Here is a 144,179-nt window from a genome sequence, read left to right as displayed (position 1 = left end):
GTATACACACACTGACAAACCCCAATGTGTAATGTTCCCCACCCTGTGTCTAAGTATCATCATTGTTCAACTCCCACTTATGAGTGAGAACATGCCGTGTTTGGTTTTCTGTCCTTGTGATAGTTGGCTTAGAATGATGGTTTCCAGCTTCATCCATGTCCCTGCAAAGGACATGAACTCATCCTTTTTTCTGGCTGCATAGTATTCCATGGTGTATATGTGCCACATTTTCTTAATCCAGTTCATCACTGATGGACATGTGGGTTGGTTCCAAGTCTTTGCTATTGTGATTAGTGCCACAATAAACATACATGTGTATGTGTCTTTATAGTAGCATGATTTATAATCCTTTGGGTATATACCCAGTCATGGAATGCTGGGCCAAATGGTATTTCTAGTTCTAGATCCTTGAGGAATCACCACACTGTCTTCCACAATGGTTGAACATAATTGACACTCCTACCAACAGTGTAAAAGTGTTCCTATTTCTCTACATCCTCTCCAACATCTGTTGTTTTCTGACTTTTTAATGATTGCCATTCTAACTGGCATGAGATCCCATCTCATTGTGGTTTTGATTTGCTATTCTCTGATGACCAGTGATGATGAGCATTTTTCATATGTTTGTTGGCTGCCTAAATGTCTTCTTTTGAGAAGTGTCTGTTCATATCCTTTGCCCACTTTTTGATGTTTTTTTTTTTTTTTTTCTTGTAAATTTGTTTAAGTTCTTTGTGGATTCTGGATATTAGCCCTTTGTCAGATGGGTAGATTGCAAAGATTTTCTCCCACTCTGTAGGTTGCCTTTTCACTCTGATGGTAGTTTCTTTTGCTGTGCATAAGCTCTTTAGTTTAATTAGATCCTATTTGTCTATTTTGGCTTTTGTTGCCATTGCTTTTGGTGTTTTAATCATGAAGTCTTTGCCCATGCCTATGTCCTGAATGGTACTGCCTAGGTTTTCTTCTAGGGTTTTTATGGTGTTAGGTCTTACATTTTGCATGTCCTAGACATGCTGAATCTATTTAATTTTTACAATTGCAATAACCATTCTTTCTATTTGCAATTTACTTTGTACAAGTAAAGGTTCCCTGAATTTGGGAAATTTAACTTTGTTAAACTGTTCTGATGAGTTCTTAAGGAATTATATAACTATTTTTGGAAATTAATTCAAAGAACATAGTGAATAATTAAGAATGTGGTTCAGGCCAGATGTGTGGCTCACATCTGTAATCCCAATGCTTTGGGAGGCCAAGGAAGGAGGATCATTTGAGGCCATGAGTTCAAGACCAAACTGGGGAAAGAGCAAGACTTTCTCTCTACAAGAAAACCAACAGTAAATGTTAGTCTCAGCTACTCAGAGGGCTGAGGAAGAAGGATTGCTTGAGCCCAGTGGTTTCAGGTTGCAGTGAGCTGTGATCAGGCCACTGCACTTCAACCTGGGCAACAGAGTTAGATCTTGTCTCAAAATAAATAAAGAAATAAATAATGAATTTCTCAACATTCTAGAAATATCTCATAGATCTAAGCAGAAAAATAGACTACCTCTGATATCAGAAATAAAAATGATCAAAACAAATGTCATTTATACGTAAGTTATTTGTGAGGAGGGACCTTCTATAATTTATTAAGAAAATAAATTACCTGAAAGAACTCCCTCAACAATGTTACTAAGACAGGCTAGTTAAAGAAAAACCTCACACACTGCCCAAAATAAGCCAAAAAATTATTCAGCAAGTTTAATGCCAAGACTATAAATGACTTAACACAATTTAATGAAATTTAAATACAGTGAAAAGGTAAAGCTTTGTTACACAAATACCTATTTCAACATTGGAAGCTACTGAGTGAGGAAAAAAATGCAATGAACTTACTTAGGCGTTTATCTTCATAAGCTTTTCCTGCTCATGATTATTATGTATGTATACTGTTAAGACAAATTCAACTTAGGAAAGTATTTGGTCTTTTAGCATTTCCCTCAGTGCATATAAAGAAAAACCTTAGATATTGGACAAATCTCCGATTTTCCCTGTTTTGAATATTATACATGGTCCACTCTCATCTCTTCCTTTTTCTTTCTCCATTTCTGCATACATTAAGAAAATGAGGTAATCAATGAATGTATTCCTATACAATAATGATAGTATTAGCTAAATTGCAAGGACATGAACTTCTGCCACTAGCCAGTTCTGCCACTGAACTGCCATTTGAAAAAAAATGAGGAAGAGAGAGAGATGGATGAGTTTTTCCATTATGGATCATAGAAAAATGTTATTTCAGTGTAGTAAGACATTTATTTTACTAACAATTAACTACAAAACAATCATGTTTTTATTGTTTAAAAACATTTTATTTACAGGTATGTAAATAAAAACAAGATAAGAAAAAATTCATCCATCATCCACCCTCCCAGAGAAATCCACTTCTGTATATAAAAATACAAAAATGCTGCCTGTGCTGTTTTATGTCTTATCTTTGTATTTAACAGTGTATTGTGATATCCTGCCAAGTCAGAAAATGTATTTCTATCCCCACATTTTCATGGGCATATTGTACAACTGTGCCATGATTCTTTAACCAGTCATCTGTTTGATCATTTTCATTTTTGCCTATCATAACAAGACTGCAGTGCTCTCCTTATAGCTGTTTTGTTGTATAAACGTCTTCAATTATTTCCTTGAGATAGCTTCCTAAAAGCAGATTTGCTGAGTCAAGGGGTATAGGGGTTTGATAAATATTGACAAATTGCTTTCACAAAGTTTGTGCAAACTTAGAAGCCTACTAGCGGCAAAAAACATTTCCATTTCCCCACATCCTTCTTGACATTATTATTAGTATTCTTATTAATCTGCACCATTTTGTGGACAAAATGTATCTCTTACATTTAATTCTTATTTCTTAAAAGTAAGTTTGAACAACTGTATATATGTATTAGGCATTTGTGTTTAAAAGAATCATGTAGCATGTATTTGAATGACTAGATCATACAGCATATATTTGGATGGTTGTTTTTTAATTATGTAGCATATATTTGAAATGTCTGTAGAACACTAAAGATCTATAATAAGGTAATAAACAAGCTATAATTTTATTGGGTGACCAAATAATGCTAAAATATAAATATTTAATTTCAGCAACAAAAACACAGACACAAACTACTCATGTTTAGCAGCTTAAAGTATCTGTTTATGAAGAAGAAGAATGTATGTGCAGGTAAGCAAAATCCAATTATTCTTATTAAATGGGTTTACAAATTGATTGATGAAGATAGATCCATCAAAGAGAACTGCTGAAAGCTTGGACTGTTCTGGTCTTGTAATATTTCTGTCTATCTTCCGGGGATGTTTCATATTCTAGCAACCCTTTTTCAGGATTCTTCACCAATTGAAAACTGCCACATACAAAAAGTGGCAGATTGAGATAAGGCAACTCAAGGCAGCATCTGGAGAACAGAGGCTGCTGAGGAAGGCCTCACACCATCAGCTACCAGAGCCTCCAAGATAGCCCGGCCCTTCTCACTAGAGAGGGGATGGCAGGGCCTGCCTGGACCACCTCCTCCTTAGGGGAGGAGAATAGGAGGGGATGGAAAAAGGGAAAGGTTGAGGAATTGTGACAAAAAGAGTAGAACCAATAACATGAAACTGTCTCAATGAAACATAAAGACGGGCTAAAGCCCCATTGTTATGTCTTTAAAGTTTATTTAATTAATACGAATTTTGTCCTGTATAATTTTTATAGAAAATATTCAACAAGGAAAAAATAGACACCTTTTTTCTAAGCATATCACATAGCAGATCTTTGTATTAAGTGAAACTACAGGAACAAAAATGTGAAGGTAGAATGCCAAAGGAAAATAAGTGGATGGCTTGGAAGAAAATCCCGTTACATAATCCCACAAGGCAATTACAGAAGGCCCAGGCTGGCTTTGCACATTTGTTTGCTTGCCTTGGCTAACACTGCCAGTATACTAGGAATTCAGGGTGGGGGTTGATCACTCTGTGGATTCCCCCAGGGTACCCGGAGAGAGGACTTCTCATATCTAGAAGTTTTAAAAACAAAAGCTGGAGAAAAGCTCAGTCTGATTATTCAATGCCTTGGAAATTTGTGGACCTTTATAAAGAACACGAGCTTGCAATTTTATGACACGTACAGAATCCTTTCACATACGTGAATTGTCAATGAGGCATTTGATCATCACTTTACAGTTGGAGAAGCTGAGCCACGGCATTGCCAGGTGATTTAGCAGAGCTGTGGTTTTAATGACAGAGCTGGGACTCAAATTCAGATATGATGATGCCCCCGGTGCAGTTTTATTTTCATTACAACTTAATCAATCCACATTCAAGTAGAAATAGCGTGTGGTGAATTTCAATTTTTATTTCTCACTGTCTTTTCTTCCATCTTCAAACACTTTGGAAGTCTATCAGTATGCACGTTTGTTGAACATCTTGATTTTCTGACTGGTTAACAGGCAGGAGTTTGCTTTTATCTACCCTCAATTATTTGGAGGCAAAGACATGGATTTTGACCTTCAGGAATTTTCTAAGATGCCAGGTACAAAAGCCCCAGGCTGGCATTTTTTTTTTTTTTTTGTCATTCTCCTCAGAGGTAGAGGTGAAATTAATGTAGCTCTTGGCTATATTAGGTGACTAATGGAAGAAATCAATTCAGAAAATAAGATGTGTCTTATTTGTGAATGCCAAAGATAAGAACAGAGTCCTTTATGATTTATATTACCTGGGTGCAATGCATCATTTCCTGAATGACACAAATCACATTTGATTGAAATAAAATGGGATCTCTATCATCCCAGTAAAGCATGAAGATATCAATATGTTCCTGTTTTAACAGAAAAAAAATCAATTTTCACTTGTATAGATATTTCCCACTCATAGTAATAATTACTATATATGAATGAATCTGGGCAGACTCTTTTCAACTAATTAAGACAATGCAATGAGGTGATGAAGAAAGGAAGCTAGTGAGGTACGTGGGGAGATCTCTGGAGGGCCTTCCCTGTGTTAGGGAAAGAGCATGGGTTCAGTCGCCACATGCTGAGAGGGAGATGCTTCTAATGGAGTCATTAGACATGCATTGGAAATACAGATGCAGAGCTCAGAATAACAATCTCAGCAGGAGACACAAAGTAGCAACACTCTGGGTATTAGTCATTGCGGTTACAGGTGTGCATGAGTTTGCTTAGAAAAAGAGTCACATAAGAAAAGGTGGCTTGGAACTGAAACTGGAACATCAATGTTCAAAGAACCAACTGAGAAGGACATTCTACTATAAGACACATGCACATATATGCTTCTTACAGCACTATTTACAATAGCAAAGACTTGGAACCAACCCAAATGCCAATCAATGATAGAATGAATAAAGAAAATGTGGCACATATACACCATGGAATACTGTGCAGCCATAAGAAAGAAGGAATTCATGTCCTTTGCAAAGGACATGGATGAAGCTGGAACCCATCATTCTCAGCAAACTAACATAGGAACAGAAAACCAAACACTGCACGTTCTCACTCATAAGTGGGAGTTGAACAACAAGAACGCATGGACACAGTGAGGGAAAAAGTCACACACCAGGGCCTGTTGGGGGATGAAAGACAAAGGGAGGAAGAGCATTAGGACAAATACCTAATGCATGCTTAAAAGAGAGGTGGGGGAGAAGGGGAGGGAGAGGGAATACAGTGTCAAAAGGAGGAGAGTGTTCAACTGTGCTGAAGATGATGGAAAAGCCAAGTCAGAAAGTCACCCACTGACTTTGTGGAACTGGGTGTTATTTGGGCCCATGGAAGCAGCAGATTCAGTTGAGTAAAGGCACAGAACCAGAGGAGATGGAAGTGAAGACCATGAACTATTACATAAGAATATTTCTTTAAAAAGGTTGGACTCTGATTAAATTGAACTAGATACTGTGATCCTTACAATGTCCTGAGAGAATCATTCTTGTCCCATTTCATTTTTAAAATAGGAGAAACTAAACCACATTTCTATAGGGATGAGAAGACTAAGTAGGGAGAGAAAAAGCTGAAAATACAAAGTAAGATTAATCAGTAGAGTAACTTTATTAAGAAAGCATGAATAGAGTTATTCCTAGAGGAGGCATTGGTTTCCATTGTTTACCAATGGAAGCAGTGCAATAGACGGGGAGAAGATGGGCGCCAAATATTTAGATGTATTTATAGATGCAGGAAATTTGATGGGATTTCGGTCTAATAAGTTCGTTTTTCATGGTTAAGTAACAAGAGCAGTGATCTCCTGAGATTCAGGTTGGAGGAGGGAAGAGTAGAGGTTAGAAAGTTTGTAACAGTTGAAATAACTATTTCAGAGAGTGAGAAAGCAAACCAACCAGAGAAAACTGGACAAGCCAGGCAGTTTTGAGAGAGTCCGTCCTTTTTAGTGCCTATGAATTACAGAGGTGTCATTTTGCCAGGTAGTGTAAATATATACCCAATGTTCCCTATGAGAGAAATTTTGATTACTAAGGGAAGCAGAAGTTAGCAAAAGTTCATGACCTAGGGCCCAAGAAGGAATATTGGAATTTGATAAAGTTGGCCAAAAGAAAAAAAAATCTGATAAATTGAAATAGGTTCAAAGTTAAATCATTTCTGTGTTACTGACAACGCAACATGAATGAAAATAAAGGCCAGTTCTCAAGTTGCAAGAAAATCCAGAAACAAAGGGAAATAGCAGTTCCTAACACCACTTGGGTGTTGGGGACCAAAATCCAATTTACCGCATGGTGGAAGAGCTTGTGTTTAATAGATGGAAAGGGACATTTATATAGCCAAATGAAAGCATAAGCACCGTCCTCCTCCACTTGACATTAACCTGGACTCTTCCAACCACTTGCTTTCTCTACCCATGCCCTTTAAGATCTCTGGCTGGGCAGGAATGGGAGGCTTTATGTAGAATTCTGCCACCTAACAAATTATACCCCCATCTACTCTCCCCCTTCCTTGGATACTTTGAACTCAATTTCAAACATCATATCATTTTGTCCTTGAATATTACTGTTGTATCTTCAAAAAAATAAGGACTCAAATAAACAAGCAAAATAGTATTATCCTTCCAAAATTAATATTAACTCACACCATAATACTGCTAAATATCCAGGCAGTGTATACATTTTTCCCAAGTGGAAAAATTAATTTTATATTGTTTGCTTGGGTCAACATCCAAATAAAGATATTTATCTGATGTCTTTTTTCAAACCATAGTAACACCTCTTTTTTTCTGCTTTACTTTGTTTTGTTTTGCGATTGCTCACAATTTATATGTTGAAGAAATCAGATTGTTCTGTAGAATTTCCATCAGCCTGGACTCTGCTCATTGCATCACTGTGGTGTTACCTAAAACATTTCCCTTCTTCCTGTATTTCCAGTAAATTGGTAGATTGGAACAAACACTCGTTCCAGGTTTGATTCTTTGGCAATGATACTTCAGAGATAGAATAGTGTACATCCACTGGGTACACAAAATGTTTAGTTGTTTTTCTTTCCATGAAGTTAGCTGATATTGACAATCTTTGTGTGGATTTATGAATTTCATAAGTGAACTGCAAATAAGTGATATTCCAAGTTCTTCTTCATTTTTATGTAGAATAATCCCATACAGAGAAATCCCTGCTCATGAGCCATTTAATTGCTCTGTTATAATTTACATTTTAAAAAGTCATGTGGTTTAATCAACTACAATCACAATCCTTACTGATGGTCCATTGACATGACCTTGGTAGTCCTGACCCTGAGAGCCATTGCTAGCTCTGATTCCTGGAACAACACCCTGTTCCAGGCTCATTCTGTATATTTTCTCCTAAGACCTGGAATTTATACTTTTTAAAAGAACTCCTGGCCCCTTTATGTGGGAAATATTTAAAGACTACAGTCTAGGCACTGGGAGCTCATAAATTTTTGACCAATGTGCCTGTTTAATGGATGTTTTTTCTGAAGATTTTACCCACCTTTGATTTTTTTCCTTCTTTTTGCCCTTCATTGTGACAGTATGACAGCTCTTCCAAAAGTGCACAGATATTTTCCTTCACTCGGGAACCAGTGATGCAGTCAGTCTGACCCACCGAGAAGGTTCAAGGAAGCTGTCGCATGGCACCAAAGCACTATTGCAACTTTTGGAATAAAATTCCCCAGCTGTGTCCCTGAAATAACGATGTCCTCTTCAGTCATCCTGTGCCTGTTGGGTGAGGGTTAGGAGGAATAATCGGCAGTGACTGCTGCTCTGCTCATGCCCTTGGTCCCCTCTTCGTACAACTGTAGGCTACTCTAAACCGCCAGGAGGTGCCGGGTGGGTGGGAGGCTGACAAGCCCTCCCTGGGACTCTACTGCGCAATTCCCCCTGCAACCCCGAGCCCGGTTGGCGGGGAGGTAACCAGGCATCATCACATCAGCCCAATCAACAGTTTTAAACATACTTAAAAGGGTTTGACTGGCAGATGCTTGGGCAAGATTTCACCAGTAATAACAGAGCCATTCTGGCTTGAGTGAAACTCTAGCCATGTCACAATTAACCTTTATGGTTCAAAGGACAAGAAACCTTGTACTCTCCTGAAGGTTTGCAGTAGAAAGACAACGTATGGGTTCGAGATATTAATAATCCTTTAAAAGTAGCAACAATGAATACATCGCCCCTATTATCCCTCCCAGAAATAAGCATCTGAAATAAAATGACTGAAATTTGTTTATTTAAAAAGAAAACTCCCTCATTTCAGTCATTTATTTCTGGGAGTTTCTCTCATGCTTCTTTTGATAAATAATTTGGTATATTTCTCAACAGTAGATGAATATAAAGTTGGTTTGAGAGACATTTGTATAAAAGAGTGATTGAGTCATAATAATCATTTAATTATTTTAATATAAAGTTAAAAGTTTAAAATTGGAAGACATAGCCTATATTTATCTGCCCTCGCCGAGAGCTTATTTCTCAGCCGTGAGAACCCGTATCTCAAGTGAAACTGTTTCTTGTTACCTCTGGCAGATGAATGCCCATTCCATTGGATACTCCTTGGTTCTTATTCTCCTCACCTGTCTGTGACTGATGACACTTAACCCTTCATCCTTTCTTGCGCCTTTTTTAGAATTAGCAATACCACAGTTTTCTGAGTCTTTCTACGCCATCCACATAATAATCTTCTTCCTTGCATATGTATCCCATTTCCACCCCTCAAGTCTCAGTGCTCAACCATGTCTTCATCTTTGGCCTTTCTTTTCTTCTGTATCTCAAAGATAATGAGTCACCTTTGACTCTACAGGCCTGCCTTCTCTGTTCCCTGTAGCACTAAATGACTGGGCGCCGTACCTGGCTGTTCACCCAGAAAGTGGCAGTCTCCTGGTTTTCCTCCTCTTTCTGAAATTCCTTTGAACTTATCTTTTTATATTTATCCCCACTGCCACTGGGAAAAATCATATTTTTCCCACCGTGTCTGGCTTTACACGACAGCTTCCTTACGAGTTCCTCAGCCTCTCACCGTGCCAACCTCCAAATCAAGGCCATCCAGTACATAGCCACTATCGTGCCTGGCTCTTTAAGTTTTTATTAAGTGAAATTAAAATTTCAGCTCCTAAGCCACATGAGCCACCCTTCAAGTGCCCAGTAGCCGCACGTGGTAAATGGCTACTGCATTGGACACTACACATTTATGACATTTTCATCATCACAGAACTTTCTATTAGGGACCACTGTTTCAGTTACTTATAAAATTTTTAATTTATGCTTCACAGCTAACTAAACAAAACTTCCTCCCTCATTATCTAACACCTAGAACTCTCTTGAAGCCATTTCAGCCTGTAGAACTGCCTTCCCTGCCCCGGGAGGGCACACATGGGCTTCTCTTTACCATGGGCCTAATTAAAAGTGAAACAAACATTTGTCTATGTCTTCCACAAGGGCATAACCTTGAGGATAAGAATTAAGTTGGTATCTCCAGGTGGTGGTACATGCATCTAATCTTCCATTCATGAATTCCACACACATTTATTGAGCATTAGTAAGTACCATACAGCACTAAGTATACAATAATATAAAACTCTCAAGTGTTTACATGCTACTATATGTCCCATAAGTGTTTGTTGACTCCATAAGTAAACCTTGACTATGATTCTAGAGCGTCAGCATCATGTCAATCAACTGATATATTTGCTGAAGTAATATGTTTGGCAGTCCTGTCATAAACAGACTGTTAAGATTCTATGAACCATAAGTTTACCAGATAGAGATTTCTTTGCTTTCATTTTCTGAAAGAGCAGATTTTGAGGGGAATGTTGATTCAGTTGACTACAATCTTCAGGAAAGTAAAGTCTCTCTTTCTTTTGCCCAAAATTGTATCCCACACCTAGCAAAGAACCAAGATAACAGGTCTTCAATAAACCAAGCTGAGTAAACGTGAAATGTACGCAGTTATCTGGTCTGTTTCCTGAGTTCTTTAACCACAAATCAAAAATACTCCTGAAAAGTTTTTCTCCTGATGCAAGCCAGATATCCTAAAAGTTTTGTTTTTGAAATTAAAAGCATTTATGTGATATTTGAAAAAGACAGAACTTTTGGGAAATTTTGAAAGAAAAATTGTATGTACACAAAATAAAAATAAAATGCACTTTTGTTAAATTTGTTAGAATCCCTACGTGGGAAAAAATGCCGATTACATTATATATTTTATTAAAATTGCATCATTTACACCATAATATTCTTCTTTTGTTATGTATTCTTGGAGAAAAGAACAAACTATAATAGTATCAATAGTTGAATAGTGATAAGGAAGAGACATAAAGCAGGCAGAATTGCATGATGCCTCCCTGTAGACTCGTTTGAGGGACATACAGAGAGTGGTACCATCAATTTAAAAGATTTCAAGGGATGAAAATTTGATAGAAGATTATTGAACAAGTGTCCCATATCATTGCCTTAAGTATTAATTCTCATAAAAGAATTGAAAGCATGTGCTTTAAACTGAAAAGCTTCACTGGTCATAACTGACAACATAAAACTGAATATACATTGTTTAAATGAGAAATCCAGTCCCCTGAGACATCCAAAACTCAGTTTTTCCAGTGGAACTTACAAACTTCAAATGATTTTTTTTAACTTAATTTAAAATAATCTAAAAATAAATTTGTCTTCCATTTGATTGAAATAGCCAATCATTAAATTTTATATCATAGTGTTATATCTCATTAATCATAAACAAAGATTTATGACATTATCAATAAGTCATCAATATGACAATTTCTAAATGTTACTGGAAAACGATAGGCTCTTAAGTTATTTAAGCGTCTTTATGTTGCCTATAGAATCTCAACTTTTCTTTGTATTTTTCTATGCTTTGTTGGTTTCAAATGATTCCACCCTTATTTACTGTCTACCATTTATTCAATATTTAGACCAAACACTATTTCTTTGGCAAACTTTCACAATGTTTTGAAATTTATAAACTAGGGGAGTCAACAAGAATGTGAGAAATTTATTGTTACTTGGCCTGTGTCCAAACCTCTTTACTACCGCATTCTGTTCAAGTATGGCAGACTATGTCAGCAAATAATGAATTCAGAAAAAAACTGCATGGACCATATAGCTTCAATTGATTTAGCTCCAATATAATGCCTTAAAATTGTTATTAAAATCAAAAGTATATCACAGAATATAAGCAAATTAATTTTTTCTTTTTTAATTAAATAAAAGGAAAACAATCTGTTAAAATATTCAGTTTTACATATGGTTGCCAAAATCTATGCTCAAGTTGCTTTTTGTCAAATATACACACAGATACAGACATAGGTACAGGTAAATGCACACACACACGCAATATTAGGAACATCAAAATATATCTGTCTCTGCTTCCCAAACTAGGCTGCCCATAATCTTGGGATCTACAATGCTGCATCATTCCATGTTATATAAATTAGTGTATTATTTATGTCAGTGCAAATATACCATGGAGTAGAATGTAATATTTTCCCATACTCCCTTGCACTTAGCAATTACCTGACAAATATTCAAGAGTTATCAATTAGTCGAATAATTCAATTTAACATAAAATATTTGGAGCCGGCTACAAGCCAGGTTACAGCTTAGATATGAAAGCACTAAGTCACATTTGCCTTTAAAAATATTTTAAGAGTGTTTAAGAGACATCATGGTGTTTGGCTCATTCTATGTGACTATTTCACCTTTATTTACTGAGAAACATTTTCCCAAAAAACAATTCTCTCCAAATTACATATACCAGTCTCACTTTCAAAGGTTTACACTATGAAATAATACATTACAAATCTAGAATCACAATAAAGAGCTCACGTACACCATAAAAATTACAATTAGAAATACTGGTATAGCAAAGGAACATAAACGCCTCCATTTTATCAACTCAACTGTTCTCAAAATGGCAAAAGCAAGTGACTAGAAGTATAACTCCAACTCGGCAAATTTATTAGGTAAAATAAAATGATAATGCAAAGTAAAATGAAGACTCATTGTTTGGTAGAATTGAATGAGTAGCTAGGGAGAATTCAAGATAGGGCAATTGCTACTAAAATGTTAACCAGCATTTAACAATAACAAACTTGCATGTAGTAATTAACATGTGTCAGCCTTCTTTTAATTACATACATTACATCATTTCATATTTACAGTAATTATCTCAGTGAATACCATTACCATCCCATTTTATAGATGAGGAAAATTAGGTAGAAAAATGCAAGGTAAATTTTGTAAAGCTGAGCTAGAATTTATATTCAGTAGCTGTGGGTGCAGAATCTGAGGGCCTAATCTGTATGCTAGTCATCCTCTTTATCAGCAAGAAACATCTATAAATATAAGAAAAGATATTGTCCACCCACATTTATATCACACATATTTGCTCAAATTATTTTACAACTTGCGTTCGAATTCTTTAAAAATGTGTAAGTTGGGGGGCGGAGCAAGATGGCCGAATAGGAACAGCTCCAGTCTCCAACTCCCAGCGCGAGCGACACAGAAGACCGGTGATTTCTGCATTTTCAACTGAGGTACTGGGGTCATCTCACTAGGGAGTGCTGGACAATCGGTGCTGGTCAGCTGCTGCAGCCTGACCAGCGAGAGCTGAAGCAGGGCGAGGCATCGCCTCACCTGGAAGCGCAAGGGGGAAGGGGATCCGTTTTCCTAGCCAGGGGAACTGAGACACACAACACCTGGAAAATCGGGTAACTCCCACCCCAATACTGCGCTGTAAGCATACAGGCACACCAGGAGAATATATCCCACACCTGGCCGGGAGGGTCCCACGCCCACGAAGCCTCCCTCACTGCTAACACAGCAGTCTGCCGCGATCTATCCGCAAGGCAGCAGCGAGGCTGGGGGAGGGGCGCCCGCCATTGCTGAGGCTTAAGTAGGTAAACAAAGCCGCTGGGAAGCTCGAACTGGGTGGAGCTCACAGCAGCTCAAGGAAGCCTGCCTGTCTCTGTAGTCTCCACCTCTGGGGACAGCGCACAGCTGAAGACCAACAGGGGAAGTAGCGGGAGCCGGTGCAGACGCGAACGACTCTGTCTGACAGCTTTGGGGAGAGCCGTGGATCTCCCAACGTGGAGGCTGAGATCTGAGAATGGACAGACTGCCTGCTCAGGTGTGTCCCTGACCCCTGAGTAGCCTAGCTGGGAGAAATCCCCCACTAGGGGCAGTCTGACACCCCACACCTCACAGGGTGGAGTACACCCCTGAGAGGAAACTTCCAAAGGAAGAATCAGACAGGTACATTCGCTGTTCAGCAATATTCTATCTTCGGCAACCTCTGCTGCTGATACCCAGGCAAACAGGGTCTGGAGTGGACCTCAAGCAATCTCCAACAGACCAACAGACAGTCCTTCTGACTGTCAGAAGGAAAACTATCAAACAGGAAGGACACCTATACCAAAACCCCATCAGTACGTCACCACCATCAAAGACCAGAGACAGATAAAACCACAAAGATGGGGAAGAAGCAGGGCAGAAAAGCTGGAAATTCAAAAAATAAGAGCGCATCTCCCCCTGCAAAGGAGCGCAGCCCATCGCCAGCAACGGATCAAAGCTGGTCAGAGAATGACTTGGACGAGAGGAGAGAAGAAGGCTTCAGTCCATCAAACTTCTCAGAGCTAAAGGAGGAATTACGTACCCAGCGCAAAGAAACTAAAAATCTTGAAAAAAGAGTGGAAGAATTAACAGCTAGACTAATTAATGCAGAGAAGATCATAAACGAAATGACAGAGATGAAAACCATGACACGAGAAATACGTGACAAATGCACAAGCTTCAGTAACCGACTCGATCAACTGGAAGAAAGAGTATCAGCGATTGAAGATCAAATGAATGAAATGAAGCGAGAAGAGAAACCAAAAGAAAAAAGAAGAAAAAGAAATGAGCAAAGCCTGCAAGAAGTATGGGATTACGTAAAAAGACCAAATCTACGTCTGATTGGGGTGCCTGAAAGTGAGGGGGAGAATGGAACCAAGTTGGAAAACACTCTTCAGGATATCATCCAGGAGAACTTCCCCAACCTAGTAGGGCAGGCCAACATTCAAATTCAGGAAATACAGAGAACGCCACAAAGATACTCCTCCAGAAGAGCAACTCCAAGACACATAATTGCCAGATTCACCAAAGTTGAAAATGAAGGAAAAAATCTTAAGGGCAGCCAGAGAGAAAGGTCGGGTTACCCACAAAGGGAAGCCCATCAGACTAACAGCAGATCTCTTGGCAGAAACTCTACAAGCCAGAAGAGAGTGGGGGCCAATATTCAACGTTCTTAAAGAAAAGAATTTTAAACCCAGAATTTCATATCCAGCCAAACTAAGTTTCATCAGTGAAGGAGAAATAAAATCCTTTACAGATAAGCAAATGCTTAGAGATTTTGTCACCACCAGGCCTGCCTTACAAGAGACCCTGAAGGAAGCCCTAAACATGGAAAGGAACAACCGGTACCAGCCATCGCAAAAACATGCCAAAATGTAAAGACCATCGAGGCTAGGAAGAAACTGCATCAACTAACGAGCAAAATAACCAGTTAATATCATAATGGCAGGATCAAGTTCACACATAACAATATTAACCTTAAATGTTAATGGACTAAATGCTCCAAGTAAAAGACACAGACTGGCAAACTGGATAAAGAGTCAAGACCCATCAGTCTGCTGTATTCAGGAGACCCATCTCACATGCAGAGACATACATAGGCTCAAAATAAAGGGATGGAGGAAGATCTACCAAGCAAATGGAGAACAAAAAAAAGCAGGGGTTGCAATCCTTGTCTCTGATAAAACAGACTTTAAACCATCAAAGATCAAAAGAGACAAAGAAGGCCATTACATAATGGTAAAGGGATCAATTCAACAGGAAGAGCTAACTCTCCTAAATATATATGCACCCAATACAGGAGCACCCAGATTCATAAAGCAAGTCCTTAGAGACTTACAAAGAGACTTAGACTCCCATACAATAATAATGGGAGACTTCAACACTCCGCTGTCAATATTAGACAGATCAACGAGACAGAAAGTTAACAAGGATATCCAGGAATTGAACTCATCTCTGCACCAAGCAGACCTAATAGACATCTATAGAACTCTCCACCCCAAATCAACAGAATATACATTCTTCTCAGCACCACATCGCACTTATTCCAAAATTGACCACATAATTGGAAGTAAAGCACTCCTCAGCAAATGTAAAAGAACAGAAATTATAACAAACTGTCTCTCAGACCACAGTGCAATCAAACTAGAACTCAGGACTAAGAAACTCAATCAAAACCGCTCAACTACATGGAAACTGAACAACCTGCTCCTGAATGACTACTGGGTACATAACGAAATGAAAGCGGAAATAAAGATGTTCTTTGAAACCAATGAGAACAAAGATACAACATACCAGAATCTCTGGGACACATTTAAAGCAGTGTGTAGAGGGAAATTTATAGCACTAAATGCCCACAAGAGAAAGCAGGAAAGATCTAAAATTGACACTCTAACATCACAATTAAAAGAACTAGAGAGGCAAGAGCAAACACATTCAAAAGCTAGCAGAAGGCAAGAAATAACTAAGATCAGAGCCGAACTGAAGGAGATAGAGACACAAAAAACCCTCCAAAAAATCAATGAATCCAGGAGTTGGTTTTTTGAAAAGATCAACAAAATTGACAGACCACTAGCAAGGCTAATAAAGAAGAAAAGAGAGAGGAATCAAATAGACGCAATAAAAAATGATAAAGGGGATATCACCACGGACCCCACAGAAATACAAACTACCATCAGAGAATACTATAAACGCCTCTACGCAAATCAACTAGAAAATCTAGAAGAAATGGATAATTTCCTGGACACTTACACTCTCCCAAAGCTAAACCAGGAAGAAGTTGAATCCCTGAATAGACCAATAGCAGGCTCTGAAATTGAGGCAACAATTAATAGCCTACCCACCGAAAAAAGTCCAGGACCAGATGGATTCACAGCTGAATTCTACCAGAGGTACAAGGAGGAGCTGGTACCATTCCTTCTGAAACTATTCCAATCAATAGAAAAAGAGGGAATCCTCCCTAACTCATTTTATGAGGCCAACATCATCCTGATACCAAAGCCTGGCAGAGACACAACAAAAAAAGAGAATTTTAGACCAATATCCCTGATGAACATTGATGCAAAAATTCTCAATAAAATACTGGCAAACCGGATTCAGCAGCACATCAAAAAGCTTATCCACCATGATCAAGTGGGCTTCATCCCTGGGATGCAAGGCTGGTTCAACATTCGCAAATCAATAAACGTAATCCAGCATATAAACAGAACCAAAGACAAGAACCACATGATTGTCTCAATAGATGCAGAAAAGGCTTTTGACAAAATTCAACAGCCCTTCATGCTAAAAACGCTCAATAAATTCGGTATTGATGGAACGTACCTCAAAATAATAAGAGCTATTTATGACAAACCCACAGCTAATATCATACTGAATGGGCAAAAAGTGGAAAAATTCCCCTTGAAAACTGGCACAAGACAGGGATGCCCTCTCTCTCCACTCCTATTCAACATAGTGTTGGAAGTTCTGGCTAGGGCAATCAGACAAGAGAAAGAAATCAAGGGTATCCAGTTAGGAAAAGAAGAAGTCAAATTATCCCTGTTTGCAGATGACATGATTGTATATTTAGAAAACCCCATCGTCTCAGCCCAAAATCTCCTTAAGCTGATAAGCAACTTCAGCAAAGTCTCAGGATACAAAATTAATGTGCAAAAATCACAAGCATTCTTATACACCAGTAACAGACAAGCAGAGAGCCAAATCAGGAATGAACTTCCATTCACAATTGCTTCAAAGAGAATAAAATACCTAGGAATCCAGCTTACAAGGGATGTAAAGGACCTCTTCAAGGAGAACTACAAACCACTGCTCAGTGAAATCAAAGAGGACACAAACAAATGGAAGAACATACCATGCTCATGGATAGGAAGAATCAATATCGTGAAAATGGCCATACTCCCCAAGGTTATTTATAGATTCAATGCCATCCCCATCAAGCTACCAATGAGTTTCTTCACAGAATTGGAAAAAACTGCTTTAAAGTTCATATGGAACCAAAAAAGAGCCCACATTGCCAAGACAATCCTAAGTCAAAAGGACAAAGCTGGAGGCGTCACGCTACCTGACTTCAAACTATACTACAAGGCTACAGTAACCAAAACAGCATGGTACTGGTACCAAAACAGAGATATAGACCAATGGAACAGAACAGAGTCCTCAGAAATAATACCGCACATCTACAGCCATCTGATCTTTGACAAACCTGAGAGAAACAAGAAATGGGGAAAGGATTCCCTATTTAATAAATGGTGCTGGGAAAATTGGCTAGCCATAAGTAGAAAGCTGAAACTGGATCCTTTCCTTACCCCTTATACGAAGATTAATTCAAGATGGATTAGAGACTTAAATGTTAGACCTAATACCATAAAAACCCTAGAAGAAAATCTAGGTAGTACCATTCAGGACATAGGCATGGGCAAGGACTTCATGTCTAAAACACCAAAAGCAACGGCAGCAAAAGCAAAAATTGACAAATGGGATCTAATTAAACTAAAGAGCTTTTGCACAGCAAAAGAAACTACCATCAGAGTGAACAGGCAACCTACAGAATGGGAGAAAATTTTTGCAACCTACTCATCTGACAAAGGGCTAATATCCAGAATCTACAAAGAACTCAAACAAATATACGAGAAAAAAACAAACAACCCCATCAAAAAGTGGGGAAAGGATATGAACAGACATTTCTCAAAAGAAGATATTCATACAGCCAACAGACACATGAAAAAATGCTCATCATCACTCGCCATCAGAGAAATGCAAATCAAAACCACAATGAGATACCATCTCACACCAGTTAGAATGGCAATCATTAAGAAGTCAGGAAACAACAGGTGTTGGAGAGGATGTGGAGAAATAGGAACACTTTTACACTGTTGGTGGGATTGTAAACTAGTTCAACCATTATGGAAAACAGTATGGCAATTCCTCAAGGATCTAGAACTAGATGTACCATATGACCCAGCCATCCCACTACTGGGTATATACCCAAAGGATTATAAATTATTCTACTACAAAGACACATGTACATGTATGTTTATTGCGGCACTATTCACAATAGCAAAGACTTGGAATCAACCCAAATGTCCATCAGTGACAGACTGGATTAAGAAAATGTGGCACATATACACCATGGAATACTATGCAGCCATAAAAAAGGATGAGTTTGCGTCCTTTGTAGGGACATGGATGCAGCTGGAAACCATCATTCTTAGCAAACTATCACAAGAACAGAAAACCAAACACCGCATGTTCTCACTCATAGGTGGGAACTGAACAATGAGATCACTTGGACTCGGGAAGGGGAACATCACGCACTGGGGCCTATCATGGGGAGGGGGGAGGGGGGAGAAGGGAGGGATTGCATTGGGGAGTTATACATGATATAAATGATGAATTAATGGGTGCTGACGAGTTGATGGGTGCAGCACACCAACATGGCATAAGTATACATATGTAACAAACCTGCACGTTATGCACATGTACCCTAGAACTTAAAGTATAATTAAAAAAAAAAAAAAAAGATTCCAAAATAAAAAAATAAAAAAAAAAAAAAATGTGTAAGTTGTGTGATGTACATTTGTGTGGAAACTCTAGTAAAGAGAGTGTCACACAATGTAATAGGTCAACGTTGGTTTGGGATTCAGCTTCCATATGAGGGAACAAAGACAAACAGTTCTGTGGTTTCACTGAAGTCATTAAGAAATAGCATTAGAAATAGGACTTAAATCCCCTGGTACCCAATTCACAGTCTCATACTATTTTTCCATATGAGTAGTTAACAAAGAAGCCCTCAAATTTCCTTATGCTATTCCACTGGTTGACTTAGGACTGCCTTACTTATCTCAGAAGGCTTAGCACACATAAACTAAGGAAATATATAAGTATAAACTTGCAATGCAATTGTGAAGTAGTATTGTTATTCTCATTATTGTTGTTATAAAAGAACCCCAGACAATACACAAAAAGGAAGAGTGTCTCTCTCTTATCTAGATGAACTGAAAAGGCACTGCACTGCAAAGAACAAGATATTTTTCTGAACATTTAAAACTAAGTGCATTAAATATTAGAAAATAGGGCCATTGTAAACCTGTACAAATATATTGGCTAGGTGCCTGAGACAAGCCCTCTTTGTAGCACAGCAGTGTTTAATGAACATAGCATCAGTACCTTCTGCCGTATTTTTCTCACTATACTTCATTCTTTTCAAAATACTTGCTTTGTGTCTTTGTGAATATCCTTTATTAATTCTACCTGTCTGATTTATGGTAAAACTTGGTGAAATATCCAATATGTCAGTTTTTCTTGATGTGAGTAATCATGCTGGCTCAGAGACAACCACAAAACCACATGTGATAAGAGGCCTCTCTTTACACAGCAGCATCTCCTTGTAAAATGGAAAAAGACACATGAATATTTCACCCATCACTAGGCACTTCTACCGAGAGCTCATCTATCACCTCTTAGCAGCAACGTTTGATCATTCGTGCCTTTTGGGATCACTGCGGACTAATTTTTGAGTAATTCTACATCTGGCCTCAATGAGGCATTTACTAGGAAATACATTCAATAAGATGACATACATAGTTGCTGAAACCTTGCACCATTAATTGAAATGCAAAGTGAAAAAATACAACTGAAACTGTGTCTTTTCATTGGATAATGATCCCCCATTTGAAACAACCTTGTTCATTTTTCTTGTGACTTATTTTCCTGTTTTTCTCTCCCGCAGGGCCAGATGTCAACATGCTGCTGTCTCAAATGACTCAGATATCCTTTGCTGATTTGTGCTTGACTGGGTTTTTCTTTGCTTACGCCATGCTCATTTTACAGATGAAAAGAAGGGAATGTGATACCTGTGAGCACAAAGTGACCCTAACGCAGGGAATTTGTTGCTGCAAATGAACCTTCATAAATCTGATACAGTAATGGGGTGACACTTGCTTCAGATACCAAAACATAAAGAAAACAAATTATCTCAAGGTAAGGTAGAAAGCAACACAGCTTTAAATTATTTATCTTAAATTGCTAATTGTCAATACAATTTGATGTTCAATTGTGATAAAAATTACAAATAGCATTCACATCTTAGTTCATTGTACCTCTCACAACCCCAAAGCCTCTACAAAGTAACTGACTTTAATCAAGACAGTGATTGTAACCACTAATGCTAAGACTCCACATTTAATTCTACAAGTTGATTAGTGTGATCAATGTAACTGTCTCTTTTGTAAGATGATTCTTGTCTTACTTGAGGATCCTATCTGATTGTGGGGTGAAGAATGGATTAAAATGTTAAGGTTCAAATTTTAGTGTCTTTCATATGAATATACTCATTTTTTTCTTTCTTTTTAATTTAATTTTATTTTTTTTTTGAGACAGTCTCGCTCTATCTCCCAGGCTGGAGTACAGTGGCACAATCTCAGCTCACTGCAACCTCCACCTCCCGGGTTCAAGAGATTCTCCAGCCTCAGCCTCTCAAGTAGCTGGGATTAGAGGTGCACATACCACACCCAGCCAATTTTTGTATTTTTAGTAGAGATGGGGTTTCACCATGTTGACCAGGCTGGTCTCGAACTCCTGACATCAAGTGATCCTCCCGCCTCGACCTCAGCAAAGTACTGGGATTACAGGCGTGAACCACTACACCCAGCAGATTATAGTCATTTCTGAAATAATAGCCAAATTCAGTGTCCAAAGTTTATTACCAAGGTGCTTTCCCTCTTCAAATATTTGCCCTTCCCTCTCTGCCCACCCCACCCCAATGAGACCAAACATTCTGGGCCTCAGACATAGCCACTCCCTAGCACCTGGCACAGGTGGTGCACCTATAGTGTCTCCTGTGGGATCAGCTCAACCCCACAACCACAGAACCTCCATAAAGTGACACGTTTACACACTCGCAGGGAGATGGTGCACGGTGCTTCGTCTGCTGTGACTCTCATCCTGTCCTGGGTCTTTCTGGTTATATAGTTCTATGTAATAAACCACCCTAAACTTAGTGTGGTGAGATGACAACTATTGTATTATGCTCATGGATTCTGCGGGCCAGAAATTTGGAGAGTTTTGTTCCAACTCATGATGCCTAAGGCTTCATGAGGCTCATGATTTTGGGATCACTCCGGGAGCATCAAACAACTGCTGACTGTTCTCAGCTGGAAGCATTTTTGCTCACATCTGGTTCCTGAGCTGGACTGGGTACAGTAAAGCCTGGGCATGCCCAGGACTCTTGACCATGGGGCCTGAGGGTGTCTGCAGAGTCAAGTGCTCCAAAAGAACCAGGGGGAAGCTGCAGGGCCTTTTATGACCTGGCCAGAAAACCACAGTACCCTGTCCATGACATTTTATTGGTTCCAAGTGAGTCACTTAAGCCAGTCAAGGTTCAGAGGAGAGGAATTAGACTCTATCTGTCTCTGTGGAGCAAACAAGGTCACCTTGCACTTAGAACACGTGGGAGGGAAGGTACTGGTGTTTGGAAAAACACAACCTTGTGTGTCCCTCGTGGCCATATCACCTATCCCTAAAGTTCATGGCTGGTGATGGTCTGGGTCAATCAAAGGCAGAGTTCTGCCCTATCGCAGCCACTTGACCCTTATATGATTCCGATGTGTTGGATAGGACACTGTAAAGTCAGCATTTATGTTTTAATGTTGATTTCAGATATGTAACTGTCAGATTTCCACTGTCACATTGAGTATAGATTCAATTCATTACTCTTTCCTTTTTGTGCTATGCCTGCTTCTACCTAAAACCATTTTGTTATGGAAGACACACATAGAGAATATTTACAATGAGAAAACAAGACAATATCACAGAACTTTTAAGGAGAGTAACTTACAACAACTGCATGAGACTAAACATTCAGAGCCTCAGGCACAGCCACTGTCTGGTACCTGGGAAAATGATACACCTGTAGTTCCTCCCACGGCATCAGCTCACCCCACCACCCACCCACAAAACTAACCCCATTGTGGGTCTACAGCCTCAGTCCAGATGACTTTGTCATTCACTCTAGGATATATGGAAAATTAAGGATTGCTTTCTGCCACTGATAGCTACAGGACTTTCCATAAGTGTTGGAGGTTTTCACCCTCTTTTCCTTATCACTTTTCTCAACCATTTCTAAATGACTGCTTAAAAGTTTAATATTATCAAGTACATTTTGCTACTATGTAGTTTTGTGGGGTGTTTGTTTGTTTGTTTGAGATGGAATCTCAGTCTGTCGCCCAGGCTGGAGTGCAGTGGTGTGATCTCGGCTCACTGCAACCTCCGCCTCCTGGGTTCAAGCGATTCTCCTGCCACAGCCTCCTGAGTAGCTAGGATTACAGGTATGCACCACCATACCCAGCTAATTTTTGTATTTTAAGTAGAGACGGGGTTTCACCATGTCAGTCAGGCTGGTCTTGAACTCCTGACTCCATGATCTGCCCTCCTCGGCCTCCCAAAGTGCTGGGATTACAGGTGTGAGCCACCGTGCCTGGCCATAATTTTGTTTTATTAAGCGTGACATGCATATATGGAATATAAATCATTTGTTAGTTATCCATTCCATTCTTTTGATATTTGTGGTTTTCTGATCGTATTTCCTTTCACCCAATAACAGGAGATCCACCAGAAAGCAGAGATTGTTACACTCTATCCCTTTCTTCTCTGGATCAGGGGTCAACTATAATATCAAAAATGGATACAGACATGTAATTTTATATGGATGTGGATGTATAGATGTTTCTCAATAATAAGCCATCTATAATGAACTAATTGCAAAAATGGCCCTGAATTTTCACCTTTTTCTGTATTTATTCCATGTGCAAAGTTATATTTTAGCTCCTCCCGTCAAGAAGTAGAGGGTGTTGCCCAGCTCTTGTGTCTGGGCTGAGCTGTGGCTTGCTGTAACCAATAGAATGCAGCAGAGGTGACTTGGCTTATTCTCTGAGTAGGCCTCCCAGGCCTCAAGTGTTTCCACTTCCTCCCGCAGACCCCTGCCTCCACTGTAGGAAAAGCTGAGACTAGCCTATCACAAGATGAAAGATCAGAGAGCAGAGACAATCATGCAAACCAAAGCTACCCTAGGCCAGCCTGCCCCAGGCCAACCCGCCAGCTGATGCAAGAGCTAGCCCAGCTGCAATCAGTTAGGCCTGGCCCAGGCCAGCAGAAGGGCTCAGTCATCCCTTAGTGCATGAGCAAAATTAATGCTTATGGTTGTCAGCCACTGAAATGTGTGCTCAGTTGTCTTATAGTGTTTTTGTGGCTATAAATAACTGATACATTATCAGAAAACTCTCCATGGAAATATGCACCAGAAGCTTCACATTGCTCCTGTTCAGGTGCCCAGCAGCCAAAATGTCTTAGTAGGTGCGTCTCTGACTCTACTCCATTGTTCCCCAAACACATTACTGTTTCCAGATGCAGCCACCATCTTTTCAGGACTGGTCACACATTGACTTCACTTTTGCCAATCTGTTATCAATCTTCATATCTCCTGATTGAGTCCATGAGACAAGAAGGCACTTGTATCTGCTGAGGGAATTCAAAATCTATCATGAATATGCAGTAACATCTGGAAAAAGGAATGTTTCCCTCCACATCCTAATGGTTTGTCACTGCATAGAAGCACAGTGCCTTCTGAAAGATTCAACATCATGCCTATGTTAAAGAGTGATAATACACAGGCCAGAAAAGTCAAGAACAAGTTCTTTTCCCTTCTTGTAACTAGAAGACTGATGTAGACAAAGAGGATGAGTTTTGTAGTATTTAATTAGGATTCACAATAATTGCTTAAGTTGAGCCCTTTGAACATGGGGAATTAAGATTGCAGAATACTTTTTTAAAAATCTGTCTTTTCATATCTGTGATAATATAAAGTTTCTTAAGGGTATTCATTTAACAATAACAAATGCATATAGGTAAAAATGAGGTTGCAGGTAAATTTATGGTATCAATGTCATGGAGAAATTAATAGGATTTACTACACAACAGGATTTCTTATAGAGCTGTTCTGAACATATTAACAATGCATATGTAGTAGGATTGATTTTTAGCTCTTGGCTTTCAAAATCTTTACCATGAAAGAACATGCAGCAGTGGCATTGATTCCTTCATGAGATAAATATAGCAGGTGATTGAGTCCATGACTCACCCTGGAGGCACTGTAGAGGAAGACTTTCTTTTTCCTTATTTTAAATATCTTAGTTGACTTGCAGTTCATTTTCACAAAGCAAGTTAAGCAAAAAAAAAAAAAAAAAAAAAAAAAAAAAAAAAAAAAAAAAAAACAACTTCTGATTAGGTATTCGTATTAAGTACCATTTTAAACGGCGGATCCACTAACAGCAAGCTTCTATTGCAACTTGATATCAAGACACTAAGGGGGAAAGGAAGGTTACAGACAGAGTCTTTGGATTTAGGATACTTTACAAAAAATGTTATCTCCTTTTCCCTAAGAGAAGGGCATTACTTTTTGTAACTAGTTGTTAGATTGTATTGTCCTGAAGAGTTAGCACCCATATAAGAATATAAGAAAGGTAAAAAGCTGGTGAGTAGCTAAAATCCACTAACTCTATTTCAAGAGGCTTATAAGTTTTTCCCAAGCATTTTGCAACCAGTGGTGCTATGAGTACTATTGTTGTTAGTGGTACTGCTATTAATGTTACCATCATTACTTCCTTTGATTAGATAGAAAATCTATGTTATGACACAGAATTCAAAACCCTAAAACCGTGAAAAAGTACTTATTCTCGTTGTATTGAATTTATTCCCTGAAGGAGATACAATGTGTTCTTAAAACAGCAATTGAAAGCAGTAAACAAAATAAACATAAAAAACAGTAAGAGAAAAAGTGTTTCATAACAATGTGCATTCATAGTCTTGTTTACACTCTGGATGGGTATAAGATGAGATTTGCATATTGTGATTATTGACCTTGAGGTACCTGGAACAGGGCAGCAACATCTGGAAAGTGTGCAAAAGAGTCTCTGCTGTAGCTGGAGCGGAATCCCGTGGAGGGAAGAAGCCTTCAGGCCATCGTTAGTCGTGAAATTTGCTGTTGTGAGAAGGAGAAATTACCAAGGCTTGTGATGACAAAAGTGAAGGCTGATGCAAGGGAATCCAGACAGCCACTGAATCCTAAAATTAAGTCTGGAAGAGCTTCATTAGTTCTTCATAAGATGTGACGGGACTGAACATTATCCATCTACATTAATGAAGTAAAGTTTGAGAGTTGAATAAAGGTGATGGGATGTGCTGGAAACGACTGGAAATGTTTACGCTTAGAGACCCCGAGGCAAAGCGTCCTCAAGAAAGAGGCTGAAATATTTGGAGTAATATAAGTCAAGGTTGATACATGTGTGAAGAGGTTCAGAGGATAACTTTATTACGAGGTTGCTGAACAGTTTAAAAATAGTTTGAAATGCTCTTTAATAGAGTGTGCGATGATATGAAAATTTTCTGCCCTATAACATATAGAGTATGAAACTTGCTAAAATCAAATATTTACATTTAAATTGAACAAATTTATATATACTCCAATTTATCAAATCAGAGACATGAGTGACAGATTCCATTTTTACACAGCCCATCCGCCCTTTGGTTTTATATTCCATATGTCTTCATATCGCATTTTGTTCTTCACTATATTTCCAGAAAGAAACATTGTTTCTGAGGCTCCGAAGTAGACCCGCTTTATTGCTTGTGCCTCCCCATTCTCCAGCAGGGCCTGTCTCCAACCTCAGAGAACAAAGATGGCGGCGGGCACTGTCCCTTCCAGCCCTTCTCCAGCAAGGCACACTGTGTGGCCCAATCCTGCCAGAATGGTTTTAAGGTGGATATAGGAGAATTTTTTCCTTATTCATAGAAAGTATCAAAGGATAAAAATGCCCGTCTTCATGAGATGCCGGGCTATCTCCATGTGGCACCTGGAACACTGCATCCCTCTTGTAACCACAGCAGAGGTGAACATATTGATGCTGCAGAGAGGAAAGGAAAATACAACTCCCAAGTGCTAAACAACATTGTTGAACTCCTGCCCTGAGTCTGAAACCACCCTGGCTCCAGACCGTTGATAATGTGAGATGACAACGTCAGTCCTGGAGACGCTGCTTATTCATGGTGCATTCTGTTTCTGGCAGTAGAAGCCCCTAACTGTCCCATCCCACTGCCCTTTCAGAATTACCAAAGAATCCAAATCACATCTGGATGTAACCCCAGGAGCTGTGAAAATCCAGAGCCAATGGTGGTTACACCCCGCTCATAATGGGTTGAATCGCATCTGCCCTGACTCTGACGTGGTGCATAATCCATCCACTTTGCAAGCCTTCATTAGACCTGCCCTGCAGCCTCAGCACCTGCCAAGCACCAGCTTCCTTAAACCCTAGGGAGCCCCATTGACTTCCTACATTCAGGATGTGGTGGCTGTAATGAGCTTAGATGAGTCCCTGGCCTAAGACAAAGATGTGTGGACAAAACTCGGAAAATGTATCACTTGATGTTTATGCGGTGGCTTTGCTTCTCAAATCCCACAGTATAAGCTACAGAAATGGACTTTTTTTTTTTTTGCTTTGAGTTTGATGTTAATTTGCCAAATCCTATGGGAATACAAAAGAGGCATCTAGTAAAAAATAAGAGGTAACCTTTACTTGTGTGTGTAGGCAATATTCTAAGACTATTTTGTTTATTAATGCCTCCAATGTCTATACTGTTGTTGTCATTCCATTTTTAAGTTTGTAAGTGAGAAAACTGAGTTATAGAGAGGTGAAGTAACTTGACCAAGGTCATGCAGCTAGGACTGTGTCATGTGACCGCACAAATCCAGGTCACCTGGACCTCAAGTGCGTGTGATATGCTGCTGTGCCATCCTCCACAGAGACCTAACAAGAGTGGCATGTGAGTGAGCAGCAAAAGGAGTATTTCAGACAAATGGATAACACAAACCCTCTATTTCTGGACATGTTCATGCAGAGACAAGAAAACCCAGCTGACAGGTTTATGGCAGAGAAGTCTTCTACCTCGTAAGAAAAGTTAACTGAAATGTTCTCAAATACCATTCAAAATCAAGTTCTTCAGGGCTGTGAAAAACCTAGACAAGGCTGGCATTGCAGGATGGAACATTGTAGAAGGGCTTCATGGAGCAGCAGAACTTTGCGTACACGGGACAGAGCGTGAGGATGTGTGAGGAAGATGATGGGAGTGGAGCAGGAGGGGGCTTCCATCAGCTGTGTTCGAAGATGTCCATGTGTTCCGGTTTACATGCCTATCATTCCATGCACCCCACGTGGATTCAACTGATTTACCCACATAGGCAGGCATCCCCTTTTCCCTGCTAGTCCATGTGTTTTCCTCCTCTGGAGAAATATTTAGTAACAGGAGACAACCTTTGTGGGCAAAGTCAATTTCTTATCAAGGGTCAAAGGTTTTAAAATAGAATCCGAAGGTACATAAAAGTGTTCTTACTCTTTATCCATCATTATTATGTACCAGAAGCTCTGATGGAGGGAAGATAAATATGGGAAGAACCAATCCATGATAAATAACAGAATTTGGGGCAAGTAGAGCGGGATCCGGAGGCACTGGGTTTGTGATAAGTGGAACCGTGCAACAGTTTCTGGAAGCACATTGAGATGGTTTCTGCTGATAAGGGATTCCATCCATTGGTCATGTGACGCATGGAACAAAATGCTCACTAGTCACTAGTCTGAGCACCCAAACACATTGTAAACCAAAAAGTGTCTGAGACAGGTCTCAATCAATTCACAAGTTTATTTTGCCAAGGTTAAGGACGTGCATGGAAGAGACCCAAAAAAAAAAAAAAAAAAAAAAAACATGGAAAAACCCATGGAATCACAGAAACAGTCTGGTCTGGAATCACAGAAACAGCAGTCTGGTCTGTGCCTTTCTCCAAAGATGAGTTTGAGGGCTTCATTATCCAAAGGGGAAAAGTGGGCTGGAGGCGAAGATGGGAGGGCATGGTGGTCCACTTGTGGCAAGAGAAAAGAAGCAGGTAGGGAACTGGTCAATTACAACTCCTCTTGTACTCCGTAAAATTGACACTTTACATGAGATAAAATGAACGTTGAATAGATACTTAACCTGTTGTCTGCTTGGGAACAAAGGGAAAAGCAGTTTCTTGCATGACTTAGCTTTCAGCTTAATTTTTTCCTTTTGGCATGTCCTGAGTTTTTATTTTCCTTTCACAAAGCTAAGTCATTTTGGTTCTGCTGAGAGTGCGGTATAACCTGACACCTTTAGCTAGCAGTCCCATCATAGACTTGACCCCACTGTTTTAGAGAAGTCTTGAAAAGTTCACAGTGCCTGCCAGGCAGTATATTTTGAATAAATGAATAGCTGTTTGGCTATGAATGCACAATGTAATAAGCACTCTATAACCAGACAACCATGTCAAGCATGTCTCCACAGGGAGACAATATATTGGAGACTTCTCTAAATGGTCAAGTGCGCCATGGTTATTTGGTAATAGTACAGTGCTTATTACATGAGTGAGGAACGTGCCTTAGTACAATTATGGCAAGAAATGCAATGAACTATGCTAAATGGAGTTTGTAACACTCATGAAAAGTGCTATGGAATTTTAATGTGTGATCAAAGCATCTACTGTTGACATTATTCCACAAAGAAGAGCTCTACCTCTGATAACACATTCCTTGGTTGTCTGTCACTGGGTCTCTGTGCTTGACAGAGTTGAAATTTTGCCTGTGTGCTGTCACACAGACATTGTCTCGGTATCACTTCCTAAAATGCACATTTGAATTTAGGATTCCAGCAAACCCGGAAGGCACTGGTGGTTAAAGTGCTTCTATTTAGAAAATATGCTAAAAACAGCAGCTGGAAGTGCTCATCTGTCCAGGCTGAGGGCCGGCTTTCAAGATGTGCTTTCAAGCAGTGCCACGAGGAGCAGCCTGGGCTGTCGCTGGCGTTGCTGTCGGCACCGTGCCTTGGTGTTGGCAGGGTCTCTGCCACATGGAGCATCAAACCTTGGATCTGAATGACGATACAACCTGACTTTTCTGACAATCTCAGGCTATGTAAAAAACAGACTATAAAACATGTAGTCAAAATGCCATGTGTTTGAACAACACGTTACAGTTTTCAGTATGCATTCATAGTCAAACAGCTATTCATTTATTCAAAACGCAGCAACTAATGCCTGGCAGGTGCTATGAGCTGTTCAGTACTCCACAGGGGAAGCCAGAGCCTCACCCTCAGGTGCTTACACTCTAGCAGGGCTCGGTCAGAAAGTGACCCTGTGAGGAGCTCTTTGGACCATGCAGCCACAGCCTCGGAGGCTCGAATCGATTCTAATATCTACATATAGATAATTTCTCTTAAAAAATAGCAACACTGTGTGGTCGATGTACCTGACAGAAATAACTCAAGAGATTAGGGTGGCCACGTGGAGGTTGCTGAGGGGAGGGTGCCACGTGAGGGTGCTATATAAACTGCATGCTTTTTATAAGCATTCATCATTCTTCTCTCCAGCTTGCTGCCGCTGGGCCATCACTGTATGTAAGTTTCCCCAAATAAACCCCATGTTTTATTCAAAATAATAATAATAAAGGCTAGAATCAACACCTTGGGGCACCGGGTGGGGGCGCTCCATCAGACAGGGCGAGCAAAGACTCTCGTGGGCAGTGTCTGAGCTGGGACCTCAGAGGCAGGAAGACAAGGAGAAAAGCATCCCGGCAGAAGGAAAAATAGGAGTTAAGATGACACGGGCAGGAGCCCATTGTCTGGAGTCCCAGAGGAGGTCAGTGTGGCAGGAGCCTTGCTGAGCAGCTGGAGGGGGCAGTGAGGAGAGTCAAGAAATAAAGGGGCTGGAAAGGAACCAGGTTATGTATGCAGCTAATAAGGGTGTTAAATTTTATTGCATATAAAACGGCAAGATGTTGAAAGATTTTAAACAGGAGAGTGAAATGAATAGATTTGAAATGTAAAAGCGTCGTTTTAGCATCACATTCTGATAATATTTATTCTAATCAAAACTGTGGGAGGAAATGTATTGTTGACTCTACTCAGTACACGAGGAAACTGAGGATAGTGTCTTTCCCCAGGAACTTCAGTGAGTGACAGCATCAAACCCCAGGTCTCCCCATGCAGAGCTTCCTGCTCATTTCTTTCCACCACAGTTGCCTCCTTTATATCTGCCTGTAACCAAGCTTTGTGGAACAAAATCAAATGTCAAATAGGAACATTTTCTTTAAATGTCTACATACCTAAAATTATTTCGGATTATACTTGTGGCATTAGGTTGAGCTGATGAGAAATGACAGTGTGGCTGAAAATGCATTTAGAGATTTACTCTAGAATAAGAATAATGAAAATGTTTGAAATAAAGATTTAATCTGATTGACAGAAATAAGTTACATGTGACCAGGCTAATAGGCTATATTTAAACATTCCACTTTAAAACATTTTTAAAATTCTTTTCTGTAGCTATGAGACTTCCCCGCTACAGCCCAGGCCATCCCTCCTTAGAAGCTCACTCCACGTTTTATGACACTTACCCTTCATATCATCTGCAAGCATCTGTCAGAGGCGTCTGAACCAAGGGCGTCTCCATCTTGAATAGGGGCTGGGTCAGATGAGCCTGGGAGCTGCTGTGCTGCATTGCCAGGAAATTAGGCATTCTTAGTCACAGGATAATTGCAGTCACCGGAACAAGTTAGTATGTTTACAGAACCCGACCCGGTGTTACAGTGGGTAGCTAGTCAGACATGAGCAGCGCACGAGAGCTTCCCCCTCCCCACACCAGGAATATCAGGCAACCATCTGGTGATGGTCAGGCAGTTGTTAAACTTTCTCTCTAAAGTAATAATTGGTCACAGCCGGTGCCAGAGAAAGCCCATCTCTCAATAGATAAAAACACCTGAAACTACTGATCGGCCTCCCAATAACATCTCAGGAGTTGGGCGAGTGGGCTTAGGCATGTGCACTAAGAGGCAAAATGGTGGAGTTTAACTGGTGTATGACCTTCTAGGAACACTCAATCTGTAGGGGAAGAACGCCTCAAATGAGCATGCGTACAACTTCAGTCAACACACTGCCCATGCTGTCCCTCCCAGCTGCTGGCAGGCCCACGCGCATGCAGACAGCCCACGCCGAGGGAAGACTAAGGGGTGAAGGGACTCAGAACCCCTCCCAGGTGCTGGCAGGCCCACGCGCATGCAGACAGCCCATCCCGAGGGAAGACTAAGGGAAGAAGGGAGGCAACACCCTGGAAGCATGCCAACATATAAACCCCAAGTTCCAACAGTGCACTTTTTCTCCCAAGTCGCCCACTCAGCCCTCTTCCAAGTGCACTTTACTTCGTTTCATTCCTGCTCTAGTGCTTTTCAATAAACATTTACTCCTTCTCTAAAACTTGCCTCTCACTCTGCCTTATGCCCCTCAGCTGAATTCTTTCTTCTGAGAAGGCAAGAATTGAGGTTGCTGCAGACCCATATGGATTTGCTGCCGCCAACACCAGGATTAACAGACCCAGGAGATAACAGACCCAGAAAATGTCCTGATGTCCCAATATCTTAAGAACAAGAACATTCTTAGTTTAAGAATAAGTTTTGCCTTAAAGATAATAATATAGATTCTTGTGGAAGAGAGTAGTTATGCAAGGATTAACAATCCTTCATCACAAGCCCTTGTAGCAGAGCACATCTCGCCCATGATTTTTTTGCTTTGATATCTTATGTATAAATGAGCATTGTACCTAAGGTGGATATGTTCCTTCTTTTGCTTCTGGGAACACCATGCTCTGTCTATGGAGTAGGCTTTCTTTTATTCCTTTACTTTCTTAATAAACTTGCTTTCACTTTTCTCAGTAGATTTGTCCTGAACTCTTTCTTGTGCAAGATCCAAGAACCCTCCCTTAGGGTCTAGATTGGGACCCCTTTCTGGTAACACATCTGCCATGAAGAAAAATCTCAATATTTTTATGATTAATGTCATTGCTCTACATGCATCGAAAACACAACGAAATAAGAGTTGCTGGCATATTAGGATAGTGTTAGAAATGGCTAAGTTATTGTGCTGGAAAAAAGGAATAATTGAAGAAATAAAAATTAGAAAAGTAGGTCCTGAAGCACATTAAGAATTTAACAAATCATATAATTGAGAATGAAAATGAGCCGTCATCTCTGGAGTTATGAATGTCTAGATACCTTGACTATCCCATGGCTAAAAACAACTAAAAATGTTGGATAAAATGAAAAATGGATGTAAATGCTTTTCACCTCTTATCAACAAAATTAAAGAATACGTATCAGAGGCCAAAACAAAATGAAAGTATGACTTCATAGAAACAAGCACAGCAAGGAAACTAATTTTTCCCTTGAAAATATTTATGGACTGGGACACACTGAAACTTTGGTTTGGCAGCCTGTAGGCTGGGAAAGTCAGGAGACAAGCCCAGGCTTGCTCAGTGTTGGGGGTAAAATAGAAGACCTCTCTGCAAACAAACCTAAGCTCACAAAGGGGTAGTCTTGACTGTGAAGAGAATGTTAGAGCAATGGTCTGCCTTGAACCAGGGCACAGAGTAGAGAGTTGAAAAATAAAGACTCTTCAGTCTTATCAGGAATGCTGGAAAAAAAAAAAAAGAAGAAGAAGAAGGAGGAGGAGGAGGAGGAGGGGGGAAGAAAGAAGGAAGGAAGAAGGAAGAAGAAGAAAAATTAAGACTCAAGAAGAATTAGAACAGCTGTATATATCCATAATCACATTTGAAATTTTATCAGTAGGTCAAGTCTTTCTCCAAAGAAACCACCAGGCCCAGATTACAGAAAGTTCCATCAAAGAACTCAATGCATCTTCCATAAATGATTTTAAGGTGTAGAAAGAGAATGTGTTCAGTGTAAGTTTATCATACTGACACTGACAAGCTCAGTACAGTACAACCTCCATTGTGATCATAGATACAAAACCAGAAACAAAGTTACAAAGCAAGTCCAGCAATGTACCAAGAGGATAATACAGTAGATGTTTATTTATTTATTTTTATTTATTATTATTATTATTATTTTGAGATGGAGTCTCACTCTGTTGCCCAGGCTGGAGTGCCATGGCACAATCTCAGCTCACTGCAACCTCCACCTCCTGGGTTCAAGTGATTCTCCTGCCTCAGCCTCCCGAGTAGTTGAGATTATAGGTGCATGCCACCACATCCAGTTAATTTTTGTATTTTTAGTAGAGTATTTTTGTATTTTGTATTTTAGTAGAGTAGAGTTTCACCATGTTGGCCAGGCTAGTCTCAAACACCCAACCTCAGGTGATCTGCCCACCTCGGCTTCCCAAAGTGCTGGGATTACAGGCATGAGCCACCACGCCCAGTCTCAGTAGGAGATGTTTAATAGAAGAATTAATAGAAAATCAATTAGTGAATTCTACTACATGAATATATAAAAGGAGTTAAATTCTATGATCATCTCATTAGATACAGAAAAATTATTGAGACAATTCAATGTCCATCCATGATGTACAGAAAACTGGGGAAAATTGACTTTCTGAAGGTGATAATTATACAGCAATTATCAAGCTCAGTGATTAAATAATTACAGTCAGGAACAAGTCACGAATTGCTTTAATAGCAGTTCTAGTCAACCTTCTCCTGAAGGTGCTTGCCAGTGCATTGAGGCAAGAAAAAAAAAGTATAAATATTTGACAAACAAAATTAAAATCATTGTTATTTACATATAATGGGTATTGAAAGCAATGAGTGAAGCTATAAATTGGAATCAAAATCAGTATGTAAAACCTACACATAAGTAATAAGAAAATGTAATTTAAAAGATACCAATTACAGTCAATATCAGTTATTAATTTCCTAAAAATCAATCTTAAAATATACAAAAATTTTATGAGGAAAATGTTGAAATTTTAATAAAATGCAGTCATGCACCACATAACTACATTTTAGTTGATGATGGACCTCATATTACAATGGTAGTCCCATAAGATTATAATGGAGCTGAAGAATTGCTATGGCCTAGTGATTTGTGTTCCAGTTGCCTACAGTACTCAGTAACATGCTGCGCAGGTTTACAGCCTGGGAGCGATAGCCTATACCATACAGCCTAGGTGTGTAGGAGGCTATACCACCTAGGCTTGTGTAAGTAAGCACTCTCTTTGATATTCACACAATGATGAAATTGCCTAACAATACATTTCTCAGCATCTATTCCTGTCATGAAATAATGCATGACTGTATATTAAAGAACAAAAAATGAAAAGGAGAATTATATCCAACTAACATATTTTAACACTCAACATCACAAAGATAGCAATTTTGTACACATTTGTATACTTATACATCGCAAAAGGAAAGCCTTTGTCTCTTTTTTCCCTATCTCTGTAGACACAGGGCTATAGAGAAAAGTCTAAACAAGTAGGCCTCGCTAAGATCCCCCCAGCTTATTACCGTTAGACCATACCTCTGGTCTAATCATACTTTTTCACAGTTATCCACTTCTTCATCACACTTGGTAGAAAAATACAGTCTTCTCTGTTTCTTTGGGTCTTCATTTCCTTGGGAAGTCTCTCATTTCACATAAAAATTTTATGACATAAGAACCTGTCTGCTTTTTTTGTTATTAATCTCTCAATTGTTGTAGGTGTTTTCACCATGAACCTCATGATGGAACGAGGAAAGAAATCTTTTCTCCCCTACACACTCAATAAGAGACTGAGGCACACCTCAAGAAACAAAAGGACAAAGTGCATACTTCACCTTATATTTAAAACACGGTGATGAAAACACACTAGTGTTGTGCTTCTTCAGACTCCAGGTTCTTTTCACTGAAGCCTGTTCTATCCAGGATACCAGCAATTGGGAATAGGCAGAAAGAAACATTCAGCAGCCTGGTTCTTACAAACATGCGTATATGGCTGATTTAGTTCATCCACAAAGAAGAATGCAATTGACCCTCCTTCTCCAGAATGACATTATCAGCACATGCAGTCAAGTGCCTGAGTAAGAAAACACATGTAACTGCAACAAAGGTGTAAACTGTTAAAAGATTAAACAGATGAAGAAAATCCACATTGTCAAACACACAGTATTCAAAGCAGTTAGCGTAATTTTTCTCGATCTTACCTTTAAGTAAGTTTGCTTTAAAATTACTTAATGTGGCATTCTCCATCACACAATTACAGTCTTCATAGGCTCATTCATTTGTTCATCTATTCTACAAGCAGGCATTCAGGCAGGGTTCTATTAAGTTTGGACATTCTTGTCTCACCTTGAGTAAGCAGTTTTAGAACTAATTATCCTATTTGTTAATATCTCAGGAAGTATAATCTTAAAATACTGCTTTTAGGAAATGTTTTCCAAGATCCATATGCCAGTAACGAAATAAAGCTTGAGAAAACTTTGTGCTCTTCACTGAAGTCTTTTAGCCATCCTGGACTGTTGTATGTGTAACGAAGAGCTTGAATGGGCATAGAGGCCGTGGGAAGAGGCCCTAAGCGCTGGCTTCCACCTATGCACTAGGGCAGTTTGCATTTCACTCAGGCAACCCTGATTGTCATAGGGAGGACTTTCCACTTAGAACCAGAACGCCTAGAATTCAAGTCATGCTTCCTTACTTACTAGCTTAGGGAATTATTCAGAATTTCTACTTCCGTACCTAGAAATAAGGGGTAAAACATCTACCTGACAAGGTGTACTACGAATTAAGTGACACATTTTACCTAAGAGCCCTCTGAAATGAAAAAGATGTGTAACAAGCTTAAGTTACTACCAGGGCAAGGTAGTAAGTAAGTAGCCAAGGGGGGATAGAAATATGTTGAAAGCCATTCCCCTTGACTTATAGGATGGTCAAGAAACTAACTGTAATGAAAACAAAAATTGAAGTTTAAAATGTGGGCACATGAAGACATTTTAGCTGTGGTCCATTGTAGACATGTAGGATTTGTAAGAGCATTACAAAGGGTTAAGAAAATCTGAGTACCCATGGCCAGAGTAGCGAAGACAGATATCGTAGGCGTACTCAGCATTATCCTGAGAAAAATAATGCAGTGGAAACCCTGATTTCAAGCCAAAGTCAGCTGTTTTGTAGAAGCTGCAGTGGTGATTTTGGCTAGAGACTGTTTCAAATACAATCTCCGGAGGGAATAGTGATATTACTCTGGTTTAGATCCAAATACCAAAAAAAAAAAAAAAAAAAAAAGCACCCTTGAAAATATTACAAACAATTTGAAATCTCCAGGTTTCACAGCAGCAGCAGAATTGGCCCTATGCAGTAGCTATTTATAAGTGGCAAAGCCCTTTTTCTGTATTTTGAGGGCTCAGAACATAGGTAATAGCCCCCATCGTGATGTTGTGGGCACGAAATGCTTAGACTTTGATGGAAAATGCAAAGAAGACAGCTTTTCTATGTGTTCGAAGATTAGAAGGAATTCAACATTTTTAATTAAAAATTTTGTGGAGGTAATTATAGATTTATGTGCAGTTTTAAGAAATCATACAAAAGAGATCCTATGTGCATTTTACCTAATTTGCCCTGTATTAACATTTTGTAAAAACTATAGTATCACAACTAAGATATTGAGATTGATACAATTCACCAATCTTATTCAGATTTCTCCAGTTTTACTTGTACTCATGCTGTGTGTGAGTGTGTGTGTGTTTGTTTAGTTTCATTTGATCTTATCACGTGTATATGTTTATGTATCCACCTCCACAATCTGAATTAAACATTCTGTCACCATGAATATCCCTTATGTTGCCCTTTTATAAGCACACCCACCTCTCCACATCCAGTCCCAAACCCCTAGCAACCACTATTTTACCACCATTTCTAAAATTTTGTCAAAAATGTCATATTAATGAAATCATACAGAATGCAACCTTTTGGGATTGGATTGTTTTACTCAGCATGATTACCTAGAGATGCATCTAAATTGTTTTAAGCATCTATAATTTATTTCTTTTTATTGCTCAATAATATTCCATGACATGTATGTAACACAAACTGTTTAACCATTCATCTGATGAAGGACATCTGGGCTGATTCCAGTTTGGAGTTATTATAAATAAAGCTGCTATTAACATTTTTGTATGGGTAGTTGTGTAAATATACATTTTAATTTATAGGGTAAATGCCTATGAGTGTAATTGCGCTGGATGGTGTGGTCATTATGTGTTTAGATTTTTAAGAAACTGTCCAATTATTTTCCCAAGTGACCAAACCATTTTACATTCTCACCAGTAATGTATGAGAGATCCAGTTTCTTCTTCTTACCAGCATTTGGTGTTGCTACAATTGTTTTCTTAATTTAGCCATTCTGATAAGTGTTCAATAATATTTCACTGTGGTATTAATTTGCATTTCCCTGATAGCTAAGAATGTTTAACATCTTTTCATATGTTTATTTGTCATGTGTAGATTCTCTTTAGTAAAATGTCTGTTCATGGCTCTTGCCCATTTTATAATTGAATGAATTGATTTTTGCTTTTGAGTTTTGAGAGTTATTTATATTCTTCAGATACTAGTTCTCTATATGATGCATAATTAATTTGAAATAATAATTACAAATCATTTTTCCTTATTTATAGCTTCTCCTTCCACTCTATTCACATGAATTTTCACAAATAGACAAATCCAATTTGTCAAAGTGTGAAGAACAATTTGTTAACTATTCCTTTTATGGCTCTTGCTTTTCGTGTCAAGCGTATGAACTCTTTATCTTGCCCTATATCTCAAAAATGTTCCATGTCTTTTCCCCAAAAGCTTTATAGTTTTATGTTTTATATTTACTTTCATTGTCCAATTTGAATTCTTTTTTGTATAATGTGAATTTTTTATTGAGGTTCTTTTGTTTTGTTTTGTTTTTTGTTTTTAGCCTTTGAATTTCCAATTGCTGCAGCACACTTTGCCGAAAAACTCTCCTTCCTCCAGGGAACTGCATTTGCACCTTTGTCAAAAATCAGCTGAGCCTATGTTTTTCATTCTATTTTTGGGTTCTTCTCTCTATTCTGTTGATCTGTAGGTGTGCCCCTCATTCAGTGACATACTTCATGCCACACTGTCTTGATTACTGTAGCTTTAGTAGTTCTTGAGATAGTGGAGAATGGTTTTTGTTACTTTATTCTTCTTTTCCAAGATCATTTTAGCTTTTCTGTGGTATAAGTTTATCTATATTCACACAATACCTTACTGGAATTTTTGACAGGAATTGTATTAATACCATAGATCCTTTTGGGGAAAAATTAACATCTTTACCGTATTGATCACTTTAGAAAAAATGAACAACCTTGCCATGGGGAGTCATCTAATCCAGGAACACAGTGTGTCTTTCCATTTATGTGTTACTTAATCTCTTTCGTCAACTTATAATTTTCATCATACAGATTCTGCATATGTATTGTTTAGTGTGTACTTAGGTAGCACAGAAAGTGTGTATTTTTGGGGGGTGGTTGCAAGTGGTGTTTCTTTAATTTTTATTTTCACATGTTCATGGTGAGTATATAAAAATGTGATTGATTTTTGTTTCTTGTCTTGTATCTGCAACCTTGTTGAACTCCCTTAGTTCTAGGATTTTATTTTTTATAGATATCTGGGAATTTTTTACATAGATAATCATGTCCTATGTGCACAGAGATTTCTTTCTTTCTACTCAATCTCTATGTCCTTAATTCTTAGTCTTTCTTAAGTATGTATAATTGTAGCTGTAGGATTTTGTAGACATTCTTTATCAAGTTGGGGTAATTCCCCTCCATTCCTACCTGGCTTAGAGGTTTTATCAAGAATAAGTATTAGATTATATAGAATCCCATTAATTAACTTTTCTGCACAACTTGTATGATCAATTTTTTTTCCTTTTCTTATTTTTGTTGATGTGCATTTTCATTACATTTTGAGTGGTATAGATGGTCACCATAAATTATCATATTATTGTTCATCTGTATCACCAGTCAGAGATAGTTTTGTCTCCACTGTGAAGCTATTTGTTGTTTTCCTCCTTTCTGTTCTGTGCTTTTTGAAAGAAAGTTCCCATGTGGAGCCCTCACTTAGGGAATGGTGAGTTATTTTCCACCTCCTTGAGGGCAGAGTTTTTACATAAATTATTTAGAATTCTGCCTAAGATATTTGTCTGTTTTCCTCATTTATCCATTTATTCTATCATTTATTTCCGTATGGACCTATGGATATTTATTTTATATTTTGGGTTATAATTCAATATAATTCAGTGCTTTAGTATGTTGCCAAATTCAACTTTGGCCACTGGAAGCTCTTGCGGCTAACCCCTCCATCCCTTTGACATGCCCACATCACTTTTTTCATCACTTCCTTATTTTCTAGCACTACAAGATGCTCCAAGTTCATTATATTTGTGTGTTTTCATGTTGCTAATAAAGACATACCTGAGACTGGGTGATTTATAAGTAAAAAGAGGTTTAACAGACTCAGTTGCACATGGTGGGGGAGGCCTCACAATCATGGCAGAAGATGAAGGAACAGCAAAGGCACATCTTACATGGTGATGGGCAAGAGAGCTTGTGCAGGGGAACTCCCATCTGTAAAACCATGAGATCTCATGAGACTTATTCACTATCACGAGAACAGTACAGGAAAGAACCGCCCCCATGATTCAATTACCTCCCACCAGGTTCCTCTACTGACACCAGGGAATTATGGGAGCTACAATTCAAGATGACATTTGAGCCAAACCATATCACTCATCTTGTATACCCCTTGCCCAATTCTTGAATTAGCCATTTCTCCAAGGAGCCCTGTTTTCACTTATTGAAGAACAGTATTAGAAGCCCAAATCTGGGAATTCAGTGTGCTGATTGCTACTGGCTGTCATTGCTTCCAGGTCTTCTCAACTGACAGAGCAAGGAGACAGGTGTGTTTATACTAACTGGTATATGCACACACAAGTAGAAACACATGTCCATATGTAATCATCTTCATCTATATCAAGTTACAAATGAGTTCATACTAATATCTCCAACTCTAATCCACTGCCACATGGACCACTGTAACCTGCTCCCCTTGCTTATCCACTTCAATCGTGAGAAACCTGGCTCCCACCACGGTATTAGAAATGTTAATCCACACCCTTTTCGGAGACAACACTATCAAATCAACTAGATTGCTTGCCTGCAGTCTCTATTTCCTTGAGTGTTACATATCCACTTATTTACAAAGTTAGTTAGGTCAGCATCTTTCTTTGTCCTCTTCAGTGAGGTTGTTTCATATATTTGTAATACAGTTAGATTATTTTGCTGTAGTCTACATTCCATCCTGGGATTCCCCTAAACTCCTAAACAATAATTTTTTTGTTTGTAGATTAATACTGACGCTTTGTGCTATAAAATTCTGTGAGTTTTGATAAATGCATAGTGTCATTTATCCACCATTATAGTATCCTACAGAGTAGTTTCACCCCTATAAACATCTTCTCTGATTTACCTATTCAACTCCCTCCAGTATTCCCAAAGTAATGGCATCTATGTTTTTACCATTTATCATATATGACATTTTGCATTTTCAAAAATGTAATATAATTGCAATCACAATGTATTTAGCTTTCCCAGACTGGCGTCTTTCACTCAACAACACATATTTGAGATTCATTTCTGTCTGCTGTGACTTGGCAGCTCATTTCTTTTTGTCATTGAATCGTATTTCATTGCATGATGTACCACAGATGGTTTATCCTTTTACCTATTGATGAACATCTTTTTTCTTCAAGTTGTTGGTGATTATAGATAAGTTGTTATAAACATTTTTGTGTGGACATAGTTTACAAATCAATAAATATCTAGGAGCACAATTGCTAAATCTTATGGTAAGACTGTATTTTTCTTGAAATGAAACTCTCAAATTGTCTTCCAAAGTGGCTGTACCATTTTGCATTCCCCTAGCAATGAATGAGAGTTTCTGTTGTTGTACGTCCTCTCCAACAATTGCTATTTTCAGTGTATTAGATTATAGCCATGGAAGCTGGTATAAAGAGATTTTTCATTGTTGTTTTTTTCAATTTTCTAATTATAGATGATGCATCTTTCATCTTCTTTGGTGATGTCAGTTTATATCTTTAACCATTTTTAGAACTTAGTTTTGTTTGCTTGTTGTTGAGTTTTAAGAGATCTTTATTCACTTGGGATCCAACTCCTTTACCACATGTAAGTTTTGTAAATATGTTCTCCCATCTGCAACTTGTCTTTTTATTCTTTTAACAGAATCTTTCACAGAGCAGATTCTTAAAATTTTAATAAAGCCCAGCTTATTTTTCTTTCAAGGTTCATACTTTTCTCACTGTATCTAAAACCTATTACCAAATCCAGGGTCACCTAGAGTTTTTTCTTTTTCTTATTCTAGAAAAAATGAAAGACTATTTCCTCCACATGTATTCTTTGCCGGATGCCCTTCCTTTCCTTATGTAGATCTGAGTTTCTGACTTGTATGACTCTCCTTTTCCCTGAAGAATATTTAAGATTTTCCGCAGGGCAAGTCTGTAAACAAATTCTTTTACTTCCTCTGTGAGAACGTGTTTATTTCAGTTTCACTTTTTGAAAATAATTTACACTGGAAATAGAATTGTAGTTGTTTGTATATTTTTCAACATTGTGATTACTGTCCGCCCTGCCTGCTTGCACGGTTTCTGGGGAGAAGTCTGCTGTACTTCTTACGCTTGTTCTTCCTGTAACTGGAGGGGCCAGAGGCTCCAGATGCCTCTGGGGTCCTTGTTTCTGTATCCCCGGTTGACTTATCTTGCCTAATTATTTATGCTTGAAGTCTTGCAAGTCTTTGAGCTGTCAGCCCTATGATGACCCTGAGCCCTGTGAGTGTGGGGGTAAGGAGTGGGGTAGGGAAGATGTTCTATAATCTTCCAATTTAGTCATTAGTGGGCCAGTGTCTCTGGGCTGTTACCGCCCCACGTGTTTCTTCTTGTATGGCCACTTCCTGCTTCGTTGAGCCAGGAAGGCTAGAGAGGCTGGAGTGGGATAAATGCCCTTCTCCCAAGTGGGACAATACTCTGGTCAAGACTTCACTTGGAGGGCAGGCCTCTGCTCTGAAGGATGCTCCGGGTGCAGTTCACAGTGATTGTTCTTCCTCTCCCTTACCAGTGCCATAAAGGACCCTCTCTCAGCTCTTTACTGTCACAGTCTCAAGGGGTTTCTGGAGGCAAATAAAACCCACTAAAGTGTGGGGTTCTCCCAAGACTTCAATCCCTAGGAGTTTCACACTCTCATGCTCATTCACACTCCACTTTTAGCAGTTCATCAGAATGACCACATCAGTGTTCTGGCCAGTTAATAGCTCCAGCAGCTTCTGCTCCAGGTAAGCAGATCTCCTTTGTGCTCCCTCAATGCACCTGTCTCTCCAGACTTTGAGGTAGTAGTTTGCCCTGTGACCTCAATTCTATTGGGTTCCAAGAAAAGTAATTGTTCTTCAGTTTGTTCAGCTTTATCGTGGAGTAAAGACCTCAAAGTTTGCAGCTGCCTAAGAAGACAATAACTTATTCAAGTTTTAGGCTGGGTGAGTATTATTTATAGTTTTACAATAAATTCCATGGGGACAGAGTTCACCTATGTTTTGTTCATCGTCTTGTAAGTAGTAGCTACCACAGTGCCCTCAGATGGACTAAACCATAGACAAGCTTGTTCCTGACTTTAGGCCCTGACCTTTCTTTTCTTGGAGCATTTACTTTTAGAAAATTTGTAAACCCTCTGCACCTTTGAGATATAAATTTTTGTAAAATCTGCTTGCCAGGTTTATGACCCAGAACTGTCTCTCTCAAGGACTTGGAAACCATCCCTTTCAAATGTAATCATCATGGATGATAGAGCCACTATCTCCCAGTCTGTGTGGGAATGTGGGAGCCTAACTTTGGAGGGTGCTACTTAGCAAGCACAGCTACCCTATTCACCAGAGAAAAACATTTGCAAACTCAGGATAACTCAACATTCTGAACACATACTATGTTTAACCTTCCTTAGTATCCTCCATCGCTTTTTCAGTAGTTTTCCCAACACTTAAAAACTCTTTCTGCCTTTTGTTTCAATGGGGTTAACTTCAGACTGCATTCTAGTTTCTCTCCTCTATTGCAAGAGCACTGAACAAAGTTTTCCTTACTCATTTAACTTTGTCCAGTGCAATTTTGCTTTGACATAGGTCTAAAATCGTCCCAGCACACTATGTTTTCCTGGTTACTAGAATAAATTATTACTTTGACTACATTACTTATATAAAAGAAATTTGGGGAATTAGTCACCTCCAACTTAATTAATTTAGATCAATGATTAAATCTCTACATATGACAAAATACTATATATTTGAATTTATTTTTAAGTAAAGTTTATATCTGTTTATTAATTGAGGTGGAGTATCATATATTGTTAACTGAAATTACATTTTCCTGTTTATACAATATGGTAGTATCAGCTTTTTAGTGTAAGGAGCCTTTAAAAATCACCTTTCCATAGAAATATTTTTATATTTCCAAAATTTTAACTGCCATACTAATGTGGAAACATGAAAAATTGATATGTAAAATAATCAAAACATTTAAGTTACTACAAGGAAAGAGTAAATTGGTTTGAGATTATATTCATGGATTGTAAACGTACCTCTCAGTTATGATTTTTTAAACTAAATGCAGCTAATTTATAAAACTGGAACACTTTTTTGGGGGGAATGAGAAGAGAAAAATATGGAGTGAAAGCATTGTAAAGACAGAAATCACAGTGAAAAAGAAAATAGGACAGAATAAAACAGAAACAAAATAAATGAGCTTGACCGTGAGAGATCAACGAAGCAATATGGAAAAATGAAAATACGAATAGGATCGCGTCTATGGAAGTCATACAAAACATAGACAGAAAGTCAATCTTTACCTGGGAATTATTTTCTTCACTTTGTTAACTCTACAGAAAATGAAATTCGGTTGTTTAACAAATTATTCCTTGTTTTTGCAGCTCTAGGCACAAAGGGCTCTAGTAATGCTATACATCTTTGAAAAACATTTAGATTCTAAAGTACTTCCACATAAACTGTCTCATTTAATATCATAATAAAGGTATAAATTAAGTATCCTTAATATTACTCCCATCTGACAGGTAGAAACCAATGTTCAGAGGAGTGTTCCTATCCTCAAATTGTCAAACATAGTTGTTAGAAGGACATTTTTGTGTACAAGTAAGGTCTTCTGACATTAAACTCACACCTATTTCCTTCTATCAGGGGCTTTCAAATCTGTTTGTGCATCAAAATATCGTATGATACTTTAAAAGATAAGTATCCAGGACCCACTTTGGCACCTACATTGTGAAAGTTATTCTGGCAATTCTGATGTACAGTCAAATTTAAGAAACACTGTGTACGTACCACTCTGTAATGGTAAAACCTGATTGTACACGCCTACAAGACGTTTAAAATTAATTAAACATAAAATTGGGAACTGATAATTTCTGTTATATGTTAGTCTAATTTTTATAAAGAGAATACATCGGGGCTTTTCATGTATTAAGTTTCCAGTTAACAAAACATCATAAATTAGCTTTTGGTCTATACTACCCCTAAACATTTGAAATCTGAGGTGTCAAAACTCTTCAGCCCTCTGTTACACATCAGTGGTATTTTGTGCACCATCTATAGGGGACCATTTTTTCAAAATTATAAGTAAACATATGCTTAGTTACAGTAATTACACTTCGATGTATAGCTGAACCTGCAGAAATATCATATGTGCAAGGTGTCTTTAGTTAGGGTAAAACCAAAGCAGCCATAAAGAGAGACTGAAAAATACCATGGCTTAAAAAAATAGAAATGTAGATCAATCTCTCTCCCCCCCCCACCCTTTCTCTCTCCAGTTGTCCCTTTCTTTCCCTCTTTCTCCCTCTCTCTCTCATGGAGTAATCTAGAGGTCAAAGGATCAGTGCAGACCAAGGAAATCCATCATCCTCCACATGGGTTTTCCATCTCTGGGTCTAAGTGAGAACATGCATACCGATTTGGTCCTATGGCAAGTGTACACAGCAAACACTGGCTAAGCCTTTGTGATTTGGAAATATCCACCCATTTATCCACTGGTAGAAAGCAAAGGCATCTAGTCATCTTTGCCTCCCAAACGAAGTTCAGGAAACCAATAAGGACATGCTGAAATGATTGGCCCCAGATGACGCTCTTCCTCCCAGGGTGTGGGGTCAGAATCTAGATGGTGGCCCTGTCTGGAAGGTGCTTAATACTTCAGGAGAAGACCAAGGTGGAGATCTTGCCTGTCTCACCTGTGTTTCTAGAATCCTCATTCCACCAAACGTGTGTGTGTGTGTGTATGTGTTAACCTCCAGTCCTGCATTTTCGCCAGCTATCATGTGTCTAAGTGTTTAAAGAGGAGCTGGAAGGAGTTAAAAAGTGAATCATATCCATGAATTCATTAAAAAGAAAGTGTGTGTGTGTGTGTGTGTGTGTGTGCGTGTGCATGAGAGATAGGGACTGGGGGAAATATTGGACCATTAGTTTTATGAAGCTCAAGCACTAGAAGTAAAGTGAATATGGTTTCAGGAAGATTTGCCTCAATTCTGAAGAAAGATGATCACTTTTATATAAAATCGTTTTTAACTAAAGAGATTGTTTCTATAGAAGAAATTCTGGATTTGCTGAAAACAGTCTGCATATGTATAATAGGGTATAAAGTTTTGTTGTGAGGAGTTTTAGATACCGCAGCAAATAAATGATCTATGAAAGAGATAGTTAATGACTGGACTTACTTAAAATTAAAAATATCCACCCTGGTAGAGATACTGTCAAGAGAATGAAAAGACAACATACAGACTGGGAGAAAATATTTACAAAAAATTGTGTTAGGTTGTTGTAAAAGTAATTTCAGTTTTTGCCATTACTTTCAATGTGTACTATTTGATCATGGAGTAGTATCCAAAAATTACAAAAAAACTCTTAAACCCAACAACAAGAAAACAAAAGCCCAGTTAAAAACTGTGCCAATTACCTGAACAGACATCTCACTCAATAAGACACATAGATGACAAAGAAACAAGTGAGAAGAGACCTTAATTTGCATTTCCTCATGTGTCATCAAGGAAATGCAAATTGAGGTGACAATGAGACACCATAACACACCCATTAAAATGGCCAAAGTCCAGAACACTGAATGCTGGTGAGGATGTGGAGCAACAGAAACTCCCATTCATTGTTGGAGAGAATGCAAAATGGCACCACCAATTTGAAAGACAGTTCGACCATTTCTCATGAAACTAAACATAGGCTTATCACAAGATCCAGTAATCACAGTTCTTGGTATTTACCCAAAGGAGGTTAAAACTATGTCTATACAAAAGCCTGCACATGGATGTTTACAGAAACCTGATTCATAATTCTCAAAGTTGTAAACAACAAGAATGTCCTTCAGTAGGCAAGGGGATCAAGTGTGGTATATTCAGCCAATAGAATATTATTCCGTACTAAAACAAAATGATCTATCAAGACATGAAGAATCACAGAGGAACCTTAAATTTGTATTACTAAATGAAAGAAGTCAATCTGAAAATGCTACGTACTGTGTGGTTTCAACTATACGGCATGTAGGAAAAGTCAAAACTATGGAGACAGTAAAAAGACCAGTGGTTCACAGGGGTTAGAGGGAAGGGAGAGATGAACAGGTGGAAAACAGGGGACTTTTAGTAGTTTTTAGTGAAACTTACTCTGTATGATACTATTATAGGGAATACATGTCATTACATATATGTTCAAACCCATAGAATGTATAACACCCAGAGTGAACCAAATGTAAACTGTGGGCTTTGGGTATTAGTGATGTGTATTAGTCTGTTCTCACATTGCTATAAAGAAATACTTGATACTGGGTAATTTATAAAGGAAAGAGGCTTAACTGACTCACAGTTCAATAGGCTATACAGGAAGCATGATGCTGGCATTCCACTTGGCTTCTGAGGAGGCCTCAGGAAACTTCCAATCATGGCAGAAGGCAAAGTGGGAATAGTCATCTTACATGGCCGGAGCAGGAAGAGGGAGAGAGGGAGGAGGTAGGTGACACACTTTTAAACAACCAGATCTTTTGAGAATGAAATCACTGTCATGAGTGGGGGTGGTGCTAAACCATTCAGGAGAAACTGCCCCCATGATGGAATCACCTGCACCAGACTCCACCTCCAAAATGGAGAATTATAATTTGACATTAGATTTGGGTGTGGACGCAAATCCAAACCATATGATTCTGTGTCAATGCAGGTTCATTAGTGTTGACGGTCATACTCTCTGGGGGAAGACGTTGCTCAAGGGGGAGGCTGTCTGTATGTGGAGACGTTAGGTACGTGGTAACTCTCTGTACTTATTGCTGAATTTGGTTCTAAACCTAAAAGTGCTCTAAACAAATAAAATCTATTATAGACAGGAATTGTGGGTAAATAGGGATTGTGAGGGAAGGTGATTATGAAATATAGTTTGGTGGGGTATGAAAATGCTTGTGGGAAATGTTAAATTAAGTAGCCGGCAAAGAGGGATGAGAATGGAGAGGACAGCCATGTGTACTGGGGGACTGCAGTGTGTGGTAGTGGTAGGCTAGTTAGTCCTGTATTCCACAAGGTGCAAGTCCTGGTTTGCAATATGGCCAGTTTCCAAGGTGTAAACATTCCCACTATGGCTGATTTTGAGTTACTAATGTTGCCATTACTGAACATAGAACAGGGAATGGATGTGCGCAACTGGCTCTTGCAAACCAGGATGAGTTGACTCCAGCACACTGCAGTGTGTGATGCAAAACTGCTCCTTAAATCTGCATCTCAATTTTCATTGCTCATTCAAGTTTTGGAATGGGATTCCTTGGAAGGCATAGGAGGGAGAGCAGAGTTAACACGAAGTTGACAGGGAGCCAGTGCAGTCTACCCAAGTGGGCCAGTCACACGGCAGTCACAGTAGAGGAGGACTTAGTGTTAAAGCACTTGCATCTTGAGTTATGATTGCTTCAAAAAATAAAAATCTAGCATTGTCAAAACACTTTACTTTCATCACCCACAAAAAATGTTTCTTGTTAGAAGAAAATTAGATGTACTGTTTTTATAGTAGGCTGTTTTATGATGCCAAAAATAATAAACCACATATAAAAAAAAAAAAACGAAATTCTACCCTTTAGTTTTAACTTGCAAATTCCTTTCTTTGTCACAAACTTTCCTACTTTTCAGTCAGTTAACAAGTTTGAAAAATAATATAATTAAAAATTAGAATGAAACTTAAGTCTGTTAAAAATGACAATTATACACTGTAAGAATGCATAATTTACATTTTGAAAGCTATTGATTAGATTCATCAAATAACAATTTTATCTTATATCTTTATCATTTATAGATATTTAATACTTATTTTGGAGTCATTTATATACTGATGTCCACTCTAAGATACTGTATTCAAATTGTTTTGTAAATAGAAGTTATTTAATTGGTTACATGGATGTAGACTGAAGTTTAAAAGTAGAAAACTTTTATATAGTTGAGTAAATCCTGATGACATAACAGAGGAAGGAAAGATCAACAGCTTGTAAGTAAAGCCATTTTATTAAATTCCAGAATCTTCACATGCCTGAAATTAACCTCAGAGAAAGAGACATGGAGTCCAGATATTTTCCTTTTTGTTTTTTTCTTTTTCTTAAACTTGGTGGCAAGAGCAGATTTTTAAAATTATTCTTCAGATCATAGGGTGCCTCTAAGTGACATACAAGAAAACCCAGAGTAAGACATCTAATTCCAGCTGTACCTAGAACCACATGCTACTGACAATAATAAGTCTAATAATTTCCACTTCTGTACTACCTGCTCCATGCCAATAAATGCAATTCAATTCTCATGAAAGATTAGACTTTATCCTTGCTGTCTCCATCCCTGTGTTGACTTCACTGTGATGGTCCAGCTTTATCACATTATCACACCACTGTGATACCTCTGACAAGAGTTAGCACTGATATCTTTTATGAAATTCAATGCACGTTTCTACTTTTCAATGGCCCTTTCCTTCATTTGATAGCGATATTTGTCTGCAATGTTTTTTCTTGGTTTCTGGTCTCCTCCTACCCAGCATCTGCTTCTTTGGTCTCTTTTGCAGGTTACATAAAAGTTCTTATTCCTTTGCCAGGGGTGCTCCCAAGTGTTCCGCCATTGATCTACCTCCCCTCTCTGTACACCGGCACTGCATGGACATTCTAACTTTATTTTCTAATGAAAATGAGTTGTTGAGAATCAGAAATACCTTGAATAGAAAATTGCTTTGTTTTCCAATGAGGAAAAAATAAGCTTAATGGTCTCTGAAAACAAGAAATAAAGAGAGAAATAATTGCTTCATCTTGTTGAGGGTAGTCATCTCTGAAATTGGATAAAATAAAACAAAGAATCAGCTGGTCCTTACCATTATTATCATGTTGAAAATTAACAAAAGAATACTAACAAAGAAGTGGAATATGCAGAGCATATGGAAGCCAATCTCTTTATTTCAGACATAAATATTCTCTATAAATTCATTGATTAACATTAATGCCAATATTATTACTTTTAATATTGAAATTAACTCTAATATGTCTGGGAACTACCCAACATTCACGTTGAACTATTAATTAATTATAGCATGACTAGGAACACCTAGGGATTTATTACCATAGAAAAAAATTAAAATGATGAAAAGTAATTCTTTGGTAAATATTGCTTTAATACCTGCAATTATATCCAACTACAATGAAGAGAATTAATTATAGTGAACTTGAGATACACAAATTATTTTCAGTATTGAAGTTCATTTGTGGATCTGCTTGAAGGTAAATCAACTACTGCTGTCACTGATATGAAAAAATGCTTTATAGTACTTGAGAGAATATATTTGAAAATTTTAATATTAATGGTTGATATATTTAGCAAATATTGAAAATTAAAACTGGAAGAAATTTCAGTTTTTTAGAAAGCAAAATATCTTCCATATTTCTATTGGATATTCACAAGAAAACCTGTTCAACTCATCACACAGGCTTAATATTTCTTTAACAAAACACAATGTTCTTTTACTAAGTAGTAGAAGCTCAGATTGCATTATGTTCATTTGTTTTATACCAAAGTCTTCCAAACAAGTTTAAAAGCACTATCTGAAAAAGAAGTACATCTTCTCTTTATTTTTATAGCCCACCATATTCACTACAATAATATCTAGTACAATGCTTCAGGCATCGAATAGTTTACTAACAAAAAAAAGTAAATTAGACTTTTGCTTTGTATTTTGTGAATTTTATACCCAGAAAGGCCTCCTGAGTTTAACTCGAATAAACCCTTAAAAATTTTAATGAGAACAAATTAGTTTTACAAATGCACATACGGATTGAACATAAAATCAACTGTCTTTGGGGACATCAGTTCCACAGACACATAATTAATTATAGCCATGAAATACAATATAAATAATGCACATTCACATTTTTCACAGTTTGAAATGAAAGTGCAGACATATTTAATTCATTTTACCTGACAACCCAGAACCGTCCAAATCAAATATAGGCCTTGTTATTACAGAGCAATCAAGTCTCTAATTAGGGCTGGCATTTCACCCATATCTTCCTGTCATTGACATGGCAGCTTGTGCTTTTGACAGCCTCAAAAAAAGCTGGGTGGAAAAAAAAAACAGGGATGAAAATGCCTATTTTTATAAAAGGAAGAACTTCTGCAGTAGAAGTGTAATTAAACTAAAAAGTTCTTAAAATTATGCAAATTTCAAAAGACAAACTTATATGGATAACCACAAACAATTAAAAAGATGTTAAAGGGGAATTGTGCACTTTCCTTTAATCAAAGCACAAGGGTCAGAGCCAGTAAATCTTTTAAAATTATTATTGATTTATGTATGTATGTATGTATGTATGTATGTATGTATGTATGTATGTGTGTATTTATTTATTTATTGAGATGGAGTCTCACTCTGTTGCCCACGCTGGAGTGTAATGGTGGGAATCTTGGCTCACTGCAGCCTCCGCCTCCCGGGTTCAAGCAATTCTCCTGCCTCAGCCTCCTGAGTAGCTGGGATTACAGGCACACACCACCACACCCAGCTAATTTTTGTATTTTTAGTAGAGACGGGGTTTCACCAAGTTGGCCAGGCAGGTCTCGAACTCCTGACCTCAGGTGCTCCACCCCTCTTGGCCCCCCAAAGTGCTGGGATTACAGGTATGAGCCACTGTGCCTGGCTTTAATTATTATTTTTATGAACAAACTTCTAACCCTGTTTTCTCTTCTAAATTAGAGGTCTCTTCTAAACTCTGCCCTGTATTTCCAATTTCCCCCTAAATATCTTAATGTATCTATTTCTTTGACTCCTAAAATTCAGCATGCCAAAACTGGTATTACTATGGCTACTCCTAAGTCAACCTCTAGTGTTCCCTTGTTCAAGAAATGGCACCCAGCTTCCTCCCACACAACTACTCTTGAACCTTTAAACTCAATTAGATTGATCCACTCAGTCATCAATCCAACGATATCCCAGCTCTCCAGTATTACACTCTAATTGTTCCCTATATCTCGTCTGCTGGCAAGGCTCTATCACATGTTCTTGTTAGCTCTTCTCTGGATGATGCAAGGGCCTCTTAAATACCCAAACTAAAGCTGAAGTTCCATCCAGCCCACCCTGCAGTCACCTCACTGAAAACACAATCTGTCTCCCACAAACTGTTGATTCTTCTTGTGCCCTAAAGAAAAAAGAAAGGAAACCCAAAATTTTCCTGGATATAGAAAACCAAGTTAAGTTATATTTAATGAAAAGAAAAAGGGAGGAGGGTTCCAAGCCCGGAGGAAAAATAATAAAGTTCAATGCAATGTTTCCAAAACTCAATGGACCATAAAATATTTTTTTTCCAAGTAGACATACCAGTATTTAGAGCAAGACAGTTTGGGATAGGATGGTGTATATATTTACTCTGAGATTCATAATTTGAGAAGCTTCTCTTGAGTCATGTATCAGTAGAATTTTGGATATGTCTAGAAGAAAGAAAGGGGAGGATTTCAACAGACAAATTAGGGGAGAAGGGAGTTCTAGAGAAAAAAAGTAAGACATAGAGAAGTATGCATGTTTTAAGGAAGTAGTATTTGCCAACAAGGATATTCATTACTTTTGTGACTGATTCTGTATATTGCAGATTCTTTTCTAATTGCAGATAATAGGAATAGTACTTTGGAGGAAAATAAGGATGTGGACCAAATCTTTCCTGCTGAATGCATATCTGCCCCTTTGGGTAGTTCACCACCACCAGTGCAACTAGGAGCTGAAATAACTCAAGCCAATATAAGATATTTCCCTCTGGTATGACTTGGAAACTTATTTCATGACATGAAATAAGAACACCTTGACATTGCCATGGTGATGCAGCTGTTAAGAAAAGATCATATCAAAATATAAAATCATTTTTCAAATACCAAACAACATGCACAGCTGTCATTTCTCACCCTCCCTCTCTAATCCTAACTAACCCTAAGGTGATCTAGACCCAGGGGAATCGGAAACAGAAATCAGGTGTGGTGGAATGTGTTTCTCACAGTGCTTGGCACTTCCTTAAAGCTGAAATTATTTTTGTATTAAGTCAAACTCAAAATGGCTCCACATCCAATGATACAGCCATTCACATTAAATTAACTGTCTCAAAGTAGAGGTTTCCCAATGTATTACTTCATTCTCATGTTGCTAATAAAAACATACCCAAGACTGGGTAATTTATAAAGAAAAGAGGTTTGATTGACTCAGCTCAGCATGGCTGAGGACGCCTCAGGAAACTTACAATCATGGCAGAAGGGGAAGCAAGCATTTCCTTCTTCACATAGCGATGGTGGTAGCAAGAAGTGCCAAGCAAAGGGTAGCGGGGGAGGCCGTTATGAAACCATCAGATCTCATGAGAACTTACTATCACGAGAACAGCATGGAAGTAACCACCCCCATGATTCAATTACCTCCCACTGGGTCACATGACACATTGGGATTATGGGAACTACAGTTCACTATGAGATTTGGGTGGGGACACAGCCTAACCATATCATCAAATGTTAATTATTCTTAGTTCTTAAAATCTCCCATTTTATCTTGGGGGTGATCATGATATTAGTTACAACCAACCAAAAGACTGCCAAGTCTGAGGCACTGTGCTCAAATCTGTGTATATAGTACCTTATTTAATCTACTCAATGACTTTTATTTGACAAATGAGGACTGAAGCACAGAATGTTGCACAATTTTCCCATGGTCTTGTATGTAGAAAATCATGGGGTTAAGACAGAACCTGACTCCAGAGCTCCTACCCTTAACCACATAGAGATAATATTCTCTATCTCTGTCCTGTGAACACTTGACTAAATTCTTCCAAACTTCTGAGCCCAAACTTTCAATAATAAAACAAGGCTTATTTTGCCTGCACAAGACATCACATATAATATGCCCTCAGTACAATAAATGTGAGGCCTAGTAATAACGAAAAATTTAAGCAGATATAGTAAGGAATTGTCAGGGTTGGTAACACAATTTTACCTCATGCTTAGCCCCACTGATGCTGGGTTTTCACATGTGGGAAGCTGAGGACGATGTCTGTGTAAAATGGCTGCACAGTAATACTGTTTATTAATTCCTCTGCAATATCCTAATATGTAGAACTGTCAAACTTCATTTTCATAGCGCCTGATCCATTCTACTTCTGGTAAAACAGAAATATAGTCCATATTTTTTCTCTAACTTTGAGATTCATTTAATATAACCGTTCTGCCTGCCTTTTATGTCTCTTTGTGTTTCTGGCTGAACAGCTGCTGTACATCATGGCCTCAAACTTGTTAGCTTCAATTTAATTACAGCAGGAGGAACACTTGAAGCAAAGAGGAATCAGCTAGGACAGCAGGGAGAAATTTCCTACAGCGTAAGACACAAAAATTCTAAGAAATTCTTAAGGTCAAGTATCGCCTTCAGAGTGACAGAAGATCTCTAATTTCTATGACTGAGTCTGCAACTGTTTGACTTTGTAGGGGGCAAGGAACCTGGGGTCATCTCTTGCCTGACTGTCCAGCTCTGTATCATGGTCCAGGGAACCACTTTGAATTTGAAGAGAACATTCCTCACCAAAGTCCTTATCAGTTTTTATTTATTTACTTGTTTTTTTTTTTCTTGTCTGTCTGCTTGTTTTATTTTCCTCCACAACCAGAAAATGTAACCTAAAACTCTAAGATTGGTAAAGCATGTATTGACAAACAGCAGATAAATATGTGCATGCTTAGAATGCTCTCCATAGACTTAAATACTTGAAAAATTAAAGAAGAGCAAACATGCAGGAAAATTCAATAGTTTGAAATTAGACAAACATTTCAGCAAGGTCAACATGTTAGTTAGTGTCTGTCTAACACCGTGTGTTTAATGGACGAGAGCTTGAGGGAGCCTTGTGGCCTGCTGGAGCCTCACTTGACTTCGTCTTTCTCATCTGCCGGCGGAGACACGCCTGTTTCAGAACATCGCTGCTATTTCAAAAGAATCAGCAGCAGGACACGCCGCTCGTCCAGATGCCTGGTGGTGTTTGTCCGTCAAGAGTCATTTGTGAAGAAACGCTGCAATGCTAAGGACGAGGATGTGAGTACAGCCAGCCGCACACCAAAGCGTGATCCAGCCTCTCCCTCCCACAGGAACGTCCGGAATCAAACACGGAGGCGCTGCCATTGGTGACTGTTGGATACAATTCCTGATCTTTTAACCTTGCTTATCCAAATGCCCACATTTCCGCTGGATGAAGTGGTATGGGAGTATCCTTAACTGCATTTTGCCATAATTAAGGCCTCTGGCAAATCGCTAGACATTAGCACACGGAGCACCGGTGAGGAAGATGGAGCTGCATCATTTCCTCATAGCTGGCTGGAGTTTCAAATTCCCTTATTGTGTCTGTTATTCTCCATAAGCCTGTATAAGCTTCATTACTTTAGACCCTTTTAATATTGCCTGTAATACAAGGTTAAATATAGTTTTTCAGGCCACATTAAATCTTATTTTAAACACCCTGTTGTTAGAAGTCATGGATCACCATTATACTAGACCATTCACACCATTATAGTTAAGGTTTGAGCTGCAGCTTCTGTCGGGAGAAAAAAAAAAAAAAGCTCTATTAATTAAGGACTTGTAAACGAGTTATAGAAAATTCCTTCAAACTAAACATTGGTATAAAAGTTCTCTCTGAAAACTAGGGAAGATTTGGAAATTAAAATATTGTAAGGGGACTATCACGGTGTTAGTCTGCTCAGGCTGCCATAACAAAATACCATAGACAGGACGGCTTAAACAGCAGCAATTTCCTTCTCACAATTCTGGAGTCCAGGAAGTCCAAGACCAGGGTGCCAGGAAGGTAGTTTCATCCTGAGACCTCTTTTCTTGGCTCAAAGGAGGCTGCCTTTTCACTGTGTGCTCTCTAGACCGCTTGTTCTTGCACACATGAAGAGGGAGAGAGAGAGAGAGAGACAGAAAGCTCACTCCTGTCCCTGCCCATCACACCCTCATGACGTCATCTGGCTCTAGTCACTTCCCAAAGATTCCATCTCCAAATACCATGACATTTTGGAATAAGGGATTTTGGAACATGTGAATATTGAGGAGCACATAGACGTTCAGTCTACAACAATTGTATAATAGTTCTCTACTACAAATTCCTTCATATAGATTTTTTTTAAATCTTGGACTTCCGGATGTAATTGCAGCAGATGTTAAGGTACCTGATAGACCTATTTCATTATCGGTTGCACTCCAATGGTGGGGTGGCGGTCAAGATCTTATCCAAGTGCAGGCATTGGAGGGGAGAAGGAGGGAGATTCACTGATTGTAGAGAATTTAAAGCCAACAATTAGCAGACTGCCTGCTTTTTATTAACATCATGAAATGGCAATTCTAAATAAGGTCAGTGATAAGTTATATCTCCCTTAGGAGAAAAAAAAATGGTCTAAGTTTTAAATGTGATTACTACTGAATTTTAAAAACTCATGTATAAGCTACAAATTAACATATTTTTATTATTCTTCTTTAGTAAACATCATGGTCTACCTGGAAGTTAAATTTAGGGACTTTCCAGTTAAATGATCATTTTCTGACACTGGAGGAATAAGAGTAAGTTCTTATTTATTTATTTATTAATATTATTATTAATTTTTTTGAGACAGTCTCATTCTGTCACCCAGGCTGGAATGCAGTGGTGTGATCTTGATTCCCTGCACCCTCCACCTCCCAGGCTCAACTGATTCTCATGCCTCAGCCTCCCAAGTAGCTGGGATTACAGGCACATACCACCACACCTGGCTAATTTTTGTTTTTATTAGAGACGGTGTTTTGCCATGTTGGCCAAGCTGGTCTCAAACTCCTGATGTCAAGAGATCCACCTGCCTCGGCCTCCCAAAGGAGAGTAAGTCTTAGTAGCTCAGAATGGTACAAATTTCCTGTGGATGCACTTTATGGGCTCTCTGCTGCCTCACCAGCTAGTGCTGCATTTAAACAGTGTATTTAAGAATATAGCGTAGTGATGGGAAAGACTAAGAAACTGAATTTGCGTTGCTTCATTTTGTCATTCTGTATGACCACTTGAAAATTTTTATTTGTGTTTAAATTTTAATACAGTGAAATAGAGTACTAGTTGTGAGATGTGATATTTTTGTTTGATAAGTACAAATTCTGGTACAACATAAAACATGCAGACAACATGTGACTGGATTTGAATATTAACTTTAAAATTGAAAGTGAATGTTGTTTTGTAATTCTTCTTTTTTTATCTTAAGAAAGAAAAGAATGAAGAAAGAAAACAAAATCTTTCATCAACAGCATGATTTAGTGGCCTAAATTGCTATATGGAGGAAGTACCAGGAAATGATTCACTCTGGGTGTCTAAGGCACTAGGAAAGTCATTGTCGTCACTGTTTTTCAAATTACTGAATGTGACAAGGTGAATCTCTTTTACTAAAGGAAAAAAGACACAGGCTTCAGGCTAGCTTGATTCTCATCGCAATGAACTGACCTAAAGACCTGAGAGTCTCCCTGCTAATACAGTCATCACTGAATTTCCAAACAGATTTCTGTTAATATGACATTTCTCCATAGCAGGAAAACCTACCTTGTAGCAATTTAGCCCTTTGTGTGATCTGGATGTGGATATCTTAGTATCTTCTCCTTTCTGCCTAAAACACTCTCAGAATCCAACTCATGCAAGAATCAATCCAACACCTGAGGACTGAGGAGCTCAATCACGGGGTCTGGCAAGTCATTGAACATCCCAGGCAACATGTACACGGTTCAGTGTCCCCGGGCGTCCAGATCACCTTCTCCATAATGAGGATAGTGACCGTTGTCATGACCAGGGTTACAACGGCAGGAAAGCTTAGTGAAGATGTCTCTACACTGACACTGAGTCCTTCAAACTAAGCACATGTTTGCATAAGTATCAAACTGCACATTTGATGAGAAATTGTTTCTTCAAAAGGTGAAATGAAATATGAAAGAAATATGAGCCCTCACTCCTTTATCTGGTTATTCAAACGATTGGGGTAATTCACATTTAGCATAGTAAGATTTTATTCCCGGAGAGAGCAAGAGTTAAAAACAAAATGGCAGTCCTGTAAAGATTAAAGCTGATGAAAAGGTGTGAGACAGATACAAATCCCTTCAACTTTCAAAACCCTGAATGTTAAGCACTACGACACAACCGTAACTTGGAAAATGTGAAGGTAAGAATGAAGATCGTAAACAGGCCTTTTTATACACAAACATTTATACATACAATCATTCATATAAATACCCATATCTTACGACATGTTTATGCATGTGCATGAATACTCAGGAATACAGAAAAACTGATATATGGACACTATGATTTCTTTATTAGACTGTCTACAAAATGTTTCCTCACAAGCTTGTGAAAAGATCAGGGTTTTTTTGTTTGTTTGTTTTAGAAAGGGTCTCACTCTGCTACCTAGGCTGGAGTGCAGTGGCGCGATCATAGCTCACAGCAGCCTCGAACTCCCCACGCTCAAACAGTCTTCCCACCTCAGCCTCTAAAGTAGCTGAGACTGCAAGTGTGCACCTCCACACCTGGCTAGTTTTCATATGTTTTGTAAAAGTGGGGTTTTGCCATTTTGCCCAGGCTGGTCTCAAACTGCAGGACTCAAGGGATTCTCCTGCCTCGTCTTCCCAAACTGCTGGGTGGCATGAGCCTCTGCATCCGCTCGATCAGTTGTATTTAAAGCATACTTTGTTTGTAAAGCTGCCCCTAACTCCCATGTGGGAAGGGTGGGTATGAATTGTTGTGTGTTATGGTAGTATACACATACTAAGCTTCCTTCTACATTCGAGTCTATTGATTGTGTCTCCCTCCATGAACCCGTATTCCTTTGTTAATTTTTTTTTTTTTTTTTTTGAGACGGAGTCTCACTCTGTCACCCAGGCTGGAGTGCAGTGGCCAGTTCTCAGCTCACTGCAAGCTCTGCCTCCCGGGTTTACGCCATACTCCTGCCTCAGCCTCCAGGTAGCTGGGACTATAGGCGCCCGCCACCTCGCCCGGCTAGTTTTTTGTATTTTTAGTAGAGACGGGGTTTCACCATGTTAGCCAGGATGGTCTCGATCTCCTGACCTCGTGATCCGCCCATCTCAGCCTCCCAAAGTGCTGGGATTACAGGCTTGAGCCACCGCGCCCGGCCCTTCCTTTGTTAATTCTTCTCTTCTTCTTTGTTCTTTATTGTGGGCTCCTCCTGCTTTTCCTTCTTCTTAAGCACTTTTTCCTCAAAGTTTCACACTCTTGCTTTTCTTCTCATCTAGTGTTGCACACTCTTTTCTGGAAATACTTTCATAGTTTTAGCTATCAACTCTGTGCTAGCTAAACCTTTCTCTCCAACCTTGATCTTTCCACTAAATTTTAGACATATATACACATACATACACATACATATGTAATATACACATGCATATATAAATATACACACATATATGTACACATGTATTATATGTATGTAATATATACATGCATATACATACACATATAATACATATGTGTTCATGTGTACATATGTAACGTATAATACATATGTAACATAAACATGTAAATACATACACATGTAAATATAGACACTTATGGGCACCTGCTCTAGAAGTCAGTCGAAACCAGACTCATCATCTTTCCTCTGTATTTATTCTTCCGGTGTTTTGTTTCTGTTTCCTGCACCAGGGGCCCATCCACCTCCCAGGGCAGAAATCTGGGACTCATGCCAAAGAACTCTCCTTCTTCCCCCTGCATAAACTCAATACTTCAGTACCTTAATACCTTCAGCTCACCAACAGTCTCCAATGCCTTTCACTTCATTAAAGGAATGAATTGTAGCACTTCCGGCTACAACTGTCCTCCTTCCATCTTTGCATATCTCATGGACGATTGCAGTAGCCCAATAACAGATCTTCTTTCCTCCCATCTAGTGCTCCTCAAACTCAAGTCACAAACACTCTGGAAGTATCTGACTACATGCAAAGTGCTCATGGTAGTCTCTTGACTAACACTTAACTCTCATTGTCCAAAAGCAACATTTCTTACAGAGGCAGTACCTGCATGTGTGGAAATGGATGTGTGGGTCTGGGACTGTCACAGTGATGGGCAGAAGGCTATGGCCATGAGCAGTGAGGCCAAGGATGCGGATGTTCTGGGATGTGTGGGACGGCCCCACACTCTTTGCCCATCGACCCGAAGCACTCATGCAGTTTTAATGTACACTGATTTTTCCAGGAATGCATCTACCTTGCATTGTGCTTTATTCTATTGATCATTTTAGAAAATTGCATCACTGTGATATTCTCATGCATCCGAGTCATCAACATGGCACACCTATGTCAGTCTGCATGTGAAGCTGTCACACTTATTGTTCTGTGTTTAATTTAAATGTCTTATCATTTTATCATATTCCTTAATGAGGTTATATTCAAACACATACATCCTTAAATAGACGTCATTTTATTATAAATTAATTTGTCTTTTATATTTCTTCATATTACAGTAAAAAGATTATATAAATGTTTAAATTTAAGTTATAGATAGGTAAGTTATATGATCTGCAGATTTCAAGTCAGTAAAAAGAGAATTATTAAACATTTAAGTAGAAGGAAATGTCTAGTAGGGATGAGAATCTCTGTCTTGCAGGATAATGTCCCAGCCAGTTAGAGTAGATCTGACCCTGAATGAACTGTCACCTACCTATCTGTCCAGACTCACCTCCTGCCAATAGCCAGCCAATCTCCTTTGATTCATAATTAAACTCCAGTAATACTGACTGCTAACAATTCTCCAATACACGATGTATCTTTTATTACATGCCTTCACTGAATGCTTTTAATGTTCTCTGGAAGAAGTTTTCTGCACTCTTTCCCTTGGCCAGCTTCCACACCATCAGTCAGAGTCACCTCAGCAGAATGTCCAGGAGTTCTTCACATACAGCCTTCTCATACCTGGTCCTCCAAGCTACAGTCTAGATACCTGATGGAAATCCAGAAAATAGCTGTAGATTCCTATGTTTAAGCATAAACAACACCATGAAAATACTCTGTTTAAAATGTCACCTTTCTCCTTAGATTGTAAATGTGTCTAGGGCGAAGCCTGCCTCAGTCTGTGCTGTACGTCAAACTTAACTTTAGTAGTAAGGCATCAGTGCATGATAAACTGATCATTCATTCATCAGATATATCAGAGTGCATGTGCTTATCTTTGCAATGTATGGTGAGCCCTTTGGGAGTGGAGCCTGTGTTATGGATCTTGTGATCACTGGTGCCTGGTGCGGGGCCTCACAGGGGGCAGATATGCACGTGCTGAACACAGGCAGGGATGTGTATACGAATGAGTAAATAAGTGAGCAAATATGAACTATCATTAGGAAAAACATAATGACAATGAAGAATCTCTCATATGATAAGGTGAGAGTCGTGGCAATCTCCTCAGCAACGTTCTGATTGGCAAAACCCATCCTACAAGACCCAGCCATGGCCCTGCGGAAGCTTGGAAGAAAGATGCAACACGGCACAAGCTGAAGATACATGCAGAGACCCTCACTTCAGCTCTCTATGAATACAAGCAGCGTGAGCCTACTCAAAGAGAAACATTCATATTTGCAGACAGTTCCATCAGCACTGTCTAGGCTATGCTTCACATTAACTGTCAAGACAAATGTAACCATAAAATGCATGAACTGTTTTCGCATGGAAGGTGACCCTCTCAAGGCCTGGAAGGTTGATCTGCTTCAAGTATGTGGCACCATGACTCCAAGAAAGTCCTGCGTGTGAAACAGTCAGTGAAGGGGGAGTCAGAAGAAAGATATTGCAAGTGAGGAGATGTACAAGTGAATATGATGCGCCCAAATGAAAGTTGTATAAACAGCCACCCAGTGAACGACCACAAAGAATGAGGACCACTCACTTACACAAGACCATGTACGTGGGAGACAACAACTGTGCACACGTAACACTTGACATCATCAGTTCAAATAATTAGCAACAACAACAAAAATCTGTATACCTTGTTGCCACTTGACTATTAGTTAATATATTTAGAGCAGCATCTCTGTGAGGCCAAAATTAAACTTTGATATGGCCAAAAACTCATCCACAAACAAACAAACAAAAAACAATCTTTGACTCAAAGGAGCCATGTATAAATCTGAGTATTGATTAGAAAAAATACAAAGTGCCACCGTAAGGAAAACATCTAAGAATAGTTTTTCCCCCAGTTGTGGATGAGTAATACTGGCTTTATAATGAGAACGTCTAATTGAGTGTTTTATCTGAGTATCATGCTGGTCAGACCATACCACTGATAGGTGAAATGTTCTCATTTCAATCTGGCGTTTTATTTTTAGGAATTATGTAAATATAGACTAAAGTGCGAGAACCACTTATAATAACTTCTAATTATATAGTACTCCTGAGATTAGCACATGTTATGTGCATTGTATTAGATCATTTTCATGCTGCTAATAAAGACACACTGGAGACTGGGTAATTTATAAAGGAAAGAGGTTTAATGGACTCATAGTTCCACAAGGCTGGGAGGCCTCACAATCATGGTGGAAGGCAAATGAGGAGCAAAGTCACATCTTACATGGCGGCAGGCAAGAGAGCATGTGTAGGGGAACTCCCCTTTATAAAATCATCAGCTCTCATGAGACTTATTCACTATCATGAGAACAGCTTGGGAAAGACCCATCCCCGTTATTCAATTATCTCTCACCAGGTCCTTCCCATGACATGCAGGAATTATGAAAGCCACAATTCAAGATGAGATGTGGGAATTTCAAAACCTACAATTCAAGGACACAGCCAAACCATATCATGCATCATGCACTGAAATTCCATTCACATAGTATAATACACGCATAGCCAGATAAATATTTATTATTAGGGCAATTTTTGGTAAAGTTAACAACATTGACATTAATTTTTTTTTTTTTTTTTGAGATGGAGTCTGGCTCTGTCACCAGGCTGGAGTGCAGTGGTGCAATCTCAGCTCACTGCAACCTCTGCCTCCAGGGTTCAAGTGATTCCCCTGCCTCAGCCTCCTAAGTAGCTGGGACTACAGACACATGCCACTACACTTGGCTAATTTTTTTTTTTTGTATTTTTAGTAGAGACGGGGTTTCACCATGTTGGCCAGGATGGTCTCGATCTCCTGACCTCATGATCTGCCTGCCTCAGCCTTCCAAAGTCCTTAATTTAAAAAAAAAAAATGCTAGAATAAATCCAAGGACAAGAGATCAAGATACAAAGAAGACTGACAGCTCCAAGGAAGTGAGGTCAAACGAGAAGCATTTAGGAGTGTTATTTGAATAGAAGTCATTTTGCTTGAAATTAATTTGAAGATATGGTACAAAAAAATCTAACGCGAAGAAACTGGAGAAATAAAATCAAACAGTCTAAAAAGTTTCTGAAGTGTCGTCTTAAAGTCAACACACACACAAAAAAATCAAACAAAAACCAAATTGTCTTTTCATTCTTTTGAAATTGCATATAGAAACAGTGTCATTTTGCACTGTTAGAATGTTTAGAACATTCTAAATAAGAAAGAACAATTTTTTAGCAATTTTTCTACTGAACTATAGTCTGATTGATGTGGATAATTTGTTTCCAAGGTAGACATTAATCAGAAAAGGTAAGAGAATGGGAAAAGAGCCATGAAATACTCCTTGAAATTCTCAAACGGATCCATAGAATATGGTAGGTTACTTGGGTCAAAGGTATCAAAGCCCTAGCTGGCTAATGAAAGGAGATGGATAAGGACAGTTGGATATCTTCTCTGGGGTTACCTAGTGTTATGAGATTATTGTGTCCTGCTGCCAAAATTATATGGTGAAGCTCTCACTCACAGCACCTCAGAATGTGACTGACTGTATTTGGAGATAAAGCCTTCAAAGAGGTCATTAAGGTAAGCTTGAATCAAATAGATGGGCCCTAGCCCAGTGTCGGTATGAGAATAGGAGACTGGAACGCACACATGCTTGTGCACAGAGGAAAGACCACAGCAAGGTGGTCCTCAGAGCAACGTGAAGACACAGCAAGAAGGCATCCACCTGTGGCCCAAGGAGAGAGGCCTCAGAAGAAACCATCCCTGCCCACACTCGGATCTCAGACTTCTGGCTGCCAAAACTGTAGGAAAATACATTTCTTTTGTTTCAGCCACACCATCTGTGATCTTCGTTATTGTAATCTCATTATACTAATACACCCAGTTTGACAAATTTGGGCAGATCAGAAGTTCATTAAACTTGTGAAACAATGTTAAGCATAAATTTGCCATAAAATGCAATATATTAGCCTGACCCAAAATATTAATAGAATGCCCTCATTTAAAAATTCCTAGAGCTACCGAAGACTCAGAAAGGCAGGGATGTTTTACACATACTTCTTTTGTATTCATACATACATATCCATTCCCAGATTCTACGCTGTCTAAAATCTACACTGTCAGGGCAAAATTCTGACAGATCCCTGCCTACCCCAGGGATAAATGTCTGAATATCTGGGAGAGGCCTGGAGCCTAGCCCAGAGGAAATAAAAACAATAGCTATCACCATGTGACAGGTCATAAAAGGCACTTAATATATGTTCTCTCGCGTAATACTTTTCTACCAACCGAAAATAAGAAAATATAAACCTCATCAGAACTAAAGCCAAACAATTCTTCAAAAGATGTTATTCTGCATATATTGGGTTAAATAAAACGTATTACTAAAATTCACTTCACTTGTTTCTTTTTCAGTTCTTTAACGTGTCCACTGGGATATTTAAAATTACCCATATGTGGCTTGCATTGTATTTCTATTGGGTAGTGCTGATCTAGAGAATTGGGCTTCAGGTGCAGGTTGAAGGAACAAGAGATCTGACAGGAAGTGAAAAGGAGACATTGCTGGAAGAAAGAAGATTCTCCTTGAGTCTAAACAAGAAGCAGGAGCATGAAAGGAAAAGAAGGAGGGAGTTAATTATGGACTATGGACATTTATTCTGGGAAAGTTGCCCATGAATGGAGAGGACCAGCTGTCCTGAAATGAAGAGTGAGTGGATCTGGCAAAGCTCATTGTTTGCGCACCCATGGACTGTGTAGGGGCCCATAGATCACCCAGCATTCATTTGATCAAAGACTTTCCTTAGCCGCCCCCAGACACCATACCAACCATATTTCCCATTGGCATCTAGTGGTCACTTTATTGCCAACTTCAAACATATCAACCATTTATGGCCTAGCAAAAGGAATACGTACTTGTATTGCAAAACTTGGCTCAGTCTTCTCGCCACCAGGACACACATAATCTTACGAAAAGGGTGATAAAGTCCTAGAAGACTATTTAGTTGGTGATAAATAAGTTATTCACACGCCTACCAATAGAAGATGAGAACTAAGCCACCCCTAATTGGTGAGTCCCAGCTTTACAGTCTTCAAGAACTACAACTCATTTATACCACAAGTATGTTGACGTAATTTTCAGCTTACCAAACATATGAAAATTTCTCTCCGATAAATAACCTCCAAAGCCCAGAAATTTGGCTTTGCTACTGACACTCCTTTGTTAAACCACTACTGAAAGGTAAAAGGGTATAACCTCACAAAGCTGCCATTATTTGGAATTTGAATATGTTTCTCCCCTTCTACACATATTCCTTTCTCCTCTAAGGCCATCCATGCCTTTCTTGAGGATGAGGACCACAATTAGTGTTGACCTTGCTCTATAAGTTCTCAGACTCTACTTCAACAAATAATGCCAACATATTTTCCAAATAGTTTTATTCAGGTAGAACTGATAGACAGATATACAAAGAACTGCCCATACTTAATGTGTACAATTTGATGAAATTTGTAGATCTCATGTTGAGTGATCTTACCACAAAGACAAAAAACAAACAGATACAAAAAAGCCTTGGAAGGTGTGAAAAAGGCCAGCTTATTAACACAGACTAGGAATCCCCTGTCTCTTTTCCTGGCAGAAAACTATTTTAGCTCCAAAATACTCTTTACCTTTTACAGGAAACACTGTTTGCTCTTTCCCTAAAATACAAGATAAAATACCTGTCAATCTAGCTGACATTTGCTTTGACAGCACTTAAGTAGCTGAGCCACGTGCCAGCATTCTCACTTTCACCTTATTCAGGACAGCAAAAGGTTAATTCTGCATCTGATTCTAAACTGCAGAGCAGGATCCCTCAACCTTGCTGTTGTTACTTTAGGCCAGATAATTCTGTTAGGGAAGCTTCTTAGTGCATTCTAGGGTGCTGAACAGCCTCTCTCCACTGGGTTTTAGTAGAGTCTCCTGACATGAACAATCAAAAACACCTCCAAACATTGCCCAAGTCCCCTAAGTAACGAAATTGCCACCCAGTTGAAAATTATTGCTATAAATGACCAGAAAAGTACTGTATGCCATATTACAGCATAAGATGGAAGGTATTTGTTTTTTTGCACCAGGATTTGAAAAAAAAGACATGAAATAGGTGAAATGCAAGGGATCACTAAGTGGCAAAGCAATGGTATATTATCATGTAGATATTCCACTTTTTATCACAACTCTATCAAGGAAAATTGTAAGATTGGAAAAACTGATGACCTCATATTGTCAGATCAGGTGACTTTGACCCCATTGGAGCTAAATAAAGAATGAAATAAGATATATCATTGCCCTCACGAAGTCCATGTGTTTCAAGAAATAAAGAACTAAAACACACACTCTCAATCCATAATCCAATTGGATCAGCACTATTTATATATTCATGCCCATGCCTTATAATTTCAATGCACTCAAAGTTTCAAAGACTTAAATGTACAGCCATTTATTTATAGCACTTTATTTATACTATGGACATAAAAAAGCATTGCAAACACTGCTTCTAGTTCATAATTTTAAATGGATTCCAAAGTTTTAAAATCTGGGCAAAAGTCTCAGATTACTAGTGCCAGGGTGCAGAAAACCTTTGTGTTCTCTGCGGGCGACTTTGTATAGAGCACATTGTCTCCTTCCTCTCTAAAGAACATGGAAGAATACGTTCTCCTAGCTCTTGCAAGTCCCCCGCACCACTGCCTGCTGGGCTTGCCTTGCCTGTAGGAAAATCTTTCATCATTTTTCTCCATTGTACTAGGTTCTTCTTACCAACATCTAGTTGAAAGGCATAATTTACAGTTTCACAATATGAGACGCAAATGATGTGTCTAAAGTACTGGAAGCTTATGATCAGGACAAGCTACATAATTTTTGTGGCCCGGTGCAAAATGAAATGTACGGCCCCTTGTTCAAAAATTATTAAAAATTTCAAGAGTCCCTGCAGAGCATTAAATCAAGCATGAGACCGTCGTCTCTAGAGCAGGAGAGCTCCAGGTTGCACAGGTCTCACGCACTGCTTATGACACTGGATTGGCTCTGCCATCAATTTACGGTGTAGCCTTGGGGAGGTCCCCGAAGCTCTGCCCATTTCCCCTAACCAAAACAAACACAGAAAATTGTGCCTTCTTAACCCAAGAATGAAAGGTGTCAAGGAAATCACTGACTTTAATCCTCTCATTTTTGGAAAGCTCTATCCCAGGCTAATCTAGGATATTTATGGGCATATATTCAAATCATTATTATTTCTGCCCTCAGACACATCTACCTGGCTTATATTAACTTGCTTCCTGAATAAAGGATTAAGTAGGATGTCTCTACACTATAGATATATTACACCCATGAAGTAATGAGAGCGATTTTCATAGGTCACAGAGGAAAATCCAGTCTCATTATTGTGCAGTGGCGCGTGGACAGATATCATTAGTTTCTGTAGTCAAGGATTTCTTTGCCTGTGAGAGTTTTTATCACAGAGAAAAATATGATTGAGAGTTGAGAGGGCGCCCTGTCATGTCATGTGGCTCTGTTGTAGCTGCTTTTAAAATGTGTAGTTGCAGCCATTGGCCAAAACCAGAGTGCTGTATCAGCCTGTGGAGTGGATGTGGACAGTATTAGAATTTAGAAAGCATCTTTCCATAAAGGACAGAAGGAACCATAAGCACCTGAAGTCTCTCTTTGCTGTTTGGCATATAATCCTTAAATAGGACTTCAGAACTAGAATTTGGAACTGCTGCAAAGTCTCTCAGGACCCTAAATTTGGATACTGTCTGTGAGTTTGGGCTGCCATAATGAAAAACCATAGACTGGGTGGCTTAAATACCAGACAGTTGCTTCCCACAGGTCTGGAGGCTGGAAGTCTGAAATCAGGGTGCCAATGTGTTTGGGTCCTGGTGTGGGCTCCCTTTCTGCTTGCTCTGTCTTCACAGGCTGGAAAGAACATGCTCTGGTGTCTCTTCTTATAAGAACACTAATCCATGATGAAGCCAGGCCTTAATGACCTCATCTAAACCTGACCACCTCCCAAAGGCTCCACCTCTTTTTTTTTTTTTTTTTTTTTTTTTTTTTTGAGACGGAGTCTTGCTCTGTCGCCCAGGCTGGAGTGCAGTGGCTGGATCTCAGCTCACTGCAAGCTCCGCCTCCTGGGTTTACGCCATTCTCCTGCCTCAGCCTCCCGAGTAGCTGGGACTACAGGCGCCTGCCACCTCGCCTGACTAGTTTTTTTGTATTTTTTAGTAGAGACGGGGTTTCACCGTGTTAGCCAGGATGGTCTCGATCTCCTGACCTCGTGATCCGCCCGTCTCGGCCTCCCAAAGTGGCTCCACCTCTTAATATCCCATTGGGGTTAGGACTTCAGTGTATGAATCTGGTGGAGTGCGGAAAACAAGCATTCACTCCATAGCAGACATGATGCCTGTAACACTTTGGGAGGAGTCGTACAGGACAGCGGCATGAGCAACAGGCATGGGCACGCTATTAAACGCATACTGTCCCTTGTAAATGGAATTCTAAGCAAGCAAACACAGTATAGCCAAGGGAAGAGGCAGGGGCATGTGCTGAACTTCATCAGGAAGGATGGCAGGAGGCTGCTAAGATTGCAGCAGCCAATGTGCTACCTAAGCCAATCCAGACAGTTTGAAAACCTTCCTTCATGAGCCAGCTTTGGCAGAGGGGAGAGGGAGCTGAGCCACTGACTTTAGCTGTCCCCTTCCTGTGGTTCTGAAAAGTAATGTGGAGCTAGCTGTCTTCCTAGAGACCTAGTCACTGCTCAAAGTGGAACATCTCAGGCAGAGTCTCCAGCAGCCACGTATGGGAGGCTAAACCTTAGCTGTGGGTCAATTGGTCATCAAAAGCCACTCTTGAGAGAAGAGATTCAGGTCTTCTATCCACTCAATGTATCTGAGAGTCAATATTATTGGTCTCTTGTTATATCTCCATTTCCCCCAAGGAAACTGGTGGAGGTGCAGACCTGGTGATTCCTGAGGGGGAAGTTTGATGCCTGAGGCCAGCTAGAATTTCAGTAAGAGGAAAAGTTGGTATACTTGCATTTATTGTTCCATCTTCTGTATGTTCTTTTTTTTTTTTTCTAGTACTGTTTAGGCTAGGAAGAAATTGTTTCCATTTACTGTCAGTTGATAAAGGAGAATCATGATATAAAAAGCATGCTTTGACCAGACACGTGTCACAGTAACGGGTCTGAATGAGAACTGCTGCATCTCAAATCTTTAATCCTCTCTCTATAGAGGGCAATGCACACAAACTCATCCTCAACTTTTGTGAAGGTTGCAGATGATGGAGGTGCTGCTGCTTTATGGCAGTGCTCCAGCTTTTACTGTGCTATGAAACACACCTCTCTAGAATTAAAATCTCTTAGGAAATTGTAAATTTGCCCCTTATTCTGTGAATAAGAACATGTGAAGTTATAAAAGAACCACAACATCACAAAATATTGAAACTGAAAGAGAGCCAAAATTCTGCCTCTTTTAATATACTGTATCTCTTTATTTTATGGAAAGGAAAAAAGCCCCCAAAAAGCCAGTGGGTTTTGTAGGATCTCACAAACATTAAATGTCAGAGCAGGTGATCAAAACCCATATATCCCTCCAGTCCAATAAATTTTCCAAATCTGAAAAGCCAAGTCCCTAAATACTGTAGGTAATTTTAATGCAGAAATATTGACTTTCATGTTTCCAAACTAGTGCTTTCCTGAATCTCTTTATTTCAATACATAAAATCAATTTTAAAAACTGATTTTGATACAATTTTAGTCTTACTTTTTTCATGTGGAAATATGAAATCTTGAAAGAGAAACTGAATTCTCCTCTCCAAGCCTTCACCTCGCATTCATACCTCAACACACTGCAATGCGATTCCACTTCCACCCCTCCACTGAAGTTGTTCTAGCTAAGCTCATCAGGAAGGGCCCCTCTAATTGCTCAATTTAGTACACATATCTTTCTTTCTGAAACTCCCTACCCCATGAAAGCCATTATGCCACACCCTTCTAGATCTCTTTGAAACTTTGTAGCCATCCCTTCCCTGCTTCCTAGTGACAGACATGAAAGCGGCCCCAGGGTCCCCACTTTCTGGTGTATAATTTCCTCCCTGCTGAATGTAGAAAGAACTTTTGGTTTGCTTACAACCAATAGAATACATCAGGGTCACAGGACATGAATGAGCACGTGTATGTGATTACACTACACACAACAGTAACACCCATCCTGCCAGGAGGTCCTCTCTCCCTTGCTGGCTGTAATGAGGGAGGATCCCATGTTGGGGAGGCCACATGTCAAGGAACTTCAGGTGTCCTCTAGGATTTGAAGGTGGCTTCCATCAAGAAACTGAGGCCCTCAGTTCAGCGGCCTGCAAAATAATGGAATACTGCCAACAACCACATGAGTTCAAGTAAAATGTTTCCCCAGTCAAGCTTCAGATGAAACCACAGCCTGGTTGATCCCATTGATTACAACCTTGGGAGATTCTCAAAGCAGAGGACCCAGCCAACCAGGTGCTGACTCCTGACCTATGTTACAGTATGTTGTAATAGATAACTAAGCATCCCATCTAGGCTTTTTTTCCCCCTTTCTCGGTATACTTTGAGGTTTTGTGAAAGGAACATTGCCTCTTTTACTCTACACAACTCTCCTTGGTGAGTTCATTTGATGGCATTTTAACTACCCAAATGCTGATGATTTCTGAATTTTTATTTATAATCCAAATCCCATTGTGGGCTTCAGATGGATATAGCTGCTACCTACTCCTGTTCCCCAGAGCCAACATCAATTCAGTGTTCCTGAACCCCATTCACCACCTGCCTGCTCTCTTCCTATCCTTTATAGCTCTGTCCGTGACCCTGTACCAAAACCCAAGTAAAAAACTTGAACTCACTCAGGACTCTTCCCTCTCTTTCCCTTTGGTCTCAAGGTCATACCAATTTTCCTTCTCAGTGTCTTCCAAATCTCTGTCTCATTCCCACTATCATGGTCTTAGTACAGGTTCCCATCATTTCTCACCTCCTTACCATTGTTTCTATTTTAATAGCCTCCAATCTGAACAATGTGATCCCTTGTATACAGCACATCACAGGCTCCCTCTGCATGGTGCAGGAGGCCCCCACGTCTCAACTCTGTGCTGCTTCAGCCTCACTGAACACCCCTAACAGCCTATGCTCCTGTGAAAACGTGGGGCCCACCAGATGCAGGAAGGCTCTAAGCTTTGCTCATTGTGTCTCTCCTCTCCCTTCTTGCCTTCATCTCATCAACTTCTTTTCACTTAAGAAAGCACCTGGGCCTCCCCAGGTGTGCAGATGTCGCCCTGGATGCCCCCGTAATACCTGCCTATCCTCACCTCATGTGGTCGCAGTGGGTTTCCATTTTTCCGCCTGGACACACAGTGTGCCTCACAAGCCCGCAATGTGTATCAACGCTGTGCTCCCACCATCTGACCTCACACCAGATGGAAAAAAGGACCATGTTTCTTTGCTGTGGTATCACACCATGTAAAATCATGCCTGGAACACTATGGCTACTCAGCAAACATTTGTTTAATAAATGGACATTACCAACCATATTTTTAAACTAAATGCCAAAAACATCCCATTTGTACTATGAGAGAAATGCTTGCAACTTAATTTAACAGTGTCAGGTCAGGCAAATGGAGTATGAAAGGAAAAACACCAAAGAAGGTGTATTTTTAATTAAAATTAAAGTTTACAATGAGTATTAATGAGCACATTTTTGGGGCTCCTTATTTTGTTTCAATTCCATTTGTAGATAATTATAATGCAGGTTTCAACTTTCTGTTATACTTTCAAAAAATTGTAAAAGGAAGTTATAATAGAACAGCAATTTTATGTCACTGAAGAGTTCAGTCTTTATGATATCTGCTCATTCTTCCAGTTCAAGTGAGCTTAAAAAAAGGAAAGCTATTTTACCAAAGAACAATTACAAAATGAATTTCCTATCATTGTCCTATACTTTACCACTTTGGATAATCACACATAAAAATACCTTCTAGTAATAAGAGAAAGATAAAAGTAACAAAAGGTTTTGTGTAAAGGACAATTACTCTCCTAAGTTTTTCCCAGAATAAATGCAGTCCTTCCAATTCTTCCATCTTCTCCATTCAGGTGTTAGAATAAAAAAGTAGTCAATGATCAAATAACTTTTCATTTCCTTTCAATTTTCTTTTTACATTTCTTCTGTCATTCTTCACACAATGGCCGGCTACACTCTAGAGATTACAGATGATGACAAAGTGGACAAATTAGCTTAGAATAAAAGTAAAGCTTATTCTTTTCTCTGAAGCAGTCACTTAAAAGCAAATGCAATTTTGATGACAGAATTGTTCGGATCTAATAATTCAATCCTAGAAATTCAAGAAATTGTAAGAATGATGTACTCAACAAAGCTTGTTGAATAAATCCACTTAAAAATTCATTTTTAAAATCCTTATAAGTTCTCCTCACATGAGTTTTCAGTATTATATTCTGGGCCTAAAAAACTCTTTATAAATTCAGTGTCAAGAACACCTCCTAGAAAATAAAGAATGGGTTCAAGGAAGAAATTTAAGCATCTGTTAGCATGCTTGCAGGCCCACTTCAGGACACAGGAAAAGCAATGCAACTGACGGAAACTTCCATAGAAGAAAAGCCACTGAGAAATAAGGGCTTTAAGAGCCATGGTTGTTACGTTTTCATTTATGTAGGAGACAAAATATGCAGTGGTGCCAGGCAGGTCTGGAGCAAATTTGGCCTAAGACCTATCTAAGGAGTAGGAGAAATCAATACTAGAGAAAAAAAAAATATTTTAGTAGTATTTTAATAGCCAGACTTCAAACACTGTACAGCAGAAATAAATTATAGAAGGAAAACATACACCAAGAAAAACTCAGAGTAAAATATTTTTTAATCCTGTGGAAAACAAGTTTTAATTTGGAAATAAATGGGTTAAACAGGTTAAGATATTTTGTGTGTAAATTTATGTCTGCCAAGATTACTTAGAATATCACTTTATTTTTACAGGTAACCATGTTAATAAATTTTGTACTTTGATATCTACAAAATTGTATTTTTGTCACTTTATTTGGCTAACGCTTTTTGTTACTGTTGTTATTTACTGCACTGTATAAAGTAGGAACTCATTTTGTTTGTTTGAAACCATACTTTTTTTTTTACTCCTAAGAGAAACCCTCATGAGAGCTGGGAATTACTCTTCAAACTGCAGCAGACAGACTTTTAGGGTAAAATGGAGTCATTTATCTGTGCCTAAGCATATGTGCATACATGTGGATGAGTGTGAGTTTCAATACTTTGCTTATACACAGAGACTCTGTTCTTATTATAGGTACACTCATCTTTCCTAGTTATTTTCTTCTTACTCACAAGTAGCCAAGTTTCCTCTTCAGTTTGGAAGTATTTGGCAATAGTAAACAAGCCAGGAACAAGACACACTTACCTATTTAATCTGACTACACATATTTACTGTGAAAATTGGATGCAAGTAAATGATTAAAAGAATAAAGCCACATGGTAGGAAAGTGTCCTGGGAAGGGTGCCATTCCGGTCCAGCCATCCCAAGGTCCCCTAAAGACAGGTCACTTGGGGACGTGAGCATCCTCACCTTAGGGGAACCCAGCCTGGTTCCACAAAGCCATAGATCTGGGTGGCACCAGAGTGGCTGTTAAACTCAACCAAAAGTAAGGCCTATTGTGGTGATGCTGTCAATTAAGACTCTTTTCCCAAAATAATTTTGTAAAATAGAAATGAATGCAAATCAGTCTCTTCTAGCAGCTAACTATTAGACAGTTTTACCACCCACTCCTGTGCACCACTATTTCAGAACTCGGCGGCAGAGGGAGGTGGTTGGAGGATTATATAACACTAATTTTGTAGCTAAGCTGTAATTCGTGAAGTTTCTATGTTCATCCTAGAGACTCATTTCCATAGTCAGCCCATGAGAGTGCAACATAGTGGGCCATAAATAATGAGGTGATATGATTACCTCTTAAGAAAACAAAGAGAGACTTCCAATTACTATTCTACAGTTTGCTTTTTGCAAAGTTACATTCTATCGTTTAAGAAAATGCACACTGAATCTACCATCATCCATTAGATGACACCAATGGTAATTAGAATGTAGCCTGACCTTGCCAAACTGTCGGCATCTGCAACTCAAAATCTCCTGGTATTTTCTACATCAAGTTTGCTATCACCCAAGCTCTGCCCTGTACTCCATACATAATCCTGTAAGTACCTGTCCTTAGTTGCAGAAGGACATGTTTACCCTCTTCCAAACACCCAAAAGCAGGTTGTCAGAATTTTTAACTACCTTACAATCCACATATTCGACCTTGAGTTTCTTGGAGGAGCAACTCTGTCTTGAACCTCTTTGTATGCACTTTGAGTGTTTAATAGTCTAGTTTATTCTAGTGAAAAAATGTCACTGTGAAGAAATGATGGAAAAAATTCAAATAAGAGTAAATACTGGCCTACTTGTTTATAACAGTTTCAAGATGTCAATGAACGTAACCAAAAGTATATGGGATAAAGTTACTTTCCTACCACAAAGACCAAAAACTTAACACCTACTTCAGAAATTCCAGAGTCTGGTACAAAATCCAGGTACGTGGCTTGCAATTCATGTATTTGCCATTTTTAAGCATGAGGGACCCTGCAGTAAATAAGACAAACAAGATACCTCGTGGATCATCTCTTTAAAAATTGTGGCTGGCAAGGCATAAATGCTTAAGGGGAAAGGATACCCCATTCTCCATGATGTGAGTATTTCACTTTGCATCCCTGTATCAAAACGTCTCATGCACCCCATAAATATACACTACTATGTACTCACAAAAAATAAAAATTCTAAAATTTTAAATAAACAAAATATGGGTAACTGTCAGCTCAAAGTTAAAAAAAAAAAAAAGGAAAGAAGAAAAAAAAAGGAAAGTGGTGGCAGGAAGAGAAACAGAAAAAAAATTCTCCAAAAATTATGTATGACAGAGAGTGACAGCTGTAATGAAGATGATGAAAAGGTAGAGCAAGGAAGTAAGACGGACGAGGAAGCAGGTAGAGAGTTAGGGAAAGCCTTGCAGAATGTGACTTTCTGATCCAGATAGAGGGCAGGGGCAAGACCTGGGAGGAGCTGGGAGAAACCTTGAGTGCTGAGGAGCAGCAAGAATCCCTTTGGATGAATCCCTTTGTATCCACTCAGGTGTTTCATATTCCAGGTCATTATAGTGAAGAATCACCACTGCAAACTAATGATGGAACATTCGAACAGGAGCAAAGCCTAGTCTGCTTGTTTATAAACATTTCAAAGCCCCTGAGCAAAGAGCATGCCTGGGAGCTCCAGGAGCACCTGCAGGGTCCATGGAGCCATGCAGGCCAAGAGAAAGTGTCAGTGGCAAAAGAGGCAGTCACGGCGACATGCCAGGGAAAGCTCACACAGGGCCTTGCAAACCGGGGTAAGAAATTCGGATTTTGTTTTTCTAAGTGTCAGGAAAGGCCACTGGAGGTTTCAAGCAGGAGAGGGATACCGCAGGATCGATAAAATTCTAATGAGAGAAGGTCACACCTTGATCTAAGGTAATTACTGGGCAGATGGCAGAAAGAAGTCTGATCTAGAACATGTTTTGAAGGTAACTCCAACAGGATTTACTGGTGCTTGAATCTTGTGCGGGGGAAATCAAATCTCCAGGATTCGAGGTATGAAAACTGCATTAAGCGTGGTACTGCTCTCTGAGGCAGAACAAAGTGGAGAAGGTGCAAGTTGTGGAGGAGAGGGTGATGAAGAATAAATTCCAAGTTGTGATCCGGATATGTCAGCTGTGAGATGCTAAGTTGGCAGCCTGACATCTGGAGGAGAGGGAGAGTGGCAGAGTGAAAGGAGCTGGAGATACAAGTTTGTGTTTCATGAGTAGACAGATGACATCTAAAGCTCTGGGACCAGAGCGAGAGAGGAGGCCAAGCGTGGCTACCTTTGATAATTCTGATCTTTGCAGAGTGGGAAGGGGAGGAAGGGTCATCAAAAACTGAACAGTGAGAACTACCAGGCAGAGAGGAAGCAAGAAATCAAGGGAGTTGTGGTTCCTGGAAGCAAAGCCAAGAAAATGTCCCAAGAAGGAAGGAACAGTGCACTGTGTCCAAGACTGCGGAGAGACCAAGTAAAAGAAACTGTGGCTTGTCATCATGTACGATGGTGATTTTAGTGGGAGTAGGGAAGAAAGCCCGCATTTGAAGGCGATCTAAGTACTTTCTCACATAGTCTGCATTTTAAAACTTTCAGTACCCAGAGCCTGTAGATCGAGCATACATTTATATCATCACACCTCTTAGACCAACCGTGAAAAGAGAATTCAGGAAGAGGACGTCCATGGAGATGCAAGTATTAGCAGGACTTACTGAGTGTCATGTGTCTCTATATGAAAAGGAGTCAACTACATCCTGGGGAACTCTGAGAGGAATCTAGTATTCCTGAAAAGAAGGGAGGATGAACAAAGAAGGAAAAGTTATTATTTAATTCTACATTTCAATAATTCAGATTAAAGGGGATGAGAGCAGGGTTTGATCATTACACAGTCATGGACCTGAATATGCAAGATTATCTCTATATTTTATAACTGTGTACAGAACTTACTATGTGTCCTCAATAAATATATTTGACGGCCATAACCTGACAAGAACACAGTTAAAGTAGGGAAATGCTCCACGGTGATTTACAGCACTCATGTAAAAAGTGCTGTGGCATTTTCCTATATCTTCCTTAAGGCAAACAACGGCAACAGCAGAGGCCATTTTTTAACTTTTTATTTAGATTGTTTCTATAGACTCACAGATGATTGTAAAGAAATGTGCAGGGAAGTCCTGCCCACTCTTCGCTCAGCTTTCCTCCATGCAAATACCTAGCATAACTATAGTGCAATACCAAGGTCAAGAAACTGACATGGATACAATCCACAGAGCTGATTCAGCTCTCACCATCTATACATGCACTCATTTGTATCTGTGTCTGTGCAATTTTATCACATGAATATCCTCATGTAATGACTACCACAATCAAGATACTCCCTCTTGTCAACACAAGACACTCTCTTTTTACCAGTTTATAGCCCCACTTCTCCTACCATCCCTGACTCCTGGAAACCACTATGTCCTCTGTCTCTATTTGTTTTTTCATGAAGTCATGTTATTTCATGAATGCCACATCATCTGACGATACAGTATTTATCCTTTTGAGACTGGCTTTTTCTACTCAGCATAAATGTCTTGTCATTCATCTAAGTTGTTGCATGCATGGAGAGTTTTTCATTGCTGAGTAGTATTCCATGGTACGCATGTACCACAGCTCATTTAACCATTCACCTACTGAAGGACAAGTGAGTCATTTCCAAGTTTTGGCTTTTACGAACAAAGCTAATACGAACATTTGTGTACGAGTTCTTGCATAAAAATAAATATTTCTATCTCCAGGATAAATGCCCCAAAGTGTAACTGCTAGGTCACAGGGTAAATCAATTTTTCATTTTGAAATGAATTGTGGATGCAGAAACAATTTTGAATCTTATCTCACTAGAGAGAAGCTGGTTTTGTGGTGTACCACTTACTTTTTCTTTCCTCTCAAATATTTCTTCCCAACATCTACTATCCTAAATAGGCTGCCCTTCCTTGACTCTGGCCTCAATCATTGAGAGAGCTAATAGTCTCACTGCCTCCAGGCTTTCCTTGCTCTCACAGTCTAGAACAATGATCTAGAAATTAACTTCCAGGGGAAGGAATGGCGTTAACCCATCAGTCCCTGATGTGGCTTTAGGAACCACTTCCACGCCAGTCCTGATGCTTGCTCTCTACATTGGAACCATACAGAGTTTCTTAATTATTTAACGGGCATTGTTTTCTCTCACCACTATGTCATTGTATAATATTGTTTCTTCCCCACATATTTCTTTTGTGCCACTGATTTGACCAACCAAACACATGGACAAGTGGCAACATGTGCTCACATGAACAGCTCAAAAGCATGTTTGTAAGCTAAGAAAGAGGAACAAGAAACCAATATTCTTAGATGGGGTTAAAGAGTAGGGAGAGGAAATACTTACTGTTTGAAATCAAATCCTCAACTGTCAATCAAAATACTTACCATTTGAAATCAAATCCCCAACTGTCAGTCAACAACCTTCTCTGATTTCCTAAATCTGGGTCAAGTGACTCCTCTATGTCCCATGGAGACACATAGAATGGTGCTTATCACAGTTGACTATAAGTGCCTCAGCATCTTCTACTAGACCTGCACCCTTCAACGTGGTAGCTGCTTCCCGCATGTAACTACTGAACACCTGATATTTGGGTTACCCACTAGTCAAAGTTGCAAAGTTGCGAGGTGCTGGAAGTGTAAAATATACACCATATTTTGAAGATTTAGAACCAAGAAAGAGAAATATTTTCATGATACCAGTTTTCGAACATATAGGGATATGTATGATTTAAATTAACTTCACCTTTTTATTTATAGCTTTTTACTGTGGCTATAAGAAAATTTAAAATCACATGTGTGGCTCATAATATATTTTTACTGCACACACTACATTAAATTATTGCCTGTCCATGGATATATACACTTTTCTTTACCAGTTTATGTTCTGCACCCAGAATGGTGCCTAAATATTGAAAGAAAGTAAGAAAACAAAGACAGAAGAAAAGAGAGCAGGAAGGCGGGCAAGAAGGAAGAAAGGAAGAAAAAATTCTAGGTTGATGAGATTTCTAAAACTAGGAATGATTCGACATATATAAGTTTAAGTTGCCAAGTGCAGAATAAGAGATTCTTCACTTTTCTCTTACTTTTCTGCCACAACTAAACTGACAAGTGGTTGACTTAGTCAGGAAATTGAGCTTAGAGAGGTTGATGCTTTCGCACCATATCCCTGGGAAAATTAAGAAATAATTTCTTTTATGAAAGACTTTCGCAAACTGCATTAGAGAGCTAAATAGTGAAAATCTACCAAGCACTTTTATCCAGTTTGGTCAGAAGTTGCCCTCACATATAGCCGAGTGCCTATCTGGGTGTGGAACCCCAGCTGCTGGGAGCTCTGAAGTCGACCCCACGTCCTGCCTTAGATGCCAAAGGATTAGTTGAATGCCAGAGATGGGTTTCCTTCCATTGTTCCCACCTTCCCTGTGTTATTTTTAAATAATAATGAACCAAGATGACTCATGCACAGCCTTGCAGGAAAGGAACAAACCTAAGTGGCATTAATGTATGGTTTGCAGACTCAGCTTTCAAGAAAAATCAGCCCACCCTGCTTCTGTGTCTCCTTGGAAGACTTTCTTTCCACCTCTGTCTTCAAGTCTAGTGAAGGACCCCACCACATCTGGCCATCAGCAGGGACAGGTGAGAGAGACACACACCACTTTCTCTTTAATTGTTATTTGGTTTTAAGAAAGTCCTTAAATAAGGATGTCCCCAGTATTTACTCTTTGTATTTCTTTAGCCCCATCTAAGAATACCTGCTTCTTGTTCCCCTTTCTTACCTTTAAACATGCTTTTGAACTTTTCACGTGAGCACATATTGCCACCTGTCCATGTCTTTGCTACCTGTGGCCAAGGTTGTCATGTGTTCACCAAAACCTGCTTCCTTTTCACCTGGGCTAGAAAATACTTCTTAAACTTTCTAGTTAGATGTAGCCATTAGTCTTTGCCAATCAAATACAGGCCACTTCCATATCTGGCTCATATGAACTTTCCCAAGTCATCTTCCATCCTCCATCCTACCATGAATAGAGGACCCAACAGGGACCTCTGAGGCCCTAGGGGTGGGAGAGCCATGAGATGCAGGAGCCTCGTGTTCTGAAGCGCTGCCCAGATGGTCACTAGCTGAACAGTCACACGGCACAGTTGTGTAAATCCAGCCCTGCAATAACTGGGAAGAAAGCCCACATTCTTGCTGAGCCTCTACTCTAGAGGAAGTGGATGAAAGAGTTCTGATGTGTTGATTACTGCTGACTGACATTGGTAGGAATCCAAGAAAGACACAAGCACCAATGAGGATCGGCTGACTTTCCAGCAGAGATCAGAGGAAAGAGCCACGTATGGTAGGAAAAGCTACCTGCAAAGAGAAACAGCTAAGGTACACACTGGGCTACAGCCACGAGGTCCCGGCAAAACTTTTCAGTGAAACAAGGGATCTCAGCAAAGGTCAAATTAGGAGTGTCACCAAAGTCTATTATTTCAAATTAAGCTGTCATTACACTGAGTCATGGGGCCAAAAAAGCCACAGAACAAATTGGGCTTGATGATTATGTGTAGAAACAAATGCCGGGCATGGTTATTAAAGCATGGGGAATTAACTAGAAGCAAATCCATGTGATACCTACTGAATTTTGAGAAAAGGTGATGGACCAAGAAACTTTAAATCCAGTTCTTACTCTTTCTGCTTTTTGATGCTTAAAACAACTTTTAGGACCCAAGACTCACGTGTTCAGAAGGAAACAATACTATTGGGTGGGTGCAAAGGTAATTACTTTTAATGGTGAAGACTGCAACTACTTTTGCACCAACCTAGTATCTCTACAATCTTAAGAGAGAACCTACCATCATCACTTAGATGTGGCCATGGGGAATAAGAGGCAAAGGACACAAAATAAGAGAGAGGGGCTCCCCCTAGAGAGCAGAGTCAGGGCCTTAACAAGTCATCTTGCTCCTGTGTAGAACAGGGACCGCATAACACCTGTTTAGAGGATTTCACAATGGTTGGAGACTAGGGCTTCTCTATGTATTCTATTTTTCCTTTTCCAAATAAAAGTTTTACCATCCCATATGTATCAATACACACGGGTGTGGAAGCAAGGCCCACACATCATCAGAAGATTCCAGCTTTGGCCCTCGATGCTATGAGTGGGATCTGGAGCTGTGTACACTGGGAGGTGGGAGTGTATCCTACTGTGGTCAGAAGACTGGAGTGTATGTTCTGGCTAAAAGAGTAGACCACGGCTGACACTTTTATGCGTTCACAACATCATTTTCCTTCTCCTACTGAGCACATGACTCATCTGTGGGTCCCAGTCCCTTACAGAGAGGTGTAGCCATGTAATAGTTCTAGGCTGAGACTGTAGGCAGAAGTACTGGTTTCTTCTTTTAGGACTGACCCATAAAATCCTCCCACAGAGATCCTCCTCTCTCTCTCTCGCTCTTTTTCTCATCTACATCCAATGCATCAGAGTCAACAAAGGACCCCAGAGCTTGAGGAGACACAGGTAGAAGGTGCTGGAGTCCCTGAATCACCACATGAAAGGCTTGCTGAATCCCCACGTTGTCTTGCTACGTGAAAAAGAAAGAAACTTCTAAGTGAATCCACTCAGATGTGGGGATATTTTACTATAACAGTTGGACTACCCTAGCTAATAAAAACCTTTTTATCAAATATAACAAAGGTAATAGGAAAAGATATTGTGTAGTTGAATTCTACTCGAAAATTTTATAATTATAAAACACCTGAGTGTTCTCAGAAATCTGGAAACCAACAGAAGGGCAATTTGGTCCCTCAGAGTTTTTCCAAAGGTCTGTAATTTGTGAAAAAGTTGAGTAAGCACCCACTCCATAACAGAAATTTTCTGGTAGTCACAGAATACAAGAGGGTCCCTATCCTCAAGGTGCTCACAATCTAGTAAAAGCCACTTTATGTCCACTTAGAGAATTAAACTTATTATGCAGGTATTTTCACTTCCAAAATCTCTGTCATAATAACAGACAAGGATATAAGGTTAAGAAAATTTCTTTTCCAAAAACATGAGCACGTTACAAACTAAACTTACTGAAATTTCAAACCCTTTCACATTCTCTCAATATCATCTTGCAAAGTAGACAATAAATGATCAAAGGACAAACACCAGAAAGAAGAGAGAGTCTACATAAGAAAATTATCCGCTCAGTAAATAACGTTGATTTCTTTTCCAGCTGACCCCTCCCAGGACATTAGTCAATCACATACTAAAGTGATTATAAAGCTCTAGAACTGCATAGAATTTTAAGAATGACACAAAAGGGTTAAGTGACTGAACCAAGTCTGCCAGGCTAAAAAATGATCCAGATAAGACGAAAAGCCAAGCTAATTCCAAAGTTTGCATTTCCATTAGAATGGCTGTAATCCTATCATCTCTTTGTGCTCGTGAAACTATTAGCAATTTTCATACCATCTCGAGCAATTATCATCAAGAAAACCAATTCTTATTTCCTACTCTCCTTAGGCAAATCATGGACCCAAACTCTGTATGCATGTAGAAAATCCTAATCTTTTTTATTCCAGTGCCTTACATCGGAGAAAATAAAGAATCTTATGTCAGCTGCTTAGTCTACATTTTAATCAACCCAGAGATTTTCCCATGCCCTGATTGCAAATACTGTATTTCAGCTTCCTGCACATTTGAACATCCTATTCCATTTTATATTCTGCTGCAGATTTTGTTCCATGACTTCAAAATCCTAGTTCAAGTATTTCCAAATAGAAAAGAGCAAGGAAATGTTTTAGGCAGAAGCATTAACCTGCGACCACAAAAAAACTGTTTGCGCTGAAGCCAGAGGTGATGTAAGAATATTACCATCCTCTTGTAGAAAGAATAAGAAATAGTGAAATGCAAAAGGGTAGGCAGCCTAGTGGGGATTGGGTTGGGGTGGGGATTTGCTTACACGTGGGCTTTTCACTTGCAGGTGAAATGTTTTCACTTATCGTCCATCAGAAGAATGAGGAGTGCTTTTATACTGGGAAGGAAACCTGGAACAAAGGCAGAAAAGTTGCCTTAAAGCCGTGTTAAACATGGCTACTTGAATTTTTAGGGTGTAAATGCACAGAGAAACATATAGAGTTGTTAGTGCCCTTGATTAACTTAAAAAATTAATATTATACATGACAAAGACAAAAGCAGCCCACATACTGTTTTATCTTCTTCTGCATCCAAGCCACAGAAGGAAACCAAGCGGGGAACACAGCCTGCAGGACCTCAGAGGCTGAGCCTGCTGTCAGGGCAAATGCGTGATTCTGGGAGTCCAACCTGCCTCTGTCCGACCCTGGGCCTCAGCTTCTTCCCTACAAACCGAGAGACCTAGAATTGATGCTTATGGTCAGGATTTGTTTCAGTTCTAATGTTCCATGAATCACTACCAATGTATTCTTTCCAAATTCAGGAAGACTCTTGCTCCAGTTCAGGAATTGCATATTTTAGTTACTTCTTATTAATTTTTTGGAACATACCTTCAATGGCTCTTCTAAACTGTTGTGTTTTCTCTTGTTTTAACAGCATGCTCCTTCTCTCTGGGACCTAAAATTGTCTTGATTACTAAGTAATTTGGCTTCCAATTGGTTACAAATGAGAAGGCTGCTTTTGTTTGATCCTTGGAATTGGGGTCACGTTGGGCCAGCAGAGTCAACATTTCACCTGCCCTTCCCGCCTTCGCCTCATCCCTCACTCCCCATCACTGGCAGCTGTTTTCTGTTTCTTGTGTCCTACATCTTTGCCTTGGATAATTCTCACCCTGGGCCCCAAGTCTCCAACTTCCGGCTCCCCATCCCACCTCCCACATACACTTATTCACCTCAGCCCACTGAACACAGCCCCTCCATCCACCCACCCCTATTCTATTGCTGACATGAAAAGGAAAATTAAAATCTAAAAAACCTTCCTTTCCAAACCTGTGCCAGTCTCTCCTCCCACCATCTTCTAACCTGAACTAACACAATTTTCCCATGATAGCACCACCTTCCTCACAACTGTTTCCAACATAATTTCCTCTGCAGTGTCCCAAGCTCATGACCTTAGGAAGGGACCCAAAGCATTGCTATTTCCAGATCATGATTTCACCACTATCACTCTACAAAGCAATTGTAGTCAAAAGTCAACACCATCCAGTTCAACAATCCAGTGTGCACCCCGACATTATACAACCCCATTGTCATCAGTCACCTGTCATTCAAAAGTCTCTGCTGCAGGTGTCTGTAGGGCCAGAGAGAGGAAGCTTCCCTTCTGCCCTCTGAAGGGTCCCTGAAATAAACTCCTAATAGACAGATCAACAGGAGAAAAAGGTATACATATGTATTGACATTCATGGGGGCGTCACAGAGAAGATAAGTGATAGCCAACAACTCAATGAGATTTGAAAGTTTATATAGCCTTCTTCATGGAGGAGAGGAAAATGGAGGCAACCTAGAGAGAGTACATGGTCTAAAAATTTTTTTTTTTTTAAAGCATCCTTAAAAGAATAGGTACTACCCTGTCTAGTTGAGATGTCAATTTCCAGTCTCTTCAAAGTTAGACTATGATTCTTGATGCCTGCAACTCTCCTTCAGTAGATAAAGACACCCAGGGAGTGTTTTCGTGACAGTTGGCTTCCTTCTAAAGAATCTGCCTTTAATCAGATGAGGGAAATTCAGGAAAAGCCCCTCTGTGCATTTGCTGTTTTGCAAATGCCTTCAGTTTGAAGTAATCAACAAATGTAGCATAATTTGAGACACTATTTTCTGGATTCCTTCATGCTCATAGTTAACTTCTCATAAGATTCACAAAGGGCATTTGTGGAAAATTCTAAACAAGGCTCTCGAATGAAAGGACCTGATAATCTGTGTTTTCAACTATTGCTGATACAATTCTTATGATCAGGTAAAAAATAGTGTTACTGCCTTTTGTAATAGGCTTAAACACATACAGGTTAGCTGCTACATATTAGCTATTCAGCCTATAGCAAGTTCTATAAAAATGTTCTCAATTGCTTAATATTTAAAATAGGAAAAAAATAAAACCTAAAATCTTTTTTTTTTTTTAAGCCCGCTGGATATAGTGGTGTGTCTCTGTAATCCCAGCTACTTGGGAGGCTGAGGCAGGAAAATTTATTGGGTCCAGGAGTTCTGGGCTGTAGTGAGCTATGTGGCTGAGGTGTCTGCACTAAGTTTGGCATTAACACAGTGACCTCCAGCAGTGGGGGACCAGCAGGCTGCCTAAGGAGGGATGAACAATTTGAGGATGAAAATGGAGCAAGTCAAAACTCCTGTGCTAATCGGTAGTGGGATTATGCACATGAATAGCCACTATACTTCAGCCTGGGCAACAGAGAGAGACTCCATCTCCTAAAAATAAAAATAATAAATAAATAAAATAAAATCGAGTTAATATTAGTGTCCTCATCAGTCTAATGTGAGAATTAGTATTTTACAAATTGCTCAACATGATGCCTGATAACGCTCCCATCCCCCAACTGCTAGTCATTATCACCCATTCAAGAAGGTCTCAACAAAGGCCTCAGAAGCCACAGTGATCCTCTCCTCACAGCCCGGTCTTTGGCCTTTTCAACACTAAAGAGTCAAACCTCCAATCTCTTTCAGTTTCAAAGGTCCAACTTTGACCTTTGTGAGGCAGACACTAAAGATTTAAGAAAGAGAATTATGAAGAGGCAATCAAATTCAGTAATGAAAAGGACACGGTTTACAGCCAGCAGACATGCATTTGAAATACTGGCTTTGCCAATTAAAGCCAGTTACCTTAGACAAACTTTAGGTTTTTATGTCCTGGTTTCCTCAACTGTACAACGGTGGTAAATTTGCTTCAATGAGTTGTAAGAATTAAGTCAGATGTTTATATACAGTATATATCAGGCATTAAGAAGATGGTAGCTAGGATACTGCTGATGGACTTGATGACACAGGAGTGTTGGGGAAACATAATTAAAAAGAAAATGTCCTGTCAAATCAGAAACCCTCTCCACAAAGGTGAAAAAGAAAGAAAATAACTTCGCTATTTAATCAGCATCTAACTAGAATGCAATGTGCATCACAGGTAATCTTCTAAGAGATTGCAAAGACAGAAGGAAATTTCACCCTTTTAGGTAACTCAGCAGACACAACCCATTCCATACATGCTCTCAAGATAAGCAGTAACTAGTCTTTGAGTAAGAAAACTAGACAGCACCACTTATCACCAATAGCTCATCCTAGATTCAGGTGGGATGAATCTACTTGAGATGATCATGTGTGAGCTAACAGCTTCATGCCAAGGGGAAAAAATCTCATGTCTTTATAAGAGGAGGTAGTGTTGGAGCAAGGCACCCACCTAAGTAAAGATTCCGTCCTCCCAAAAACACTGGGAGATGAGGGCTATCTTCCTTCCCAATCACATTACAAAGGAATGCTCCCAGTCCCCTGAGAAAAACATTCCCAGGCCCTCAAACTAGCAAAAAGGCTTATTTAGCTTTTTGACAGGCATTTCTAAGAGACACACAGAAAATTTACGAGTTTTCTAAAGTCAATAGTCTAACACAAAGGAGGGGCTGAGTCTCTTCCTTTATTTGCAATGAGGGAGAATTAAGCCTCCTATTTTAAAATTTGTATTTGCCCATACAATAGGTGAGCTGCAAAAAGAAGAGAAGACTTCTAAGAGGAAAGGAGAGACAAAGAAACTCAGAACAACAGGGGGCATGCTGGTCCCTCACCAGTCTCATGGCCTGAAACACATCAGCATATCAAAGTTATAACAGGTGGAGGGAATATCTGCAGAAAATTAAGAGAATAGGAATTAAGCAAAAGGAAAACTGTTTATAGAATCACCATGGAGAAAATGCCAGGGAACTGTATTCAGTAATAGTTGGTACTCAGATCCTTGTTCCAACCATCAGGTCATGCTGCTGATGCCATGGTACACAAGAGGAACACAGTCGCTTCCTCACGGCAGCTTACAGTCTGAGAGAAAAGACATCATAGTGAAACTACAGCAATGCATTTGTGGGGTAACCATTTGACCAAGCTGCCTCGGCTGCTTTGAAAAAGGTGTAGACCAAGCTTATCCAACCCGCAGCCCAGGAAGGCTTTGAAACTTTGAATGTGGCTCAACACAAATTTGTGAATTTTCTTAAAACATTATGGTATTTTGCGTATGTGTGTGTGTGTTTTTTTGTTTTGTTTTGTTTTATTTGTTGTTGGTTTTTTTTTTTTTTTTGAGACGGAGTCTCGCTCTGTCGCCCAGGCTGGAGTGCAGTGGTGCAGTCTCGGCTCACTGCAAGCTCCGCCTCCTGGGTTCACGCCATTCTCCTGCCTCGGCCTCCCGAGTAGCTGGGACTACAGGCGCCGCCACCTCGCCCAGCTAATTTTTTGTATATTTAGTAGAGACGGGGTTTCACCAGTGTTAGCCAGGATGGTCTCAATCTCCTGACCTCGTGATCTGCCCGCCTCAGCCTCCCGAAGTGCTGGGATTCCAGTCGTGAGCCACCGTGCCCGGTCCTGTGTGATTTTTTTTAAAGTTCATCAGGTATCATTAGTGTTAGTGTATTTTATGTGTGGCCCAAGACAATTCTTCTTCCAATGTGGCCCAGGGAAGCCAAAAGTTTGGACACCCCTAGTGTAGACATTAATGATGGATTGCACAAAAGATTGAGGTTGGATTAGACCTTGAAAACCTATAGAAGGATACAAAAACGACTAAGCTTTTTGTATTTTTAGACATTTTTTTCCCTGCTATCAAGTCTGATGCCACAGAGAAAGCATAAAGATAAAAGACATCAAAAACCCACTCTGACTGGATATTGAACCCAATTTCTTTTCCTACTACCAGCCATGAACATATTTTTTTGTCCTCTCATGAGTGATTCAGTAATATTCTACTTAGGTAGTAGAAATTAGGTGGAATCTTTCATGGTATTTCTACAAGACAATTAAGGTTTGAATCATAACCCTTGGCCGAGTTTGACTATTCTTAATCTTCTTTGTTTAAAAAATTCATGTCAGGTGATTAAACTATGCTGACTATTAAAGGCAATCTAAAATTAATTGTAATACTATAGGGCCACAGTCATCTGCATTCTTGGATAACTGGATATTTGACTGTGTTCTTCTAATCTGTTTTGTTTGCAAGAGATTCCAAAATGCCCACAAGCCTTACGAGTTTCTAGATTCCTTATTATACCTTCAACCATGACAACATTGACTCATTGGCTTGCTCCACTTTGTTCCGTTCTAGCATCTGGTGAAGAAATCAGAAAGCAATAAGTAAAAGAAGAGCTTAAAGAGCTTAAGGCATTTCCCTAACATGCCAGACTCTAGGTGTTACCTCAGCCTTCAAATCCAGAATCTGAGCTCTGACTATTACATGAAGGGGCAGGACAGACAGAGGAGATACTGTGACCTGGAACTACACACCAATCGCTTGGCAAGAGCCACAGTGATGTTATCCCCCATTAAAGATCCCTGGTGCATATCAACCTCCCTTCTTCTGATTGGAGGAAAAGGCAGAGCTTCACTTCTACGTATCCTTGTTTTTGCCTTTGGTTCCTAAAGTTTCATTGACAAATGTGCTGTTTAAAAACTTTCTCCTCCCACCCCAATAACTGAATGTTATTGAAAACATGCTCATTTTCTCTTCATTACGTTTACCAAAAATATACTCTTCAAAATCAGCACTTTGTATTAAAAAGACACGATTTTAAAATCACACTATGTTAGTGCGAACACTAAATCAGAATTCAGTGTTTTAGCCTAAGTTTTAACATTAACTCCTTATTTGATCTTGAGTAATTTTATTTAATTTCTCTGTCACGATTTTCTGGCTTCTAAGGTTTCTGTCAATCTGATACTAGGTTGTAAGTTTTGACTTATGAAGCTGAAAGTTCTGTAAGGGCTAGGACTGCTTCTTTTTATAATATAATATTTTATTTTATATAATATTTGTGTTTATATCATTCATCCTTTTAATTACCTCAACCTACACACAGGAAATGTGCTGTCTACATTTTGGAATGAGGTAAGGCAGGCTAGCTGCAGAGATCAATTGAGTGAATGGATTTGAGATCATTTTGAACATCATAAATTGATTTATACCTATTAGGTCTTATTCTGAAAAGCATCACTGTGACATTTCAGGAGAGCACATTACCTTGGAACTAGCCGATGGACCAGCACACCAAAATGTCTAAGGGGTATATTGTTATAAAAGAGAATTTATTTCTGCACACTGATGCACTTGTTAAAATGTGTTCACAAAGACAATCAAAATGGAAGATATGTGAAATGATTTTCTCTGGTTCAAAAGTTATGCCAACTTTCCATTCTCAAAGGTCAAATGAATCAAGATGCTGTGTGCCAGCACATTGTCATTAGTATGCACTCGAAGTCCAAGCACTATTAGTGGCATTTGGGTACAGATTGCTCACTGATCGCTTTTAACAAGCCACATGTTGGGAATGTGAGCCTCTCTATTTTGTTATGTTTCCTTTTATCTTTGGGAGAGTTGCATTTCATCCAGCATTTTAAGAACAATTCTTTTACATACTTGCCTCCAAAATTGGATTCCTATAATCCTATTTCTTTTTTTCTATTGAATTGCTATTTGTCTAGATTAAAAATTCACATAACTAAGATGTTTGCCAAGAAAGAGCTCAAATTTCTAATAATTAGGAAACGGAAACAGAATTATTAGTGCCAGAATTAAAAATGTAACCTGATTTTACAATAGAGTTTGTTCAACCTATGCATTTTAAAGGAATTTTACAATAGTGCTCCAATTTGTAGCCTAGTACATAACTACTCTAAGATTTTCCATCCAGAACAGATGCTGGGAAAGCATTCCTTTGACTTAGTTTACCACTGTCCAGTGCCTTGTTATAATTCCACACACAGTGAATGCTCGAGAACTATATGAAAAGCATGAGGATGCTCTCTTCATTTACTTCAAGCACATGCTGGGACATGCAACAAAAACATGTGCCTTTGAAAGCTACAGCCAGACTTATATTTTAGATACATTCTTACAGAATGAGTGATGTAGTGATCTCTAAATAGAAAGAGAAATGGGAATGTGATATGAAAGATCAGGATAAGAACAGTTTTTAAAAATTTGTTCCTGTACTCAAAGAGAAGGAAACAAAATAAACTGAGGATAGTGACTTAATACACATTTAATACCATCTTTACTTCTAGATGGAATAGATTGAATGTTCTATTCACATGCTATAACAAATTTAAAGGCAGTATAATTCTGTATTCAAAAAATAGACAGCAGGTCATATTAAAACTATACTGAATTTTCATACCAGAAAAGAATAAACATATATAGAAGCAGAAAAAAAAAATGTGTAAGCAGAAAAAAAAATGGACCCAGAGAGACCTGACAAGTGTTATAGGAATAAAAATCTAACCGATCTTTTGAATTTTAAAGACAAAGACTTTGAATATGAGTTCGTATTTATAAAACCACAAGCCAAGGTATAGATATCACTTTTTTGTTTTGGGAAGAGATATTTCAATATCCAAATTCTCCTGTGTCCCACATGAATTTGCTGATGAAAATGGAGGAAGGTGACTTTCCCCAGAGTCCCTCCAGTTCCCTAACATGCAACTTTTAGTGAGTATTTTCCTGGGTCAGTGGAAATGTCTAAATGAGCTCAGAAAAGTCTTCAGGCCAGAAGACTCACGGACTTGCTCCATACTGGGAGATGACTAGAATTTTGATGAGTCAGATTTCAAGGATTCATGGCTTATGATGCTTTTCTTATGGCTTTTCTACCCTAAACATTTCTTTCTATTTGATGTCATAAAAGATATCTGAAGCGTATTAAGCAATTTTGCTGCAATAACAAATAGCCCCCCAAATCTCAGTGATTTATAGCAACAAAGGCTTTTCTTTCTCACTTGTGGCTTTGTGGTTCAGCTAAAGGCCATGATCCATGGTAAAGGCAGGATTCGGGTCTATTCCATGTATACGACATCCTGAGATCCAGGACAAATGAGAAGTGGATACCTAGGACATAATCCTCTCATGCAGAGGACAAGAGCACAGAAGGCCAAACCAAATCACACAAGCACATTCAGAGCATCCACCCCGTGCCTCGCTGTCACACCCATTCACATTCCAGTGCAGGTTGCATGGCCAGGCCAACATCACTGAGGCAGGAAAACCTGCTCCTTCCGCATGAAGGAGGACTGGATATTTGCTGAAAAAAAATACAATCAAGCATAAAGTGGTTCTGAAGAGCATGCTGATATTCTTTATATCATCTTGCCGTTAATTAATAAAAAATGCCTTACTCTTTATTTCACACTGCTGCCCACTCTTCTGGGCCACAGCAACCACGGAGTGACCCTTGACGTGGGTTTGCAGAAAGCCAAGGTTCAGAGAGAAGCTCAGTTCTTCTATTGTCTCACTTAATGCTTAAGGCATCCCAATGAGGCAAGCATTGTAACCCACGTTGCGTGGTGACTTCTGAAATTGCTCACCAGTTAGAGAATGCTATGTGAACACAGGGCAGAGTCAGATCCACACTCAGGCCTATCTGATTCCAGCACCTCTTCTGTGAATCCCTCCACTCTGCATCCCTGACTACATCATATTGTCTTTATGCTGTACTACAAGTCAGAGCTCATCACCTCTCGCATCTGTTATAATTAAGTAAAAGACCCTAACTTGTTCTCAGACCACAGATTCATGCATGTACTCAGAGACACAGAGAATCAATTTAAATATTTAGTGATAAACAGGGTGACTAAACCAACAAAAGATGCCAGAAAACTAAATCTGCCTCTACCAAAAATCCAAAATACAATCTTTACGACCTCTGTCTTTGTTTTCTGCACTCCAATTTGCTGCCTGAAATATAAGACTAGCAAAGAGTCTCAGGACCAAATTTAGCCAGGCTGCACTTTCTGAGATTGTGAAGTTGCAGGGAATCGAGGCTGCCATTCATAACCAGTAGTTACAGAATTCTTACTCTGCGGCTCAGGACAGACTCACATTCCGTCGTTCCCTTGCCTCTGCTGTATTGGAAGAAGTGACAGCCAGGTCACAGAGAAAGTCCTTTTTATTCATTTTGTCCAGATCTAGAAAGTACTGAGTCTCCCTAAATCAGCGGTTTTATTAACAGTGGAATCCTTTCTTCACATGCTATTTTATAGCATGCATCGTTTCCAGAATCTTTATATGCACAACAGAAAACCCTTTACTCTGATGGGAGTTGCCCTGGTTAAGAAAGGGGCAGGACTGGCTCGCCCTTTCCATCATCTTTCTACCCTGCTGCTTTCTCTACAGGAGCCCAGGTAACCCATGATCTAGGTAAGAAGAAGGTCACATCTGAAACAGGCCTGAGTTTTTATTGCAAAAGCCACATGAACTGGACTTTACTTCCTCAGGGGGCCATCAACATCCAAGCATGCACCTGTGTGTCCTACACCTACTCATGTCATTCCCTTTACCTGTAATGATCTACGAGTCCTGGTGACTTCTACACAACCTTACAAGTTCAGACCAAGTGTTTTGAGCTCAGAAGAGGAAAATAATTTCTTCTCCACCTTTCTCGTGTACACCAATGTCAGGGCATTTCACAATAGGCTGTAGTTAATTTCATCCTGTTTATGTCCACTATTAAACTTTTTCTTGAGAGTTACACTGGTTTCTCATTCAGCAACATATCCTCAACAATTTGTATAGTATCTAGCACAGAGTAGCCTAAGTTTTATCTCATTTATCTGAGTTGAATGAAGCACATGTACTGAAATGCAAGTCTTACATTTGGAGCTATCCCATGTCCCTGTCAATTTATCTATGGGAAGACAGCAGGTAACCCCATTTTTCCATGAAGGAAATACCAATTAGTGTTCTGTTGAACTTTAATTTGCTAGTAAAAATTGATTAAGAATTCTCCTAATACTAAGGATTACAGAAATAATGGAAAAATGTTGTCAGCCAAACTTTGGAACCATGTGAAGTTACAATATGTCTTGGTCTACTCAGCATTTAATTAGTCATTCTGTCTGTCTTAACTTAAAAAATGGAGTAGGCATTTGCTTAATTCAACAGGCTTTACAAGGACTTCTTTTTAATTTGTCCCTTTGCTTTTAAATGGTTTAGAGTCTTATTTTCAGGACAGGCTCCCTTTAATCAAAAGATGGTGCAGAGCAGCAGCAGGAAAACAGAATCATAAGGAGAGAGAAGTTACTTCAATTTCCTTGTAAATGAGTCATGTAAGGCTGACCTCATAGTGACAAATACAAACTTGCTTCAGAAAACACCGCCATGGGCAATGTCTCTGAGATGGTGGCTGGTCAAGGGAGCTGAGTCAGCAGGTCTACCAGACTCAGTAGAAAGTAAGGAAACACCCCCTCATTTCAGGGGTATACCCATTTACTGTGAATGAATGACCTGGAGAAGACAATCTGGAAACTCTTAGAATTCTGGAAGCTACTTCTAGCTTGGGGAGGATACACACAATATCCACAGGTTCCAGTGTTCTCCATCGGATACTGATGCAAATACTAGAACATTGTTGCTCTAAGGAGAAGCCATTGTGTCTAATGCAGTCATATGGTGCATGACAACATTTCAGTCAACAATGGAGCACATATAAGATTAGGATCCCATAACGTTATAATAAAGCTGAAAAATTCCTACCGTCTAGTGATGTCATAGCCATCCTCATATCATAATGTGAGGCATTATGCACGTGGTTGTGGTGGTGCTGGTGTAAACAAGCCTATTGCACTGCCAGTCCTATAAAAGTCTAGCACATACAATTGTGTACAGAACATAATATTTGATAATAAACTACTATGTTACTGGTTTATATGTTACTATATGATACTTTTTATTATCTTTTAATTTTCGAGTGTAATTCTACTTCTAAAAACAGAAGTTAACTGTAAAACAACCTCAGGTTGGTCCTTCAGGAGGTATTCCAGAAGAAGGAATTGTCACATAAGAGATGGCAGCTCCATGCATGTTATTGCCCCTGAAGACTTTCTAGTGGGACAAGATGTGGAGGTGAAAGAGGGTGACATTGATGACTGACCCTGTGCAGATCTAGGTTAATGTGTGTGTTTGTGGCTTAATTTTAACAAAGAAAAGTTTTTAAAAAATTAAATTTTGGTAGAAAAAAAGCTTATAGAATAAGCATAAAAGGAAACAAAATTTTTTTGTACAACTGTGCAGTGTGTTTTTGTTTCCTGCTACGTGTTATTACAAAAGAATCAGAATGGTTGAAAAATGTTTAAACGTTTACCAAGTAAAAAGTTACAGTAAGCTAAGGTTAATTTGTTATTGAAGAAAGAAAAATATTTTTAAGAAATGTGGTATAGCCTAAGTCTACAGTAGTGCACAGTAGTATCCTGGGTCTTCACATACACTCACCACTCATTCGTTGACCACCCACACAGTTTCCAGTCCTGCAAGCTCCATTCGTGGTAAGTGCCCTAGGTAAGTGGCAAGTGTACCAAATTGCATGGGTGGTCAACGAATGAGTGGTGAGTGAATGTGAAGACCCAGGATACTACTGTGCACTACTGTAGACTTAGGCTATACCACATTTCTTAAAAATATTTTTCTTTTTCCAAGTGTGTATTCAATCCTCTGATTGTACCATGCCTTTTCTATGTTTAGATATGTTTAAAGACACAAATATCATTGGGTGGCAATTGCCTACAGCATTCTGCACAGTACATGCTGTGTAGGTTTGTAGCCAAGGAGCAATAGGCTACAGCAGGCAGCCTAGGTGTGTACACGCTATACCATCTAGGTGTGTGTCAGTGCATTCTGTGATGTTTCTGCAGTGATGAAATTGCCTAATGAAGTATTTCTCAGAATGTATCCTCACTGCTGAGCAACTTATGACCATTGTTAGAATATCTGTTCTTCTTGGCTGGGCGCGGTGGCTCATGCCTGTAATCCTAGCACTTTGGGAGGCCGAGGCGGGCAGATCACGAGGTCAGGAGATTGAGATCATCCTGGCTAACACGGTGAAACCCCGTCTCTACTAAAAATACAAAAAATTAGCCGGGTGTGGTGACAGGCACCTGTAGTCCCAGCTACTCCGGCGGCTGAGGCAGGAGAATAGGGCAAACCCGGGAGGCGGAGCTTGCAGTGAGCCGAGATCAGGCCACTGCACTCCAGCCTGGGCGACAGAGCCAGAATCCATCTCAGAAAAAAAAAAAAAGAAAAAAAAATCTGTTCTTCTCAATCAAACTGGGTTTTAAACTTCTGAATAAAAAATTCTGTCCTATGGTGTATAAAGTCCAACTCTGCAGAAGATTGGCTCCTGCACAGATACTTTTTACAACCATGAATTACATAAATGCTTACATCTGACCTCCAAGATAAAACAGGGCATTTTAGTCCGAAGGACTAAAGGAAGAGAGAGCCCACTAGGGTGGCGTCTCAGTGTCTCAACAACCTGATGCCCCCAGACCAAGTACACCCATACCCTTTGGAACTGCTGCAAATGCAATAACAGCAGTCACAGGAGCTAACTGAGCAGTTACAGAACTAGGTCATCATGGAAAATCTGCAGTAATCTCCTTTGGCATAAGAAGTAATCTGGTGGATGCGGTGGGGGACCATGAACATAATCCCCTCACCCTCTATGATGTCATGTCATTCCCCATTCTAAACCCCCAGTATCCCCTAGGATAAAATCTAAATTCCTGATCGCAACTCTGAATCCTTACAGGCATCCTCAGTCTCACCTGCTCTCCCTTCCTCCTTGCGTCACCTCTCCAGTCCTCCCGCACACCCTTGCTTGGCTGCCCCACTCACCTTCTGCTCCCAGCAGAAAGGACATGTCTTCAGAGTCACCTTCATCTCCGCAGCCCTCACCTAACTCAGGACCCCTCTTTGATTCTCTCATGCACCCTCTATTCTCCTTGATTGCTTCTCATATGTGATTCTTTGTTCATGGCTGTCTCCCACCAGCACCGGGAACTTCTTGAAAACAAGGCCAAAACCTGTTGTGTCTTTTACCACTGCATTTCCATGTCTGCTAGACATGGAAAACAGCAAAAACGTATGCTCTTTTTAAATTTAATTTAATACATTTTGTTTAATATAATAGCCTTTGTTAATTTAATAAATCAATGAATAAGTTATATACCATGAACAGAAAAAAGAATGTAGTCAAATCTAAAATCTGGACAACGTGTGTGATCTGTGCAGTCATCAGCACTATTGCGAAAAATCCTTTTAAAAAGTATGAGTTACCTGTCACTTAACTACTGACTTAAAAGGATGCATACGTGTTTCCCATCCATCAGGTCTGGATTGCGCCAAGTGCTCACATTTGTGTCCTTGGCCTCAGTGACAGCACAAAAGCATTCGAACAGTATACAGTGTTTGTTAACCCTAAGTGCCCCCACTCATTGAATAGCCACTATTTGCCAAGTAAGAGTACACGTGCTCATGGTTCACAGAGAAGGAAACTGAGACCCAGAGCGTGAAATGACTTTCTCAAGACAGTAATGCTAACACATTGTAACGCCAGAAACTTGGGACACCATGTCCATGCTGTCTCATTCATTCTTCACTCGTTTATTGATTCAGCAAATATGAATCACTGGCTGCAAGCAAGACACTCCGCTAGACATCGGAGATCCCACTGTGAACAAGCGTCACAACAACCCTGCTTCCATGGAGCTTGGGTCGCAGCAGATGAAGAACAAAAGTAAACAACTGAGTATAGGTAAGTCCATCTGTCCATAAGGGCTGCAGGAAATAAGTCCTCCGTGATATGATGGTGAAGGGCAGGTGGGGAGATGGCACCTCCGGCCGGGGACCAGGGAAAGGTTCTTGGGGCCACGGTGTCTAGCCTGAGATGTGAGTGACAAGAGTGAGTTAGCAGGGGCTCTGGGTCTGTGGAAAGCCTCCAGGGTGAGGAGCAGCAAGTGCAGACACCACTACAGCCCAGAAAGGTGAGTGCGAGGGGCTCAGCCCGTCAGGGAGAGGGCGTGAGGTGCAGGGGGAGTGGAGCTGGAGACCCTGGGCCCAGCTCCCAGTGCAAGGTAAGGTGCAGCAGTGTTGGGTGTGAGTGCTTAGGAAGCTAAGTCAGAGAAGAACACAGCGCCACGCAAGCTCACACAGCGCGCTCACTCAGGACTGCAGGGAGGAGCAGGTGAAATGCAAAGGTACAGTAGGGCCCAGAAGAGAGATGGTGTGGCTTGACTTAGGACGATGGCAGAAGGCAAGAGGCGGAACAAGAAGCAGAGGCAGAGGCAGAGAGGATTGCGGGGAAATGTGTCCAGAAGAACTCATGCCATTCACCTTCAGGGAGCCACAGGCTGGGGGCAGGAGGGTTGGGAAGCAGCAATCAGGCTGTCATTGACCTCATGAAGATGGACAGCCTGTTGCAGGTGGCACTGATTATGAGTCTCTGATTGTGGGCCCTTCTTATAAAAAGAGAAAGCCAAAATAGGAATACAAGGTTTGTATTTTGCCAAGACATTTTTATAACAAGTATGTGGGAAGACCTTGATCTTGGAATTAATGAAGCTTCTTAACTGTACAAAATTAGTTTTATTAAATCTTAATAAATGTTCATTTTGGTGTTTTGTGTGTGTGTGTGTGTGTGTATTTGAGACAGAGTCTGGCTCTGTCACCCAGGCTGCAGTGCAGCAGCTCAATCTCAGTTCACTGCAACCTCTGCCTCCCAGGTTCAAGCAATTCTGTCTTAGCCTCCTGAGTAGCTGGGACTACAGGCATGTGCCACCACGTCCAGTTAATTTTTGTATTTTCAGTAGAGATGGGGTTTCACCATGTTGGCCAGGCTGGTCTCGAGCTCCTGACCTCAAGTGATCCACCCACCTTGGCCTCTCAAAGTGCTGGGATTACAGGCATGAGTCACTGTGCCTGGCTGCTCATTTTTGTTATTTCTCGGTTGACCAGTGAATGAAACCTTCTACACGTAACTGGACGTTCCTCAAAGCGGCACTTCTTTCTGTGGACGCTGGTAACTGATGCATCCCTCCCTCTCCTAGCTAAGTTCTGTCCCAGAGTTCCCAGATGCACACCCAAAGAGAGCAGCCTCGTCCACTGGGATGTCTCACAGGTGCCTTTAAATCATGTCCAAACCCAAATATCTCCAAGAAATTTTCTCCTCCAGTGTTGCATGTCTTAGTCAATGGCCTTCCCTTCCATCCAGGTCACTTCATTCAGAAACAACTTCAGTGAGGCCTGGGGGGATGGGGGTTGGAGGGACTTACTTGCTCACCACCACTGTCCCCAGCTAATCCAGGGACAAATCCTGTGGATTTTGTTCCCACCAGCTAAGCACACCTACCCTACCCCCCACTGCCACCATCCCGGCTCAGGCCACTGCCATCTCTCACTGGATGATAGCAACACCATCTTAACTGGCATCAGTGCCTACAATGTTGCCATGGTGAAATCCACTTTTGATAGCACTCTTCTTTTTTTTAAATATTAGCTACTGCTATTACATATTTTTTAAATGATACTGGGGATTAATGTGCCATGGATGAGCTTATCCACTCCTGCCCTGCAAGCTTCACAAGGGACACCTGGGCTTTAGAAAAATAATTAATGGATGCAGGATTGACAATAGGCAATGTGGAAATATTAATATTTGAAGAGGCTCTCTAAGGAATATTGCTATCATTATTATTCCCTTCAAAGGCAGAGAGATTGTAAATTCAGTTGAACAACAATCCAATGCTTATTCATTATGCAGTCACTGTTTTAATGGTTACAAAGAAAAATAAGACACATTTCCTAACTTCCGTAAGTCCAGAATTTAGAGGAAACACACACATACTCACATATAATAGAAGACATGCTGTGATTAATGCCAAAATATAAATTAATGCCTCAAGCGTCAAGCAGGAGGTGTGATTTAAATTAGATGTAGAAGAATAAACAGGAATCACCATCTTGTACAAGACATCAGAAAACTAAACTTTGTTTTGTTTTTTTTTGAGATAGAGTCTCACTCTGCTGCCCATGCTAAAGTGCGGTGGTGTGATCTCACCTCACCGCAACCTCCACCTCCTGGGTTCAAGAGATTCTTGCATCTCAGCCTCCCAAGTAGCTGAGATTACAGGCACACCCCACCATGCTGGGCTAATTTTTGTATTTTTAGTAGAGACGGGGTTTCACCATGCTGGGATTACAGGCATGAGCCACCATGCTGGGCCTAAACTTTGTTTTTTGAAGCATTAGCAAAGGTTCCTCCTCCTGGACTGTTCAGAAAGGGACCCCTTGGCTATCTGCACAAGCTTAAGAATCTAGAAATGAGTAGACCTGGGAAATCTGTTCTTAATGCCCAGGAGACCATTCGGGTGAGCAGAGCAACCCTGGGAAACCCAAATTTGCTCATGCAGACAGTGAGGTCTCCACCCAGCTATCAAGGCGGCTGGCAAGGGGATCTGCTACTACCAGAGAGGTCATGTCACTCTGTAAGAAGAAGGCACGAGGGCAAACTCATCCCAAAGAGCAGCAGGCGACCCAGACAACTGCACAAGCAGACCAGTGCAGTGCCCCATCAGTCCTGCCTCAACCCAAAGGAGCCGCTACAGCAGCACACCCCGGTCTCCCAGGACCAGCCTCCCTCGGATCCAGGCGAACAGCCTCTATATAGTGCAGGGCGATTTTCTCTGCATGGGGACCCCAGGCCACCTTTGTCCTGCAGCCAATTCTCTTACAGATCCCTCTGCCAGATGGACACAGCTCTCCCATACTTGCTGAGAAACGACCACCTTGGTGTGAATGGAAGGAGGCTGGTTTGCACAAAGAAATCGGCTTTAGGATCAAGAAACTCTTGTCACCCACACACCTGTTCTTCCCCACTGATATCACACTCTCTATGCATTAATGGCCTGTCAGATCTTATTACAGATAAGGGCTACTTATTCTCAGAAAGATGCTTGAGATAGCCCAGAAAACAGACAAAGGGGAAAAATGCCTTATCGGTTGTGACAGACCTAGTAAACTTCGTAGATTTCCTGCCGGATTATTTCCAGGCAGCCCCTTCTGTAAGGGTGGCCACCACCGTTGACTCTCTTCCAGCTCCTCAGTGAAATGGGGAGATGCTCTGCTCCCACCTCTAGATGTTGGTCTGATTTAAGACACTACAGCATCGCATATCTGAGCAGACTGGAGCCACTGGCAGACACAGAAGCTCCTGGCCCCAGGGAGAAGCTGGCATCCCGGCCCCTCACTGGCCAGCTCACCTCTCCCCACCCTGAGGGATGGCCCTAGGCCACTGCTGACTCAGGACTCAGTTTGTGTACCCAAAGCATCTCTGTGACATCCCGCTCTTTTCTCCTGCAGGAAGCATTGTCACCTGATGCCTCAACACAAACTGCCCTGGACGGTGCCAGCTGGAGAAAGTGCATGCAGGCAGCAGTGGGCTTTGCCAGTGGTCAAGAGTCTCCTCCTCATTGTCCTGTAAGTTGAGACACCACCACTGTGGCTCTCATGGTTCAAATGGAAAGCACATATACACACGCTCACAAACACACACCAGTAGGTGGGAAACTCATCACCTTCTAGCTGCCCTTGCATTGGATGACTTCCTGTTGAGCAAGACAGCCCTGATGTGCCCCTCAATTTGATTTCACTTTAGGCAGGTTTCTTCCCAACTTGAGGCCCTGACCTCCCTCTTCTTAGCGCCTTCCTTCAATTCCTCATTGTTAAAGACTCTTCATTGCCTTGCCCCTTAACGATTTAATCTTTTTCAAGGCCTCCTGCCAGTTTTACAACCCAGGATGGTCTTTCTGGATGATCTGGAAGGCATGGCTTTAAAACGTAATCAGCAGGGAACAGAACTCTCTCTCCTCACTTCTGTGGGAGGGTAGGAACTAACTTTAGTGGGCACCTTACTCTAAGTTGTAAAACTACTTCTTGTCTGAAAGATAATGAGAAAATTTGATTTTCCTTTAGGTAAGGCCAAGGAGCAAACACAATGGCCTAAGATGCCCCTTGCCAGCTCTGCACCTCTCCAGCCACTTGTTTCAGTGGAGCTGAGTTCAATTTGAACTCAAACCTTTCTGTTCTCTTGCAGTAGACTTGACTAAAGTCTTCCTGACATGCTTAACTATGACCAGAGCCATTTTGGCTTAGACACTATGCAAGATTTTGGAACTTGAGATATGCTCTGTAATGTCTGCGAAGAACAGAAAGGAGCACTTATGTTACAGAATGAATTGCGTTTGGTTTACATGAAACAAGCAAAAAAGAGAAACTCTTTAAAACAGCATTTGATATTTCTAATAAATGAAGCCTATTGAAAAATGTGTACATACTTTTAAAATGGCTCCAAAGTTGTGAAATGAACACACAGAATTGTGAACTGGTTCCTTGGTCTAACTTGGATTCTACAGGACATAGTTTGCCAGATCCTGTAAGGGGGGATGTTAGGACACTTTGGGGTCTTGGTCTAAATTGATATGATTTTGGGAGTACTCACTGTAGCTCTTCCAACATGCCTGTAAAGCAGTTATGAGAGTGCATAAAAAGATGAAAACTAAATGCACATTCACAAAACAAATAAGTGCAAAACAAAAGCCAGCTCTTAACCTGAGTTAATCTGCTATCTTAATTAGAGAAATTTCCATTAACTCCAATGAAAATGAAAATGGATGAAAGAAAGAGTAAAATAAGTGAGCAGTGCTGGCTTTCCCATATGAAAGACAGACAGACACTATGTCCACCCTCCAGAGCTGCCTTTGGCTCACAAGCAGTATCCACACACCAGCCCGAGGCAGGGCAGCTACCCTTCCTGAGGAGCCCTACGCCGTAGGCATGGAAGGCTTTGCAGCCCACTCACTCCCTTGTGTGTCACTGCCCTTGTGTGTCTATCCATATTTAGAAGCCACTTTTCCCTGTGGGCCAGTGCTGGAGCGAGAGGCACTCTGTTCTTAAGGTGTGTTTCTGTGGGCAGGAACAGAGAGGAGAGGGGCTCTGTGGATTATTCAAGAGGCTATTAGTTGTGAAGAGAGATTTCTGAGGGACAATTCAATTCATCTCCTGGCTGGTTCTCTGAGCCAGTGGGGCCCTCACCAGAGGACTCATGGAACAGGCCTGAGAGCATGGTGGGTCTGGGCACTGTGCACCTCCTGACCCTGAAAGGCCCCCCAAGCTTAGCCCAGAGAAAGAATGGGTCAAAGCATGCACAGATCTCCAAGGCATGAAATCCAGTACATCAAGAGAAGAGGGAGGTGCAGATGCAGACATACGCTCACACACATTTTCATACATGTGCTGTATGTTATTTGGGAAAGAACTGTAAGGAGTTGCTGATAATCGGGATGGGAAGAAGGAGGTAAGGGAATCGATGTCCGTGATCCAGGAGGTGCCTCCTGGTTTCTTAGTTTCCCCTTCTCTCCCTTCTCTCTCCTACTCCCCCTTCCTCTCTCTCTTTATTTCCCTCTCTCTCTCCTTCCTTCTCTTCAAAGATAAAGGTGTTCTTATCCCCCTACCCCGACAGATCTCTTCCTCTTCCCATCCTGTTCCTCTCCTGGCTTTCACTATGCATTCATGCTTCCTTGGCTGATAGTAATTCCATGTTAATTTCCACTCAAATTACCACTACAGAGTAATTCTCTTGTCTCCATCTCTTTCCAGCAACTTTCTCAGGAAGGTATTTTAATTAGTCATTGACCAGCCAATGGAATGAAGAATCTTAGAGTCAGTTCCCAGTCCTGGTCAAATGAACCATGGCCTGGCTGGGTCTCAGGACTAAGTCATAGACACAGATGCCTTTACAGAAGCTGGGGATGATGCATTTCTCTAAAATCGATTAAATTGATCAAGAACATGCAGACAAAGTTGTGTGCTGAGGGCCAGAATTATTCATTATTCCACAATTTTCACGGGTCCAGTACCATGCAACAGGGTTGGAATGAGACCTTGCTTTGTCACGAAGAGCCACACCCCTCAGATCAGGAGTCCCCAACCTCTGGGCCACAGACTGGTATTGGTCAATGGCCTGTTAGGAACTGGGATGCACAGCAGGAGGTGAAAGGCAGGCAAGGGAGCATTACCTCTTGAGTTTCCCCTCCTGTTAGATCAGCTGGGGCATTCAACTCTCATAGGAGCACGAACTGTGTTGTGAACTGAGCATGCAAGGGAACTAGGCTGCGAGCTCCTTATAAGACTCTAACTAATGCCTGATGGTCTAAGGTGGAACAGTTTCATCCCCAAACCATCCCCCCCATCCACCACAAAACCGGTCCCTGATGCCAGATGTTTGAGGGCTGATGCCTTAGAAGATGAGGCTGGAGAGAACCTCTGAGCCTCAGGCCTCTGCCTCTGCCCAGTTGACATTCATGAGACAAGACAAGAGGAGGAGATCCTCAAGGGGCACAGGATGAGAACACACCACCCACAAACTATTCTTGCAGTACACTTGGAAATAGACTAAAACGAGAGCCAGGGAACAGAAAATTAGGACGAGAGTCAGGAAAATGTCTCTGAAAACATGACATGTATGCTGACACCTGAGGATGGGAATATGCTACTGATGTCAGAAACGTAAGAGAAACGCATGGAGAGACAAGAGTTGGAAGACGCTTGGCGTCTCTGAGGAAATGAAATATGGCATCTACAGCAAGGGACGAAGCAAGAGACGCAGTGACTTGAGGGCCGCAGTAAGGGGTTTAGGGAAACTGGGCTGCCACGTGAAGGTGGGGCCTTAGGGTGCTGGAGGTTAGAAAAGGAGGCACTTGAAGGATTGTTTTGCCATCCAGATGAAAATCTATGTGACCTAGACCAAGGGGGTGGCAGTGCGAATGGACAGAGATGAGGAGTTCTAATAAATACAAAAAATAAATGGTTTGATTTAGAATTAAAAGCACTTGCTAATTGCTTGAATGTGGAGGGTGAGGTAATAAGAGGAATCAGACACCATACTTTATTTTATACTAAGACACAAACTTTTCCCAACTTTGACACCTCTGAAGTGGGGATGCAGCTGAAATCGCTGTCGGGAGGACTGGAGGCAGTCAGCAATGGGCTGCTGTTGCCCGTGTGTGCAAAGCACAACCTGCAGAATGGTTTCACCCACCAGGAAGAGACATCCTGAGACAATGGTGGGGTATCCGTTCATCTGCCTCATCACTGTTCTTGATGGTGGTATTATCTGTACAAATAATGATCTGGAGTCTAAGAGATTCAGAAGCATAGAACTCAGTGTGAAAAATATTTAGGAAAACTTTAGATTTATTCTACTTGTGTTTTATTCATACGTATACACACATGAAACAAAACTAATATATGATTTTAAAAAGCTGTCTCTTAAGAGATCCAAATAGATTTTAATAACTATAAAATGGAATTCTAACTGGTAAGATTTATTTTAGTCACAGTTTGTTAGGTAGCATTTTTCTTCCTTCTCACTAGTACATAAATAATGATATATTTTAACAGTGATGGTATCTTAGATTCAGCGAAATAAGGTAAGTCTTAAGTCGCATGGACATATAATCAAGTCATTTACCAAAGTGTAAGAGAAACAAAAAGACACACACCCAAACACACACACACACACACACACACACACACACACATGCACAGAGATTGATTTTAGAGCACTGAAAGAGATTCAAGGTATCCCTATTCATTTTATGAAGCTACCATTACTCTAACACTAAAACCTAAAATTGACAGAAAGGAAAATGAGTCTATAGTTCTCTTTTTTATTTATGTGATATATGCAAAGACTCTAATTAAAATACTTGCAAACCTAGGTCAATATAATATTTAAAATTATTACCCCATGACTATGAAAATACATAAATACAATGAATCATATTCAAAGATTCAGACACTTAGGAAAATATAATAAAATTAAAAATCTACTCCTGAAAAAAACCTCTTGGGAAACCAGAAATTGTAAGATGCTTCCTTAGACTGGCTATAATGAAAAAGCACTATTATTTAAAATACCTCTTGATGTTCCAGCCCATGTAACAACACCTGAAACAACAGGAACTAGAATGATCAGAACAAGGGGGATAAGTGGCCACTCTACACACAGGCACAGATTCTACATCTTAACAAGGAAGAGGGGAGGGGGACAAGGAAAGGAAAAAAAAAAAATGTCTATTGAGGCTGATACTGTGTAAAATATGCTAATTTAACCATTTTATATATACTTACGTCATTCAATCCTCCCAACAGTTCTACAAAATGTATTAAAAATACACTCAGAATATACAAAAAAGTTCAGTTATGCAACTTAAACCAGGAAAATAGGTTAAAATCCTTTCTTATATATTGGCAATAAACAATTCAAAATATAATTGTTAAAATAATTAATTTACAATAACAACTTAAAAATAAAATACCTTTGAATGATCCTAACAAAAAATAAATTAGTCATTAGGAAAATTTTTTAATATAGAACTCTACTGAGTGATTAAAATAATATTTGAATAAAAATAGAAACATACTGTTATACCTAATGAAAGCGCAACATATTGGAAGGATAAGAATTACTTCAAAAATTAATGTATATATTAATTTTCATACTAATCAAAATAGCAATATGAGATTTAGAGAATACGATAGAGGAATTATCAAAATGTGCGAAAAGCACACATATAATGCAAAAAATATTTTTAAATTAGCATGGGAGGAAAATGTTTCTATCTTATCCTAAGTATTTTTATTATTATAATAATTAAACAGAAAGTCACTGGTAGATAAATACTATAAAATCAGTAGCTCAGAAAGAGAATTGATGTAAATGCATTGATGTTTTTTTAAATTAACAAATAACTGTGCATGACTGTGAGCCAGATGCCATACTGGTCATGGGTACACATCAGAACACACAACAGATATGGTTCCGCCCCATGAGTTCCTCAGTCAGTTGAGGAAGATAGATAATAAACAAGAAAATAATGGCATAATTTAAAACGTTTAATGCAAGTGTAAAACTGTAGAAAATAACTGAGACAAGTTCTCGATCAATTTAGAGATTTATTTTGCCAAGTTTGAAGATGTGCCTAGGAAAAAGGACATAAACCTCAGTAGGATCTGTGACCTGTACTTTTGATACGGCTTTAACGCACGGTATTATCTGGAGGTGGCCAAGACACTTGGTACACCTGGTGACAAGGAGAAGACAGTGGGAATTGCCATATTGAGTGAACCCAGTTTCTTTTTTTTTTTTTTTTTTTGAGACGGAGTCTCGCTCTGTGGCCCAGGCTGGAGTGCAGTGGCCAGTTCTCAGCTCACTGCAAGCTCCGCCTCCTGGGTTTACGCCATTCTCCTGCCTCAGCCTCCGAGTAGCTGGGACTACAGGCGCCCGCCACCTCGCCTGGCTAGTTTTTTGTATTTTTTAGTGGAGACGGGGTTTCACCGTGTTAGCCAGGATGGTCTCGATCTCCTGACCTCGTGATCCGCCCGTCTCGGCCTCCCAAAGTGCTGGGATTACAGGCTTGAGCCACCGCGCCCGGCGTGAACCCAGTTTCTAATGGCCTGCATTTGCGTATCAAAGCTTGCTGGCTCCGCCCTTTAAGCTGCCTTTTCTGTTGGAAAAGAGATGGTTCAGGGGTTGTTCTTTATTACAGGGAAATTTCCACCGAGAACCTTTACCTTTACTATCTGCCTAAAAATTATTTCTTATGTTGTATTACTTTTTTCAAAGAGGATTTTGAAGCTTCAATGTAAAGGAGAAAAAGTGGGCAGGATAGGAAAGGAGGAAAGAAAAAACCAGGGAGGGTAGATAAAAGAGAAGCAGTCATATTCTTTTGAGGTTTTGATCAGCATTCACTAAATCCACGCTTTACATGTGAAAGTGGGGGTAGAGGCATTCATCTTGCACTCGGTGAAGCTGCATTTCTACATAAGAGGAAGAAAACCTCAAGAAGAGGACGTCAAATAGGCATTGTCTCAAGTGAGCAGAGGACGGCTTCTAGTCCTGTCTTTGACCCACGTCTGGGAAGATATGCTGTTAATTGATATTGTCAGGGTGAAATTCAACGGAACTCTGCTTTAGGGTAGAGATCTTGGGGTCCACAAGGAATTTCCTTGGGAGCACATTGGGAGGGAGGCCCCTGGGTATCTCTGCGGCCCTCTGCCTTCACAGCTATGTATTTAGGAACAAAGCGGGAGGGAGTTTTGTGTGACTCAGTTTCCAAGCTTAACTTTTCCCTTGGCATAGTGAGTTTGGGGTCCTGAGGTTTTTTTTTTTTTTTTCTTTTCATAGAAGCTATTAAGTAAAAGAACAGGGGACAGGAAGCAAATGTCACGGGTTGGAGAAACAGCATGTTCTAGATTGGGTGGTCAAGGAGAGTCTCACTGAGAAGGTGATGTTTAAACTGAGGCTGGAAGGAAGGAAAGGGCAGCGATGTACAGACGGGAAGCAGGCGTGTTGCAGGTGGAGGAACAGCATCCCAGTGGTTTTCTGGTGGGTACCATGCAGTGCATTTGAGGAAGGAAATAAAAACCGGTGCTGAGAACACATATGCAAGACGGTGGACGTGTCAGGAGGTGGTTACTGTCAAAGTTACCACAAACTTAGGGACTTAATGCAACACACATTGATGATCTTACTGTTTTAAGTATAAATCAGCTCTTCCTGGGCTAAAATCAATGTCTTTGGGGCTGCATTCCTTTCTGGAAGCTTTAGGAAAGAATGTGCTTCCTTGCCTTTTTGAGCTCCTGGAGGCTACCTGCATTCGTAGGTTCATGGCCCTTCCTGCATCCTCAGAGCCCACAGAAGTGGGGGTTGTGGGTGTCTGTCTCTTGTCACTTCACTCCAACACTCCTACCCTCTCTCCCACGTCTCAAGACCCCTGTGATCACATGGGACCACTCCAATAATCCAGGATGATTACACTGATGATCCCAATTAAAGTTGTCTGCAACTTTCATTCCTTTTTCCACGTAAAATAACACATATTCACAGACTCTAGGGACGAGGATATGGACTTCGTGGTTGGGGTGGGGGTTGCATTATTTTGCCTGCCACAATACTGAATGTTGTTCTCTCCATTCTAGGCAGATTTCAAGTCTCTCCTTTTTTTACTTCTTTATCTAAGATATCAAGGTCTTACCATTTTTTCTTTTAAATATTAATGTTTACACATTTCCTAAATTGTAGAGAAAGGTGATTTCCCAAATAAAGGTAGCAATTGGTTTGCAAGGTAAGAAAGGGGGATGAATTCAGGATAAACGGAAAAATGCCAGAGGCATGCCCTATTTACAAAGTTTCTTTGGAATACTGTCTTTTGATCATCATTAACTTTCTGTTTGGAGATTTGACTCGGCTTCACTACACCAGGAATTCTTTTTTTTTTTTTTTATGTGAAACATGTAATGGGTTTATTGCTATTTTTAAATAAATTACCACATAAATATTTATTTATTACTTATTGTTTATTTCTGTATTTATTTTTATTTCAATAACTTTGGGGTAACAAGGCTTTTTGGTTACATGGATGAACTATATAGTGATGATGTCTGAGATTGTAGTGCACTCGTCACCCAAGCAGTATACAATTGTACCCAGTATGTAAACTACCATATAAATATTTAAAACACTCTTTTCAGTTTTTTTTTTTTTTTTTTTTTCTTTTGAGACAGAGTTTTGCTCTTGTTGCTCAGGCTGGAGTGCAATGGCACGATATCGGCTCACTGCAACCTCTGCCTCCCTCCCAGGTTCAGGCGATTCTTCTGCCTCAGCCTGCCAAGTAGCTGGCACTACAGGCATGTACCACCATGCTCGGCCAATTTTGTATTTTTAGTAAAGGTGGGGTTTTGCCATGTTGGCCAGGCTGGTCTTGAACTCCTGACCTCAGGTGATCTGGCCCCCTCAGCCTCCCAAAGTGCTGGGATTACAGGTGTGAGCCACTGTGTCCGGCCGTCTTCTCAGTTTCAATTCCTCAGGACCCGTTTACACCAGGAATTCTTCTAAAGGCAAAATGAAAGTGGGAGGGCTAGGGCTATGTTCTTCTGTCTATCTGTCTGTCTGTTTTTAAGCTGGACAAAACACATACACAAGCACTTGTATCTTCCTAACCTACTTTCTCTTTTTGAAGTAGCTTCAATCCCAGACTGTTGATTGCCAAGCAAAAAATAGTAGGTGTCTGGCAGGAAGAATTCTGTGCCCATCAGTGGTTTACACAACTGGCAACAGTTGGCAATTGGAAAACAGCCAAGAAACTAGAGGTAAACACAAAAGAGACTGAGTGCCACTAACCGACCCTGCTAGACAGTGGCACAGAGCAGCATTAGAACCACCTCAAGACAGAACACCCCTGGGTTCCAGCCCCAGCTAAGGCATGGTAGACAAGCAAGACAGCAACAGAACGGAACGTGCTTGAAGTGCTGGTCACAGGCCTGGTTTACGGAGCCACATGAGGACCCAGAGAAGCTCACCCAAGACACACTGACATCTGGCAATGCAGTGCCCACAGGCAGCACCAGGAAAGCATGCCCAGGCAGAAACTCTGGCAGCAATGCTGGCTTCATTTTTCTCAAATTCTGAACAAAGACACCCTCCAATTTTCAGCTCCAACTCCTGGACTCAACTCCTGGCCTAAAGAGGCAGGAATCATAAGGGATTTCATCCATTTTCAAATATCTTGTTCATAATGTCCTAGGTACTAGTTTATTAGGAGAGTTTGTTTTTCCTTTCTTATGCTTTTTGGTTACCTAGTCTGTTTAGCTGTGTCTGTCTTTCTTGCGGAACTAGCTACAGAGAGGTCTTAAAAGCAGTAAGCTGTAATGACTGTAATAGATTGAGCCTCAACTACCTGCCTGGCTTTCATACACACTGCACTGAATTCTCCCAATAATAATCTGGTTAAGCCAGACTAGGACAGTGGTGATGAATTAGAAGGAGTGCTTCTGTGAAATCTCAGGCTTCACACCCCATCTCCCAATGCTGCATTTGTATTTATTACACCTGTGAATGGCTGGAGTCTTCTTGCATTTTAAACACAGCCTTACTCTTAAACTAAACCTCACCCAAGCCATCTTTGCATTGAGATCTTCTCTACACATGCTATCCTCTCTACTGGAACAGAGTGCCAAACAATTTTATTAAATGGACCAACTCTAGCAGAAACTACCAAATAGAAAATGGCAAAGGATCCTCTTAGGTTAATAAAATGTATTTTAAAGCATGGTTACTATTTACTTTATAGATGATTTAAATAAATCTTTTGTTTATTAAATGGATATATTTTTTGAAAATTTAACAACTGGATATTTCAAATATTTCAACTGTAATAAATAAATACAGAAAAATCTGTGACTAAAGTAGTTCCAAGAAAAATCCATGTTTTCCATTTCATAACTATCTTAAAAATGCCACATCAGGCCGGGCACAGTGGCTCACACCTGTAATCCCAGCACACTGACAGGCCAAGGTGGGCAGATCACAAGGTCAAGAGATCGAGACCATCCTGGCCAACATGGTGAAATCCTCTCTCTAAAAATACAAAAATTAGCTGGGCATGGTGGCACGTGCTTGTAGTCCCAGCTACTCAGGAGGTTGAGGCAGGAGAGTCGCTTGGACATGAGAGGCAGAGGTTGCAGTGAGCTGAGACCACGCCACTGCACTCCAGCCTGGTGACAGAGCAAGACTCTGTCAAAAAAAATTAAATAAAATAAAATAAAATAAAATAAAATAAAATAAAAAAGCCATATCATTAAGATGGCTGACCTGGTTAGTGAATTACCAGATTGATTTTATCAAAAAAAAAAAAAAAAAAAAAAAAGTTAAACCTAACTGTGGCTATTTTCTGTATACAGAAATGATGTTTATCAAAATATTTTCCTTGAAGCAGTCACGTGCTTAAACATGAATGAATTCATGAGTTTGGATTCCTCCACCGCAAAGTCACAAGGTACTTACTGCCCAAACCATATTTGTGGGTTTCAAAACCTTTTCTATTGTATTTGATCATCTGAAAGGTAGTGAGTAGAGGTGAGTATAGCCTTTATATCACAAATCAAAAATTTGTTTTCAAGGAAGTCTCTGGGAATTCAGGCAAAATTAATTAATAGACAGCAACAATTTTCAAATTCCTTTATAGCTCTGCCCACCAGTGTTTTGGACATAGCTATCAAAGAATCAATGGCTGACCACTGCTGAGATTTTGCCCTGGTCTAGACACCGACGCAATTCCTCATCATAAGTTAACTCATTAAATTCTCACCACAACCCCAGGAGTGGGTTTTGTGGCCCTTATTTTCCCAACAGGGAAATCCGGCTGGAAGACAGGAGGAAGATGGGGATAGGGAGGAATCACCTGTCCATTGCAATCCAGCGTGAGAAGTGCCATCCAGGGACCACACCACTTCAGTAACCCTCCAAAAACCCTGGTGGACAGAAGAGCTGCCAGTAGACACTGGAGATGGCAAATGGGTCGTTCCAGATGGGGAGAAATAACACAATTCAGAAACCACAGGTCAGGAAGATGGGTGCTGACACCCAACAAAGTTTTAGGAGTGATTTTTAACAGAGTGTTATAGAGTTTAAAAGGTGTTCATTAGAAACCACAGTGATTTATTTAGTAAAATCATTTTTAAATGGTTTACTACACTGGAAAACGTGGAGACTATCAAAGAAACTATGTAAATTGATTTCAGCAAGACATTTGGCCAAGTTCTTTATATTATTGGATCCTGTGAGGAAATGTGGTTTGGAAAAATATGTGAGTAGATTTATACCTGGCTGAATAAATAAAGGTATGGAAAATTATTCTTATCAACCTGTCGAGGAAGCTCCAGAGAGAAGTTGCTAGTAGGATGAAGATACAGGAATCTTATTAAGCATCTTTTAATATAAATGCTCATAAAACTTGCAGCTGACACAAGCTAGGATAGATGGCAAATACCTCAAATGACACAACCAAGATTCAAAACAATCTTTATAGACGTAAATGATGACTGAAACCAGTAATGTGACATTTAACAAGGATATGTGAAATCCTCTTATATAAGATGGGAGGGACTTAAACAAACATTAATTTCAGTTGGAAAAAAATCTATTTTGTTTTAGTTTACCATAAGCTCAAAATGAATAAGCAGTATGACACAATAATTTTAGTATATTTTAAGAAACAATATAAAAAAAAAGGCAGCAAAACTTTACTGTGACAAATGCTATTTCCATTGCATCTGGATTATTCGCTTCTAATGTGAAATCCCTATTTTAAGAGCAGTATCAATCAACAAGTAGATTTGCTCAGGAGATTGTGCTGATGAAAGTTATGGAAACTCTCCCACATGAAGGACGGCGGAAATGGGGATGAAACACGTTAGTTGCCTTCAAATATTGAAAGAATTGCCTTCCTCACTCTCGTTGCTGAGCTCAGTTTTATTGCCTTCATTTCTCAGCCTGATAACTTCCTCTAGGAAGCTTAACTTGGTCCCAGTCTCTTCCTACACAAATTTGAAATTAGGTTAGGGACCCCTCCTCGGTGCTCTCAAAGCACAATGTCCTTTCCCTGGGAGGGCACTTTTGAGACTGCATTCCGATTGCCTGAGATGCCCTCACACACACTGGACCACATAAGCTCTGTAAGACAAAGGTCCATGTCTCCCTCTCTCATCCAGCGCAGTGAAATGCTTAAACCAATGAATATTCTATTTTTCAAGAGAAGACAAATTTAAGACCAAGTCGGAAAGTAGCAAGAAAGAAAAAACAATAATCAAATTAAAGAATTTTCTCTGTTCTTTGCCTGCCCTCCTAGACTGAGACACCCTGCCTCCTCCGACCTCTTGGGCTCAGCTCTGTCAAGGCTCTGTACCCGCCTACATTAGGAATGAAAATGGGTTTGACTCTTGGGACCCCAGCTCCAGACAGACCTAGTGTGATCCTGTTGCATGCTGCACCCTGGACAATTTATAAATTAATGAGAGAATTTTTCTTTTATTCTTGAGGCAATTCCTTAGAGGAATATGTGTTCTGTCTGAATGATTGGCACTTCACATTCTGAATCTAAATGCTTCTCTAGGTACTGAAATTTAAAAGGATTAGTGAACCCATTTTATTTGGCATGTCAAAAATAAAAGAATGTTATTTGTTAAGAACTAATAGTTTCTTTCAAAAATGCACACTTCCACTTTGTAAAAACCTTTAGGGCTAACAAAGAATACTAATGAAGTGTGTGGATTGAGAATGATTTATTCAGAACTTTAGATTATCCTGTAAGGTTAGAATCCAACAGAAATTATTTACATGTGTAATCTCTTAACCTATATTAACATAATAATGAGAATGCATTTTATTAATAGTGTATGTTCCCCAAACATATGTGAGGCTGGGATGCACGTAAGTCTCTCACATGAGGGTCTCTTCCAAATTTAACTTGTAAAGAGATACGTGTGTATGTATGTGTGTATTTATTTAATTTATTTTTTGAGACAGAGTCTCACTCACTCTGTCCCCCAGGCTGGAGTGCAGTGGTGTGATCTAGGCTCACTATAGCCTCTGCCTCCTGGGTTCAATGGATTCCTCTGCCTCATGCTCCCAAGTAGTTGGGATTACAAGCACCTACCACCACACCAGGCTAATTTTTTGCATTTTTAGTAGAGACAGGGTTTTGCTATGTTGACCAGCTGGTCTTGAACTCCTGACCTCAAGTGATCCCTCGCTTCAGCCTCCCAAAGTGCTGGGATTACAGACGTAAACCACTGTGCCCCTCTCCCCGCCCCCAAGTATTTATTTACATTAACATCAGTCAAAATTCCCCATCTCAAAAAAAACTTCTTAGTAAAAATATGCTTTGTCTCCCAGCACTTTGGGAGGCCGAGACGGGTGGATCACGAGGTCAGGAGATCGAGACCATCCTGGCTAACACGGTGAAACCCCGTCTCTACTAAAAATACAAAAACTAGCCGGGCGAGGTGGCGGGCGCCTGTAGTCCCAGCTACTCAGGAGGCTGAGGCAGGAGAATGGCGTCAACCCGGGAGGCGGAGCTTGCAGTGAGCTGAGATCCGGCCACTGCACTCCAGCCCGGGCGACAGAGCGAGACTCCGTCTCAAAAAAAAAAAAAAAAAATATATGCTTTGTCCATTTTCTTTCCATTTGCTTGAAATATAAAGTATTCATTTTGTACTGGACCCCCAAAGGCAACGGGGAGAAGCACATTTGAGAGATTCCATTTGGGGCGATCCTGCAGGTCACACAACTACCGGTGCTGTCATTTCTGTGTTCTGACTCAAACGTCCTCTTCGTGGCAGCCAGCCAACTTCCCTACAAAGGTCACTCTTGGGCAGGGATTGGGAAGCATTAAAGAGCTTTAAAAAAGAGAAGATAATTAAAAAATATCCAGTTCATTTTATAAAAGCCTACTAAAGTCTAATAATAAAATGTCTAGATTATAAATTGTGGGATTATCTTTTACAGCAAACTGTATTCCAAACAATATAAAGAAAATAAACTGTTTTATCTGCATTTAATCTCTGCACAATGTAAACTTTTTAATTATCCTGAAAGTGCACAGGAATTAATTTCTTTTATCTGAAAAAAAATTCATTCTCTGAACTATGCCCATAAAATGCTGTGCTATGTTTAGTCCTTAAAAATTAGGTCAAAATTTATTTGCTAAGAATGTTAACCCATTAATGATGGAGACCCCATGGTATCCCAATATCCTATCACCGTCACAGAAAATGTGACATTTTAATTAACTGTAATGTTCTGAGAGTCAGGGTTCACTTGATAGTCATCTGCGTTTAATTTGAGTTCAAATTGTGTGAACCTCCCTGTAGTGCTCCTATTGGTATTAAAGGCGATCATATATTAAGGGAGTTTGGGGAGTTATTTTTAATGTCTCTTCTCAGTGTGAGAGCTTTTTATTCCTCATACATTCAAAAGGCACTCAAAAGGTTAGAAAAGAAAGGCCCTATCAAAATGTTTAACTCGTGCTGCTTGTCGAGGTCACTTACAGGCAGAATATGTAGACTTCCGATGAAACTGTGCAACAGCCATGAAAAACAAGAGTTAGTTAGGAAAACACCTGCAAGGCTGCGTTTCAAAGGACTCCCAAACAGGCCTTCTTAATTCTGCAGATCCCGTGCCAATTCCCCAGTACACAGGATGATACCATGGGAAATATTTTTTCTAAGTGAATAGGTATTCTTTAGAATACTCATTGTGGAAGCTACACAGTTGCCCAAATGAGGCTGCTGTTGCTCCAAATATATTTAAAAATTAGCTTAGAAGAATATCGTTATGGAACAGTACACAAACCACATAATAAAATCATCAGGTTCATTACTTTTATTTGCTCAGTTTTACAAATCCAAAACAATTCTGTTTGGCTTGTTCTCATTATTCAGTACAGTTGGTTTTATTGTGATCCCTCTTGTGTCTTTCCAGACCTCAAATTCCCTCTCTGATGGTGAATTTTTACTGTCTCTAAAAATATTCAAAAAAGAGTGTCGACAGTCTGAGGGTCATCCCAGAAACTCCGTGTCATGTTCTGAACCGAAACCTCTCCAGAGCAGCATGTCGCCGCCCAAGGTGATTGTAAAGGGACATTGCTTAGTTTGATGTGCAATTATAGGAGGTAATTAAGAAACTAATTTGCCCAAATCTATAAAGGTAAATAAGTTGCAATATTGAGTGAGATTGGATGGAACTTCTAGAATTTCTAATGTTACCTAATATAGTTTATACCATGTCCCTAATGAGTTTGTTTTCTAATAGTACGGTGAGTAGATCCCAGTCACATGATGATACTTAATTATTCTGGAGACCAACATCTAAGATATTTTACAGTATTAGAAAGAAAGTGCAGTTTCAGAATTTTCTCTGGCTCAGTGCACCAGTATTTCGGTTCTAACAAAAGTGGCGAGATAAAGCAAACCAACAAGGAACAGGTAGATTTCACAAAGGTAGAACAGAACTTCATCAAAACGTTCTTTTCTCGTAGACTAATAAATCAGATTGCATAGAGTTGTCAAAATACCCCCTTTTAATTTTTTTAAATTTTTAACCTGGGAAATTATTCATTATTATTATTATGGGTTCTTAAATTACCCACATCTTTATTTCTGATTAGCAGTGAAGAAACACTAAACTGCAAATGAAAGCAGAATTAGGTTTCAAAAAAAGAAGTTGGAAAATGCAAGGAAAGAGAAGCCGTTTTTTCCATGTTGGAAAGAGGAGTGAAGCAACTGCTGTAAGTGGCAAGATTGAGAGGCGCGTGCATGTGAATGCACGCCCCAACCCGGCTGTCTGGCTCCACATCCTGTGCCTTTGAATTTAGAGCCTTCAGGTCGCCCTGCTTGCTCCTGGCAAACACCCGACCCTGCAGTGCCGTCTAGGTAGGAAATGTTCCCACACAGCAACTCATTCTACTTCCAGTTTCAGCTGCTGCTCTGCTGGCTCCTAACGCAGTCTTGGCAGTCATATCCAAAAACTATTTTTATATACCGTATCACTTTTCGTGAATTTGTTTTTCAGGAAAAGTGCATACCTGGTGCTGAAGTTTGATCTGGCCAATAAATCATACCATATCTATGTGGGAATTTGGCTAGTAAACCCTGGATGTGTACTAGCGATCCAGGAAAGTGCCTGAACAGGCCAGGGAGGTTGGTTGTGGGAGAAGGAATAAAGTAGAGATCAGAAGAAGGCACAAGGGTCCCCTCCCTGGGTCCTGGTGTGGATTATGCAAAAGTGTCCACCTGCTGAAAAATTCGTCACACTTTATACAACTCACTTACCCCGTTTTTTGTATATAGGGTATATTTCTCCTTAAATATGTTCTATGGTATCAGCATTTTCAAATATTTAGTAATAACAAAAGATAGGAACTCTCCTCCCAGAGAAACTGAAGAGTTCCATTATAAAATATGAAAGAAGACCTATGGAAATACAATTATATCATGCTCTTGGCTGGGAATACTCAATACTGTAAAGATATCAAGTCACCCCAAATTCATCTGTACATTCAATACAGTTCCAGTCAACATTCCAAGCCATTGTGTACGTGTGTGTGTGTGTGTGTGTGTGTGTGTGTGTGTGTGTGTGTATGACTTGATCAGGTAATATTTTTATTCATTGGGAAAAAAGGTAATAAAAATCCAGACTGTTTTGAAGAAACAGAGAAACAAGAAGGTGGCCTTGCTGTCGCAGATATCGAGATTGGTCAACAGCGCGTGACACTGCTACAGAATGGAAGAGAAGCAGGGCTCCGCCTCAGTCCCAACCCTACATGGTCATTTGATAGAGGTTTGAGGTTTCACTTCCGAACAGTGGGTTAAATGATAGATTTGCAGTAAGTCCATCATTAAATTAATGTATGATGCTGCTGTGGTTTGAATATGTGCCCCTTTTTATAGAGATTTAATGACGATTGTAACAGTATTAAGAGGTGGGACCCAAGGAGGTGATCAGGGCATGAGGGTTCTGCCCCAGCGCATGGATTAATGCTGTTATTGTGGGAGTAGGTTCATTATCAATGACATGTGTTCCTTATAAAAGGAGGAGTCCAGCCCCCTCCTGCTGCTCTCTCACCCTCTCTTTGCCCTTCTGCCATGGGATGATGCAGCAAGAAGGCCCTTGCCAAATACCAGCTCCTCGGTCTTGAGCTTTCCAGCCTCCAGACCTGTGAGCCAAAAAACGTCTGTTCTTTATAAATTACCCAGCCCATGTATTCTGTTAAAGCAACACACCGCGTATGAAGAGACATACTGTGATGTTTACGAACGCGTATGAAGAGACATACTGTGATGTTTATGAATGCATATGAAAAAAATAATTTTTTTTTACAATTTACCCAGAAATTAATTCCAGATTGAGTATTGATCTTATATGAAAAGCAAAATATTAAAGCTTTTAGAAGATAATATATCAGGATTTCCTTATATATTATCACAGAAGTCACTGTGACTTCTACCCAGGAAAAGATTTCTTAAACAAGACCTAAAAAGAAGCCACTACATATAAAAGAAAAACATGATACGTTTTACTACATAAAAATCAAGAAATCCTGTTCCTCGAAAAAAATCTCAAATGAGTGAAAAGATGAGAGGCTTACAGGTGGAGAAACCGAGTTCCAAGAAGTTAAATAAGTTGCTTAAAATCACACAGCAGTAAAAAATGAGACAAAGAGGCAAACAGGGCTCTCTAGCATTTCTGCTTTTCCCCCCACACCTCAGAACTGTCACGCAGTTCCCTTTAAAAGAGCTGGGTTGTAATACTGGGTCCATTACATTTCACTATGTTTCTTTAGAATCTGCTGAGCACTAGCAGCCTCAGAAATGGCGTTCTAATAAACTCAGCATCACGTTCAGATAGCGGATGCCTCAATTCCTTAGAAATGGACCCAACACTATTTTCTGAAAACTCTAGAGAGATAGGCTTGTACCACTAGTCCACAATGACACACATAACATGTTTCTAAACTCTCATAAAAATAATTTTCTTCATTTTCAGTCAGGAGGCACTAAGATTGAAATTCATTTAAATTCGATAAAGGAAGCCAATTTTTATCACCCTAGACTGTATCTTCCAACATTCAATACAGGGAGCGCTATTTCCTGCATTAACCTTCAGTCAATGCAATCTTCACATCCTGAGAAAGCCCATATCCACCACAAGAAATTACATTCATTACAAATGCACTGACATGCTAAGGCAGGACTTTAAAGCCAGCAACTCTGCAAACACACTGCAAGGGGAAAGGGGAAGAAAATGGGAAGAAAAAGAAGGTCGTGAGTTAGTTTTTAATGGAGCAAGACTCTTATTCTTTGGGCATATTTTTTTAAATTGTATAACAATACCAAACATGTTCAAGCAGAGATAATCAGTTTTGTTCACAAAGATAACCCACAAATCAATTACAATATATTGGGAGGAGCCAGTGAGGGAGTGCTTCAGGCATCAGCCTTTATTGCCTGTGCCTGACTCTGCTTGAAGTTAGTAATAATATGAAAAGGCTTTTTGTGCGTGTGAAAGAAAATGAACATCTTGATTACTAACCAATGCATGTCTACCCTGGAGATACCTCAGATTAGATTTAACACAAAGATAATGTCAGAATACAATGGAATTCATGTAGAGGGGCAAAAAGATGGTTAAGTAGGAAGGAATTTAAGAAAAAAAATGCAACAGAAATGATGACATCAGACTTTTGGATACATTTTTACAGTCTGAATTTCGGAAGGAGTGTTTCCTCTGCAGCTTTATGAAAAACATGTTATGCAAATGTTGATATAACAAGGGACAATTTTATTACGTTAACAGTGACACCAGAAATAATTCTGGAACTTCTGTTTCCTGACAAGATGAGTATATAATTACCCCCCTCCCTTTTCCAGGAAAGTAGGGTAGATATCATACCACTTTCTGCAATCCATGTGTATTCAATTTGGATGTTTCCAGCAGCAGAGTTGAGTTGCTGAGTTGCGTGTATATATTTCTGATTTTGAGCTGGACACTTAGGTTCATGAAAACTTGTCTACCCCAGGGCGTAGTGTTTAGATACAATGAGACATGATCGTCAGATATGAGAAGCTGGGGACAACGGAAGCCAGATTGCAGAGCTACAACAGGGTCCCTCAATATAAAATTTTATGATGAGTCATGAAGCCTTTGGCATATAAGATCTGGAGTTATTCCTGGGTACAGCGATACCAGGCTTCTCCCAACCCATTCATTTGGCAGAATATGTCTAGACATGAGGGAGTGAGGTTACTGTGTCACTGCAGGACACACCAGGATGAAATGTAATACAGAAAGAAGGATTCTTCTCCCATCATGGAAGTGTTGTGGCTTGGGAGGATCATTGAAGATGTTACACAGAGAGAAGGGCAGCAGTAGCATCCAGGGTGGGAGAAAGAGTTGGCTGGATCAAAGCAGTGATCATGCACTAGACCAGTTGGTTGGCCTGAGCACCAACCACTGCCCTGTGTTCCTGCAAAGTTCAAACGCTCATGGCAACGCTGGTGGCAGAAGCACCTGCAGCAACCCAGACCATCAAATCTGGGTCACTTATTCGAAATGTGACTTTGTGTGATGTTTAAAACTTGGGCTTAGCTAGCCATACCTAGTGGTACATGAAAGAGCTACATTATGAGATGCTCAATACCTTAGAGCTCAAACCAGAACCTTCTGTACCACATATGATCATAGTACCAAAGGGCATTTCTACTTCCCAAGAGAGATTAACCAATGGGTGACAAGGAGGTAATTCCTCAAAGAAAATGTGCTTAAAGCTTGAGACAGAGTGCTTCTAAGCACAGATGCAAGTCTCAAAGGATGCTCATGGCACATAAAACACAGGACTCTTCATAATCGGGGACAGGGGAGGTGGGGTCTCAGGAAATAAAATTTTGAATATCTGTGTTCACCGATTGGTGAAGCTGAGAACTTCAGGGTCAGCAGGCTGGGGAAAGCATATTATTTATGTGTGGTGAGCCCATTTTCACTAGGGAACCCTCCCATCCCTAGGGCAGAACAGAGATACCAGGACACCTTGCCATTCTTCTCACAGAAAATGGCCATAGGTATATGTGTTCCAGAGGCTGCCCCAAGCACCTGGCTTTCTGTGTCTGACTGTCCACTGGCATCTGCAGACTTCTGCATGTTACTGCTTTTCCTCCCTCCAAAACAAAAAATTTGTGGACAGATTGTTATTGCCCTCCAATAGTAGATGTATAAACACACAGCTCTTCTGATTTCACTTATAAGAAGTGCTTTTTAGAACCAACACTATTCAAAAATAAAAAGTGCTTTTTGAGTATTTGAGAGAAAGACACACACACAGACAATATGAACTCTCTTGTTCTCAGTAAATCACAAAATAGAAAAGCAACCTTACCCAAGTTTACCATCTGCTGGCTGGTGACCTGCACATAAACAGATGGCATTATTGTTCTTGTGTCTGGAATCCAGTAGACACTCACATCACAAGAGCTACGGCCACTCCAGGTAGAGGAGATAAATATAGGCTGTCTACTGGGCCCCTCCTGTTTAGAATCTTTGCCTTCCAGTGAACACAGAACATTTGATGGGGAAAGTAAAACTTACCCATATATATTCTGCACGTGTTTTATGGGGGAAATTATAGACTCTAATTTGAAGTAATAAAAATCCAACCTTTTCTGAAAGGTCTAAATTCAACAAGGCTGATGAGAGAAGTATAGTCTTGTAGAGGAAAAAAATCAATTTGACGAGCAATAAAAGCTGTGCCACAGAATATCTATCCAGATTATTATTTAATTAAAAATAGAATTTGCTTTAAACTACAGACTCTTTTGTTCATTCCAGTGATCATTTGAAGTCTGAATGCAGGAGTCTTCTTATTCTCCCCAGTTCTTCACACTCCCCTCCCCGATTTCTGCATTTCATTAAAGTCACTGAGGCATTTGACGCTTCCTCCACACCTGCCTGACAAACCAACCCTACCCAGAAAAAAGAGTCTTCAGAACACCTCCTGGAGTTGCAGACCTTCTTTTTCCATGACAACAAAACTTCTCTCTAGGCCCACGTGGTGGTTAAGCCCAAACTGATACGCAGTTTACAGTAGAGCATTCCTGATGTGTAATGGCGCCGTGGGTTAATCACTTAGAGGGTATTTGTTTGTATTTTTCTTGAACGTTATTGTTCAATGTGCTCCAATGACTCTGAAGTCATTCATTCTGCCCTCAGATTCCACACAGGCATGGGACCGCAGCATTTGATCAGGCAGTCATTTCTTCATGTTAGGCTGCTAGGTGTTAGAAATACTGGGTTGATAACTCATTTTTTATTAATATTTGTTTTATTTATGGTGTTACTTACAAGTAGTTGTAAACATTAAATACTTAAAGAGCCCTAAGAAGATTATAACAACAACAGAAAAGCAGCATTATTTGTCTCTTGAGTGTCCACTTTATTCTTCTCCCCTGGAGAAAACCACATTCAACTTTTTCTGCTGTTATCTCCTCCGATATTTCCAAACGACATATATATTCAAAAAATATTTTTTCAATAATTGTATATAATATCAACCCAACATTTCATAAACTGTGGATTTTAGTGTATTTGGATGCTCTTTTTTCTCTTTAAACTTTCAAACTTTCAATATAACTTTATTTGATTTTGAATTAACCCAAGATTAATACTTATATTGTTATACACACATAATGACGTATTGCCAGTCAAAATGTTTATATTTTCATTTTTATGCCACCTTTTGTTTCACCTACATTTAATATGTGCATCATTTTATCATTTTTTTGAATATTTACTGTTGACATCCTGTGACATGATCAAATGTATCAGAAACTTCATCAATTCCATTTGCTTTCCATTTCTCCCATTTACTTCAATCTGGACTGGCTGCCTTCTGGGCAGCTGCACGGCTGTTGACCTGAAATTGCTTTGCTCTCATTAACAATTCCATTTTCATCTCTTCTCTGTTGTATTCTCTGTTCCCTAGAGCCCATGTCTCTCTCTTTCTTAGATTTCCCACCCTTCTTTTGGTTGAAATATGTCTTCCAGCAGATTCCTGAGAAAAGATGCACAAAAAGTAAATTCTTGACTTTTTTTATACCTCAACTTTTTATATTCCATCCTCAGTCCTGAATGACAATTTATTTAAGTTTGGAAGTTTAGGTTGAAGATAAGAATTTTGAAACTGTTCTTCCTTTATCTTCTAGATTCCAGTGTTACTTTTAAGAAATCAGATAGCTTTCAGTTCCAGGCTTTTCGACCTATCTCTCTCCCCTGGAAGTTTTTCAGAACTTTTTCTAATCATCGTTCTGAAATATGTAGTAGTATGACCTGGGGTGGCTCTTTTACTCATTGTGCTGGACATTTATTGAGTTATTTCATTATGGAAATGAGCTATCTTTGATTCTAGGAAATATTATATTACTCGTTTGATAATTTTTTGTATAATTTTGTTTACTCTTTCTGGAGCTCCTACTCTTAGATATTTGGACCACCTGGATTGAACCTCCAGTTCTCTTACGTTTTCTCCCTTATGTCTCTTTCCATTTCTTTTTGCTCTAAAACCTGAACACTTTTACTGAATATTACATTTAGGTTTTTCCATGTTTTTATATATAAGAGCTCTCCTTCGTTGTTTGAATGTTCAAAAAACATCCCCCTCTTTCTTCACGAATTGATTATCTTTTTCATCTTTCCAAGGGCATTAATTATGATCTTTCTGAAAATTGTTCATCTCACAATGTTCTCTGAGTTTCTTTTTCTGTTGATTTGGTTTTTGATTTAGACTTTCTCTTCCATCACCCCTTGCATATCTGATGATCCTTGTTTTTCTTTTTATACTTAAATATGGAGCACCAACATGCTGCCTGGAAGTTGCTGGGGCAGGCAGAGTTGTAGGTCAGTGGACAACTGTGTGGCATACAGGAGTGACTTTTGTTAGGGACAAGTCGTCATTATCTAAGTCTTTTCTCTGGGATGTTTCATCCTCTCCAGAGGAGGATGTCCCTACCTCTTACCTGGAGAAGCATCATCTGACTGTTTTCTGGCACCGGGTAGAGAAAGAAAATGCAGACTACTTATGCCCCTATTGTCATTCAGTTCTTCTCACCAACCCACAGCTGTGCCTGAGGTATGTGGTGGGATCACCACGCCCTCCATGACCCTGCTTGCCACATGCCTCTTTCCAAGGCTGGGATGGCAACCAGCTTGTTATTATAACACCCACCCACATTGCCACCTGACATGTACAGTTCCTTTTAGGTTTCATTCATGGTAGATTTTGTGTTTTCTGTTTCTTTCTTTCTTTCGTTTTTTGTTGTTGTTGTTGTTGTTGACAGTCTCACTTTTGTCACCCAGCTTGGAGTGCAGTGGCACAATCTTGGCTCACTGCAACCTCTATCTCCCAGGTTCAAGCTACTCTTGTGCTTTAGCCCCCCAAGTAGCTGGGATTACAGGCGTGCACCACCACACCTGGCAATGTGTTTTAATTTTTTAATTTTTTTTTCTTTTTTAGTAGAAATAGGGTTTTGTTGTGTATGGTCTCAAACTCATGGCTTCAAGTGATCCGCCCTCCTCCTTAGCCTTTCAAAGTGCTGGGATTACAGGTGTGAGCCACTGCACCCAGTCCTCTGTTTTGTTTCTTCTTGTATTTTGGAATGATTTTTTAGAAAAGAAAAAATGAAAAAAATCTTTACTGTACCACATCGAAACCTTAAAGCAATATAATTTTTATTTAGTTTTGTATTTTTAAGTCAGTATAGAATTTGTTATTAATCATAACCTACTACCTTTTCCTTCTCCTAAAGCAGCAAATACATGGCCTTCTTGGTGTAAATACTGATTGCATGTAAGTACTCAAAGGTTCAGGGCTATAAATCATTTTATTAATTGGAGCTAAAGGAAAAATTCTTAAGTAACACCTGTTTCCAGGCCAGCTTGTTACCATCAAAATAAAAAAACAATATTTATCTAGTGGATGTTTCCATAAAGAACATTCAGAAAATTTCTGACTGACCTTTAAACCTGTGTGAAAAATTTGGGTCTAGTTTTACTGGAATGTCTGTTTTAAAATGGCTCGTTTCTTTAACAGTAATTCCATTTTCCATTTATTTAACAATAATTCCATTTTCCACTCCCATCACGGAGCTGCCCTGGCTCCTTATATCTGTGATGTATGAAAAGTGTGACTTCTGCTGAGTGAAGGCTAGAGCTCCCATCACAGGTGTGGAGTAATGTTGTAACCAAATGAGTGACAATATCTAAAGTTCATGGTTTAGAGCTGTGTTCCTCTGTGAGGATTTCAGACTCCTGACAAATAGTTTTTAATCATGCATTTTATTTGAAAGTCTAGGATATAATCAGATTTGTACTTTAGATCACAATATACATTTTTTAGAAGAGATTATTTTTAAATCCTAAATCTCCCATGTACCTTTAATTCATGTAACAACAATGCCACAATATGGCCAGGAAAAAACACTCAAAAAAAGTGATGTTGAGAGAGAAATGGAGAGATAGATTCACTGCAGTGAGTTCAATACAGCTTTTCAAGCTTTGCTGTAGGAATCATAACAAAGTAATTTATATTTCAGCTTTTCAAAAAAAAAAAAAAACACATAAAGTTTGCTAAGCTCTCTCCTTTCAGCCAGAAATCTATGCAACTCCAAACATGGAAAATATTTTAATTCGGAATAATTTGCTATTCTTTACTTGTTTTAATATAAATTAAAATACTTTGGTAGCCATGCAACCATTCTTGAGATTTCCCTCAGGAATTAAGCAAACTATAGGCTTTAAATGAAATGATGTAAAGATAATAAACAGTGTATTACAAATGTGAACTCATTATTACCATTTCAATGTTTCTATCCATTTAAAATGTGAAAAGATATATGTTATGAGATAAATGAATAATAGCTATGTCAAGGAGGCATAACATAATCAAATATATTTCAAAATGAGAAATTTGAATGTATATTATAATCTGCATGCTAAAAACATCTACCAAGGCTATTCCCTCAATATATAGTTTCTATTTTGTTCCCCCTCTACTTTTATTCTACTTTTTTATTTTCTTCTATGCAGGGGCAGTGCTGGCAGGATCAGCTCAACCATGGGCAGGGCAAGAGGAGCCTAAATTCACAACCTCCTTCCAAGGACTTAACACCATTTGTCAGTTCTCAGGACTACGGGACCTTCCAAAAGAAAACAGTAAGCAATTGTCACCTTCAAACACAATATCTCCATATTTTGGGGGAAATAGGACAAGCAGGTAAATATGGAGCCTTTGAAAGGAAAAAAGGAAAGAGAAGAGAATTTATTAACTATGGGGTATTAAGATATAGAAAACTACATTTTTACCCTGCTTCCTAAGAGATTCTGGTACAGATGGCACAAAGATCAGGTATTAGTTCATTTTCACACTGCAATAAAGACACACTAGAGACTGGGCAATTTATAAAGAAAAGAGGTTTAGTTGGCTCATGGTTCTGCAGGCTCTATGGCTGGGGAGGCCTCAGGAAACTTATAATCATAGCTGAAGGGGAAGGGGAAGCAGGCATGTCTACATGGCCAGAGGAAGAGGGTGGGGAGGTGCTATACGCTTTTAAACACTCATATCTCAGGGGAATACTACCACAAGAACTGCACTAGGGGATGGTGCTAAACCATTTGAAACTGCCTCCTGATCCAATCACCTCCCAGCAGGCCCCACCCCCAGCACTGGGAGTTACAATTTGACATGAGATTTGAGTGGAAACACAGATCCAAACCATATCATACCAACTTTGAAAAATGCTGGAAGATGGGAAATGTGGGATTAAAGGAACATAAGATGAAACAAAAGAGTCTGAAGTGATGAAAGATGGAATGAGGATGCACACGTTAAGAGGAGGAAAAGTAGGAAAGGAGGAGGAGAGGAAAAATGGAAATTTGATGCCGTGGGGGAAAAAAAAACCCAGATGGAAATGGAGATGCCATAATAAAAATAAAATTAAATATTTCACAATGTTTTTTGGCCCAGCAAACCTGCAGTTGTTTATTTATTATGCAACATTTTGACCTAAGCATTGTATTACTGACCTAAAAGATATTAAACTGTATCTACTAACCACACAAATGCTTGACCCATAACACATTCTCTAAGGAGCTTTCTCTTGTGTAATAATCTTCTCTACTGAAGTATAAACAGTTTTTAATTCTAATGAAATTAATGAAAAGTGAATGAAACAAACATCAAAGTATAAAAACTTCAGCATTGCTAAGTGCAATTGTTAAAAAGACTTTTATCTTGATATTGATAGTTACTACTTTTTATACTTAGTATTAATAGGTAAATCTCTAATGATTTCTACAACCATAGAATATCACGGTTGATGTTGAAGAATGCCAGTCCCACTGCCCAGCCTGCCATAGCATTCAACAGCACCAGCATCCAATCCTATCATTTTTGTTTGAATGAATTATCGCTCAGAGATGAATCCACCTGCCAGGGTCTTGCTAGGAGAACCTGGCAGAGCAGAAATGAGAATCCCCTCCCTAGCTCTGAGGTCTTTCGGCTCCTTTGTGTTGCCCAGTTCTTCTTTTCTCACATCTGTCTTGCTTCCACATGACATGTTAAGCTTTCATGCTCTTTCAAACTCTAGTTAACCACACAAAGACACCAGGTTAATCAGATGAATGTAGATGAATGTTTTAGATACTGGGTTACTAATCCGAATAGCTTGCAGGTGATATTTGGGAACATGAGGGAAAATCAGGGGCTCTCTCCACTGCAAACATGAAAAATCTTATTACAAAGAAACATGGGGTCAGGCATAGAGGTTCACACCTGTAATCCCAGCATTTTGGTAGGCCGAGGTGGGTGGATCGCTTAAGTACAGGAGTTCAACATCAGTCTTGTCAACATGGTGAAACCCCATCTCCACTAAAAATACAAAAATTAGCTGGATGTGGTACAACATGCCTGTAGTCCTAGCTCCTTGGGAGGCTGAGGCAAGGGGATCACTTGAATCCAGGAAGCAAAGGTTGCAGTGAGCTGAGATCACACTGCTGCACTCCAGCCTGGGTGACAGAGTGAGGCTCTATCTCAAAAAAAAAAAAAAAAAAAAAAATGAAACATTGGTCTCCCCAAAATCAGAACTTGACTTTTGATTTATGTAAAAGTAATTTATTAGAATGTGTCCCCAGGAACATTCTCAACTGTCCCCAGTTGAGAGTAGGGGAGGAAAAACTAGACCAGGAAGATAGGTCGGCCTAGCAGTGCTGTGATGGCAAGAAATTCCCTTGGAGGGTAACCTTAGCTTAGTAGCAAAGAAGCCCTGAAGACAGAGCCCCTCACACCTGTGACTCATCTCCCTCGGAGCAGTGAATCTGGCATAGAGATACTCCCTGCACATCAGTCCTTGGTTGAGGAGGGTGTAATTAAATTCTCAGTATCTGCCAGAACTCTATTCATGTGGCAGCACTCCTTCAAAGAGCTGCAAGAGACAGCTGCTGAGAATTAAAGGACAGCAGAAGCGACGTGCACAAAAGTGAAACAGGCATCCTGATGTGAGGGTATGAAGGTGAGCCCTTGCAGATTCAGCTTCACCCTCTGATGACTGGATCAGAGCAGACTTAGACAGTGCCTGGAAAAGGACACAGAGTTCCCTGGCCAAGTCTGGACTACCCTGATTGGGGACATAACACATGCCTCGACAGTTTACCCATCTGAGATGAATTATCAATGTAGAGTGATAGCAAAAAGAAGAGTCTGAATGACAAGACTGTCAGGGTGCCTCGTGCCGGTCCTGAATTACTAACTCACCTGAGAATTTTACCAGCAGGGATCTTGGGGCAGAGATGGAGACATCAGCTTGACAACTCGTGCCTCTGGAACAATTCAGTCAAAGCTTCTTATCTTCACTCTGTTCTCACCAAGCAGCCTCTGTAGGAGTCAGAATTCTTCAGAGAAACAGAGTCAATAGGATGGGCATGTTTATACAAACATACACACAGAGATTTATTTTAAGAAATTGACTTACATGATTATGGGGGTTGGCAATCCAAAATCCTCTCACCAAGAGCCAATGTGGCCTCTTAAGGGGCTCTGCCTAAAGTGAGAGAATACACAAACCAACCAAAAAAGACTTTCAGTCATCTTCACAGGAATATTTACCTTCAAAAGAAAGGAAATTGGCATTCTTATTTTAACCATTAATCTGTATAAGTGTGGTCAATGCATGTCTGCCCCTGAAGACTTGGCCCTTTCCCTAGGCTGGCGGGCTTGGAACTCAATACCCCACATTGCCTTTAGGTTGTCAGCAATGTCCCATCACTGGGGCAAGTTCAGTCAACTCTTGTTTCTGCAGGAACTCATCAAATAGTCTCAGTGTTCTTGTTGGAGTTTGAACTGTGATGACCTTTTCTCAAGTTAGGAAACAATTAAGGAATTGATGCAGGCATTGGGGAACAAAAGGTCTACTTTATTTTTGGCAATGCTGGATTGGAGAATAAAGCTTAGCTCAGGTGCCAAAATGGATGTTGGCCATTACGCTGGAGGCGAATTCACCATCTCAGGCATAGAAGGCACGTGGGGAGTGCCTGTGGGTGTAGGGTCAGTCCTGTGGGGCATATGGAGAAGAAACGAGAACAACTTCATTGTGCAGGTGGGCTCCCAAGGAAAGAGAGGGGCACTGTTCCGTGGTGAGCAGGTCTACAAAAACCTACCCCCAAAGTCCAAGGTAGCTGAGAGGCCAAAGAAAGAGGCTAAAAAATTCCATTTCTCAGAAAGAAACATTTAATAGGAACTTACAAACAGCAGCCACTTCTATGCCTCAGATGGCAGCAAAACAAGATGTTGGATCCCTGCACTATTATCCCCCCAACCTAGGGCGTATACACCATAGGAAGGTACAGTGACTCAGAAGAGATGGGAGAGACAATTGCTCCAAGACAGGACTTATGGTAGCATCAAGGTTGTTTTGACCTATGGGCAGGATTTATAGTAACTACCTTTTCTTACACATGGAACAATAAACTGGAAACCTTAAAGGAATTCCTGAAACTGGGGCTAATCAGAAGACAACATGGTAGATTAGCATCCAAGATGGAGCTGCTTTGGCCTCCATAGGCACGGTGAACCAACAATTAAATCAGTCATTCATTGTCTGATGAGGAAAAAACAGGGAGGGGATGGAGAAAAGCATTGGAGGTCTCCCCAGTGCTTCCCAAAGAGGCACAAAAATTCATTTGACAGTTCAAGGCAAAATAGGAAAGAGAGAGATAAAAGTATATAGTATCCCCTGTAATCCCAGCACTCTGGGAGGCTGAGGCAGGCAGATAACTTGAGGTCAGGAGTTTGACACCAGCCTGCCCAACATGGTGAAACCCGGTCTCTACTAAACATACAAAAAATTAGCCTGGCATGGTGGCATGCACCTGTAATCCCAGCTACTCAGGAGGCTGAGGTAGGAGAATCAATTGAACCTGGGAGGCAGGCTTGCAACGAGCCGAGATCACGCCACTGCACTCCAGCCTAGGCAACAAGAGTGAAACTCCATCTCAATAACTAACTAACTAAATAAATAAATAAATAGTACCCATGACATAGTAATTGTCAGTCTGGCAAACTTCCTGTATGTACCAATTTACAAGGAAAATACCCAATACTATTTCTGTATTAGTAAGCTTTTCTTTAATGATTTAGAAGAATTTGTGATGTCTCTTGGAGGCCTGATAATCATTCATAGCAATGTCTATATTCCGTAGTTCTAAAAACTACAAACCTCAACTTTATAGTTTCTACAGTTCTTAGAATTTTATGATTCTAAAACTTTATTGAAATCTTTACAAGTTCTAAATCACTACCAATAAAAAGCAGTTCTCTGGATATAATTTAAGAGTGTGTGTGTGTGGTGAAAGAGGATCTCTGATTTCTAAAAATAAAAAGTTAGCTGAAAAATTCTAATCACATATGTGTTTCATTCCTTCTGGTTCAGACAGGTAGAAGTGCAAAGCCTTACCTTTATATTCAAACTGAGAAAAACTAGGTATCAATTCAGCTCAAGTTATAAATTGTAGTCTGAAAATAAAGCTAGATGTCCCGTTCTGGATACGGCACTTAAGCCTGTCATAGCTCACACACCCAGTGTTGAAGAAGACAAAGATCAGCAGTAAGTAGGAGGAGCCAAAAAGGGAGACATCAGGTTAAAGACAAAAGCCAGCTATTCTGCAATGCAGTTACTACAATAGATAGAAATAAAAACAGACTGTAAAAAGGAAGAAAGAAGATGGTTTAGGCCAAACTTGAGCTTTGGAAACATTTCTCACAAGGCCCCAACTATCTCTCTTGACCTATCATATTAGAGAGGGGTTCATTAAGAGAGAGGCCTTCTTCTTGCATTCCAAGAAAAATTTTTTTTAAATGTCATCAGGGTAATCCTTAACATCTCTAGTTGGTGCCTGTGAAGACAGTCATTCATTCATTCACTCATTCATTTATAACATCCCATGAATCAAGCTTTATAAAGCAAAGTGTAAACTTCGGAGGAAAGCAAAACATTCATTTTCAAGGCAGAGTTTGAAAGAACACATTCCTCTATACATCACAGCCTTGAGCCCGACACATCACATCCCCCCATATGCCTCCACTTCCTGGGCCCGACACAAACACATCACAGCCTTGAGCCCGACACATCACATCCCCCCATGTGCCTCCACTTCCTGGGCCCGACACAAACACATTCCTCCATATATCACAACTTTAGAAGAAAAACAACACCTGGAGAAGCTCCGATAAGGTTACAACCGTTTGTAAAAGCGCAGGAACCAATAAGAAGGCTGCTAAAAGCATAACTTAAAATGTAAACCAATTGTAATGCTGTAACCTAGAGAAATGCCTTGTTCCTCTGTAACCTGACAAGTCCTGTTTACCTCGAGCTATAAAAAGCAAGTGCACGCATTGTTCGAGGCCCTCTTGAATGCTGTGGAATGGAGGGACCAAGTTCGAACTTGCAGTAAAGATCCTTGCCACTTGGCTTTGACTCTGGACTCTGGTGGTCTTCTTTGGGGAATAAACGGTCTGGGCATAACAAGTTAATCCCAGGAAAAATAATCAAATCCATGAGGACTCCCTTTCAACTCCCCATCTCTGATGACTTTTCAGGACAAAGGAGGCTCTGAGCCACAAGCCAACAACCTCTGCTTTGCAAACTCTCCATTGTCAAAACTTGCTTTAGGAGATGATCTGATGAATTCATTCTCCTTAATGTAATGCATAGTAAGACTAGGCAGTGAGTAAAGCTACATGCATTAACATAGCCATGAGTGTTCGCATTCTAACCTGGGGAAAAGCCTCAAGCAAAAGAAAGAGTTCATGGTGGTCTTTCAGAAACCAGGTAGAGCAGTGAAGATTTATTTAGCATGAGGGAAATTCTAAGAAAACCTCAAAACACAGTTTATAGACACGTACTCAACCTGGAAGATATAGATAATATACATCAATAAAGTCATTGTCCATTTAAACCACAGGGCATGGTATGGGTTTCTCTAACTGCAGCCTTCCTAAAGGTCAAAAAATAACTGAGTCCATAAGGCACTGCTATTCCCCATCAAGAACCTCTCTTCTTTTCTAGAAGAGCACTGCACAATGACTGTTGCTCTAATAGCCATTGTAATTTATTCCCGGCATGAGAAGAACATCTGCAATCGATTATGTGCAGACATTTCAGTGATGTTAATGTGGTCAGAAATAACCGAAAGGCATATAAGCAGATGAAGACATGCTATTTTCATTTCAAATAGGGATTTGATTCTCGGAGAACCACTAAACGACAACAACCACAAGGGTTTGTATTTATGTGGACAAATTATAGACTCATTTGTAGAAACTGGGAAATGGAAAAGATGGGCCAGCACATGAACTGGATTGCATAATGATAGTAATTTTTGGAAAGGTTGGGGAGGAGAGGCTGGGAGAGAAGATTTGGTATCAACCTTGAAATAACTATCACCTCTCACTTTAAAAGCCTTGAAACTCAGTGGCATAACTGGCTATTGAAATTTTGCCTTCCATGCCAGATTTTGAGTAATATCCCCTTTAACCTTTTCAGGATTGATGAATCAATGCGACTATGTATGGGGATAAATGTTCAGAAGTTGTGAGAAATCGCCTCACCTTGCATACAATGGCAATCCCGGGAGACCTACCCAGTGCCATGCAGTTAATCACAGCATCCTACCACAACTGACTGGATTTATAATGGCAGTTCTCACACTCTATGTGAGGACTCCTCCTCGTTTTGTTATTTGAGGGAATTGGATTAGAAGGATGCCAGGAGTCCCATTTTCAGCTGATTTAAGAGTTTATGGAATAAGTCACTAGGAAGGACAAGATGACTGAGGATTAATGCAATATTTTTGATAAGTTACAGCTATACAACCTCACTGCAACCCAAACAACACTAGACGAATGGAATAGGAAAATGAGAAGGATTCAAAACTAAGTCTACTTCAGATTCTTTGAGACACCAGGTTTCCCAGACCCTATTCCCATCCTAGAATGACAAGAATCAATGGACAGAAAAATTGCCCTTATTACTAAAGAATGCTTAACCCAACCTGTGAAATTACCTGAATTATCTATTGGAATTATTAAGGTCTTCAGGCTTGGATGAGAAAAATTATGTCTCTGTGGATATACTGACCTCCTTTCCTTTCCAGTTCAACAAATAAGAATCTCAGTCTCTTAAACACGAGCATGAAGATTGTGTTATACAGGATAAAGGTCATAAAAGGTTATTTAATAAAATCATCCCAAGATCCTCTCCCTCTGAACAAAAGGCACAGGCACTCATTCATCACATTCTGTACATAATACAGGAATTCTCTTAATAATTGCTTACATCAAATACTGATCATCAAATTCTCTCCTCCTTTTCCTCTACTTCTTCCTCTGTGGACCATCTTTCTCTAAAGGGTCCTGTGCCTCATTCTCTCCGTACATTGAGCATCCACACCAGGTGTGCATCCCCTGTTGGCATCAGGCTTGCTCTCCTGTTCTTGATTCACCTTCCGTAACAGCATTTCCACTTCATCCTGTGGGCATTCATTTTTTATGGATGCTGGACCACAGGAGCTACAAATGTGGCACCTTAAAATAGTGCAAATTTCTTATCTCCCAGCTTCTGTGGGTCAGAAGTCTGGGCCGGTTTAGCTGAGTCTTTGCCTAAAGGTCTCACAATGTTCTCTGAATAAGAATCAGATTCCAAGTTCAGTTGGGCTGTTGGCCAAATTCAGTTTCTTGCAGCTGTAAGACTGAGGTCTCTATTTCCGTGCTGGCTGTCAGCCAGGGCTCCGTGTTTGCTCCTAGAGGATGTGGCTCTCTCTAATACTGGTAGGGTGAAGCCCTCTGACACTTCAAGTCCCCCCAACTTCCTTTCTCTGGCATCTCTCTGACTGCAGAGCTCATGTGATTAGGTTACAACCACCTGGAGAAAGCAGGATAATTTCCCTATTTTCGCAGACTTTATCACATGTGTAAAGTCCGTTTTTGCCATGAAGCATAATGTATGCACAGTGCCCTGAGATTAGAGTGTGATCATCTTAAGAAGGTCATCCTATCAACCAGAATCCACCCTCCGGACACAAAGACTCACGTCCTTCCAAGCTATTAAATACCTAAGGTCCCCAAAGGTCTCACCCCCTTTGATGTCCAAAATCTTATCTCAATCTTCACAGCTCCAAAGTCCCCACATCATCAACTAAGTGGTTTGGTCAACCTGCTTCCTTGTAGCAGAACTTTGAAGCCCACCAGTTTTCTTTCGTTTCATACTTTCTCTGTCCCTTTCCGTACATTCTGGAAATGTTTCTGCTGATCAAAAAACCTCTCAAGAACCTTTTAAGTTTTTTAAGTTTTGCATGAAGTTCACAGAGATCCCCTTCATTAGAAAGAAGTCTATGTTCATGAATCATTTTGAGATAATACCTCTCTATTTTTGGCTTCTCCTGAGATAGTTGAAGAGCAACATTCTTAAGTTTCTCCAGGCCCTCTGGTTTGATTGAAGAGATCTGTGAGTCATCCTCTTATCTTTTCAAAGAGCTTTTTGTGAGACTGAACACTCTGGTCTTTTCATGCTCCTAAAGTTTAAGGGGAAGATTGTGTGGCCATGAAATCAGCTTTTCCCAGGGTCCAGGGGTAAATCCATGGACATCTTTTGGGGCCATTCTGCCTTCCAGGAAATCTCTTGCTATTTATCAGACTTCAGACTAACTCAATTATTTACTTCCCCAGTAGAAAAACAGTAATTGCTATAGTTAAATATTTGCCCTTTCCAAAACTCATGTTGAAATTTAATTGCCATTGTAATAGGATTAAGAAGAGGACCTTTCTAAAGTAATTAGGCCACAGGGGACCCTGGGCTCCCCTTCTTAAAAAGGCAAGCTCAGCTTCCTCTTGCTCTAGCTCATGCTCTCGCCTTCCACCGTGGGAAGCAGCAGCTAAAAGGACCTTGCCAGATGCCAGTACCTTGATATTAGAATTCCCAGCCCCCAGAACTGGGAGTCAATAAATGTCTGTTCATTACAAATCGCCTAGTCTCAGGTATTCTATTACAGCACCACAAAATGGACTAAGACAATAATGAAATAACATAACTTTTCAGTCATCTTTCAATCCCAAGATGGATAGGATGAGAAAGAAAATCAAAATCTAAGTAATTAAATCTTCACTTAATTAAGATGACTACAGAGTCGAGAGCAGGGTGATAAAGGGCAAAGCTGGCACCATAACCTCTTGGAAACTTATCCAAATTCCAAATGGTATGCCCTCACTGATAGACTGTATCTAAATCTCTGGATGGGAAGAGTTGAGAATTCACATTTTAAATAATATCTTCAGAAAATCCTGATGCATGTCAAAGAAAATAACTCAAAAATATGATTAATAAAATAATAAAATAAAAATTATTAGAGGAATTAACATTTTACACTAGAAAACATTAAAACAAAGATAAACAGATTGTTAGTAATCACGAGAAAACATTAACATATTTTGTCATTAGGAAATTGCAAATTAAAACAACAACATAATACCATTATATTCCTATTAGAATGGTTTAATTATTTCTTATAACTGTCAATACCAAGTGCTGGCAGGGATGTAGAACAACAGAAACTCTCCTTCATTGCTGGTGAAAATTAAAAATGGTACAGCCATGTTGGAAGACACCTGGCTCCACAACCAGCATGCAGATGAAGCTCAGCTGTGATAGTCTGGCAGCTTCTTGCAAAATTAAACATAGTCTTACCATACAATCCAGAAATCCTGCTCATTAGTGTTTACATAAATTACTTAAAAACCTAGGTCCACACAAAACCTGCATGTGAAGCTTGATCATAGCCTAAAACTGGACACAACCAAAGTGTCCATCAATAAAGAATAAACAAAATGCTGTTTAACCACACAATGGAATATTATTTAGCAACAAAAAGGTATTAATTACTGATTCACATTACTGCATGGATGAATCTCAAAAACATGATCTTCAGCAAAAGAAGCCAAACACCGGAAAAGTACATGATTTCATTTATATGAAGTTTCAGAAAAAACAAAATGAATCAAAACTTTTATTAATCAGATCACTGATGGCCTGGAATGGGGGTTACAAGATTGTTTTCAAGAGGTCATGGGCAATTTTTTTGAAGTGACAGAAATGTTCTCCATCTTGATATGGGGTGGTGGTAAAGCAAATGGGGCCTATTTTTCCAAATTCACCCAACCGTAGACCTAAAGTGAAACATTTTATTTTATGTAAGTTATATTTCAGTAAAGCTGAAGGAAAGACAAAAATTCCATGACAGCTAAAGTGAAGGAAGAATCAAATAGTTCTGTTTCAGTCCTCTTTCAGTATTCTGAAAACCTTTGCTCTGAATGGCAATTTGACCATTATCTGGCCATTTGTCTTCAGTGCGGTGGTATCGCATTGTGTCTCTTTGGAATAGTAAATAGGCTGGGAAACTTTCAATCTTAATTAAAAATCCCAGTACGCCACGCAGATCATCTCTATTCTCCTTTCCACAACTAAGCCTGGTCAACACCTGGAAGATCTTTTAGGGAACCAATATCAATAATTCCAAAGGGAATTGCTATCATGGATAGCTAATTAAATAGTTTCCCAGAAGCAATTTGTACATCTTTATTTTTCCGCTTGGAGCCTTCCATTCTGAAGGAACATTCTACTTCATATGATTTTTATGATTTCTTTGATATTGGTGGTGGCTACCATTCTCCCAGTATTAGCTTCATTTGATTTTCTAAACAATTAGAACTGAAAATAATTTACCCCAAACCCTATGTGTTTTGTCCAACAACATCATCCTCCTTTATTGACCTTTGTAGCTCTAGATATTTGGAAGAATAAATATTTTATGAATATTTCCATACTATGTAAATTAAGTCATCATGTGCATTCAGTTTTTATGTATCACCTAGAATGTAACAGATGGCCTCCTGTTTTTTGTGCTGCCTTTTTCCGCTGGTCTCAGCCTCTGTTAACTCCCAGACAACTGTCTCCTGTCATGTGAACTCACTGTTGCCTATTTAGAAACAGTCAATACCAACTCTCTTTAAAAGTCTTCGTTTCTGGGCCGGGTGCAGTGGCTCACGCCTGTAATCCCAACACTTTGGGAGGCCAAGGCAGACAGATGATGAGTTCAGGAGATCGAGACCATCCTGGCTAACACGGTGAAACCCCGTCTCTACTAAAAATACAAAAAATTAGCCAGGCATGGTGGCGGCACCTGTAGTCCCAGCTACTAGGGAGGCTGAGGCAGGAGAATGGCGGGAACCTGGGAGGCGGGGCTTGCAGTGAGTCGAGATGGCGCCACTGCACTTCAGCCTGGGCGACAAAGCGAGACTCCCGTCTCAAAAAAAAAAAAAAAAAAAGTCTCTTTTTCCAAGGTAGATGTGTGTGTGTGTGTGTGTGTGTGTGTGTGTGTGTTTAACTTCCAGTTGCTATAAAGTAATAATGCAGAAACATTTTGTGACATCTAATATAGTTTATAGCAGTACTTTCAAGTATATATACAATGCAAGACACTTTTGTAATTTTAAATATTCTCATAGCTACATTATAAAAAGTGAAAAGGAAATGAAATTTCAATAATACACTTATTTAAACTAATATATTCAATGTGTTATTGTTCAACATGCAATCAATATAAAAATGATTAGTAAGATATTTCACACACTTTTTTATATGGTTTAAGTCTTGGAAATCAATGTGTATTTCACAGGTAAGGCACATCTCAGCTCTCAGTCCAGACTAGCCATATATCCAGAGCTCCACAGCAGCATGTGGCTAATGACTATCCTGACGGGTGGTGTGGCTCTATAGGGATGGGTTTCTTTAAATAAACTGAAATTTGGGCTTTACCAGGAACTGACTTGTATGGCCTAGGGCCAAATCAGGTAGAGTCTATGCAGGTCACAAAATAGGCACCTTTCCCTTTATTAAATCAAATTTCGGTATTTAAGGAGAACTGAGAACCTTTTGTAAATGCGCTCCTGGAGGGGGGTAAAGATCTATAATTTTTTAAGAATTCAATTTTAGATACACAAATCTGCTTATGTTTCTGGGGCAGTGGTGTGGAAACGGAAAAATACGCATTGTAAGGGCGAGAAGTGAGAAGACTGGAGGGAGTGGAAATTAGAAGAGGAAGACCGTGGGTAACTATATAAGTCATGGCAACTGCTGAGAGCTTCTGCAAATCGTCTGCCTTCGAGTTATATTAGCTCGAGTGTTCTCAACCTTGCAAGGGATGAAAAAATAATCTTATCAAAACCTGATATGCCATGGAGATACTACACCCTAAAGTGGGAGGATATTTGCCCACTCTGTAGGTGTGCGCTGTGCATAGCGACTTCCTTCCAAAGAGTATTGAAAGGAGAGAGGGAAAGCAGCTTTACAGAAAAGAAACCTGACAAACATGTACGACGCTGGGTGATCAAGGGCAACATCAACAGTCAGAAATCACTTTGATAGCATGAACTCTTGATATGATGCAATAATGGAAACTGGCATTTTACCACAATGGTCTTCCTCTTGAAAACCCATAACCCCAGTCTAAAAATGATGAAAACAATCCGACAAATTTCAACAGAGGGACATTCTACAATATACCGCACCAGTACTCCTCAAAGCTGTCAACGTCATCAAAAACAACAAATGTCTCAGAAACTGTCACAGCCAAGAAGACCCTAAGGAGACATGACAAGAAAATGTGATGTGGTATCCTGAATGAATCCAGGAACAGATTTTAAAAAAGAAAAAAAAAAGGTAAAAACTAAGGAAATCTGAATAAGCTGTGCATTGCAGTTAATAATGTATCAATATTGGTTCATTAATTATGACAAATGTATCATATACATTTGTATATGTATTGACTAATATAAGATGTCAATAATAGGAGAAAATCTATTGGGGCAGTACTGTATACGGAATTTTCTACTATCTGCTCAATTTTTCTGTTAAGTCTAAAACTATTCCTAAAGTCTACTAGTAAAATATCTTTTTTAAAAAGTACGATATGCATGATGCACATCTTACCAAAAACGAAAATACTTTTTCAAACACCTTAACTTTCCATAGCATCGTCGATACCTAGCCAGATTCCAGGGTTACCTTAAGACATTGATGAACTGTTACTCTTGATCTCTGCACAGGGCCATTTCAGACGGATGGTTTCTGAAATTTTTCTGCTGATTGGAGGCCAGCTTCCTACTACTTTTAGGACAGCTGCTATGAGCTCTAGTATTCACAGATGAAGAAGGTACCAAAAGGTGTGTTCCAGGAGCCCCAGCTGGTACAGAAGCCATCTGACAACCAGTGGAGGCCAGGAGTGTGCTCCCAAGACAGCCTAGGCTGAAAAATATGGAGAGGACAGCAAACACACCTGGCTCCACAACCAGCATGCAGATGAAGTTCAGCTGTGAATAGAACTTTCTGGAGATTCTACAACTTTAAAGTCAACACTCCTTTTCCCATGATCAGGCCCTACTACATGATTTACTAGGACCGTTATAGAACCAGCTCTTTTGATTAAATACTTTTGGTAAGTGCCTATAGTAGAATCTATAATATTGACAGGTTTCCAATTATACATTCTATGAGAAGACCTTGCTCACACAAACTGTCGAAACATGAGCTCTCCTTCAGGCAAATAAGCTGGGTGTTCGTTCACATGTGAACCAGAGTTCACTGATGGGATAAAGGTGCCCAGTTATCTAGCTTCCCTGATGCTGTTGGGCTTTCTTGACCGACCTTCTCATCTCAGTTACTTTTGAGTCTCCTGTTGTAGCAATAAACTCATTTCACCTTCATTTGTCCTGTGCCATTTTCGAGTGACAGCTCTTGCTGCCAATTCTTGTCAGTTCTTTCCTGGCTCAAAGCTGATCGGTCCATCATCTAAGATAATACGTTCTAAAATTATACATGCACTTTTCACATCCAATCAAGTTCAACTCATTATATAATTAGACTACTTTCTATACTTTCTAATTAATTAACTGGGAGGATAGTGATGAAGCAGCAGCAAGGCAGGAGGAAAGAAGAGCTTCACCTCACCAACCATGATGGGGGCTTGCCAGCTACAGATTCAGACTTAAGAACCCGAGAAGTCACTTAATATAACTTGTCTCAAGGTCTTGGATCCTAGACAATGTAGAAAAATTTGAAAACAGCCACTTTGCCAATTACCTCCTCTGTATCTCTACCTGAAATGCTGATGACATAAGAGCTGAAATGGAACAGCTATAGTAATCATCTAATTAAACAAGGAAAATGTACCCATCGTGAGTACCATTATTGTGCTGTGATGAGACAGGGAACTCACTCTTAGATTCTTGCCAGGCATTTCTACTTCCTACACACACTATTCAGGACAAGCACCTAGGTAAAAAGAAGAGCTGCAACTTTTCCTTTAAGAAATGCAACAAAATCTAGGAGCCCTTTACCCTCAATCCCCACCCACTACTGGTGCTGAACATCTAACAACTCACACCTAAGTTATCAACACCCTCCTCCCAATCATCACAACTGAACCAGTAACATTCCATCAGGGACACTTGAAGCTACACTCTGATTGTCATTTTAGTGAATCTTTACTTTTGGGCCATTGAAGAGATGACATTCTGAGGCCAATCTTATCTTCTTCAAGTAGAGTCAGGCTGCTCACATTACAGCATGTTCTCCTGAGCACTATTAAGCAAACACAGAAGAACCCTTCAATGCAGGTTACTCTGCAAAGTATTAAAAGTCACCTCATCATTTCCATTGGCAGAGTGAAATAGCTCAGAATCTTGTCCCTTGGCATTGATTCCAAGAAGAAACTAGATGTGCAGGAAAAATTCAATGGCCATATTGCAGACTGAAAGAAATCCCAAAGAAACTCACAAGAGAAGATGACGTAAGAACCATTCACAGACTTCTATCAAGCTAGTCTCATGCTGTCCAAAACCAGCAGGATTTGGAGGTTTTATCTCAATAAACACATTACTAGAGCTGAGAAAGGAAAGTAACCCAGTTCTTAAACTGGCCCAAGAAATGGAAGATGGATGATTATGCCTTGCTTGTTTATTGACTACATAGTTGTTTTAATTCCCTTTCTAGCTTTCATGGTGAAAGTCTGAAGAGAAGCAAATGAACGTCTGGAGAGTAAAGGAGTAACAGCTAACATTTAATGAATTGCTACTATGTGAACTCACTTTTGTTAACTCATTTAATTCTCATAACAACCATGTCAGTATTATCTCCATTTTACAGACGAGGAAACTGAAACACAGAGAGGTCAGCAAGTTGCTCAAAAGCACACATCAGTGTATGCAGAGCTGGGATTTGAACCCAGGCAATCTGACTATACATGAAACGATTTCATGCTATTATTATTAACCTCCACCTGGAATTCAGCCATGGACAGAAGGTCTGGAAATAGAGGAAGAGCCACAGCTTAGAAAGCCACTGGAAACTGCCTGGACAGCTACAGCAGCTGGATGGGGTGAGCTGGTGCCACCTGGAGGTCAGCAAACCTAGTCTTTCAAGATAGCCTTCCTGGTTATCTTGGAAGCACAGGACATGAGGGTCCCCTATCCCCAAATGTGGTAAGATGGTTTCCCTTCCATTTTCCTCTCTCTGCAAAGCAACAAAAACTTAAAAGATTAAATGGAGGGATAACTATTTTGTTTTTAACTATTCGCACCAACACATACTGCCAATATCTTTTTTTCTCTAATCCTCTCTCTCCGTTTCTCTCTGTCTCCTTTCCTCCCTCTCTCTCTCCCTCCTCCCCTCCCTTTCTCTCTCTCTCCCTGTTCCTCTGATAAGGCTTGGCTGTGTCCCCACCTAAATCTCATCTTGAGTTGTAATTCCCATAATCTCCACATGTTGTGGGAGGGACCTGGTGGGAGTTAATTGAATCATGGGAGCGGGTTTTCCTGTACTGTTCTCATGATAGTGAATAAGTTTCATGAGATCTGATGGTTTTATAAAAGGCAGTCCCCCTGCACTTCTCCTTGCTGGATAGTGAATAAGTTTCATGAGATCTGATGGTTTTATAAAAGGCAGTCCCCCTGCACTTCTCCTTGCTGTCACCATGTGAAGAAGGACGTGTTTGCTTCCCCTTCTGCCATGACTGTAAGTTTCCTGAGGCCTCCCCAGCCATGCTGAACTGTGAGTCAATTAAACCTCTTTTCTTTATAAATTACCCAGTCTCGGGTATGTCTTTATTAGCAGAATGAGAACATTCTAATACACTCTCTTTCTGTGTGTCATTTGCATGTATAAAACAGTATTGAAATTCATATCATTATTCAACATTACCTTTTACCAATTCATACTCCACTCTGTTATTCAACCAATTTTTCTTCACAACTAACTCTGGAAAATTGAGACAATAAAAACATATTTGTTTATCTTTTAACCTTCAATAGTGTGCTTTATAATGCATTGTTTGTTTAATACTTCATAAGCTATTATGCCTTGGATGAGATTGGAGAAGATTCTGATCACACAAAACATAGCATTGCTAGTAAATTATTTATTTCCACACTATGTATGCTACTACCAGAGTTTTAGATCATTCATTGCTTCCCACCAAATTTCCTCTGAATCTCAAGGTTTCTATCTTCAACAAATAGTAACAGTATGCTCAAATCAATCAATCAATATCTATCTCTCACACGTTTATAAGTTACTCTTCACCTCTGTAGAACTAATGGGATTATTTTTATTGACTGCCCAAATAAAGGTAAAATATTCTCACTATTCCTACAAATATTGTCAGTATACATAATGCCAGAATTAAGCTCTTTCCCCAGGATTCCACTCCTTAGAGGAAGGCAGGAGAAAAGGGTAAGAAGAGACCAGAGTGTGTTTCTTTTCCTGAGAATCACGTAGACCTTACTCCCTCAATCAAGCACAAAGCATAGTGTGAGGGCCACTGCCCATCAGAGTCCCAGCCTGAACACTCACCATGGACATCAGCACGAAAGCTAGGTTCTGGGCACAGGGCACCTCTACACAGTCTGCACAGGTAAACTGAGATCCGTAATCAGTGGATGTGATCAGGTCTCTTAGCTCTTTATTACAGTAACAACACTGTCCAGTGATTAGTGATTGCCTTCTCAACTTCAGCATTGTTTAAACTATTGCTTTAGATATATTACACCTTCAAATTCTAATGCAATTTCCAAGTATATATAACTTAATTAGCAAATATTATAATTCAATTCTAGGATTTAAATTTAAAAATAGGAAAAGTAGATTATTATTTAGCAACTATAATGAAGTGTAAGTCTATATTAAACTCTTCCTTAATAGGAATTGGGCATTAGGTAATAGATGTTATATTTTAGTATTTATAACAGAAAATATATTATCAGTTTATGATTATTTTTATTGTTTTGGACATTTTGAAATTTTAGATTTGTAATCTTTCTATCTTTTTAGTCTATAAAGTTATCAACTCAAATAAGGTTCATGTACAGAGAATGTGTAAATAATGAAATAATATTAAATATTTATTAAGATCTTAATGCTTCTGAAATTATACCATTTTATATCCTAAGTATTTAAAATAGGAAGACTTCTTTTTCATTTTCACTTGACACTGAAAAACATCTATCTACCATCTGTATCTTAATCTCCAAAGATAAAACTGTGTCCCCATCAATAAGACTGAACTTTCTACTGAAATCTGAATCAGCGCTCTGGAATAAATCCACCTGGTTCATTGTGAGCCACAGGAACAGGTGGCAGCAGGTTGTAGCTGCAGAAACCAGAGCCAAAGAAGTAAAACGAGGCAGGGGATGAAAGAGAAGAGAAATAGCAGAAATATCAGCATGGAAATCCTGGCCAGAAACTGATAAAAGCTGCAGAGCCTGGAGCCAAGAACCCATTGAGCCATGTGAAGTGAAAGTGAGGAAGAAAAACATCAGCTGATTCAGCAATAAACACTAACTGGGCAATACTATGTGCATTATAGGTACTGGGGATTCAGCAATGGCTGCAACATTTTCTCAGGTAGAACCAGATTAGGTTGCTAGGAGTGGA

Source organism: Rhinopithecus roxellana, chromosome 21, assembly GCF_007565055.1.
Source record: "Rhinopithecus roxellana isolate Shanxi Qingling chromosome 21, ASM756505v1, whole genome shotgun sequence".
Classification (NCBI taxonomy): Eukaryota; Metazoa; Chordata; class Mammalia; order Primates; family Cercopithecidae; genus Rhinopithecus; species Rhinopithecus roxellana.
This window is presented reverse-complemented; position numbering follows the sequence as displayed.